This window comes from Callithrix jacchus, chromosome 3 (assembly GCF_049354715.1).
Source record: "Callithrix jacchus isolate 240 chromosome 3, calJac240_pri, whole genome shotgun sequence".
Classification (NCBI taxonomy): Eukaryota; Metazoa; Chordata; class Mammalia; order Primates; family Cebidae; genus Callithrix; species Callithrix jacchus.
In genome coordinates this window covers 69,563,490-69,693,725 of record NC_133504.1, presented here as the reverse complement: position 1 = coordinate 69,693,725, position 130,236 = coordinate 69,563,490, and the positions used below count along the sequence as shown (strand labels likewise).

Genomic DNA, 130,236 nt, shown 5'->3' with positions numbered 1-130,236 from the left:
GCTTGCTTGCTTTTCTTTTCTTTCCGTTCTTTTCTTTTCTCTCTCTCTCTTTCTTTTCTTTTCTTCTTTTCTTCCTTTCTTTTTTTGTAAAGAAGGGGCCTCATTATGTTGCCCAGGCTAAACTTGGCCCAAAGTGCTGGGATTACAGGCATGAGCCATTGGTACCTGGCCTTCAATAATTTTTCAGTGAAAAAAAGGGGTCCTGCAATCAAAAAGTTTGTGAACTACTCTTTCAGATAGACCATAGGGTCTAATTCTAGGCCCTCAACCCTAGAATTAGAATTGCTTCAAACATTAGAATTACCTGGAGAATTTAAATACTGATGCCAGGCCTCACTTCTAGAGGTTCTGATTTAATAGGGCCTAATGTCAAGCATCAATTTGAAATACAAAACAAAACACCACTCATCCCTTTGAATGTGCAGTCTGGATTGAGAACCCCGCTCTGGCTATTATCAATTTAAATACAAGATGAAAAAGGAACATGTATTATGCTATGAGGGCACAATCAGCAAAACGACACAGAAAGTGACTAGACAAAGAATCCCTGCTTAAGGAACGGATTAAAGCAATTCCCAAGGGAATCTGAAGCATTAACAGGCATATAGGGAGAGATATAAGGGGAACATCACTTGAATTACACTACAGGTAAGACTGGCTTTTAAGATGCCAAGAAAGGTCAAAGGAACCATCTCTGGTCAGAAAACATAAGGGATTAACGTGATTAAGAAAGTGAAGGGGGTAACACTGGGAACTGAAATCACAATCTGGTAACCTCACACCACTGGTTTACTGCTCTGGCCTAGTCTCAGCTGCTGAATTTCTTCATACAAAACTGGCTCTCCTGGGTCCCTCCCCTCATCTTTCCTGCACAGTGCTCACCGCCTCCAGAACGCTCCCTCATCAGAAAGCTCAGGCTCCACTCAGTGAAGGGCGCAGGCTGCACCGCACGTCCGGGAGCCACGTGTCAGGGGTCACGTGTCAGGCGCCAGGTAGCAGAAGGCCGTTGGAGCGCCTGCGCAGCTTTTCTCCACACCGCACACACACGCGCTGCTCTTCCAGCGCCCCCAGAGCCGCTTTCCCGCCAGGACGACACTTCACCGGTTTTCAGCTTCCCTTCATCGTCGCTCCAGCACTCGTTTTTAGTCCTGCTGTTGGCTTTTATATCCTTCTCCGCCATGCCGCGTGAGCCTGCGAAGAGGAAGGCAGAAAAGCAGCTGTTTGACGCCTCATCCTTCGGGAAGGACCTTCTGGCCGGCGGAGTCGCGGCAGCTGTGTCCAAGACAGCAGTGGCGCCCATTGAGCGGGTGAAGCTGCTGCTGCAGGTGCAGGCCTCGTCGAAGCAGATCAGCCCGGAGGCACAGTACAAAGGCATGGTGGACTGCCTGGTGCGGATTCCTCGCGAGCAGGGTGAGTAAAGGCAGGCCACCACCCCTGCCTCTCCCGACGCCTCCATCAGCTTCCCAGAGAAGCAGGGTGGCCAGGAGGTGGATGATTGTGGACACCACAACCACAGCTACAGTTGTCAGTAATGAGTGCTTTTTACGCTTCCAGAATTTAGTTTCTGAACCTATCTAACAGACTCTACTTTCCCAGGGCCGCCTTAGTCCTGACCAAGTTCTGGTATAGAGGAGACCACTGCCTTCTCTTTCTCTAAATCTGGTGCAGCGGGATTTACACTTTGGTGCACCTGTGCCAGATGCAGAAGGAAAGCGGTTGACCTCCCAGGATTGAGGGAGTTGCCATTAGGCACTCTGCTATAACTAATGCTGTAAGTTACTTAAATATTTGTTGGTATAATCACGCCACTATGCTCCAGCATGGGCGACAGAGCAAGACCTTGCCTCAAAAAATATATGTATATTTGTTGAAATAGTACGTCTAAGAGAAGTACAAATATGGGACCACTGGGGCTTCCCAGTACTCTGAAACCTATTAGTGAAAAGAGGTTTTGCTTATTCTTGAGGAACTACTGAAGACCAAGGAGGCACTTAGCTCTGCCCAAAATCAAGGGAGCGGGGAGAAAGAAAAGGAAAAAAAAACCCTCAGTCATCAAGATAAAAAGTATTTTAAGACCGGGTGCAGTGGCACACGCCTGTAATCCCAGCACTTTGGGAGAGCAAGGCGGGCAGATCACTTGAGCTCAGGTGTTCCAGACCAGCCTGGGTAACATGGTGAAACCCTGTCTCTACTAAATATACAAGAATTAGCAGGGCATGGTGGCACATGCCTGTAGCACCAGCAACTTGGGGGACTCTGATGCGAGGGTTCAGGGAGCCCAGATTGTGCCACCACACTCAAGCCTGGGTGAAGGAGTGAGACCCCCGTCTCAAAAAAAAAAAAATGACTTTAGGGTCTTTCCCTTTTCGAAGCCCCTCTCTTTCACTAGAGAACTGTTCTCATTTCTCTTTATTTTGCCTATTAAACCTCCACTCCTAAAAACAAACACAAAAAGCTTTAAAGTATTTTAACGCAATCTTTTAAAAAATCAAGTCATGCAAAGAATTCGTAATGAACACAATATATACAAGTTTAAAATAAAGATGGAATCAGTATTACCAGTTTTTCTTTTTGCATCAAGTGCTGTCCTTATTTAAAATTTTATTTTTGTTCATTATGGATTTTTTTGCTAATATTGGCATGATTTAAAGGCATAAATAACCAAAGTGCTTTGTGAACCATTGCTGCAAAATGGCTCCCAAGTTAGCTAAAGGGATAAGTTTATCAAATATTTTATATAATCCACCCATATAGTTGGATTCAATAGAAAAATCTGTATGATCTTTAAAAAAGAGATATGCCTATTTATTGTGTATTCTCAACAAGAAATGAAGTGCAGACCTTTTAGTCCTGTTCTAGGGCCAGATACTATCCCATTTAAAAAACTACCTTGTCCCTAGGAATTCTAGGAATGTGGTTACAACTCTTTCAGACCTATGGTGTGGAGTATATGGGGTCAGGGGTGGATACTTAATGCATCATATAAACTGTGTTTAGAATACCCATCTGGGAACTAAGCTCAGATCTTTCATAGTTCGCCTCTCTCCACTCATTCATTTAATCAAAACAAGCTTCTCATTTTCCCCAAGATTTTTTTTAGGAAAAGCAAGGAACCTGTCTCTTCTTTGCTTATATTCTAAGACTTCTGAAGAGAAGTAGGGGCCTCTCTCTTATTAGCTTTTTGCTTTAAATATTTTGTCAGGTGAAATGAAGTATTCTGGTCAGATTGGGCTGACTAGTGCTAATTTATTTTATATTTTAAATTTTTTCCCAATATTTAAACCTAAACATATTTAATATGGCTCTTGTAAGTTGACATCATTCTCAAATGTATCCTGGTTCCTGCTTTCTTTACCTTGCAAGATGAGAGGATCATAAGTAGAACTTTAAGATACACTGTATTATATATAAAGCTTTATGAAGGTACCATGGTGTATTCTATGCTGAGATCAGTAATTTATGACAAGGATACTATTGCCATCTAGAGGCAATTTTGGAAACTTGTGGGGCAATTTTTTTTATTTAGCACAAAGATAGAGGGGTGTAAACCTACCTTGCAATGAAATGAAAGGCAAGGGCCAGGGATGTTAAATGTCCTGCTGCTAATACCCAGGCCAGTCACACACAATGAAGAGTTACCCTGCAACCTAAATGACTTAGATTTCCCCTTGGACATTCATGTAGCAGTAAAACCTGTTTATGATTCTCTAAGCCTAGAAAGAATTTAACTCTGTTTTACTTATAAACACACACTGTCTGGGGCATGGTTTTAGCTTACAATGATTCCAGTAATGCAGCTACCATATAAGGAAGTAGAGGAAAGATTGTACTTTCTTCTGTTCGGAAGTTTGCTAACAGTTGTTCATCATTGCAAAAACTTATATCAGCAACTCTGCTTATAGTATTTGGTCATCATTTATACGGGTTGAGTATCCAAAAAGCTTGGGACCAAAACTTTCAGATTTTTAAATTTTTTCAGATTTTAGAATATTTGCATTATATTTACCAGATGAGCATCCCCAATCTAAAATCCAAAATGTTCTAATGAGCATTTCCTTTGCCCATCATGTCAGTGCTCAAAAAGTTTCAGATTTTGGAGCATTTTGGATTTCTGAATTAGGGATGCTCAACCTGTATTTGTAGCTATTGAATCTATAATGATTATATGTATACTTGTACACATATGTATTTATTTGACATATTTCAAAATGTCAATATGTAATTACAACTGATTCAATATAAATAGAAGCAAGCTTGATTATTATATTATAGTAGGGTCATGACCTACCAACTTATTTTAAAACATAAATTTCTCTTTTTGTATAGCAATGAGGGCATTATATTGATTTTTAAGGTAGGAAAGGAGGTCATTGTCTTTGAATTTTATTTCTGGATAGTAAAGGGAATATTGTAAAACATTTATTATATATAGAAGACTTGAGCCTGGTAGGGTTGAGAATCACCATGCTAGATAGCCTTCTTGAATTTTACTGGACAATGAAACTCTGAGAATGTATTTTCTGGAATTTGCCTTCTCTCTCTTTTTTGAAAATCAAGACACATGCCCATCTCAAGTGTTCTGAAGATTGTTTTTTATGTTTTCTCTAATTTATTCACAACTTTTCCTTTCTTTAGACAATGTGAAATGAGCTGGAGAAAGAGACATGAACTCAGAATGCACAACTAGATGCTCTCTAGTTTCTTACCTTATCTCTGCTTCTTTCCATTGCAAGGATAGATCTCAGCATTCTTGCTTTGAATATAGTTTTAAACATCACTTTGAGTGTTTTTGACACTTTTTATAAGCTTTTCTTGGCTTACAAAAACTTCTGGATTTATCCTAATGTTATTCTTAAAGATTTATTCTATTCTTTAATCACCTTCTAACTTTGTATGTGCACTTCTATTTAACACTGTTTAAACCTTCATTATGCAAATAATGCATAATTATTATAGAAAATTAGAAAATATAAAGAAGCAAAAAGCAACATCACTGCTAAAATCACTGTAGTTAACATTTTTGTCTCTCTCATGCTTTTTCACTGAGCAAAATATGCAGATGTAAATGTATGTTTAATCAAGGGAACTGTCTTATTAGTATATTGTAAATGTAGTCTTTTAAAGAACTGATCTCCTGGGTGTGGTGGCTCATGCTTGTAATCCCAGCACTTTGGTAGGCAGAGAGGGGTGAATCACTTGAGGCCAGTTCAAGACCAGCCAGGCCAACGTGGTGAAACCCCATTGCTACTAAAAATACAAAAATTAGCTGGGCATGGTGACACATGCCTGTAGTCCCAGCTACCTGGGAATTTGAGGCACAAGAATCACTTGAACCTGGGAGGCACAGGATTCAGTGAGCCAAGATCATACCACTGCACTCCAACCTGGGTGACAGAGCAAGACTTATCAGAACTCTTCTCTTTTAGGAGTTCCATGTCATGAGTTTATCAGCTTCCATCTAAGCTTTTCCCAAACTCATTTTTCTAAAGACTAGAACAGTGAGGTTTTTAAAAATATCCTAGGGTCCATCTTGAAGATGCTATTTTGGGGTATGGGAAGAAAATATTAGATATTTATATGTACTTTAGGTAAAATAGAAAAATAAATTTTACTGATATTTAATATATGAATTGGCATTGAACCTATGCTTGGGTTAAATGTCAGTTACATATCACAAGACATTAAGGAATACTGAAAAAGTAAGAATTACACAGGGTAGAGGAAATGACAAGCATCCTTCCTCAATAATATGTTATTGTTTGTGTTTGTCCAATTCAGTGGATTTATAGATTCCACTATCAGGTGTTAACTAAATCCTCAAAACATGGACAAAACTTTGAAAAAGATTCTGCCATAAAAACCAAATCAAGGATAACACCAATATCAAATGAACCACAAGGAAAGGACATAATTGTTGCCATTTATTCCAAGAAATGCCATATTATTTCATCACTCACGTTACCCTCAATGTAGAAACAATGACAGTCTAATCAGACCTGAGATGGGAAGACTCAGGTCTTGAGTTTTTTTTTTGAAATATAGATTCCTATATACTACTCTTAAAAATGAACCTCACCCTAACAGTGCCTTGAGATAATAGCAAATGATGGTGTGAAAACATCATAATTAGCAAGATATTTGAAACTATCGTTTTTCATCTCTTTAAATGTTTAACTTTGCTCTAATATCATCTAACATTCAAGTTTCCCTAACAACGCTATCTAAATAGACTTTTATTATTCCCAGTCTTCATATATTGTTTTTTTCTTTACAGTTCTTTATTGCCGCCAGACATAATTATTTGCTACCTATCTCCCTGGTCCTTCTCTTAAGATGTAAGCTCCAAAAGCTCAGAAACATTGTTCCTAGTGCTATCTCCAGTAGGCACAAAATGTCTGCAGTGAAGGAGATATCAAATAAAGGTTTTTAAATTAAAAATCTTTATCTCATCCTTTAATTTATATTTTGGTTATGTTTTACAAATGTACATAATATGGTAGTATAGTTACAAAGATATATAATTAATGTGTACTATTTGCAAGTCATGTAGACTTTTTTTTAATTGATAGGCATACCATCAAAACATGTTGAACCTTCTCTGAAAAAAAAAAAAAGTTGGTTTAGACTGTATATCCAAACATGCCTAACATTCTTGCTGTTGTCAAGGTCAGCTAATAAATGGTCCAGTAACTTTTTCCTGTCACTTCTATTTTAATTCTTATTTTTTCAAAATTAGGTTCAGAGCAGATTTTTCTCATCCTTCTTAAGTTTTGAAGAAATATTTTTTCCTAGGAATTAGGTAAGAAACTTTTAAACTATGTTTTACTTTTAGCAGAGAAAGAGGTTGCCATCACTATGTTTTTCACTACCAATTTTGTGATATATGTTAGGAAACTTTCCATTTACTCTGTATTACTAGAGAATCAAAACATTCCTACCATTATATCACTTCTGCTTTAAACTTGTTTTATTCTAACCAAAAAATACTGTTTTATCCAGAGTGGATTTTTATATAGAGGTAATAGATGTTTAATAACTCTAGATCTGGAGTCAGATGGACCTAGAACCAAGTCAGCCTTCCCCATACTTTGTAACTTTGGCCAGTTTTTATTTAACCTTTCTCAGCCCCAGTTTCTTCAGTGGTATACTGTTATAATAACTATATGTACCTGATATCATAGTTGTGAGGATTACAGAAGATAATGCATGTAAAATAGTCAATGTGTCTATAGCATAGTTAGTGCTCAAGAAATTATAACTAATCAGTATGTATGTGTTCTTGAATTTACAAACATGTATTCCAGATGTTCACTTGTAAATGAAGTAATTTGGGATAAACTTGGATTACACATAGAGTAGATTTTTGTAATCTATCCGTGGGAACTGGAACCTATGTAATACATAGCATATCTAAGTAGAGTTGAATTAAAACACTGAAACAAGACTCCCAAAAATAGATAAAAATTGCATTCAGAATTTTACTTAGGGACTCCTCCCATTTTGTACTCCAATGCAGGGGCATTGAAGTTTCTAACAACATGTTACAGCAGAGGCAAAGAAGGAAATAAGAATAAGGTGTTTTAGTGTCATCTACGGAAAAAAAGATTAAAACATGAGTTCTTAACCTGACACCTGGAGCTTCAGGAGATTCAAGAATTCTGTGACAGCTATGTAAAACTATTTTATGTATATGAGATTTTATATTTTTTCAGACCTAACCCATTAAGAATTGCCTGCTAGGCTGGGCCCGGTGGCTCATGCCTGTAATCCCAGCACTTTGGGAGGCTAGGGTGGGCTGATCACAAGGTCAGGAGTTCAAGACTAGCCTGGCCAGCATGGTGAAACCTTGTCTCTACTAAAAATATAAAAAATTAGCCAGGCATGGTGGTACATGCCTGTAGTCCCGGCTACTCGAGAGGCTGAGGCGGAGAATTGCTTGAACCCAAGAGGCAGAGGTTGCAGTGAGCTCAAATTGCACCACTGCATGCCAGCCTGGGTGACAGAGCAAGACTCTGTCTCAAAAAAAAAAAAAAAAAAAAAAGAATTGCCTGCTATACTACTTTAACAGTTTTCCTGTTATATTTCTAGGGATTTGTTTGTAAATTTTCATTGAGACATTGACATTTGTTTTGATTAAATGGTTTTATTCATGCAAATAGTTTTTTTTCAAGGGAATGCATTCTTCACCCAACTCTAGCAAACCTCTTTTGTCATAAATCTGACACTGTATCTTCATAGTCTCATATTAATTTCCAGATGTCTTTATTATTAAAACCTTCTGTTTATGTCCAGTATGTTAGTCAAAGTTACAAACCTTTGTACTACTCTTTTTTTTTTTTTCTCCTTTAGATAGGGTCTTGCTCTGTCACCCAGGCTGTACTGCAGGGCACAATCATGACTCAACTGCAGCCTGGAGCTTTGGTGTTCAAGAACTACCACCTCAGCCTCCTCAGTAGCAGGGAGCACAGCCACATGCCACCATGGAAGCTAAGTTTGTTTGGGGGTTTGTTTTTTTTAGAGACAGAGTCTTACTATGTTACCCAGGTTGCTCTCAAATTTCTGGCCTCAAGCAGTCCTCCCTCTTGAGCCTTCCCAGTCATTGGGATTACAGGCATGAGCCACCATGCCTGACTTGTACTACTGTTATATATGACTGTCATTTTTTATATAGCCAGCAATATAATTACAGAATTATAACTAATAACTCCTAGTCTGAAACCCATAATATCTCTTACCAGTCAGCTGAATTAGCCATTTCCAAAGTGGCCATTAATAGTTAAAAGCCATGAGTAAGGTAGGTTTCAAAACCCAGTTTATTCGTTTTTTCTTTTCAACAGGTGATTTCAATTTTTTTTAGCACAGGGTTTCACTCTGTCCCCCAGGCTGCAGTGTGGTGGCATGATCACAGCTCACTTCAGCCTTGACCTCCCAGGCTCAAGCAATCCTCCCACCTCAGCCTCCCAAGTAGCAGGGCCATGCCCAGCTAATTTTTTGTATATATATTTTTGTAGAGACAGGGATGTACTATGTTGCCCAGGCTGGCCTCAAATTCCTGGGCTCAAGCAATCTACCTGCCTTGGCTTCCCAGAGTGCTGGGATTACAGGTGTGCGCCACTGCACCTAGCCAATGATTTCAATTTAAATCCCACTTAGATTGGCAACACTGTCACCAAAATGTTCTTTCTGGTGCTTGTAAGGTTGAGTTTATCCTCTGCCAATAATCCATCAGTGCATTAGTATAAACCATGGTATAAAAAATCAATTCTTATTCTTCAGCATCATTCACACAATCATACTTCACTTTCAGTATTATTTCTCTTCCGGTGATCTGACCCTTGACAAATGCTTAAATGTGCTCTTAAAAGTTTTTTACAAAGAACTTAAATTCCACTAAAAATACCTCCCAAAATTAGATTCACTGACTTCCCTCAGTAATTGAGTGTGGTTCTGACTAGCAGGAAATATCCATTATAATTTGCTTACATTTCTTATATTTTAAGATTTTTAAGGTCTGGCACAATGGCACACACCTGTAATCCCATCACTTTGGGAGTCTGTGATGGTAGGAGTACTTGAGGCCAGGAGTTCAAGACCAGCAACAAAGTGAGACCTTGCATCTATAAAAAGTTAAAGAATTAGCTAGACATAGTGGTGCATGTCTGTTGTCCTGGCTACTTGGGAGGCTGAGGTGGGAGGACTGCTTGAGGCCAGAAGGTTGAGGCTACAGTGAGCTGTGATCTCACCACTAAACTCCAGCCTGGGCAACAGAGAAAGACCCTATCTATTTAAAAACTGATTTTTATTTCATTTCCATTAAAGAAAATTTTGCCTTTTTTGGTACAAAAAGAATTTCCATGATTAAAGTATTTACACAAAAAGAATTTCCATGATTAAAGTATTTACAGAAAAGTACTATAAGCTCAGGAATTGAACTGTTTAGCCAGACTACTTGGGTTTAAAATCCAACTCAATGACTTTATGACTAAGTGACCTTGGGCAAGATACTTAACTTCTCTGTGTTTTTAAAGTTATTTTTTTAACTCATTTTCTCATCTGTAAATTAGGGAGACTAATAATACCTACCTCATGGACGGTTATGAAGATTAAATGAGTTAAAAGCAGTTCCCAGCAAATTATCAGTATTTTTCTTTTTGTTAAATTTACCTCAAAAATAATTTTCCCCAGATTTATTGAGAAAAACTGACCAAAAATTGCATATATTTTTACACTATTCAAAGTGATGTTTTGATATATGATCATGTATCACTTCATGACAAAAGCTGCTTCTAGGCTGCAAACCTCTACAGCATGTTGCTCTATAGAATGTTGTAAGAAGTTGTAACACAGTAAGTGTTTATGTATCTAACATATCTAAACATAGAAAAGGTACAGTAAAAATATTGTATTATTTTTGTATGGGGCTATCATGCATTCTCTTTTTAACTGAAACATCACTATGTGATGTGGTTCATGATTGTGTGTATGCATTGTGAACTGATTAACACAATCAAGCAAATTAATATGTCCATCACCTTGCATAGTCATCATTTTGTATGTGTGGTGAGAACATTTAAGATTCATTCTTTTAGTAAAACTTCAAATATATAATACAGTATTAACTGTAGTCACCATGCCATACTTTAGATATCCAAAATTTATTCATTCTGCATAACCATAATTTTGTAGCCTTTGAACATCTCCTCATTCCCAATCTCCAATCACCCTCGCAAACCTGGCCAGTCTCTGGTAATGACCATTCTACTCTCTGCTGCTTTGGATTCAACTTTTTAAAAATTCCACATCTAAGTGGAATTTTATCTAAGAGATCATGCAGGATTTGTCTTTCTATGCCTGGCTTATTTCACTTAGCATAATGTCCTCCATGTTCAACCATGTTTTCACAAATAACAGAATTTCCTACTTTTTAAAGGCTGACTACTGTTCCATTGCATATATATACCAAATTTTCTTTAGCCATTCATCTACTGATAGATGCATATATTGCTTCTATATCTTAAGATTGTGAATAATTCTGCAATGAACATGAGACTGTAGATATCTCTTCAGCACACTGATTTCAATTCCTTTGGCTATACATTCAGTAGTGGGATGGCTGGATCTTATGATAGTTCTATTTTTAGTTTTTTAAGGAACCTATATACTGTTTTCCAAAATGGCTGTACTAATTTATAGTCCCATCAGCATTACACAAAGATTCCCTTTTCTCCATATCCTCACCAACATTTATATTTCATCTTTTGACAATAGCCATTCTAATGGGTATGCAATTATATTTCATTGTCGTATTAATTTGTATTTCTGATGATTAGTGATGTTACCTGCTTTTTCATATACCTGTTAGCCATTTATATGCCACATTCTGAGAAATGTCTATTCAAATCTTTGGCCCATTTTCACCCTGTTTAGTTACTTACTATTAAGTTGAGATCCTTATATATTGTAGTTTGGATATTAGCCCCTTATCAGATGTATGGTTTCAAAATATTTTCTCCCAAGCCATGGGTTTTCCCTTCACTCTGTGTTTACCTTGCTGTGGGAAAGCATTTTAATTTTATGCAATCCCATTCGTCTATTTTTGGTTTTGTTCCTTGTGCTTTTTGGGTCATATCAAAAAAAATTATTCAGATCAATATCATGGAGGTTTTCCCCTGTATTTTCTTCTGCTAGTTTTAAATTTCAGGTCTTTTGAATTTTGTATATAGTGTGAAATAAAGGCCCAATTTCATTCTTTATGTAGACCTCCACTTTTCCCAGCACCTTTTATTGAAGAGAGTGTTCTTTCCTCATTGTGTGTACTTGTCACCCTTGTCAAGAATCAATTGATCATCGCTATGTGAGTTTATTTTTGGGTTCTCTCTCCTGTTCCATTGGTCAATTATGTCTGTTTTTATGCTGATTTCATGCTGTTTTGACTGCACTGGTCTTTTACTATATTTTTAAATCAGGTAGTCTGATGCCTGCAGCTTTGTTCTTTTTGCTTAAGATTGCTTTGACTTTTTGTAATCTTGTGGTTCCATATTAGCTGAAGGATTGTTTTTTCTATTTCTGTGAAAATGTCTTTGGAATTTTATAAAGGACAGCATTGAACCTGTAGATTGTTTTGGATAGTGTGGACATTTTAGCAGTTTTCTTCTAACCCATGAACAATAGATGCCTTTTTATTTATTTGTGTTGTCTTCTGTTTCTTTTTTTTTTCTTTAATGCTTTTAGATTCAGGGCATACATGTGCAGGTTTGTTATATGAATATATTATGTAACACTGAGGTTTGGGACACAATTGATCATGTCACCCAGGTGTTAAGAATAGAACCCAATACTTAGCTTTTCAGCACTCACCCTTCTCCCTACCTCCCCTCTCTAGAAGTCTCCAGTGTCTGTTATCACCATATTTATGTCCATGAATATCCCATGTTTAGTTCACACTTACAAAAATGTGGTATTTCATTTTCCATTCCTGTGTAAATTCACTTAAGATAATGGCCTCCAGTTGCATTTATGTTGCTGAAAGGACATTATTGCATTCTTTTTTATAGCTACATAGTATTCCACCATGTATATGTACCACATTTTCTTTATTCAGTCCACTGTTGATGAGCACCTAGGTTGATTCCGTATCTTTGCTATTGTGAAAGTGCTATGATAAACACAAATGCATGTGTCTTTTTTTTTTTTTTTTTTTTTTTGCGACAGAGTCTTGCTTTGTTGCCCAGGCTGGAGGGCAGTGGTGTGATCTCAGTTCACTGCAACCTGTGCCTCCCGGGTTGAAGCAGTTCTCCTGTTTCAGTCTCCCAAGTAGCTGGAATTATAGATGCCCAACACCATGCCTGGCTAACATTTGTATTGTTAGTAGAGGCAGGATTTCACCATGTTGGCAAGGCTGGTCTCAAACTCCTGACCTCAGGTGATCTGCCCACCTTGGCCTCCCACAGTGCTGGGATTACAGGCTTGACACACTGGGCCCAGCTGCGTATGTCTTTTTGTTGAAATGATTTCTTTTCTTTTGGATACCCAGTAATGGGTTTGTTGACTCAAATGATACTTGTTTTAAGTTATTTGAGAAATCTCTAAACTGCTTTCCAGAGTGGGTGAACTAATTTACATTCCCATTAACAATATATAAACATTCCCTTTTCTCTGGGCCTCACTAGCATCTGCTGTGTTTTGACTTTTTTATTTTTTTTTTTTTGAGACAGAGTCTCATTCTGTTGCTCAGGCTGGAGTGCAGTGACACGATCTTGGCTCACTGCAACCTCCACCTCCTGGGTTCAAGTAATTCTCCTGCCTCAGCCTCCCGAGTAGCTGAGATTACAGGTGCATGCCACCATGCCTGGCTAATTTTGTCTTTTTACTAGAGACAAGGTTTAACCATGTTGGCCAGGCTGGTCTCAAACTTCTGACCTCAGGTGATCCGCTCACCTCAGCCTCCCAAAGTGTTGGGATTACAGGTGTGAGCCACCACGCGCAGCCTTAACTTTTTAATAATAGCTATTCTGACTGCTGTGAGATGATATTTCATTGTGGTTTTAATTTGCATTTCTCTGATTAAGTGATAGCATTTTTCATATGTTTCTTGGCTACTAGTTATGTCTTCTTTCCAGAGGTGTCTATTTATGTCCGTTACCCACTTTTTTTTCCTTGTTGGTTTAAGTTTCTTACAGATACTGGATATTAGACCTTTGTCATATGCATAGTTTGTAAATATTTTCTCCTGTTTTGTAGGTTGCCCATTAACTTTGTTCATAGTTTTTTTATTTTTATTTTTATATTGTTGTTGTCATTTGCTCTGCAGAGCTCTTTAGTTTGATTAAGGCCAACTTGACAATTTTTGTTTTTGTTGCTGTTGCTTTTGAGAACTAAGTCATATATTATTTCCCATGGCTGATGTTCAGAAAGTTTCCTATACTTTTTTTCTAGGATTCTTGTAGTTTAAGGTATTACATTTCAATCTTTAAAACATCTTGAGTTAATTTTTACATATGCTGAAAGGTAGGGTCCAGTTTCGTTCTTCTGCCTATGGCTAGCCACTTATCCCAGCACCATTTATTGAATAGGGAGCCCTTTCCTCATTTTTTTTTTTTTATTGCATTTTAGGTTTTGGGGTACATGTGCAGAACATGCAAGACAGTTGCGTAGGTACACACATGGCAGTGTGTTTTGCTTGCTTTCTCCCCTTCACCCACATTTGGCATTTCTCCCCAGGCTGTCCCTCCCCACCACACCCTCCCATTGGCCTTCCCCTTTCCCCCCCAATAGACCCCAGTGTTTAGTACTCCCCTTTCTGTGTCCATGTGTTCTCATTTTTCATCACCCGCCTTTGAGTGAGAATATGCGGTGGTTCATTTTCTGTTCTTCTGTCAGTTTGCTGAGAATAATGTTCTCCAGATTTATCCATGTCCCTACAAACGACACAAACTCATCATTTCTGATTGCTGCATAATATTCCATGGTGTATATGTGCCACATTTTCCCAATCCAGTCTATCATCAATGGGCATTTGGGTTGATTCCAGGTCTTTGCTATTGTAAACAGTGCTGCAATGAACATTCGTGTGCATGTGTCCTTATAGTAGAATGATTTATAGTCCTTTGGATATATACCCAGTAATGGGATTGCTGGGTCAAATGGAATTTCTATTTCTAAGGCCTTGAGGAATCGCCACACTGTCTATCACAATGGTTGCACTAATTTACACTCCCACCAACAGTGTGTTCCTTTTTCTCCACATCCTCTCCAGCATCTGTTGTCTCCAGATTTTTTAATGATCGCCATTCTAACTGGCGTGAGATGGTATCTCAATGTGGTTTTGATTTGCATCGCGCTGATGAACACTGACGATGAGCACTTTTTCATATGATTGTTGGCCTCATATATGTCTTCTTTTGTAAAGTGTCTGTTCATATCCTTTGCCCAATTTTGAATGGGCTTTTTTCCTGTAAATCTGTTTGAGTTCTTTGTAAATTCTGGATATCAGCCCTTTGTCAGATGGGTAAACTGCAAAAATTTTTTCCCATTCTGTTCGTTGCCGATTCACCCTAGTGACTTTTTCTTTTGCCATGCAGAAGCTGTCAAGTTTCATTAGGTCCCATTTGTCTATTTTGGCTTTTGTTGCCAATGCTTTTGGTGTTTTGTTCATGAAGTCCTTCCCTACTCCTATGTCCTGGATAGTTTTGCCTAGATTTCCTTCTAGGGTTTTTATGGTGCCAGGTCTTATGTTTAAGTCTTTAATCCATCTGGAGTTAATTTTAGTGTAAGGGGTCAGGAAGGGGTCCAGTTTCTGCTTTCTGCACATGGCTAGCCAGTTTTCCCAACACCATTTGTTAAACAGGGAATCCTTTCCCCATTGCTTGTTTTTGTCAGGTTTATCAAAGATTGTATGGTTGTAGATATGTTGTGTTGCCTCCGATGCCTCTGTTTGTTCCATTGGTCTATATCTCTGTTTTGGTACCAGTACCATGCTGTTTTGATTACTGTAGCCTTGTAGTGTAGTTTGAAATCCGGTAGTGTGATGCCCCCCGCTGTGTTCTTTTTGCTTAGAATTGACTGGCTATGCGGGCTCTCTTTTGGTTCCATATGAAGTTCATGGTGGTTTTTTCCAATTCTGTGAAGAAAGTCAATGGTAGCTTGATGGGGATAGCGTTGATTCTGTAAATTACTTTGGGTAGTATAGCCATTTTCATGATATTAATTCTTCCTAACCATGAACATGGAATGTTTCGCCATCTGTTTGTGTCCTCTCTGATTTCGTTGAGCAGTGGTTTGTAGTTCTCCTTGAAGAGGTCCCTTACGTTCCTTGTGAGTTGTATTCCAAGGTATTTTATTCTTTTTGTTGCAATTGTGAATGGCAGTTCATTCTTGATTTGGCTTTCTTTAAAGTCTGTTATTGGTGTAGACGAATGCTTGTGATTTTTGCACATTGATTTTATATCCTGAGACTTTGCTGAAGTTGCTTACCAGTTTCAGGAGTTTTTGGGCTGAGGCGATGGGGTCTTCTAGGTATACTATCATGTCATCTGCAAATAGAGACAATTTGGCTTCCACCTTTCCTATTGGAATGCCCTTTATTTCTTTTTCTTGCCTGATTGCTCTGGCTAGAACTTCCAGTACTATATTGAATAGGAGTGGTGAGAGAGGGCATCCTTGTCTAGTGCAGGATTTCAAAGGGAATGCTTCCAGTTTTTGCCCATTCAGTATGATATTGGCTGTTGGTTTGTCATAAATAGCTTTTATTACTTTGAGATACGTTCCATCGATACCGAATTTATTGAGGGTTTTTAGCATAAAGGGCTGTTGAATTTTCTCAAATGCCTTCTCTGCGTCAATTGAGATAATCGTGTGGGTTTTGTTTTTGGTTCTGTTTATGTGGTGAATTACGTTTATAGACTTGCGTATGTTGAACCAGCCTTGCATCCCCGGGATGAATCCTACTTGATCATGATGGATAAGTTTCTTGATTTGCTGTTCCAATCGGCTTGCCAATATTTTATTGAAGATTTTTGCATCTACGTTCATCATGGATATTGGCCTGAAGTTTTCTTTTCTTGTTGGGTCTCTGCCGGGTTTTGGTATCAGGATGATGTTGGTCTCATAAAATGATTTGGGAAGGATTCCCTCTTTTTGGATTATTTGGAATAGTTTCAGAAGGAATGGTAGCAGCTCCTCTTCATGTGTCTGGTAGAATTCGGCTGTGAACCTGTCTGGACCTGGGCTTTTTTTGTGTGGTAGGCTCTTAATTGCTGCCTCCACTTCTGCCCTTGTTATTGGTCTATTCATAGTTTCAGCTTCCTCCTGGTTTAGGATTGGGAGGACACAGGAGTCCAGGAATTTATCCATTTCTTCCAGGTTTACTAGTTTATGTGCATAGAGTTGTTTGTAATATTCTCTGATGATGGTTTGAATTTCTGTGGGATCTGTGATGATTCCCCTTTATCATTTTTTATTGCATCTATTTGGTTGTTCTTTTCTTTTTAATCAATCTGGCTAGTCTCTCTATTTTGTTGATCTTTTCAAAAAACCAGCTCTTGGGTTTATTGATTTTTTGAAGGGTTTTTCGTGTCTCAATCTCCTTCAGTTCAGCTCTGATCTTAGTTATTTCTTGTCTTCTGCTGGGTTTTGAGCTTTTTTGATCTTGCTCCTCTAGCTCTTTCAATTTTGACAATATGGTGTCAATATTGGATCTCTCCATTCTCCTCATATGGGCACTTATTGCTATATACTTTCCTCTAGAGACTGCTTTAAACGTGTCCCAGAGATTCTAGCATGTTGTGTCTTCGTTCTCATTGGTTTCGAAGGACTTCTTTATTTCTGCCTTCATTTCATTGTTTATCCAGTCAACATTCAAGAGCCAGTTGTTCAGTTTCCATGAAGCTGTGCGGTTCTGGGTTGGTTTCTGAATTCTGAGTTCTAACTTGATTGCACTATGGTCTGAGAGCCTGTTTGTTATGATTTCAGTTGTTTTGCATTTGCTGAGCAGTGCTTTACTTCCAATTATGTGGTCAATTTTAGAGTAGGTGTGATGTGGTGCTGAGAAGAATGTATATTCTGTGGATTTGGGGTGGAGAGTTCTGTAAATGTCTATCAGGTTTGCTTGCTCCAGGTCTGAGTTCAAGCCCTGGATATCCTTGTTGATTTTCTGTCTGGTTGATCTGTCTAGTATTGACAGTGGAGTGTTAAAGTCTCCCACTATTATTGTGTGGGAGTCTAAGTCTCTTTGTAAGTCATTAAGAACTTGCCTTATGTATCTGGGTGCTCCTGCGTTGGGCCCATATATGTTTAGAATCATTAGCTCTTCTTGTTGTATCGATCCTTTTAGCATTATGTAATGGCCTTCTTTGTCTCTTTTGATCTTTGTTGCTTTAAAGTCTATTTTATCAGAGATGAGAATTGCAACTCCTGCTTTTTTTTGCTCTCCATTTGCCTGGTAAATCTTCCTCCATCCCTTTATTTTGAGCCCTTGTGTATCCTTGCATGTGAGATGGGTTTCCTGGATACAGCACACTGATGGGTTTTGGCTTTTTATCCAGTTTGCCAGTCTGTGTATTTTGATTGGTGCATTTAGTCCATTTACATTTAGGGTTAATATTGTTATGTGTGAATTTGATACTGCCATTTTCATGCTAGCTAGCTGTTTTGCCCATTAGTTGTTGTAGATTCTTCATATGTTGATGCTCTTTAGCATTGAGTGTGATTTTGGAATGGCTGGTACTGGTTGTTCCTTTCTATGTGTAGTGCCTCTTTCAGGAGCTCTTGCAAAGCAGGACTGGTGGTGACAAAATCTCTGAGTACTTGCTTGTTTGCAAAGGATTTTATTTTTCCTTCACTTCTGAAGCTCAGTTTGGCTGGATATGAAATTCTGGGTTGAAAGTTCTTTTCTTTAAGGATGTTGAATATTGGCCCCCACTCTCTTCTGGCTTGTAGTGTTTCTGCTGAGAGATCTGCTGTGAGTCTGATGGGCTTCCCTTTGTGGGTGACCCGATCTTTCTCTCTGGCTGCCCTTAGTATTTTCTCCTTTATTCCAGCCTTGTTGAATCTGATGATTATGTGCTTTGGGGTTGCTCTTCTCGTGGAATATATTTGTGGTGTTCTCTGTATTTCCTGCATTTGAGTGTTGGCCTGTCTTGCTAGGTGGGGGAAATTTTCCTGGATGATGTCCCGAAGAATATTTTCCAGCCTGGATTCATTCTCTTTGTCCCCTTCTGGTACACCTATCAAACGTAGGTTAGATCTCTTCATGTAGTCCCACATTTCTTGGAGACTTTGTTCCTTCCTTTTTGTGCTTTTTTCTCTGATCTTGGTTTCTCATTTTATTTCATTTAGTTGATCTTCGACTTCTGATATTCTTTCTTCTGCTTGGTCAATTCGGCTATTGAAACTTGTGCATGCTTCACGAAGATCTCGTATTGTGTTCCTTTTTTCATATCTTTTTTCAAGGTTCTTAGTTTCTTTGTATTGATTTAAAATATGGTCTTTTAGCTCACAAAAGTTTCTCATTATCCATCTTCTGAAGTCTAATTCCGTCATTTTGTCACAGTCATTCTCCGTCCAGCTTTGTTCCCTTGCTGGTGAGGAGTTTTTGTCCTTTCTAGGAGGCGAGATGTTCTGGTTTCGGGTGTTTTCCTCCTTTTTGCGCTGGTTTCTTCCCATCTTTGTGGATTTATCCACCTGTCATCTGTGTAGTTACTGACTTTTTGATTGGGTCTCTGAATGTACACCCAGGTTGTTGATGATGAAGTATTCCTGTTACTTGGTTTTCCTTCTACCAGTCTAGCCCCTTCGCTGTACGACTGCTGAGGTCCACTCCAGGCCCTGTTTGTCTGGGGTGCACCTATAGCAGCTCCGGAACAGTGAGGGATGCTACCAGGTTCTTTTTCTGCTATCTTTGTCCCAGAATGATGCCTGCCAAATGTCAGTCTTTTGGATATAGAGGGGTCAGGGAGCTGCTTGAGAAGACAGTCTGTACTTTATAGGAGCTCAATTGCTGAGCTGTGAGCTCTGTTGTTCATTCAGGGCTGTTAGGCTGCTATGTTTAATTCTGCTGCAACAGAACTCATTTAAAAAACCCTTTTTTTCTCAGATGCTCTGTCTGGGGGGGTTGGGGCTTTATTTTTGAGTGTCCGTTGCACTGTCCTGCCCAGCTAGGAGGCAGTCTAGTCACTATTTGCCTGCCGTGGCTCCGCCCTGCTGGTGTGAGGTTCGCCCTGTTGCTGCAGGCTCTGCCCTTCTGCTGTGGTCTTCACCCTGCTGCCACGGGCTACGCCCTGCGGCGGGTCTCTCTGTTGTCCCGGGTTGCCTCGGCAACAGCAGGCTGCAATGGGTGTGTACCTTAGTAGGGGCTGATTGCCTCATAATGGCGGACGCCCCTCCCCAACGGAGCTGCACTTTCAGGGAACCTCCCCACTGGGAGCGTTTGGAATCTGCATTTTGTTTGTCTCACTGCGCTACCCCAAACGCTGTGTCCCTGGAATCTCCTGGGCTGGCTCACTGTCCAAGTCCCATTCAGTCTCAAGTTCAGCCCTCTCAAGTCTCAGGTTGCTGGTTCAACAGGGCACCCAGACCAGTGTGCTTTGTGCGGAGTGCTGTGGAGTGCCGCTGCGCTACAGTGTGGTCCGCCGCCACACCGGCTGCCGGCTACACCAGCCAAAACCTTTGCCTGGCATCCCTCGTCTCTTTTATACCTGGGAATTTTCCCGTTCTGTGGGCAACAAAGATCCGTCTGGAAATGCGTCCCTGACTCACCCTCTCCGCGCATCCACCAAGAGCTTCAATCCTGGGTTGTTCTCACAGTGCCATCTTGAGTCCTCTCCTCATTGTTTATTTTTATTGGCTGTTGAAGATCAGACAGCTGTAGATGTGTGGCTTTATTTCTGAGATCTATTCTGTTCCATTGGTCTGTGTCTGTTTTTCTACCAGTACTATACTGTTATGGTTACTGTAGCCTTATAGTATAGTTTGAAGTCAGGTAATGTGATGCCTCTGGATTTCTTTTTGCTTAGGATTGCTTTGGCATTTCAGGCTCTTTTTTGGTTCCATATGAAGTTTAGAATAGTGTTTTCTAGTTCTGTGAAAAATTATATTGGTCATTTGATAGCAACTATATTGAATTGGTAGATTGTTTTTGGGCAGTATGGTCATTTTAGTGATATTGATTCTTTCAGTCCATTAGCATGGAATGTATTTCCATTTGTTTTTGTCATACATGATTTCTTTCATCAATGTTTTGCAGTTCTCCTTGTAGAGTTCTTACACCTCTTTGGTTAGAAATATTCTTAGGAGCCAGGCATGGTGGCTCACACCTGTAATCCTAACACTTTGGGAGACCAAGGTGGATGGATAACCTGAGGTCAGGAGTTTGAAACCAGCCTGGCTAACATGATAAAACCCCGTCTCTACTAAAAATACAAAAATTAGCCAGGTGTGATGGTATATCCCTGTAGTCCCAGCTACTCGAAAGGCTGAGGCAGGAGAATTGCTTGAACCCAGGAGGTGGAGGTTGTAGTGAGCCTTGATCATGTCACTGCACTCCAGCCTGAGCAACAGAATGAGACTCTGTCTCAAAAAAAAAAATTCTTCAGTATTTTATATGTGTGTGTAGGTGTTATAAATGGGGCCAAATTCTTGATTTGGCACTCAGGTTAAAGGTTATTGGTAGGTAGAAATGCTACTGAATTTTGTCCATTGATTTTGTATCCTGAACCTATACCAAAGTCGTTTAGCAGTTCCAGGAGCCTTTTGACAGTCTTTAGGAATCTCTAGGTATAGAATCACTTCATCAGCAAAGAGAGATAGTTTAACTTATTCTTTTCCCATTTGGATGCCTTTTATTTCTTTCTCTGCCTGATTCCTGTGGCTAGGACTTTGAGTACTATGTTGAAAGGGAGTAGTGAGAGAGGGCATCCATGTCTTTTTCCAGTTCTCAAGAGGAATGGCTTCAACTTTTGCCCATTCAGTATGGTGTTGGCTGTGGATTTGTCACAGATGGCTTATTTTGAGGTATGTTTCTTCAATGTTTAGCTTGTTGGGGGTTTTCATCATGAAGGGTTGTTGGATTTTATCAAAAGCTTTTTTCATGTCTATTGAGATGATAATCTGGTTTTTGTTTTTAATTCTATTTGTATGATGAATGACATGTATTGATTTGCATCCTATCCTACTTGATTGTGGTGAATTAACTTTTCAATGTGCTGCTGGATTTGGTTTGCTATTATTATGTTAGGGATCTTTGCATCTATGTTCATCAGGGATATTGGACTACGGTTTTTTCACTGCATTGTTGCCAGGTTTGGCTATCAGAGTGGTACTGGCTTTGTGAATGTGTTAGTGAAGAGTTCCTCCTCTCATTTTTCTGGAATTGTTTCAGTAGAATTGGTACCAGCTCTTCATTGTACATCTGGTAGAATTTTGCTGTGAAATAATCTGGTCCAGAACCTTTTGTGGTTGGTGGTTTTTTTTTAAATCACTGGTTCAGTTTTGGAACTTGATATTGTATGTTCAGATATCAGCTTCTTCCTGACTTAATCTTTAGAGGTTTTGTGTTTCCAGGAATTTATCTATTTCCTCTAGATTTTCTAGTTTGTGTGCATAGATGTGTTACAATAGTCTCTGAGACTTTTTTTGTTTTTCTGCGGGGTTGGTTGTTGTATCATCACCTTTGTCATTTCTGATTGTGCTCATTTGAATCTTTTGTCTTTATTTCCTTTGTCATCTAGCTAGCTAGATGACAAAGAAAATATTTATTTGTTTTATTCTTGCTAAGAATCAACTTTTGGTTTTGTTGATTCTTTGCATTGAGTTTTAAGTCTTAACTCCACTCATTTCTTCTCTGATTTTAGTTATTTTCTTCTCCTAGCTTTGGCGTTAGTTCTTGTTTTCCCAATTCCTCTAAGTATGATGTTAGATCATTAATTCTAGATCTCTCTAACTTTTTGAGAGAGATTTTTTAGTGCAGTAAGCTTGTCTCTTAACACTGCTTTTGCTGCATTCTAAAGATTTTAGTATGTTGTGTTTCTTTTTTCATTTATTTCAAGGAATTTTTTTTTATTTCTGCCTTAATTTCATTGTTTACCCAAAAGTCATTTAGGAGCAAATTATTTGTTCTTGTTTGTTTTTTTGGAAACAGAGTCTCACTGTTTCCCAAGCTGGAGTACAGTGACACAATCTTGGCTCACTGCAACTCTGTCTCCCAGGTTCAAGCAATTCTCATGCCTCAGCCTCCTGAGTAGCTGAGACAACAGACGTATGCCACTACACCCAGCCAATATTTTGTATTTTAGTAGAGATGGGGTTTCACCATGTTGCCCAGTCTGGTCTCAAATTAAGCTCAGGAAGTCTACCTGCCTCGGCCTCCCAAAGTGCTAGGATTATAGGTGTGAGCCACCATGACTGGCCCAAATTGTTTAATTTTCATATAATTTGTGGTTTTGAGAGATCTTCTTGATATTGACTTCTCCTTTATTCTGTTGTGAACTGAGAGTATGGTTAACATAATTTCAATTTTTTTTATATTTACGGAGACTTGTCTTATGGCTTAGCATGTGGTCAATCTTGGAGTATGTTCCATGTGTAGAATAGAATAATGCAATTCTCTAATTGGTGGGTGGAGTAGTCTATAGATGTCTATTAGGTCCAGTTGGTTAAGTGTGGGATTTAAGTCCAGAATTTCTTTGTTCATTTTCTACCTTGATGGTCTAATGCTGTTGGTGGGGTATTGAAGTACCCCACTCTTATTAGCCAGGTGACTGGCTAAGTCTTTTTGTAGGTGTAGAAGTACTCGTTTTATAAATCTGAGTGGTCCAAATGTTGGATGTTATATACTTAGGATAGTTAGATCTTGTTGAATTATGTATCTTCTTTTTAATTATGTAACGCCTATCTTTGTCCTTTTTTATTTTTGCTGGTTTAAACTCTGTTATATCTCATATAAGAATAATGACCCCTACTCTTTTTTGTTTTTTATTTACACAATCCTTTTCCAACCCTTTACTCTGAGCCTGTGGGTATCATTACTTGTGAGATTGGTCTCTTGAATATAGCAGACAAATGCACCTTGTTTTTTATCCAACTTGGTTAGATGTTTACATTCAAGGTTAACATTGATTTGTGAGGTTTTGATCATATTGTGAATTTGTTAGCTGGTTTATTTGTAGTTTATATTATGTGGTTGCTTTATAGGGACTGGTGGCTATGTTCTTAATAGTGTTTTTGTGGTAGCAGGTATTCTTCTTTCATTTCCATGTGTAGAGCCCCCTTAAGGATCACTTGTCACCTGGTTTGGTGGTAACCAAATTCCTTTAGCATTTGCTTGTCTGGAAAAGATTTTATATCTCCATGTATAAAGTTTAGTTTGGTGTGATAAGAAATTCTTGGTTTGAATTTTTCTTTAATAATGCTGAAAATAGGCCCCCAATTTCTTCTGGATTGTAATGTTTCTGCTGAGAAGGCTACTGTTAGCTTGATGGGTTTCTCTTTGTACATGATCTGACCTTTCCTCTAGCTCTCTTTAAGATTTTTTCTTTAGTGTTGACCTTGGAAATTCTGGTGACTATATGCCTTGGTGATGTTCACTTTGTACAGTATCTCACAGGTGTTCTCTGGATTTACTGTATCTGGACAAAGATTAGGGAAATTTTTTTGAATTATTTCCTCAAATATATTTTTTGGGTTGCTTACTTTTTCTCTCTCAGGGATGCCAGTAACTTGTAGATTTGGCTGCTTTACATAATCTTCAGTTTCTCAAATACTTTGTTCATTTATTAAAATCACTTTTTCTGTATATTTGTCTAACTGGATTAGTTTAAAAGACTGTTTTTCAAGCTCTGCAATTCTTTCTTCTGCTTGGTCCAGTCAATTGGTAATTTGTTAAATTGTATTTTGAAATTTCTCAAGTGAGCTTTTCAATTCCATAAGATCACATTGATTTCTTTTGGAGGTGTTTATCTCTTCTTTCATTTCCTGGATTGCTTTAGAAGTTCATGTCTATTTTCAACCTTCTTTTGGATCTTGTTAAGCTTCCTTGCAATTCATACTTTGAATTCTTTATTAGTCATTTCCGAGTTTCCATTTTGGCTAGGAACCATTGTTTGACAGCTAATATGATCCTTTGGTGGTGTTATTACATTCACATTTTTTGTGGTGCCTGAGTTCTTGCCCTGTTCCTTCTCATCTGGGAAATTTGTGCTTCCAATTTTTGTAGTCATTTTAATGTGGATAGAATTTTTTCCTTTTTCTTTCTATGTAACATAATTGAGTTTTTTCCTTTCTCTTTCCCCCTCCTCCCTTGGGGGTATAACTGCAGACAGTATTGGGTAGGGGCTTTTGACTTTGCTTCTGTAACCCTATGCACATATATCAGCAGGTTTTATATTGGGCTATGGGGCCTAACCTATAGGCCAATAGATGGCACATACAGCTAAGTCAGCTGAGGCAAACACAGCTAGTTAGATACCTGACCCTTATTTACTGGGAGAAAGGATGGGCCAGGCTGATGATCCAGGTGAGCAGATGGTCTGAATACCTGGAAATTTGCCTGGGTGTGGAGCAGAGACAGCCCCACTTCACCACAATGTCTGTGCAGGAAGAATGGGGCCGCTCAGGCTGCTGATCATGGCAAGTAGGTGCTCTACCTGTCTGAATGTGAAGCCCTCCACATAGATCTCTGCAAAAAAGAGTGGGGTGACTCAGGCTGCCAATGCTGGTGAGCAGGTTCTTTGAATGCCTGGAGATCTACCTATGTGTGAAGCAGAGAGGGCCCCACTGCACCACAGTCTCTGCACAGAAAGGGTAGGGTGGCTCAGGCTGCTCATCTAGGTAAGTGGATGTTCCAAATGCCTGGAGATCTCTTCAGTTTCTTTCATCAGTTTTTTTTAAACTTTTTGTCATATAGATCTTTCACCTCTTTGGTTAATTTTATTTCTAATGTTTTGTTTTGTTTATGAAGGATGTTCTTTATTGTTTATATATTTATTTATATAATTATTAATTATAATTATATATTTATATGTTATTTATATATTTATTCATTGTTAGCATATAGAAATGTTATTGATTTTTCTGTGTTGATTCTATATCCTGAAACTTTACTGAATTATTAGTCTAATAGTTTGTTGGTGACATATTTAGTATTTTCTGTATCTAAGATCATGTCATCTGCAAACAGAGACAGTTTAACATTTCCTTTTTAATTTGGATACTTTTCTTTTTCTTGCCTAATCACTCTGGCTAGAACTTAAAGTACTATATTAAATACAAGTGCAAAAGTGGATACCTTTGTCTTATTCCTGATCTCAGAGGAAAGCTTTCAGCTTTTCTCCACTGAGTATGATGTTATCTGTGAGCTTGTCATATATGGCCTTTATTATATTATAATACATTGCTTCTATACCTAATTTGTTGAGAGTTTTTATTATGTAAAGATAAATCCATCAAATGCTTTTTCAGCATTTATTGAGATGCTCATATGGTTTTGTCTTCCATTCTGTTAATGTGGTATATCATATTTACTAGTTTGTGTATGGCGAGCCATCCTTGCATCCCAGACTATCTGCTCACCTGGAACATAAGCCTGGCCCATCCTTTCTACCCGTAAATAAGGGTCAGGTATATATCTAGCTGTGTTTGCCTCAGCTGACTTAGTTGTATGTGCCATCTATTGGCTTGTAGGTTAGGCCCCATAGACCAATATAAAACCTGCTGATATATGTGCATAGGGCTATAGAAGCAAAGTCAAAAACCCCTATCCAACATTGTCTATAGTTACACTCCCATGGGCTAAAAAAGCAAAGCCAAAAGCCCCTACCCATCACCACTTGATCGTGGTGAATGATCCTTTTATTGTGATGTTGAATTCAATTTGGTAGTATTTTATTGAGGATTTCTGCATATTTTTTCATTGGGATATTGGCCTGTAATTTTCTTTTCTTATAGTATTTTGGCTTTGGTACCAGGGTAATGTTGGCCTTATAAAATGAATTTAGTTGAATTCAGCTGTGAAATCATCAGGTACTGGGCTTTTCTTTATTGGAAAGTTTCTGATTACTGATTCAATCTCCTTACTCATTGTTGGTCTGTTCAGATATTTATTCATGATTCAGACTTGGTAGATTATATCTTTCTAGAAATTTATCAGTTTCATCTATGTTACTCAATTTGTTGGTATATAATTGTTCATAATAGTATTATTTATTACTGTAGTATTAGCAGTAATGTAACTTATAATTTTACTTATATGAGTCTCCTTTCTTTTTTCTTAGTATAGCTAGAGGTTTGTCAGTTTTGTTTATCTTCTTCTAATATAATATCAACCAGCACTGAATCTAAAATAAACTCTTAGTCTCATTGATATTTTTCTATTATTTTTATAGTCTCTATTTCATTTATTTCTGCTGTTGAAACCAGCTCAATTGACCCATAGAACTGATGTTTATCGTTTCTCATGAATAAACCAAGAAATTGACCTTCTCAGTATTAAAACTTGAGAAACTTATATTTGTCATATCTGAGTTCCTGTCTCAGGAAACCAATCCTTGGGCTTCTCAGATAGTATCAAGGAACTGAAACTTACCAGATCACCACATCTGGACATGGAGACACTGACCCCTCACCTGTCATAATTGCCTGATTGATTACCTGTTAACCAAGTCCTTCTTATTCTTCCTTTATTCTTGCTTTCTCACACAGTTACCTTTCTTTTCTGCTATATAAACTCCTAATTTTAGTGTGTGAAAAAGATTAAAGTTGAGACTGATCTGTTCTCCTCGACACAGCACCCAAAAAAGCCTTCTTCCCTGGCAATACTCACTGTCTTTGTGATTGGCTTTCTCTGCAATGAGCAGCAGGACCTAGGCTAAACCCTTGGCATTTTGGTAACACTAATTTTTATTATTTCCCTCCTTTTCCTAACTTTGGACTTAGTTTGTTCTTTTTCTAGTTCCTTGTGGTATAAAATTAGGTTATTTGAGAGCTTTCTTCTTTATACATATGCATTTATTGCTATAAACTCTCTTAACTGCTTTTGCTGCATGTATAAGTTTTGGTATGTTGTGTTTCCATTTTTATCCCAAGATTTCAATTTTCCTCTTCATTTCTTCTTTGACCGATTGGTTGTTAGGAGCATGTTGTTTAATTTCCACATATTTGTGAACTTTTTAATTATCTTCCTGTTCAAAATTGTTATAGCAATTTCTTTTTTTAATAAAGCTTCATCTCTAACAATTTTAGAACTTTTCTATGATGTGTTTCTCCAGAAATTGAAGCCTATAGTAGAGCTTTGGAGTCAGACAGAAAGTCCAATTTTAAGTCGTGGTTGGCTAATAATCCTCAGTTTTTCTTTAAGATAGGTTCTCATTCTGTCATCTATGCTGGAATGTGATTGTGTGATCAAAGCTCACTGCAGCCTCTACCTCTTCAGCTCAAGAAACCCTGCTTCAGCCTCCTGAGTAGCTAGAACTACAGGCACATGCCACTGTGCACAGCTAATTTATTTTTTTGTAGAGATGCGCTCTCACAATGTTGCCCAGGCTTGGTCTTGAATTCCTGAGCTCAAACAATCCTACTATTTTGGCCTCCCAAAGTGGTGGAATTACAAGCATGAGCCACTGCACCTAGCCTAGTTTTTAAACTTTTTCAAGTTTCACTTTGTACATACTTAAAAAGGGTACTACTTGAGAACCTACATAATAAGCATAATTGATTAAATGACATACATATAAATTATTTGCCAGTGACTGGTTCGTATAGTGAATGCTCAGTAAGTAGTAGTTGTTACCATTCCATGTTGAATGAATGTTGAAAGATGGAGTCAGCTGTGAGTACTGAGAAGATTGTTTCTTTGCCATTAAATATGCTTCTTAATTATCTTTGTGCAGTCACTTTATATTCAGCTTTGGGTTCACCAAGAATTTTTTCCCCCCACAGGGTTAATGTTACTTATTTTACACATAAATAGATTTCCCTCTATGAACCTATCTAATCTAACTTTATTGACTTTTGAGCCCTAGCCAGTTAACTGAGATTATTTTCTTCTGAATCTTTATTTTTAAAAGACTGATTCTGGTTATTCTCCAAACTGTTGCTAGAGGTATCCTGTTCAGAACAGCAAGGCCAAAGCATTTGACAATTTGTAATCTAGTGAAAACAAGGCTATTGAAAAGCTAGGCTGCCATGCTCTAGAGAAGCTCTATAGGACAATTCTCAATCTTAAGGGGTACACAATTATATGAGTTGGTCAATCCCTGGAGAATTCAGATAGGGAGATTACTGGCCTCAAATATTTCTTCCAATCTCTCCCTCAAATCTCTAGAAACTGCCTGGAATTGAAATGGAGTCCTTTTCTAACTAAATTTTAGCACCCATTAAAAATGGTTCCAGATCATAAAGATAAGGGCACCTTAGATTCTTTTATCCTGTTCATTCTAATAAGTATGTGTACAAATCAGTAAGTGGACATATTCGTTGTTCTGTCATACTTATTTGTAACAGCCTTAGCACCATAGGTGTTGTACATCAGGATTTGGGAATGAGCCTATGGGTTACTAGCCCCTGACAAATACTACTGAGCTCTCTTTTTCTGCTAGTAAAGAGCCCTATATTCAACTGGTAACACTTTGCTTAGTTTTTAGGTGTTTAAAGGTCTTTATTTGAAGTTTTTTTAAAAAATGGAATGGGGTACAATAGAGTTAACACTGTCTGTATTTTTCAGTGGAGACACACATTTTAGAAAATTTTTTTTTCTCACAAGAAAGGATATGTTTTAGATAGTTCATATAGCTACATTTGTTAAAACTATGGCAGTTGTTTAATAATACAATATAGGTTTATGTATTTATATGTCTCCTTCTACAGGTTTCTTCAGTTTTTGGCGTGGCAATTTGGCAAATGTTATTCGGTATTTTCCAACACAAGCTCTAAACTTTGCTTTTAAGGACAAATACAAGCAGCTATTCATGTCTGGAGTTAATAAAGAAAAACAGGTAATTATATTTTTTTTTTACTTTTTTCTTCCAATATAGAAATTTTCTATCCAGTGTAAATATATTTCAGTATCTCTAAAATTTTCTTTAAAATGGTTAGATTGTCTTAACTGTGATGTTTTATTTGGGGAGGAGCTGCTCAAGTGGTGAGAAAAAATAAGTATGTATTGTTACAAAAGTCATAAAGGATCCTTTGTCTCAAGGCAATATTTCTTTGAATAAATATTATATTTAAAGTAATTTTATCTTGTCACTGTTCTGCACTGAGGAAACACAGCATTTTGTCTGCTTAAACACAGAAATCAACAAATACGTAGTACCTTCTACTGAGGTAATTTATATAAAGAAGTAAATTATTTATTTTTTGATAATAAAGATTTATTTAGCTTAAAGTGTATAGGAAGTCAAAATTGAGTGAAACTGGAAAATAAATTTAAGCTAGAGAATTATTTTTATTGCAAAGATACTGTTTGGTTATTGAAGTAATTACTCCCTTGGTTACAAAATCTCAATTTCAAAATTTCTTACTCATATAAACTACATGTCATTTATTCTGATTTATATTTGTTTTGTGGTATCAAATACACTATACTACCTACATTACTCCCAAGATCTTCCCCTCACTCTTACAAAATCTCTGTTACCCCTCATCTTCTCTTTTTCTCCCTGTCATTCCTCATCTCCCACTCCTGCCCCAAGCAACCAAGCTGTCTTAGGAGGTTTTTAAAAACAAGTGTTTGTAGAACATTTCTTTGTTGCTGCCTCCTTAAATTTCCTTTTATGCTCTGTATTCCCTTTCTTCATTATTTTATTTATTTTTTTAATTATTATACTTTAAGTTCTGGAGTTCATGTGCAGAACGTACAGGTTTGTTACATAGGTATACACTTTCCATGGTGGTTTGCTGCATCCATCACCCTGTCACCTACATCAGGTATTTCTCCTAATGCTATCCTTACCCTGTTTCCCTATCCCCTGCTATCCCTCCCTTAGCCTCCCAGTCTCATTGTTCAACACCCACTTATGAGTGAGAACATGTGGTGTTTGGTTTTCTGTTCTTGTGTCAGTTTGCTGAGAATGATGGTTTTGAGCTTCATCCATGTCCCTACAAAGGGCATGAACTCATCCTTTTTATGGCTGCATAGTATTCCATGGTGTATATGTGCCACATTTTCTTTGTCGAGTCTATCATTGATAGACATTTGGGTTGGTTCCAAGTCTTTGCTATTGTGAACAGTGTTGCAATAAACATATGTGTGCATGTGTCAATCATTTTCTTCTTAACAGTTGCTTACTGAATACTTTCTCTGTCTTTTGGCCAGTGTGGAGGGGCAGGGTGAGGAGGCACAGGTAGAAAGGTAACCAAGAAAATTCCCTAGACTTAGAATTGGAAGGTTTAGATTTGGATATTGGTTCTCTGTTTATTTAGCTACATGAGATTTTTTTTTACTTTTTAGATTTGGGGGTACATGTGAAGGTTTGCTATATAGGTAAACTCATGTTACAGGGTTTTCTTGTACAGATTATTTCATCACTCAAGTATTAAGCATAGTACCCAATAGTTATTTTTCCTGCATCTCTTCCTCCTCCAATCCTCCACCCTCAAGTAGACCCATGTCTTTTTGTTCTTTGTGTTCATAAGTTCTCATCATTTAGCTCCCACTTTTAAGTGAGAACATGCAGTATTTGGTTTTCTGTTCCTGTGTTAGTTTGCTAAGGGTTATAGCCTCCAGCTCTGTTCATATTCCCACAAAAGACATTATTTCATTCCTTTTCATGGCTGTATATTATTGCATGTTGTATATGTACCACATTTTCTTCATCCAATCTGCCATTGATGGGCACATATATTGATTCCATGTCTTTGCTATTGTGAATAGTGCCATAGTGATCACTTGCATGCATGTGTCTTTATAATAGAATGATTTATGTTACTCTGGGTATATATCCAGTAATGATACTTTTGTTTTTAGCTCTTTGAGGAATTGTTATACTGCTTTCCACAATGGTCCAACTAATTTACACTCCCAAGAACAGTATATAAATGTTCCCTTTTCTCCACAACCTCACCAGCATCTGTTATTTTTTAACTTTTTAATAGTAGCCATCCTGACCATGAGATGGTATCACATTGTGGTTTTGATTTGCATTTTTCTAATGATCAGTAATATTGAGCTCTTTTCATATGACTTTTGGCTACATATATGTCTTTTTTTGAAAAGTATCTGTTCATATCCTTTGCCCATTTTCCATTTTTTTAATGGAGTTGTTTTTCTGTTGTAAATTTGTTTAAGTTCCTTATAGACACTAGATATTAGACCTTTGTCAGTTTGCAAATATTTTCTCCCATTCTGTAGGCTGTCTGTTTACTTGTTACTGTTTGTTTACTGTACGTCTGTAACCAAACTGTTGGCAGTTTGTTTTGCTGTGCAGAAGAAGCTCTTAAGTTTAACTAGATCCTATTTGTCAATTTTGGCTTTTGTTGCAATTGCTTTTGGTTATCTGTTTCATGAAATCTTTTCTCATTCCTGTATCAAGGATGATATTCCTAGGTTGTCTTCCAGGGTTTTTATAGTTTTAGGTTTTACATTTAAGTCCTTAATCCATCTTGAGTTGATTTTTATATGTGGTGTAAGGAAGAAGAGGTACAGCTTTAATCTTCTGTATATGGTTAACAAGTTATCCCAGCACCATTTATTGAATAAGAAGTCCTTTTCTCATTGCTTGTTTTTGTCAGCTTTGTCAAAGATTAGATGGCTGTAGGTGTGCAGTTTTATTTCTGGGCTCTCTATTCTGTTGCATTGGCCTATGTGCCCATTTTTGTCTTAGTACCATACTGTTTTGGTTACTTTAGCTCCACACTATAGTTTGAAGTTAGGTGACATCAATTACATGCCTCCAGCTTTGTTCTTTTTGCTTAGGATTGCCTTAGCTATTTGGGTTCTTTTTTGGTTCCATATGAATTTTTAAACAGTTTTCTCTATTTCTGTGAAGAATGTCATTGATAGGAATAGCACTGAACCTGTAAATTGCTTCAAGAAATATGGCCTTTTTTTTTTTTCTTTTTTTTGAGACAGAGTCTTGCTCTGTCACCCAGGCTGGAGTGCAGTGGCATGATCTTGGCTCACTGCAATCTCTGCCTCCTGGGTTCAAGCAGTTCTCCTGCCTCAGCCTTCCAAGTAGCTGGGACTACAGGTGCATGCCACCACCATACCCAGCTAATTTTTTTGTATTTTAGTACAGATGGGGTTTTATCATGTTGTCCAGGCTTGTCTCGAACTCCTGACCTCGCGATCCACCTGCCTCCACCTCCCAAAGTGCTAGGATTATAGGCATGAGGCATGGTGTCTGGCCTAATGTGGCCATTTTAATGATATTGATTCTTCCTATCCATGAGCATGGGATATTTTTCCATTTGTTTGTGTCGTCTCTGATTTCTATGAGCAGTGTGTTGTAATTCTCGTTATAGAGATCTTTCACTTCCCTGATTAGCTGTATTCCTAGGTATGTCACTCTTTTTGTGACTGTATGAGATTTTAAAAGTTGGTTTACTTCTCTGATCCCTAGTTTCCTCATATAAAAATTGGGTGTAATAATACCTATCTCATAGTTTAATTGTGAGGTTTAGGTGAGATTACGTGTGAAGTGTGTAGCATACTGCCTTGCTTTATGACAGGCATTCAGTAAAATGTTTCTGGTTCTTAAACTGACAGCTCTAATAATTGGAATTTCCCTTGACTCAGATTATTTGTTCCACAGTGTCGGGATCTACAAAACTATCCTCAGGTTCACTGATTCACTAGAAGGATGTATAAAATTTAGAAAATCTGTTATACTGTGGTTTATTAAAGCAAAGGTATTCAAATTAAAATCAAAGGGAAAAGGCACATAGGGAATAGACCAAGGGAAACCGGGTGCAAGTTTATAATTGTCCTGTTCTAGTAAATCATATGGACAGAATACTAACTTCCCAAGATCCAAAGCAAGCTTACCCAATCCTTTCTGTCCAGGGTTTTACTTTGGGATCAGTATCATAGACATGGAATGTGACTGACCTTAGCTACACAGTTTCTGGTCCCCTTCCAGAGATCAAACTCATGCAGCTTAGTACAAAACCCCAGGCTTAAACAAACAGGTGTTTACCATAAATCACAATGCTAGCACAAACTCTCCCAGCTGAATCACTCACCTCAGTCCCTTATAGATGTTGAAACAGCCCTGCAAATTGGCTCCTGCCCTTTTCATTTGCAGTCAGAGAGCATACCTGCTCATCCAACAACCCACCAGAAGGCTCATCTGTCTGTGACCCCAGAGACAAGTCTAAAGAGCTTGATCTCAAGAGGCCTAAAACAACCCTGTGACTTGGTTCCAGCCCCTGTCAGCCATGGATCAAATCATTACTGCCTTCACAGGACCCACCCAGTCATGGGAGGGTTCCAGAGATGGGAGGAAATCACATCCATCGGTACATCTAGTAACAGGCCTACCATCAATGAAACATGATGCAGACCCTCATCCTAGCACCAACTCACAGACCATAGTTCTTGAGACAATCCAATTCAGCCAGGATCTAGATAGGATATGTGCTTACTATAGTTTTTAGTAAGAGGCCCACCAATTGCATTCTTCACTGTGGACTCAGCAGCAGCCACATGACTTGGATCCAACCCCATTTAACTGCCATCTTAACAGCAGTCCTATCAATCCAAAGACCTAAAAGGAGAGGATTTTAACTTGCTGAAACCAGTTTTCTAAGACTGCAAGAAAAGTTTAGTCTTTCAGATAATGCAGACACCAACACAAGGCTACATGGATAATAAGGACTCAATGCAACCAGGGCACCACCAGAAGAAACTAATAATGCTCCAATAACAGACCCCAAACAAATGGAGATATACAAATCACCTGTGAAATAATCCAAAATAATTACCTTGAAGAGTCTCAGTAAGGTGAAAGATAGACAACTGAATTAAAATAGGAAAACAAAACCATATGTGAACAAAATGGGAACTTTATACTGAAGAGACTAAAAACATTTTAAGAAAAATTCTGACACTGAAGAAAATAATGACAGAACTGAAAAGCAGATGCAATCATGCAGAAGAAAGAATCAGCAAACTCAAAGATAGGTCATTTAAAATTAACCAATTAGAGAAAAAAATAGAGACTAAAGAAAGCATAAGGAACCTATGAGACACTGTCCATTGTACAAATATGTGAATTATTGAAGTACAAGATGAAGAAAAAGGATAAGAAATCTTATTTTTAAAATATTGTCTGAAAATTTCCCAAACCTTTGTAAATGTATGGACATCCAGATTCAAGAAGCTCAGAGGACTCCAAGCAAGATCAGTTTTGAAAAGAGCCAGATATAGTGGCTCATTCCTGTTATCCCAGATACTGAGGAGGCTGGGATAATGCCTCATCTCAGATACTTGACATGGGATGATCACTTGAAGTCAGGAGTTTGAGACAAGCCTGAATAATATAGCAAGACCCCATGTCTAAAGATAAAGAATATTATGAGATACATTTTAATCAACTTGCCAAAAGTCAAAAAACAAAGAATTTTAGCAGAAAGAATTCATCACATGTAAGGTTATAAGTAGACTTCTCAAAGGAAACCTTGAAAGCCACAAGTATTGGCATGACATTTTCAGAGTGCTAAAAGAAAAAAAAATGTCAGCCAAGAATATTATACCTGGCTAAATTGTCTGTCAGAAATGAAAGAGAGATAAAAACACATTTCAAGGCAAAAGCTAACGGAGTACATCACCACCAGACTGACTATAAGAAATGATACTGGGAGTTCTTAAAGTTGAAAGGGCAGTAAGTAACAACATGAAAACATATGAAAGTATAAACCTCAGTGGTAAATATACAGGTGTTCCTAAGGTAAATATACAGGTACTCCCAATTTACAGTGGGGTTACAACATGATAAACTCATCATAGTGGAAAATATTGTAAGTCAAAAATGCATTTGATATCATAATAAACGGATTATATTGTCGAAAATTGTAAGTCGAACCATTAGAAGTCCAAATGCTCCTTGAGTCACAGTGGGATTATTTCCTTACAAACTCATGGTAAAGTTGAAAAATTGTAATTTGAAACAGTTGTGTTGTCAAATGTGAAATAGTCTAATATTGTAAAGGTGATGTGTTAATCACTTTTAATTCTTAAAGTCAAAAGACAGATTATTAAAAACAACTATAGCTATAATATTTAACAGATATGCAGTATACATGGAAGTAAAATGTGATATCAGTAGCATAAAATAGAGGGAGAAGTAAAAATACAGAGTATTTTTTGTATGCAATTGAACTTAAGTTGATATCAGCTTAAATTATAATCTATAATTATGAGGTGTTTTATGTGAGCCTCATGATAACTATAAATTTAAAAACCTCTAGTAAATACAAATTAAAAGAGAAAGAAACTGAAGCCTACCTTTTCATAAATACAACAAATTATGAAGAAAGACACCAAGATTGGAGGAAAAGAAGAAATGAACTACAAAACAGTAAATGTAACAGTAAATGGTTAACAAAATGGCAATAATATGTCCTTATTTATCAATAATTTAAATTGTAAGTGAATTACGTTTAATTTAAAACATAGTGGTAAAAGGATTAAAAAGACTCAATAGTTTGCTGCCTACAAGAGGCTTACTTTAGCCTTAAGTATACACATATACCGAGAGTGAAGAGATTAAAAAAGATATTGGAGGCAAATGGAGATTTTAAAAGAGCAGAGGTAACTATTTTTACATAATACAAAATAGACTTTAAGTCAAAAACTGTGAAAACAAGGAATGTCATTACATAATCATAAAGGGGTCAGTTCATCAAGAGGATATAACAAATGTAAACATACATGCACTCTACATCAGAGCACCTAAATCTATAAAACAAATATGAATATATCTGAAGGGAGAGACAGACTGCAATGCAAATGGGGGGAACTTCAATACTGTGCTTTCAACAATGGGCAGATCATTCAGACAGAAAATGGGAAACCATTGAGCTTGAACTACACTTTAGATCAAATAGATCTAACAGGTATATTTATAACAGTCTATCCAAAACATGCAGAACACACATTTTCACAAGCATATTCAAGTCTTAACAAATTTAAGAAGGTTGAAATCATGTCAGGTTCTTTTTTTACCATACTATAGTGAAACTGGAAATCAAGAACAAGAGAAATTTAGGGAAAATCACAAGTGGAAATTAAACAACATGCTTCTGAACAGCCAGTGGATCAGAGAAGAAACCAAAAGGAAAAATTTTAAATATCTTGAGAGAAATTTAAATGGAAGCACAACATAGCAAAACTTATAGGGTATAGCAAAAGCAGTTCTAAGAGGAAGTTTATAGCAACAGAAGAAAGACCTCAAATAACCTGATGTTAAGCCTTACAGAACTAGAAAAAGAAGAATAAACTAAGCCTGCAATCAGTTGAAGGAAGAAAAAAATATATACATCACAACAGAAATAAAGGAAATAGAGGCTAGAGATAAAGGATTTTTAAAAACTAAGAGTGGGTTATTTGAACCTATAAATAAAATAGAAAACCCTTGGTCAGGAGTAAAATTAAAGAAGACTCTCATGAATCAGAAGTGAAAGAGGAGACATTACAGCTGAAACCCAAAAATGCAAAGGATCATAAGAATACTGAAAGATTTTTGTACCATACAAATTATGAAAATTGATATGCCAAGTAATTATGTGACCTTGAAGAAATGTATAAATTCATAGAAACATACAACTTACCAAGACTGAATCATGAAGAACTAGAAAATCTGAACAGACCAACAATGAGTACAGAGATTAAATCCATAATCAAAAACTTCCAAACAAGGAAAAACCCAGGATCAGACGGCTTTATGGCAAATATTTAAGAACTAGTACCAGTCCTCCTCAGAGTCTTCCAAAAAATAAAAGAGAAGGCAACACCTTCAAACTTACTTTATGAGGTCAGCCTTACTCTGATACCAAAGCCAAAGAAGGACACTAGAAGAAATGAAAATTACAGGTCGGCATCCCTAATGAACAAATACGGAGAAATCCTCAAGAAAATACTAGCAAACTTAATTCACCTGTACATTAAAGGTATTATTCATCATGATCAAGTGGGATTTATTCCTGGGCTACAAGGATAGTTCAGTATATACAAATCAATACATGTGATATACTGTATTAACAAAAACCATAGGAGCATCTGAGTAGATGTCAGAAAAAAGCATTTTATAAAGTTAATTCTTTCACATTAAAAACTCAACAAATAAGGCATAGAAGAAATGTATCCCAACACAAAAAAGATCACATGTGATAAGCCCACAGCTAACATTATATATAGCAGTGAAAAGTTGAACACTTTTTCTCTAAGATCACAAACCAGGCACTCTTACCATTTCCATTCAGCATAGTACTAGAAGTCCTAGCCAGAGCACTTAGACAAGAAAAAGAAATAAAAGGCATGCACATAAGGCAGAAAGAAGTATTGTCTATGTTGTCAGTAACGTGATCTTATATATAGAAAACCCAATGACCACCAGAAAACTGTTAGAACTGATAAATTAATTCAGTAAAGTTGCAGGATTTTAACATGCAAAAATCAGTCACATTTTATATACTAACAATGAGTTCTCCTAAAAATAAATAAGAAAATAATAATGTTTACAACCAAGGAGGTGAAAGGTCCATATACTGAAAAGTTTAAAACACTGATTAAAGAAACTGAAGAACACAAGTAACTGGAAATCCATCCTGTGTTCATAGTTTAGAAAAATTTACACTATTAAAATGCCCCTATTGTCCAAAGTAATCTACAGATGCAGTGCTATTTCTATCAAAATTCCAATGGCATTTTTTCAAGGTAATAAAAAAAGAATCCTTCAATTTATATGAGATCACAGAATACTCCCTATTAGCCAAAGCAATTTTGAGCAAAAAGAATAGAGCTGGAGGTATTACACTACCTGGCTTTAAAATCTACTACAAAGCTACAGTAATCAAAACAGCATGAAAATGGTATAAAAACAAATATAACCAATGGGACAGGACAGAGAGCCCAGAAGTAAACTCACATATCTATGGTCAGTTGATTCTTGTCAAAGAAGCCAAGAATATACAAAGGAAGTCTCTTCAATAAGTGGATTGGCAAAATAGATGTCCATATGCAGAAGAATGAAATTGGACTCTTATATCATTTTCAAAAAAAATTAAAATGTATTAAAGATTTAAATCTAAGACCTGAAACTGCAAAACTAGTAGAATAAAACATTGGGAGAAAGCTCCATGACATTGGTCTGAGCAATTATTTTTTGCATATGACCCTAAAAGCACAAGTACAAAAGCAAAAATTATAGACAGATGGGATTGTATTAAACTAAAATGCTTCTGAACAGCAAAGAAAATAACAGAGTGATGAGACAACCGTGACTTGGGAGAATATGTTTGCAACCAAAATATTTGCCCACTCCCAAAAAAATAAATCTCACAAAGGGGCTAATATACAAGCTGTATAGATAATTCAAACACTTTAATAGCATGAAAACAAATGACCGGATTAGAAAATGGGCCAAAAATCTAAGAAGACATTTCTCAAAAGAAGACATACAGATGGACAACAGATATATGAAAAAATGCTGAACCTTACTAATCAGGGAAATGCTAATTGAAACTGCTTTGAAATATCACTTCACACCTGTTAGAATGACCATTATCAAAAAGATGAAAGATATGCAAAAGTAAGACCATAGAGAAAAGAGAACCCTTGTATATTGTTGGTGGTAATGTAGGTTACTGTAGACATTTTAGAAAATAATGTACAAGTAACCTAAAAAAAACAAAATCAGGGCTAGGTGCAGTGGCTCATGCCTGTAATCCTAGTGCTTTGGGAGGGTGAGGTGACAGATCACGAGGTCAGGAGTTTGAGATCAGCCTGGCCAACATGTGAAACCCTATCTCAACTAAAAATACAAAAATTAGCGAGGTGTGGTAGCGTGCCTGTAATCCCAGCTACTAGAAAGGCTGAGGCCGGAAATTGCTCAAACCGAGGAGGCAGAGGTTGCAGTGAGCTGAGATTACACCACTGCACTCCAGACTAGGCAACAGAGCAAGACTCACATCTCAAAAAAAAAAAAAAAAAAATCAAAACAAAAATAGAACTTCCACAGTATTCAGCAATCCCACTACTGGGTTATATATCCTAAATTGAAATCAGCATGATGAAGAGATGTCTGCACTGTCTTGTTTATTGCAGCATTATTCACAATAGCTAAGATATGGAAGCAACCTAAGTGTCCATCAGCAGATGAATGAAGAAAATGTATATATTCAGTGGAATATTATTCAGCCTTATAAAAGACAGAAATTCTGTCATTTGTGATATAGAATAACCAGCTAAGTGAAGCCAGGTGCAAAAAGACAAATACTGCCACTGACTTTTGCACATCCCACTTATATGTGGAATTTTAAAATGTTGATATTATAGTAACAGAGTAGACTGGTGGTTTCTAGGGTTGGTAGAGGGTGGGAGAATAAGGAATGGGGAGATGTTGCTCAAGGGTACTAAGTTTCATTTCGACAGGAGGAATAAGTTTTAGAGCTCTGTTGTACACTATGGGACTGTAGCTAATGTGATGTACATTTGAAAATTGCTAAAAGAGTATGTTTTAAATGTTCTCACCTGAAACATTTAAATATGTGATATGTATATTAATTAGCTTGGCCACTCAACAATATAAATATATATCAAAATATTACATTGTACCCCATAAATATATACAATTATTTGTCAATTAAAACATTTTTTAAGTCATTGATATTTTTAGCCATTGTACCTAAAAAATTGTTTAAAGTCATTGGTAAAACACAATGAGGTATCACTAAACACCTACAATAATGACAACACCAAATTGGTCACAGTGCAGAGAAACCAAATCAATCTTATATTGCTGCTGGAATACTTTTTGCCACTCTGGAAAAAAGTATGGCGGTCTCTTACAAACTAATATGCACTTACCATATAACCCATGTTTACACTTTTAGGTGGGCATTTATCCTGGAGAAATGGAAATTTATGTTCATACAAAAACTAATGTACACAGTGTTCAATAGCAGCTTTTCTCACAATAGGCAAAATCTGGAAACAACTCAGATGTCCTTCAGTAAGCAAATGGTTAAACTATGGTAAATACATCATGGGATATTACTCAGCACGAGAAAGGAAGAAACTTTTAAAGTAATCAATTCAGGGGATACGTGCAGGTTTGTTACATGAGTATATTGTGTAATGCTGGGGTTTGGGCGTCTGTTGAACCCATCACCCAGTCAACATAGTTCCCAACAGGTAGCTTTTTAACCCTTCTTTCCTCTCTCCTTCCCACTTTTAGAGTTGCCAGTGTCTATTGTTTCCATCTTTATGTCCACGTGTACCCTTTGTTTAGCTCCCACTTATAAGTGACAACATGCAGTATTTGATTTTCTGTTTCTGCATTAATTCACTTAGGATAATGGCCTCCAGCTGCATCCATGTTGCTGCAAAGGACAGTATTTCATTTCATTCTTATTTAAAGCTACACAGTATTCCATGGTGTGTATGTACCAAATTTTCTTTATCCAGTCATCCATTGATGGGCACTTAGTTTGATTCTATGACTTTGTTACTGTGATTCATGCTAAGATAAACATACAGTTCAGAATTTGATATAACAATTCCTTTTTCTTTGGATAGATAGCCATTGGTAGGATTGCTGGACTGCATGATAGTTCTATTTAGCTCCATACTGTTTTCCATAGGGGTTGAACTAATTTACATTCCCACCAACAGTGTGTAAGCATTCCCTTTTTTGCACATCACCAACATCTATTATTTTGACTTTTTAATAATAGCCATTCTGACTAGTGTGAGATGGTATCTCATTGTACTTGTAATATGCATTTCTCTAATGATTAGTGTATTAGTCTTTTTCCACACTGTTGATAAAGACATACCCAAGACTGTGAAGAAAAAGAGGTTTAATTGGACTTATTGTTCCAAATGGCTGGGGAGGCCTCCAAATCATAGCAGGAGGCAAAAGGTACTTCTTACATGGTGGTGGAAAGAGAAAAATAAGGATGAAGCACAAGTGGAAACCCCTGATAAACCCATTGGATCTCATGAGACTTACTGTCATGAGAATAGCATGGAAAAGACCAACCCCCATGATTCAATTACCTTTCCCTGGGTCCCTCCCACAACATGTGGGAATTCTTGGAGATACAATTCAGATTGAGATTTCAGTGAGGACACAGCCATACCATATAGTTAGTGATGTTGAGCATTTATTCATGTTTGTTGGCCGATTGTATGTCATCTTTTGAGAAATGTCTATTCATGTCCTTTGCCCACTTTTTTTTTTTTTTTTTTAGATGAAGCCTTGCTCTGTTACCCAGGCTGGAGTGCAGTGGTGCAGTCTCGGCTTACTGCAACCTCTGCCTTACAGGCTCAAGCCATTCTCCTGGCTCAGCCTCCCAACTAGCTGGGATTACAGGTGCCCGCCACCACCCCCAGCTAATTTTTTGTATTTTTAGTAGAGGCAGGGTTTTACCATGTTGGCCAGGCTGGTCTTGAACTCCTGACTTCGTAATCTGCCTACATCAGCCTCCCAAAGCACTGGTATTATAGGCATGAGCCACCGCACTTGGCCTGCCCATTTTTTAATGGGGTTATTTGGTCTTTTTCTTGTTGATTTATTTAAGTTCCTTATGGATTCTGGATATTAGTCCTTTGTCACATGCATAGTTTGCACATATTTTCTCCCATTCTGTATATTGTCTGTTTCCTCCATTGAATGTTGTGAAGCTCTTTAGTTTAATTCCCATTTGTCAATTTTTGTTTCTGTTGCATTTGCTTTTGAGGAAGTCAATTCTTTGAGGCCAATGTTTAAAATTTTTCTTACGTTTTTGCCTAGGATTTTTTATTTTGAGGTCTTATATTTACTTTTAGTCTTTAATCCATCTTGCATTAATATGGTGAAGGATAGGGACCCAGTTTCATTCTTCTGCATATGGTAGCCATTTTTCCCCAGCACCATTTGTTAAATAGAGTGTGCTTTTCTCATTGTTTATCATTGTCAGCTTTGTCAAAGATCAATTGATTGTAGGTGTGTGGCCTTATTTCTGGGTTCTTTATTGTGCTCCATTGGTCTATGTATCTGTTTTTGTACAAGCACCATGCTGTTTTGGGTGCTCTAGCCTTATAGTATAGTTTCAAGTCAGGTAATGTGATGCCTATGGACTTTTTCTTTTGCTTGGGATTCCTTTGGCAATTCAGTTTGTGTTTTTTGGTTCCATATGAATTTTAGATTACTTTTTTCTAATTCTTTGAAAACTGTTGTTGGTAATTTGACAGATATTGTGTTGAATCTGTAGATTGCTTTGGGCAGTATGGTCATTTTAATGATACTGATTCTCTCAGTACATGAGCATGGAGTATTTCTCCATTAGTTTGTATCATGGATGATTTTTTCTGTCAATGTTTTGTAGATCCTTGAATGGATCTTTTGCCTCTTTGATGAAATATACTCCTACGTATTTGTGTGTGTGCGTGTGCGTGTGTCTACTATAAATGGGATTGAGTTCTTGATTTGAATCTCAACTTGAATGTGGTTGGTGTGTAGAAATGCTACTGCCTTTTGTACATTGATTTTTGTATCGGGAAACTTTACTGAAGTCATTCATCAGGTCTAGAGGTATATTTAGGGTTTTGGAGGCATATTTAAGGTTTTCTAGGTATATACTCATGTAAGTTGACTTCCTCTTTTCCTATTTGGATGCCTTTTATTTCTTTCTCTTATCTGATTGCTCTGGCTATGACTTTCACTACTATGTTGAAAGAAGTGGTGAGATTAGACATTCTTGTCTAGAAACAAACTTTTGATAGGGCAAATATTGTATGATTCTACCTAAGTACTTAGTATAGACAAATTCATAGTGACAGAAGGTAGATTATAGATTAACAGGTGGTTAACGTCTGTTATACTATTGAAAGGGGAGATGGGGAGTTATTGTTTAATGAGTTATAGAGTTCTGTTTAGGATGATGAAAACGTTCTGGAAATAGATAGTGATGAAGTTTACACAAAATTGTGAACATACTTAATGCCATTGAATTGTACACTTAAAATAGTTAAAATGGTAAATCTTATGTATATTTTATCAGTATACAAAAAAAGGAATAAACTTTTGATATGAGCACCGACTTTGGATTTTAAGGTAGAAAAAGCCAGTCAAAGGTTATATGCTTTCTGATTGCTTTTATATAACATTCTTGAACTGAGGAAATTATAGTGATGGAAAAAAGAATACTGTTTCCCAGGAGGGAAAGAAATGGCTGTGATTATAAGAGTGACATGAGGGATCCGTCTCATGGAACTGTTGACCATGATGGCCACAAGAATGTGAACATGTGACAAAACTGCATATAACTGAATAAACACACAAATGAGTACATGTTAAACTAACAAAATCTGAATAGGTAGACCTTATCATGTCCATTTCTTGTACTACAGATTTGCTAATACACTGGGGAAATTCACTGAAGGGTTTATAGTCTCTCTATATATATTACTCTTACAATACATGTGAATCCAAAATTATCTCAAAAAAAAGTTTTTTAAAAATGGTAAGGGGGGCCGGGCGCGGTGGCTCAAGCCTGTAATCCCAGCACTTTGGGAGGCCGAGGTGGGTGGATCACGAGGTCAGCAGATCGGGACCATCCTGGTCAACATGGTGAAACCCCGTCTCTACTAAAAATACAAAAAATTAGCTGGGCACGGTGGTGCGTGCCTGTAATCCCAGCTACTCGGGAAGCTGAGGCAGGAGAATTGCCTGAACCCAGGAGGCGGAGGTTGCGGTGAGCCGAGATCGCGCCATTGCACTCCAGCCTGGGTAACAAGAGCGAAACTCCGTCTCAAAAAAAAAAAAAAAAATGGTAAGGGAAGCATGTGCCTACTACATATTGTTTCACTGACTTTTCACTTCACTCTTTGAGGTAGTTATCTTTACCCAAAAGATACGAATAAGGAAAGTGGGACTTAGCTTAAAGGATTGGCTCTACTAGTTTGTTCCAGTCTGACTCCCAGACTCACCTGAGGTGACTAGACTGGATGAGCCTCAGCTGGGCCTGGGCATAAACTGCTCCTCAGCTACCCCTTAGCAGCTTTCCGCACAACCCTCAATGGAGAAGACTAGAGCTGCTTCCAGCTCTCTTCCGTGTCCAGACAAGTTGTTATAAACAACTTTGGTCTCAGGGCATTTGTTATTTGATGCATCATTGAGTCTTTTCATACAGTATCTGTTTGTCAACAATTAAAAATAATTATTTTTCCTCAGAAATCTCAGACTCTTTCATTTTCTCCCCTTCCTGATTCTTCTCTGTTCCTTTCTGTTAACAATATAGTAGTACTTTAAGTTACTAACTTACAACAACCAAAACTCATTTATACTTATATACATACTACCTCTTTGGGGTCTGTTTTATTTTCAAGCTTAATGGTGGAAGGACAGGTTTTGTTACACAATCGCAGGATAATCTCTTAATGTGGGCAGATTCTTACTGCCTTTCTCCCTCTATTTCCATCCTTCCTACCTCACTACATAGATTGGCCATACTGTTTATACATGTTGTGTCTGCCCCTGTTGTTTTTTCATAGCTCCCATTATCTCTGTCCGAATTGTCCTGGTTTGAATGATAAATTACATGATTATCCACCCAAAAGGTCATTGATCTGACTTCTTTCGCATCAAGAAAGAAAAAAGATTAAATAGAACTTAAAATCTACTTTATAAAATCTTTATGCCACATATCTTGTTTGGTTGACTTACTTGGTTTTCAGAAGCAGAGATTGACTCAGATTACCTCAGGAAAAAGATTTCTTTAATGATACAGTGGCACTTGAATTTCAGCCAAAGGCAGCCCTAGGGACCAAGCTAAACACTTCCTCTTTCTCTCCCAAGTCAGCTGATCTTTCTCTCTAATTACCTGCTTTTAGTGTGTTGCTTGCTCTGTTTTCTCATTATTGCCTACCTTTTGTTACCTATTGATATTTTCTTATTCTAAATTCAATATTTATATCATAGTGATCCTTTTTGGCCTTTCTAAAGGTGAGAGGTTAACTTGGGATCCACGAATGCTTCCAGAATACCCCCACACTAAAAAATATGTTTATACATGTGTAATTTTTCCTAGGCGAGGGTCTATAGTGTTAAACAATCTCCAAAAATTCTAAGACATTAATAACTTTTCCTTTTCTGTCCTTATTGATAACTAGCATTGAACCTTTAAAGTTCAGTTCCTAAGAAAGAGGCTCTGGCACAGCTCATCTTTTTCTACCAGGTTACCAATCATCTACTACAGTATGGATTAACTACCCTTATGTCAGATGCAATCTCCTGATCTAATTATTTCTGTATGATTAGACATGCTGCTTATACAGTAAAACTTATGAATATTATTTTAAAAGATCCATGGGAGTCTGGGAACAATAAGTGGCATCACCAGTATACTTTATTAAATAAATATTTAATACATATCTCTGGGCAGGACATCTTGACTTGCTCTGTGAAATAAACAAAGGAATTAAGAATCTTGGCCTCAAATGGAAACAACCCAAATGTTCAGCAGCTGATGAATAATGTTCATAAAATTGAATATTATTTAGCAATTAAAAGGAATGAAGTATTAATACATGCTGCAACATGGATGACCCTTGAAAACATTATGTGAAATGAAGGACACCAATCACAAAAGAGTGTGTCTTGTATGATTTCATTTATATGAAATGTCCAGAATAAGCAAATATAGAGACAGAAAGTAGTTTAGTAGTTGTCTAGGACTTAAGGAGGTGTAGGGAGCATGTGGACTGACTTATAACAGGCGTAGCGTTTCTTTTTGATGTGATGAAAATATTCTAAACTGTGGTAATGGTTGCACAACTCTGTGACTATAGTAATGATTGAATTGTAGCTTTACATAGATGAATTTTATGATGTGTGAATTACACTTAGTAAAGCTGTTAAGGAAAAATAATGCTGGCACCAAATTTATAGTCTGTAGGAGTATTAATGTACACAAATAATTATAAATTGAAAGTAGAAAGTGGTTGTAAGAGCTATTTAAAAAATAAGAGTCTATAACATGTTAATACATTTTACATATTGTTCGTGTGATTCAACTTTAATTCTCTGACACAGATGAAGTATTTATGGGAAGAGGGTATGAATAGATGGGTTAGAGATCAGATATTTCATCAGAGAAGCAGAATTTGAATTAGAGCATGAAGCAATAAGTATTTTTTGGTTTTAAAAAAGAAGATCATTCCAGGGCAAGAGAACATTGAGAGTTCCAAAGCTGTTTGACACTTTATTGTTACAAATACGAGCCAGAAAATGAAGCAAGAAATTGACCTTGACTAGAATATTATTCACTTTAATGTATTTAATGCTTGCAATGACCTTGTACCCTGGATTTTCCATAACAGATCAAATTCAAATACTCCTTTCTTCTCCCATAAGCACTAGATGTTGAAAAGCATCTTGCTGAACCTGGGGAGGGCACATTATAAATGTTTATCAAAAAGAATTACACTTCTTCAATAGTTCATGTAAACCAGTAGACCAGTGAGGCCTAACTTCAATGCTATACAACTACATTAGAATTGATGTCTGCCAATTTTCATGTTGACATTGGAATACAATTAAATATATATTTTTGAGCTATTCAAATTTAATTATATTTAAATTACAAAGTGAAGCTGGGGCATTATGAAGTATTTTAGGTTGGTGCAAAAAGTAATTGCAGTTTTTTGCCATACTACTACTTACTGCATCCTTCCCAGAAAAAGGGCACAACTAAAGCCTCTATATGTGCCTGACATTGTAATCATAGCAAGCACTATTAAGAACATATATAGCTATTAATTTTTAAAAAGTATGCAGTGTAAAGAGATGATTATGCAACCTCTTTTGCTAATTTGGGCTGCTCTACTGGAGAATATTAAAATATCCTGGAATTTCAGTATGTCAGCATCTAAACTGTGTCTTGCAGATTGCATGAAACAAAGGCTACATGGCTATGTAGAGAAAATATTTTGGATAACATGGTATACATTATTATGGATGTTTACTTTATAAAAGCAGCTTATAAATCTGGTGTTTTAACATTTATAAAAATAAGAATTTTCCAGGTATTTTAAACAGTTAGATTCTGTAGTTTTATAACCACTTCAATTAATGTTTCAGTTCTGGAGGTGGTTTTTGGCCAACCTGGCTTCTGGTGGAGCTGCTGGGGCAACATCCTTATGTGTGGTATATCCTCTAGATTTTGCCCGAACCAGATTAGGTGTCGATATTGGAAAAGGTATGAGATTTTTATAAATACTAACTTTTCCTTTTTTGTATTTTGAACGATGTGTTATTTATTTTCATTAATTGTGCTGTAATATTGTTACCAGATGAAGTCTACAAACTTTATTCTTGACCAGATGGTAGAATCATAGGGCCTACAGTATATTGCTTGCTTCTTTTCCCTTAAAAAAAAATGGAGGGAAAACCTGTTGTAACAAAAAAGTGAACATAAAAACTGCTTATAACTTAGTCCCATTTTTTTTCCTAGAAAGCCCTTCCTAGATTTTCCCATGTATTTACTCCTGTCTCAGCTGTGACTCCTTTCTAGGTTAGATGCACCAATCTCATCCTCGGGATTCCCTTTGCCTCTATCCTTACTTAAATATCACATCTTCCCTTTTTTGTTATTACATCCCCCTTTTTTTTTTGGTAACTTTTTGAGAAAGAGTGAAAAAAAATAGAGATCTTACGAATCTAAAAAAAAAAGTATTTGTCTTATTCTCTCGAAAAGGGTAAGACATATAAAGTCTGAGTTTAAAATTATTTTTCTTCACAATTATGAAAATATTACCCTTATGTCTGGTTTCTAATGTTGCTCTTAAGATACCAATTCTCTTACTCTGGATCCTTTAGTATATGTTTTTTCTTTTTAGTTAATACTATCCCTGATGTTCTTATATTTCACAGTAATAGACCTTTATGTGAGTCTTTTTTCAGTGTTAGCCACTCAACTGGCCCAGTTAAATCTGGAGCCTTGTATTCAGTTCCGTGGGTGGCAGTACAATAAGTCATTTGGCTGCTCACGGTGAAATTGCAGATATTAAGCATCTACTTGCTCCTTTGCTTTCATCCTGGAAATAGTAGTTAGTTCCTCTAATTTCTAAGTATTTCTGAGATTTATTGTGGTCAAATGGCTTGCTTCCCAACAATATCTTCCTCTGTAAGAAAATAGGTTCAGTTTTTTTATGCTCTACTTAGTGAGTTACCACTCCTCCCTATTCTCTCCATCTGGCTAAATTTTGTGGATTTCATTCTGTCAAGTACTCTTCTTGGCCTATCTAGCTTTAAACCTGTTTTATTTCATTATTAATATAATTGAGTTTCTTCAGGGAACAGAGATTCATTCAACAAATGAATGTGCCTTGTGGAATATAGGGTGCCTGTAGATACAGGGTGTGTGTGAGTGTGTATATGTGTATATATATATGCACACAGATATTCACATTCCACCCCCCCATACAGAGTTCATGCCTCATGTACTTTATAGTCTAGTGGAGGACACAAGTAATAATAAATGAAATAAATAACTAAGATATATTGTCACTTAATGATAAATGCTAGGGAAATGAAAAGAGAGTGATACCAATTTTAAATAAGTGATCAGAAAAAGTCTTGGAAGGGGTAGCAGTTTGAGCAAAGAAGAAAATGTGAGTTTCATCTATTATATTTAACTGGAAGTTGAAATTTTATTTTTATTGATAAGAGGGTAAAAATAACTCAATATTACCTGTAAGTTTTATAGTTTTGTTTTCTCTTTCAGATTAGGAGGATTTCATTTTTTTTTTGAAAGATTACATTGTACATATATAATAGTTTTAAAACACTGTCACAGAATTCTTGGTCAAGGGAAAAGAAAAATAAAACCAGAAAATACTAGGAAAATATGACCCCGTCATCTGAAATGTTAACTATCCTAAACTTAACTAGATTTTAGCTTTATATTTTACAACAGTCCTAGAGTTTTTCATACCTTTTCTTCCTTTTTTTTGAGACAGACTCTCACGCTGTCACCCAGGCTGGAGTACAGTGGCGTGATCTCAGCTCACTACACCCTGTCTCCCAAGTTCAAGCAATTCTCCTGCCTCAGCCTCCTGAGTAGCTGGGATTACAGGCGCCCACCTCCATGCCTGGCTAATTTTTGTATTTTTAGTTGAGATAGGGTTTCACCATGTTGGCCAAGCTGGTCTTCAATTCCTCATCTTGTGATCTACCCACCTTGGCCTCCCAAAGTGCTGGGATTACAGGCATGAGCCACCATGCCCAGCCAAGTTTTTCATTTCTAAGTGTTTTTTGTTTGTTTGTTTTTGTTTTTAATAGAGCTAGAGTCTTACTCTGTTGTCCAGGCTGGAGTACAGTGGCATTATCATAGCTCAATGAAACCTCCAACTCCTAGTCTCAAGTGATCCACCTGCCTCAGCCTCCTGGCTAATTCTTTTTTGATTTTTTTGTAGTGGCAGGGTCTCCCTATGCTGCACAAGCTGGTCTGGAACTCCTGGCCTCAAGCAGTCCTTCTGCCTTGGCTTCACAAATCGCTGGAATTATAGGCATGAACCATCTCACCTGACCCATTTCAAAGTATTTTCTGAACCTCAATTAGTAACTTCTGGTAACTTTAGTAAAATACTTTAAAAGGCAGGTTGTTTGAAATAAATTGTTTTCATAAGAGATGAATATTTTCCATTAATTTCTTTTGAGATATTACTTGAAATCTTGGTTATCCATAAAATAATGGAAGAATTTTGATTTGTGCCTTCTTTGTTAGATTCGTAAGTGGAAATTTCAGATTATTTAGATCTGTAAATATTGATTAAAGTGTTTATTGGATATATAATGTTGCTAATAGATTTTAAATGGCTTTATTTTAGGTCCTGAAGAGCGACAATTCAAGGGTTTAGGTGACTGTATTATGAAAATAGCAAAATCAGATGGAATTCCTGGTTTATACCGAGGGTTTGGTGTTTCAGTACAGGGCATCATTGTGTACCGAGCCTCTTATTTTGGAGCTTATGACACAGTTAAGGTAATCTGGGGGCTTTAACTTGGACATATTTGATAAATTTTTAAATTAATAATATTTTTAGCAGATTTGTTACTTTTAATTATAAAAATTAAAATCAGTGATGAAATAAGAGACATGAAATTCCCTTAATCATGATTTTGCTATAACCTAATTAAATTATAACTGTAGTATGGATCTGACTTTAGTTATAAAGCATGTATCTAAGCTTTTGAGGTGTTTTCACTGTATATCACGTTGCAAATGAAAAACATGCTAATTAAACTTACATCATAATCAAATCATTGGTATATGTAAAGGCATCTTCTAACAGTATTTCTGATTTTATATTAACCCTATTACCACTTTTTTGTATGCAAATAATTAAATACTGTCATTTTGAGAAGTAGGCAAAGCATAATTAATTGCTACTATAGCTTAGTTATCTACTGGATACTGTTCAATTCTGTGTTGTATTCTCCAGGTTGTTCTGCAACTTACATTTTAATTTCAGACTTTAAGAACACTTCCATGTGGTAGGAAAAAGAAAAATTGTAATAATGTCTACCAATTTTTAGCCATTACTTAGTTCTAGAAATCTTTTTAAGTACTTTACATCTTAAATCTCAGAAATCACCAGTAAAGGACTTACCCATGTAACCAAAACACCACCTGTTCCCCAAAAACCTATTGAAATAAAAAATAATAATAAAAGAAAATAAAGATACTTCTAATTGTTTAAAATAAATAAATAATAAAAAATCCCTCCACTTTGTTTAAAGATAAATAGCTAGGAATAGTTAAATGATTGACTTGTTAAAGGCAAGCCAAAAAATCCTTGTTCTTAATAACTACATTATAATGCTTCCAAAAAGAAGCAATGAAATTAACATCAGTATTATTTATTAAGATTAAAACATGGGAGACATTTTATAATTGATTAACATATTATCTCTGGTCTCCCTCATTAGTATATATGTAGTTGATTATCATTTTTATTGTGGTCTGGACAGATCAGTTTTTAGTGTATTTTTTAGACTGCTGTGTTAGTGGAAATTACAGGATCTCATACATTTATTTAATCACAGAAAAGTTAAGTGTGTACTGTCTCTGTTCTTCTTTGTCTTCGCCTGCAGGAGTCGCAAAATTTAGGAACATTTTTCCATTAGCTTAAAGTTTTAAAGCTGCTCATCAAATATGTGTTGATGATAAAAGCAAACATTCTTTCACTTTTTTTCAACCCCACAAGAAAGAGCCATGTAAGAACTTCTTTTTGTCGATGAATGCTATCTTCCCTAGTTTTATGTGCTATTAATAACAAATTCTTACAATGGTAAAATGCTTTATGTTTTTCAGATATACTTTTGAAATATAATCATGTGTGGCATTCCACTTTTTATTGATCTGCTACTATTAAATCCAACTATTTTATTGCATTTTAAGTCTAATTGGGCCCTCTTTCATATATTTATAAAAATTATCCTTTAACTTAAGAATTTAGGATATTTTAGAAGTTTGGATAGTTACTTGATACATTTCTCTTTTCTAGGGTTTATTACCAAAGCCAAAGAAAACTCCATTTCTTGTCTCCTTTTTCATTGCTCAAGTTGTAACTACATGCTCTGGAATACTTTCTTATCCCTTTGACACAGTTAGAAGACGTATGATGATGCAGGTATTTTATGTTATCATTTCTAAGCTTAGTTGAGTTTTTAATATCTCTGATATGTAGGTATAATCAAATTTAAATTTTGGCTGAAAGGCATAGGTCATGTGTTTTACTTAGCTAAAATAAATACATGATGTATTTTGTCTTATATTCTTTCCTATCCTAAAATAACCATCAGCCAGAAAAGCTTCTTCCTCACCTGCCATCAAAACAGAAATGCTTGCTATTCCTGTAGCTTATATGGGGCTTGGAAGGTAGAGGGTTATGGCAGAAATTGGATGAGTATGTCTATCTTAACTGAAATGTTAGATTAAAATCAATAAGCCCAGTCACAGGCCATTGAAATATTTCACTATTTACTGTAGCATATTTTTATGAAAGTAAATAATTTTGAACTCCAAGGACAAAAACTTGTTTGTAATGATTTATGTTCTAAATAGAAATCCCTAAACCAAATTTTTGATACATTTGATCTCTATTGTTATTACCAGTTGACCATCCCAAATCTGAAAATCCTAAATCCAGAACACCGCAAAATTCAAAATGTTTTGAGCACCAACATGATGCTCAAGGGAAATGCCCATTGGAGCTTTTTGAATTTAAGATGCTCAGCTGGTTAAGTATATAAAGCAGATATTTCAAAATCTGAAAAAATTTGAAACACTTCTAGTTCCAAGCATTTCAGATAAGGGATAGCACCTGTATTTATTACATTCACTCATTCAGCAAATATTTGCCTGCTTAATCTATGCTAAGCTCCGGTGACAGAAAAACACAAAATGTGCACCCAAATTCATAGTCTAATACTGAAGACAACAGCTAATGGTTTAAATAGAAATGTGTGTAGGTTCCAGGAATACATAAGGAGGGTTGCCCAAATGCTTAAAATGATCAGATGTGGCTTCTTAGAGAGCTAAATCTCAGTGAGTAGTCTTACTTCAGTCAGTGAGAGAACATTCTAAGCACAGGGGGAAAATCGTACACAGAGATATGGCTGGAGAAGTAGTTCTATATAGACAGGTCCTAGGTTTTATGCAGGCAAGTGACTTTTTCATTAAATTCTCAAAACAATAAGGTGTAGTTACTATCATGATCCTCATTTTTATTGACTACAGAATGGTCCTAGAAGGACCAAAAGGCAATCTAGCAGGATAAAACTAACCTGTTACTTCACTTAGAGATAATACTTAGAATTATTTCATTTATGTCATTGTTTCTTCTCTTGTGTTTTAGCACATTGAGTAACTTTTTTAAATGGAAAATTTGTATATAGACTATAGATTGGGTCAATGGTATTAAATTTCCTGAATATAATTAACTGTACTTTGGATATGTAAGAAAATATCCCAATATTTAGAAAATACACACTGATGTGTTTTAGGATAAAGAGCATGATGTCTCCAACATAATCCCACGATATTACAGGGAAAAAAAATGTGGGAATGTGTTTGGGGGTGGGCGGGTGTGTGTGTGTGTGTGTGTGTGTCTGTGTGTATTAGTTTGCTAGGGTTGCTATAACTCACAAAAGTGGTTGGCTTAAACAACAAATTTATTTTCTCACTCTGAAGGCTACAAGTTTAAGATCAAGATGTCAGCAGACTTGGTTTCCTCTGAAGACCTCTCTCCTTGTCTTGTAAATGGCTATCTTCTCCCTGTGTTTACACAGAGTTCTTTCTCTGTTCCTCTTTTTATAAGGACAGTCATATTGGCTTAGAGTTCACTCTTGTGATCTCATTTAATCCTAATTACCTTTAAAGCTCCTATCTCCAAATACATTCTGAGGTACTGGGGGTTAGGACTTCAACATATGATTCTCACAATTCAAGCCCATGAAGTACTACTTAATGTTTGTATTTTTATTTTATGTCCCACAACTTTGTTAGCCCTATTACAAACACGAATGTGCATGTACATACCTTCCAGGTTTCTATTTACACAAACAGGCATATAATCTGCAACTAATATCAGGCTTTTTTCCTTCCTTATCAATTACACCTTTTATTTCTCTTTCTTGCCTTTCTGTACTCACTGAGACCCCTAACTCAGTGTTATATTTACAAAATAGTAACTGGCAACCTTGTCTTATTCCTAATTGTACAGAAAATGCCTTCAATGTTATATAATTTAATGTTAACTGTGGGGTTTTTTTGTTGTTATCCTTTATCATGTAATGACAGTTCCTTTCTGTTCCTGGATTTTAACAATTTTTAATTTACAAGTGGTGGTCATGTTCTTTCTATATCTGCTGAGATGATTAAATCTTTTTTTCTTTTAATGTGTTTACATATTGTGTTAAATTAATCTATTTTCTAGAGCTAAATCTTGTATGTCTGGGATAAACCCAGTTTCTAAGTATTGTATTCTCTAGCCCTTGCTAGATTTGCTTTCAGGGTTTTGTTCAGGATTTTGGCATCCATGTTTCAAAGACATTGGCTTGTATTTTTCCTTCTTCTATGGCCCTAGTATGACTTCAGTAGCAAGGCTGTGCAAGCCTCATAAAATATGTTGAGGAGTCGTCCCACTTTTTCTCTTCTCTAGAATAATCTCTAAGATTGGAATTAAATGTTCATTAAATGTTTTGAACTCACATTTTAAGCCATTTGGACATGTGGTTTTCTTTGAGAAGATTTTCAACAACTGATTGAATTTTTAACTGTAGTACTATTCCAGTTCTTTTCTACTCTGTTGGTAAATGATGCTTTTCTAGGAATTTATCCATTTCTTATGACTTTTAAAAATACTTGTACTGAAGTTTTTGTAATATCATCTTGCTCTTAAATTTCTGGATCATCTGCATTTTTTGTTACCTTTGCCATTTCTGATAATCTTTGGGCTTTTTCTTTTTTTTCCTTAAACAGTATTTCCAAACTTTGTCAGCCAAGTTTTCAAAGACCTAACTTTGGACTCTTTTTGTGCTGCTGTTGTGCTGCTGTGTGTTTTCTAGTTCCTTTATTTCTGCCAGTTATTTTCTTGTTTTTACTTTCTTTAGGTTTATACTTTGTCTAAAAATATTTAGGTTGCTCATCAATTTTTAGGCTTTTCTAATATTTCAAAGTCATTAATTGCCTTATAAATTACCACTCAAGCTGCATCTTAGAAATTTAGCTAAGGAGTTTTGTAGTTATCATTTGGTTTTCAATATTTTCTAACAAGAAGTTTTTTGTTTTTAACATTGAAACATATGATTTTTTTGTTTTGTTTTTTTTGAGACAGAGTCTTACTCTGTTGCACAGGCTAGAGCACAAAGATCATGGCTCACTGCAACATTGACCTCCCAGGCTCAGGTGATCCTCCCACCTCAGCCTCCCAGGCAGCTGGGACCACAGGCATGTGCCAGCACTCCCAGCTAATTTTTTGTTTTTGTAGAGATGGCATTTTGCCATGTTGCCCAGGTCGGTCTCAAACTCTTAGGCTCAAGTGATCTTCCCACCTCGGCCTCCCAAAGTGCTGAGACTACAAGCATGAGCCACTGTGCCCAGCCCATATGATATTTTTCTATTTTGCTATTGATTTCTCAGTTAATTGCAGTATGGTGAGAGGATAAATCATGGTCTACGTGATGACATCCTTTGACATTTGTTACACCTAATGCATGATCAGTTTTCAAGTGTGCCTGAAAAGTATGAATGGCCTCTAACCAATAAGGACAGTAGTCATATATGCCTATTAACACAGTGCTACTCAACACAGTGTTTATCTTATCTATCCTTAGTGCTAATAGAAGAATATCTTAAGATAAAAGATATTAATATAATGAAGAATACTTTGTCTTTCTTTATATAGAGTGGTGAGGCTGAACGGCAATATAAAGGAACCTTAGACTGCTTTGTGAAGATATACCAACATGAGGGAATCAATTCCTTTTTTCGTGGTGCCTTCTCCAATATCCTTCGTGGTACAGGGGGTGCTTTGGTGTTGGTATTATATGATAAAATTAAAGAATTCTTTAATATTGATATTGGTGGTAGTTCATAGGGAGAGTAAATTAAGAAATACATGGATTGAACTTAAACATACAAATTACATAGCTGCCATTTGCATACATTTTGATAGTGTGTTACTGTCTGTATTTTGTTAAAGTGCTAGTTCTGCAATAAAGCATATATTTTTTTCAAGGGTTTAAATACTAAATATCAGATTTTTCTTCCGACTTAGACTCAAACACATTTTAATGTGATATTTCATTTATTAAAGGTAGTGTATTTTGTTAGTTTAAAATTCTTTTATGATTAAAAATTAAAATGTATAATGCTGAAATCTAAGAAATGAAAGTATCCTCTTTTAAATTGCTAGTCATTTAATATACCTGTTTTCTCATCTTTTAAAATTATATGGCATGACAAATATTTCTTAAAAGCTTATCAAGAGATGTCATCATATCTGTAGGCACAAATAAGCTTTGTTCTTTATCTCTTCTAAGACAGCACAGCTATTACTGTGTACGTATTTACAGTATCAGTTAGCCTTTGATCATAGATGTGATCATTTAAAGATTTGATAATGATTTCAGTGACATAAACTGAAACTGGAAAATAAAAATGGCTTATCTGCTGGTTTATCTTAGAAATAAATAAAATCTTGCTAGTGTGAATATATCTTAGAACAAAAAATATCCCCCTGAAAATTAGTTTGTATATTTTGTTGACAATAAAGGAAGTTTAAAAATGTTATAAAGGAGTCTTTTTTTCCCTGACTCTAACTAAATTAGTAAGCAGAGTATAGCAAAATTTTTGACAGAACTGGCTTAACAACAAAGAACAAAAGATATTTCTCAATGGACAGATATAAACAGCATTCCAAGGTTTTGTATAGGAGTTTGAATTGTTTTTCAGAGCTGTTGTAGAATACAGTATATTTGAAATATATTTGAAATCCCCAAGTTTTTAATGTTTTAGTGAGTAAATGGATGTTAAGCAGTGGGGATAAAATACAGACAGATTTTGTGAGGCTGTGAATAGGCAGAATGAGGTAGGTGAACTTCCTTATGCACAGAGACAAAGCATATTTCAAGGACAATAATACAGACTCTACTTTTAAATATATTGGTGTTATCACTCAAGAGGATAAAAAAAGTCAGACTCTAAACATCATTTCTTGTAGTGGTCAATACACAGGAGTTATAGGAACAAAATAGAAAATATTTTCCTTTCCTTCTACACTATCAAATGTGGTTAAAATAACCAAATATGAGGAGTAGTTTTCCATATAAACAGCAAGATAATATAAAAGTTTTCAATTTATGTAGAGACATGCATAGAGGAAAGAAGTCTCTAAATTCTAAACGGCATGGATAGAGGGCAAACAGGAATTTAATCTTTAAATTGCTAGACAAAAATTATATTCTTTGAAGCCTAAAAGATGTATAGTTGGAGCAAAATAAAGTAAAAATGTTACTTAGTATCTTGGACAGAGCTAAAACTACATTAAACTGTTATTATGAGAGATAATTTATAGTGAGCAAAATCATAACACAATTATATAAAGAAATGATTTTTTTAAATCTTAACATTGGGAAATGAATAGTTAAAATATATTTAAAATGTGTACAATTTTTATCTTAAATGACTAGTGCTGCATCTTTTTTTCTGTAAAAGAGAGCTGGAATACTGCATTTTTTTACAGTGTCATATTATATAGGATTTCTAACTTCCTACCCTAAAACTGTCTCCTCAAATAATACCTAAAATTCCATTCTCCAAGCTTCATTCTCTTAATTCATCTTTTTTAATTCATTAAAATACATCCTCCATGAAACAAGATAACATTTTAAGTTGGTAGTCATTTTTACTGAAACTACATTTATTTTGGTGAATTTTACATTGTTTTCTCACAGCAGGTTATGCTAGAGGAAGTGGAGCAGGGAATGGAAATAACAGACATTGTCTGGGTAGTAAGAGGCTAAAAGTCCCTGAAGAAATTTTTGCTATTTTATATTCCTACTCTGGATTGATGCTTTCTAGTAAAAATTAGAACTTTGGTACCCTCATATTAAATTTTCTGAAATAGTTCCTTTTTCATATATAAACATTATGCTACACAAGTAAGTAATTGATACCTTCATTCCTCATTAACTGATAGACCTAAATGTAGATTCAGAAGGGCTACTTTTCTTCCACCACCTCTTAAATGTTAATATTCTCCAGGGGCCAGTCCTTTGCTCTTTTCTCACTTTATATATGGTAGACTGCGTTGACACATGCCCCTCCCTCACAAGAACATGCTGGATAAAATATATCCAAAAAGATCTGGTTTGGATTTGTATTGTTTTAAATAGGGAACTAGCATATCAAGAGATGTCAAAAATAAGATACTCAAGGCCAGGAGAGAAACTGGGAGCTAACCTTGTAGCAGTCCACAGATTTCAGAAACAAATAGACATTAAAGGTGAATTTGACACTTACATATGTAGACAGGAGTTAAGGAATTTGGACCCTGGTAGAGTAGGCAGCTGTAACTGAAATATACCATGCCTACCAACCACACAAACTGTCCAATAAAGCTACAAATGTGAGTCCAGATACAAACCAGGCATCTGGTTTGAGGCCAGGAGTTCAAGACCAGCCTGGGCAACATACTGAAACCCCTGTGTCTATAAAAAAAAAAAATTATCCAGGTGTGGTGGCATATGCCTGTAGTCCCAGCTACTCAGGAGACTGAAGTGGGAGAATCACTTGAGCCCAGGAGGCTGATGCTGCAGTGAACCAAGATCATAGCACTGACCTATAGCTTTGGCCACAGAGCAGGACCCTATTTCTGTATAAAGAAAAAAAAAACCTACAGTCTTGAAAGAAGTGTCTAAGAAGAGATGCTAGAAAAATAGGCAACAAATCATAGTGGAAAAGAAGTGCCAATTACCCCATCAGTGAATAGGGAAAGAAAAAGCCACCTGTGATGTCTTGTCTCTGGTTTGAGGGTTAACAATTTTAATTAAGCCACCTGTGAAAAATCAAAACCCCAAAATCTTTTGCCACAACAAAGTATAGAATGTGTGTGTGTGTGTACGCACGCACGCATATGTGTGCATATATATAAACTATAACACAGGAACTCGAAGCTAAACCATTAAAACTGTTCTAGGACCAGTGAAGCCCTCATGTATTTGGCAAAAACCAGTACACAAGCTCTCTGAAATACTTCTACAACCTAGGCCACAAAAAATTCCACAGAAAAGATAGCCTTCAAAGAAGATGAATTAATGCGTCATCTGAGAAAACAAACACTGTGTGGTAAAGGTGGTAGATACGACAAACAATTAGCACCCCAAGAACTAAAAATGTGATAAAATACTGTAAAAGAAACTATAAAATTAGAATGTTTAAAATGATTAATAGATTTTTATAATTATTTTTTAATAAAAATAGTATACTATGAAAGGACAAGCAAGTTTGAAAAAACATTTAGAAATTGTAAGTATAGTGTTTGAAATTAAAAACACGACAAAAGAGGGGCTAAAGGTCATAGTGGTTTGAATAAATTTTACATATTCTAATAGATCCAGAAGAAACGGAAAAGAGGTGTGAGAAAAAACAAAAGAATGTCTAATGCTTTTCCAGAATCTCAAGAATCCATTTGTCTTCAGGTTAACAAAAAACTGAGTGAATAAATAAAAACAAATCTACAATTAAAGACATCATAATAAAATTGCAAAATGTCAAAGAAAAGACAAACTCATGACTTAGAAAGGAACATTATACCCAATAATGGGTGACAAAAGATACAGGAAAATACTGTCAAAATTTGTACACTAAGCTATTAAGAAGTTCCGTGATGGTAATATTTTCAAACAAAACAAAAATAGTTCACCATTCAGAGATCTTTGCTTAGCAGTCCCCAAACCTTTCAGTATGAGGGACCAGTTTCATGGAAGAGAATTTTTCCATAAATGGGGGAAGGGTGTTTGTTATGAATCTGTTCCACCTCAGATCATCAGACATTAGATTCTCATAAAGAGCATGAAACTTAGATCCCTTGCATGTGCAGTTCACAACAGGGTTCACATTCCTATGAGAATCTAATGCCACCTGACAGGAGGCAGAGCTCAGGTGGTAATGCTTGACTGCCCTCCCTCAACTGCTGTGTCCCCAGTTCTTAATAGGCCACTGACCAGTTGGCCACTTGGGGACCCCTGCCTTTGCTGAGAGGAAACTAACTCAGGAGGAAGTCCAGTTGAATGTAAGCAGCAACAAAGTAAAGAAATTGGTAAACATGTTAGTAGACCTAAATAAACACTGCCTGTAAAATGAAAAATACATACTTTTTGGTGAAAGGAGTGACTTACCATAATGAATTTCAGAATAATGTCAGAAGAGGCGTCTGAGGCGAACTGGTGGAAGCCACAGGCGCCCAGCAAGACTAGGGCCCAGGGTTCAGTTGGTGTGGTGGGGGGGTAGGGGGGCGGCAGCGCCCAATCACTGTTCCGCTCACGCGCTGCTGTGTCTCAGAGGGCGGCTTCTCCCAAGTGATCAACATCTCCTGAGTGCTCATGAAGGGAAGAGAGGCCTGATTTATTCTTCAATGTAGAGACCAGAACGCAAGCAATACTGGACAATCCAGTTGCCTCACTATCGCCTTTGAAAATGGATTTCACGTTCATCCTAACAACAGCAGGAGCTATAGTCACCCTTGCTGCTGCTGCTGTAGCAGCATTATTAATACTAAAAAATCTAAGTTCTTTAAAGAAGTGGACGACTAGGGATAATCAGAATACTAAAGCATCTGGTAAAAACAAAAGGTAACAAAAAACCCACGCCTATTTTCAAGATGGAACGGGAAACACACAAGGATTTGAATGAGAAGGAACAGAGACCAGAGGAAGAGGACGAGGAGGACCAGGGAACAGAGCAAGGACTGGGAGAGAAGGCAGGGTACACACATATAAGTGCACGAAAAGGAACAGCGCAGCCAAACTTCGTTAAGTGTATCATAAAACTTGGTTAATTACCAACAGGCAACAGATGTCGATCAAACGAAGAGGGAGGGTTCTGGACCACACTGGGCTTTTTGAGGACCACAGGCCAGCGGCTGAAGGCTGGAGCACAGACGTGGCTGGTGTGAGTGGCGCAGACTTAAGTAAGATCACTTTCCTGTAAAACTGGTTTCCAGAAGCAAGGGTCAGTGGCAGGGCCAGCATCTTTTAGAATGGCCTGAGGAAAGGTACGTGGAAGGAAAGTTGTCAGTGTGATCTTGTTTCTTGACATAAGTTTGACTTTTGGTATTTCAAAACGTGACAAGAAAAAAAGCCTAGAATGTGATCATTCTGCTTTCGCTCCAGAGGCTGGCCCGGGCTCGGCTGCGCCCCCGGGGCGGGGCGGAGCGGCGGGAGCCGCACAATGGGCGCCACCTCACAGAGCCGGGGCTGCGGGCCTCGAGCCACACGGTGGAGCGCGCCGGGCGGCACATGGGCCGCTCAGGGCAGCGAGGCCTGCGGGTGGGTGCCGGGCTGCGGGCGAGCCCTTCTGGGGGTAGGGGATGAGCGGGCGGCGTCCGCCAGCCCGGGCGGCATTTTGCCGCCGTGACAAGCACGCCTCCGGTTGCCAAAACAACCCAAAACGGTGCCTCTCAAAACACATTTGCAAAGCGCCGGCCTGCCTCTCAACTAGCACAACCGCCCGACGTCCTGATGCCACGCGAGGGCACGCGAAGCGACGCTGACTCCCCTCCTCCTTTCCCCGATCCTCCCCGCCCCGCCTTCCCCCTTCTCCCGCCCGGAGGTGGCTCAGCAGCCTCCATTTTCCAGATCTTTCTCGAACCCGCAGCTACTCGAGCAGACGTTGCCCGAGTGTTGACGGAAGCGGCCGAAGTCCGGGCCGCGAGCAGGTTCGGACGCGGAGCGGAGGCTCGCGCGCCTCCCCGGCGGCCGAGCGCGCAGGCGCAGGTCCTAGTAACTGCCGGTCGGAGGCGGCCGAACCGCAGTAGGGAGAGATCCGACCGGCGGGAAGCTGGGCAGCGGCCTCTGCTCATTCCGCGGGTTTTCGACTCCCTGCCCTAGATTTTCCGCTTCGCGACTTGGGGTCCCCTCTACTTTGCTTCTCGTAGGAGTCGCAAATCCAGCAGCAATAGTTCAGAAGAGGACGCGGTTCCCGTACCGAAGGGTTCGGCACCAGCAGCCCGAATATCACGCGGCGGGATGTCTGTGGTTGGCATTGACCTCGGCTTTCTCAACTGCTACATCGCTGTCGCAAGGAGTGGCGGCATCGAGACCATCGCCAATGAGTACAGTGACAGGTGTACCCCGTAAGTGCCTCTACTGAGCATCACGTCAACCCTAAGAAACGGTTTTCCATCCCGCCCTTACGTTTGTCCTGTCTGCTGGCTTCCTGGAATTTTCCGCTGATGTGCCCCGAACCCCTAGATGACAGGTGCAGCCAGTCAACCGCGGTGCCTAGAGACCGCCGCGCGGCGGTCGGACTTCCTCGCCCCGCAAAGCTGCTTTTCTTTCAAGGACGAGGGACAGGACGAGGGACAGCACAAGTTTGCGCAGCTTTCTTTTCTGTACCCACACACGCCCCCTGCCTCCTCGCGCCGCTGACCCCCGACCTCTTTTGCTTGCGAGAGGGGGGTTGCTGTGGGACAGCCCTGGCGTCCTGAACATCGAGAAAGATCTGCGGTTGCCTCTAATGAGGTTTGCGTGGGATTATCGGCCGCGGGCAAGCAGCCCCGCGAGAGTTCTTCATCCTGCCCTCCCACCTTTCCCCGTCCCTCTGGTGACAGACAGCTTGCTCTCAGAAAAGTCAAAAGCTAGCTTAGGCTGCGCAAGTCAGAGATGAATTGCAGGTTCATCTGGCCCCCAAAGCCATTTTGTTTTTCTTTCCGAGGGATGCTCAGTGAGGCATGTGGGGTTTTACAAAACCTGGTGCCCTTAAGAACTGGAGGTAATGGAGCGGGTTTCCAGAGCCAGGTCAATGGTGCATTGATAGGGAGAGCCTCGGATGGAAGTCACTGGCCTGTGCATTGGTAACTACGTCAGTTGCTGGAATGCGGCGAGGTTGGGTCGGTCCAAACGGGTGTTTCTGCAGAGTGAATTGTTGGAGTCGGGGGCAGCTGTCCCGTATAAACATGATTGTGAAGTGATTCTATTACGAACACTTGATGAAAGGGTTAGGCGGAGCGGCGTTATGTCATGGAAACATGTTTCCACATGTTACGTTGTTTCTCTGGTCTGGGAAGTTTGTTGCAAAGAATATAATTAAGTAATTCTGAAATATGAAAAACTAGCTGCTGCTTATAGGTTGCTGTTACTGGTAATTTTGTGAGGAAACCAACTATATAAAAGCTATATTACTTTTTACAGGAAGGTAAAACATATTAATATGACTGTTCTGAATGGTCCAAAATGTAGTATCTCAACTATACTAAAACAAGATCAGTGTCCAGTGGTCTTTAAATAAATGCCTCATTTATTATTCTATGGACAGATTTAAAATATAGCAAAGAGATGTTGAATAGTAGCTTACCTGAAGCAGTCTATGCTTTGATTTCTTACAAAGAAAATTCTAGGTTTAATACCATTTTTTTTTTTTTTTAGATATACACATTTCTCGTATTGAAATTTTAAACGTTTTGGACGTTTATATTTTCAATATATGGGCATAGGTAAGGTAATCCTCAATACTGTTTGAACTCTTCCACTTTTACAATTGCTTCTGGCTTTTATGCACAGTGGGAGGCCAAAACAGTAACTGAAGTCGATGAATTCGTATCTACAAGGTTTTGTATTAAGCCACAAGAAATACTGGCTTTTGTCGGAAAAGGACCAGAAATTCCACTCTCCATCTTCAGCAGAGTAGGGGTTAATAGTGGGAGCAATCTTTGGCTTCAGTGACTCAACCTATAGAGAAAAAACTGAGAGGTAGGGTGGACATTCTTTTAGTCCTTAAAGCCATATCCTAAAAGATCAGAAACCAGAACAGTAAGTAAGATAGAGCTACATTTTCAGGCTGAGAAATCTCTATAGTAGTGAGTGAGCCTGTGACTCTTTAAAGAGCCTGGCCGGCCAGACTTAGAAAGTTCTTTAAAAAGTGGGCTTCTAGAATCTTCTAGAAGTCTCTTTGTTAATGTACTTAGGCATACTGGTTGATTCTGTGTGGATGAGAGGTAATGTGATATTTCTGATTTGTGTGCTACAAAGCCAATAGTAGTACCTAGATTTAATCAGCCTAATCTAAACTAGAAAGTTCTTAAAGTGAAAGGATATTCTCATTTAGCTTGCATCAGCAACTCTTCTCTACATGGCTGGGCACTGTCATTTACCTCAGAAATGTATCCTTTGTTGTTTCTCAACAAAAGTACTTCATGGTAGTCCAGTGCCCTTACACTGTGTATTACTTTGTGTGTCCAATTGTTGAAAAACAGCCTTTCCAGGCCTGGGGATAAATGTCCCGAGGCCTGGAAAGGCTGTGTTGAATACCTGTCATTATTAGACAACCTTTAACTTTTCTAATACACCACAGTATTTAATAACACACATAAACTAGCTTTGCAAATAAAATGTCTTTCATATTACAATTGCTTACATCAAGGTAGTATGACATATTTCTAAGATGTGAATACATTATAAAAGGATCCTATGAAAAGAGGAAAGAAATGTTCAATTTAGTTGGTTTCAGCATCCATACATTTTTACATTTATTTCATTAACATATTTGATTACTTATGGGTGGGAAGATCCCATAAAAACCTAGGAGGACAGTTTAATGAACCAAGTTTTGGCCTACAATTAAGGGGACGAAAGGCAAGTGATTTAACCTATTCATTCAGATTCATCTTCTGTAAAGTTGTAATCTTTGTACTGGCCTCTCATCTCCTGTATAAGTTGAAAAGGGAGAGAGAAATTAACATGCATAAATAGAAGAGACAAAATAATTTTTCTGAACATTTTCTTATTTAAAAATTATTACATAATAGTGTATATGCACATTATATAAAATACTGACACATTAAAAGATGAAATTAAAAATTGTAATTCCTCCAGATGGTTTTCTGTGCGTGTTTTCAAAGGGAAGGGGAAACACATTATGTTTAGTAACTTGTTTCTTTCTTTTTTTTTTTAAGATGGAGTCTTGCTCTTTTCGCCCAGGCTGGAGTTCAGTGGTATGATTTCAGCTCACTGCAACCTCCGCCTCCTGGGTTCAAGCAGTTCTCATGCCTCACCTTCCCAAGTAGTTGGGATTACAAGCACCCGCCACTACACCCAGCCAATTGTTGTATTTTTAGTAGAGACAGGGTTTCACCATGTTGTCCAGGCTGGTCTCGAACACCTGACCTCAGGTGATCCACCTGCCTCAGCCTCCGAAAGTGCTGGGATTACAGGCGTGAGCCACCGCATGCCTGACCTGTTTAGTAACCTTTTTCTATGTAAAGCATGTATATTTCTATACTGTCAGTTTCAGTGTTTATATATTCATGATAATTTAAACCATAGCGTATTAGACATTCAGGTTGTTTATGATACTTTGTAAACAGTGTTGCAATAACTACCTTTGTAATTAAATTTTTGATCCTTCAAGTAAATTCCTAGAAGTGGAATTACTAAGTGCATATTTTTAAAGGACAGGTTCATGTCTGTATTCACTTAAGTATGGATGTAGGGATTAGAATTTCCATCCCAGGCTTAAGTATACCGAGATGATTAGTTTCACACATGGGGAAAAAATGATAGCCAAGAATCCTCATTAAATATCAAATTAAAGCATATGGTCAACTGTAACTGTTCATAATAGTGATTACTGTATGCCAAGCAAGCATTGTCATACATATCACAATTGTATGAGTTTGATCATACTACATACATATCACAATTGTATGAGTTTGGTCATACTAGATACATACCACAATTGTTTGCGTTTGGTCATACTAGCTATCTTTTTTTCCATAAGGAGCCTAAAGCAAAGTTAAATAACTTGGCCAAGAATTAGTAAAACCGTTAATTGGATTCTGTTTCAGGCCTCTCTGACCCTAGAACCCAAATGTCTTTCCAGTATCCATTGTTGTAAGGATGGCATATGCATAACTAGGTTTATGATGAAAGGGACAAATTAATTACCTGGTTGAGCAGTTATTGTACAGGAAAGCATCTTGCTCTACCATCAATAAATGTAAAATTTTAGCTAGTTTCTAAGAAATACTACCTTGTTTTAAAACTTTTTAAAATAATTCTTAAAAAGTGTTTTACACAGGATCTTGGTCTGTCACTCAGACTGGAATCTAGTGGTACAATCATAGCTCTCTGCAACCTTGAGTTCCTGGGCTCGAAAGATCCTCCCACCTCAGCTTCCCAAGTAGCTGGGACTACAGGTGCATGCCACCATGCCCCACTAATTTTATTTTTTTCCAATAGAGACAAGGTCTTGCCATACTGCCTAGGCTAGTCTCTAACTCCTGGCCTGAAGCCATCCTCTTGTCTTGGCTTCCCAAAGTGCTGGGACTATAGGTGTGAACCAACGTGCCTAGCCAGTAATTCTTTTTAAGTTATGTTAAGGACATTTAAAAATCTTACTTTGTTTTTAAAATTCATAAAAAATATATACACAACAAATATCAGTGTAAACATACAGAAAAAGTAGTGTGGAAGACAATAAACTTAATAATGGATAGATACTTCTTGGAGGTAGAATTATGGAGGAGGTGCTTTTAATTTATAGTCTGTAATGAACACTTCATAATAGGGAATATGGATTTTCTTTAAATGAAACTATTCCAAGATTTTTGTTAGGTATGTTGTTTTATCATCAAAATTTTGTATGATTCTTCAATACTCAGTTTTCTGGTTTTCTATATTTTTTTTCCTATTTCTTTACAAGTGTATGAATAATCTGGAAATAGGAGAAAATACTGTTTAAACACTGTTTCAGATGAGTGAGCTACCCTCTTAAATGCACAAAGTAAAAATCCCTTACTTTTGTGTGTTAAAAACAACAGCACATGGAAAATGCTAAACTCCAGGGGTTAACTGTGACTATAATAGATGGCCATTTTCTGGTGATGGCAGTTTGGGATGAAGAGGAACCTTTCACCTTTTTTTGTTAAATATTCTTTTTACTACATGAGTTGGTTTGATATGTTTTGCTGTTTGAGCTTATATTTTATTTAAAATATTTTAAACGCTGAAGAATTACACAAAGTAAGTCTCCCCCTTCCCCCCTTCCTAACCACGTCCTAAAGTTTATGTTTCTAGCTATACTAGGATATGATTGTATGTACATAATGGATTTTTAAAAAAATTATAAAACAACACTGATAAAATAACAAAAGCAGAATGTACAAAATTTGCGAATTGCTTTCTTTTCACCTTTAAATATTTTGGGCATCTTCTCAAACTATGGCTCTAATTTACCTCATTCTTTTTGCCAACTGTATAGTATCCCATTGATAGATTGTTATGGACATTTCAAGTTAATATTTTGCTAGTGACATAAAAATTCAGTGAACACCTTTGTTATTTAAATTTGCTGAGATGAGTGAAAAGTCAGGTGATTTATATTATTTCAGAATGTTTACCATTGAACTCACTGACTTAAGCACTGAAAAAAAAGTTTTAACTTACTACTGATAGTCTTTTAATAGGTGGTCATTACAAATTAGTGAGTATAGTTGTGTTCTGATAAAAGGTTATTTACAAAAATAGGTTGCAGGTGGTGGTAGTTTGCAAACTTCTAAGCAATTATAATCAAAAGAATTTTAACATTGTTTTGCATTGATATTTGTGTTTGAACCAAGTGAATTGTAGGTAATATGAGTTTTTCAAATAATATATCTAATAAATTTAATAGATATATCAAATTTAATGTAGTTAGTATACCTAATCAGCTTTTAAAATATTGTCTACCTATGTAAATATTTGTGTGGTTTCTACTAATGGCTTCAAGCTAATTTATGAATTACATTTACTAACCATTTGAAAACTCTTAAATTATTATTGTTTATATGTTGTTAAGTGTTTAATTCTTTGTCCATAATGAAAAGTTGAAAGCTTTGTTATTACTAAATCATATCTGCCTGGAAGTCTTATATTTTTAAGTAGCAAGCTAGAAAGAAAATTGCCAACAGTGAGTTTTTTTGAAAACGTTCTTCCCCCTTCACCTTCTAGGACAACACTTTTTCCAAATAATTTGAAAAACAATATCCACAATGTTTTCTTTACCACAGAACTTTTTAGATCCCTTAATTTGTTCATAAGCATTGAAATTCTCCAAGAAAGTGATGCTTTTCTCAAGCTTATTTGAACAACTGAGGAATTACATTTCATAGAACACTATTTGGGAAATGATGGTCTAGGAGAGAGGTTCTCAACTAGAGGTGATTTTGCCTCTGAATGGTTAACTGACAGAATCTGAAATATTTGGGGGTATGTTACAACTAAGGTTAAAAGAGAGGGTTGGATGCTAGGAATACTCCTAATATCATACAGTGCACACAGTACAGCCCCAGTGTCCCAACGAAGAATTATCTGGGCTAAGATGTCAGTATTGCCAAGGTAGAGAAATCCTGCTCTGTAGACATTTTGGCAAAGATAGTTGAAACTAGTTGCTCAGCCCTTGATCTAAACCTGTGGATTACGCTGATATCAGAGGCTAAAGATAGTAACTGTGATTTTATGGAACTAGCAAGGGAAAGAAGGGGGCTTTTTTAAAGCTTCATGGAGATTGATAAGGAGCAAACAAATATAGAGTGTGCTGAGCTCTTAGGCAACAAATCTCTTCTGGTAGTATGTATTTTCTCCAACATAATTATTCTTGGCCTTATAAAAAAAAGCTTTTTGAGAGAGGAAGAAAATTCTAAATTTTAAGGGGAAAATACAAATACAGCTTTCTTAAAGTAACATCTTGTCATCGATTTTTATGCCCTCTCCTACTAAAAGGAACATAGGATATTAGAAATCTTTTTTGTTTAGAATTTTGTGGTATTTTCTGATAATGTGAGATTATCGCACAATAGCAAGAGCAGGTGGGTATTATAGATATAAGCTGCTTTGAAAACTCTCCTTTTTTCTAGCCATAAAATGACATTTCTAAATATAGTAGTTGAAATAATACAAAGTATAATATAGATTATTCTGTATACCCTTGGATAAACTGTATCTTTTTCTGTGAAAACTCTTGCATCAGCCTAAGCTGTGTTGTTATGTGTCTAGTTCCCTTGTTGTAACTAATGTAAAAGTTTTGAGAGCAAATAGGTGTAATTTATTTGGATTTTTCTGAAAACACTTGGCAGGTATTTTTTTTATTTAATGGTTGTAACTTCCTGGAATCTTTTTGAAAGAAAATCGAAGGAGTTTGAAGAAGTGCCTTTTTGAAGTGGGATTTCTATGTCTTTGAAACTGGGTGTTTCCAAACCTGGTTAAATGACAGATTTTTTAACTTTACAAGTTGTCTTCTTTTAACTTCAGAGAATGTCTGATAATGGTAACTGTTTAGCCTTTGTGAAGTGATATATGTATGAAACATATTTCAAGGAACCTAATGCTTAATGATAATTGAATCTGAATCTTATTTGGCTCTACTGTTCCAATAAAAATTAAACTTTTGAGAATCAACCTATGAATAAGATTTTCAGTGTAGTCAAAGTGATGATAGCTTACTGTTGAAAAATTAGAAGTATTTGGAAGTGTGTCCACATAATGGAGTTGGGAGCAAGATGGGACATAAGGTAGGCTGAGAAATGGCAAACCTGTGATTTCTCTAATATATGAGTTTTAGGATGGAATGCCAACCATTCACACATTACAATATTGGATATGTAAATTTTTACTCTGGCAGAGAATATGTTGAATCAGGGAGTTATTTATAAGAGTTGTGAAGATGTCATTTAAGCCATGATTCCTGCGATACCCTTATTTTCCTGTTTTTCACCAAATCACAACTAAAGAACAGTAACTTCCATTTCCTCTTTAATCTGACTGTCACTTTTAACATTTCAGTTCTACATATGTGTTTGCCTGGACGCCTCAAAGATACCTCAAACTAACATGTTCAAAATAGAGTTCGACTGTCCTATCCTCAAACCTATCTTAGAACATTTTGTGTCTAATTGAGTGCCATCATCACTGACCCTCTAATGCAAACTAGAAACCTAGAGATTATTCTTGTCACTTGCCTCTTCCTACTGTCTAGTTCAACACTGTCCAACAAAAGCATGTGAGCTACATAGGTAATTTTAAATGCCTTAATAGAGCCAGGTACAGTGGCTCACACCTGTAATCCCAGCACTTTGGGAGGCCAACCAAGGCAGGTGGATCACTTGAGCCTAGGAGTTTGAGACTAGCCTGGGCAACATGGTGAAACCCCATCTCTACAAAAACTTTTAAAGATTAGCCAATAGTCCCAGCTGCTCAGGAAGCTAAGATAGGAGGATTGCTTGAGTCCTGCAGGCCAAGGCTGCAGTGAGCCAAGATCTGGCCACTACACTCCAGTCTGGGTGACAAAGCAAGACCCTGTCTTAAAAAAAAATTCTAATATTTATATTAAAAAGGCAAAATGAAGCAAGTGAGACTAATTTTACTGTTTAATTCAGCATATCCAAAGTTTTATCTTAATGTATAATCAATGTTTTTAAATTGAAGTATTTCACTTTTTTGGTATTAAATTTTCAGAATCTAGAGCACAGATGTCCAACCATTTGGCTTCCCTGAGCCCCATAGAATTGTCTTGGGCCACACATAAAATACACTTAACACTAAAGATAACTGATGTGCTGAAGAAAAGGTCCAGGCATAATTTTTGTGCTATCTGCCATCACAGACAAGCAAAAACATCCTTGCATTCAAAGGGTTGGAAACCCATGATCTAGAGTTAATTTTATACTTTATGTAAGCACATCTCAATTCAGACTAGCCACATTTCATGTGCATAATAACCACGTATGGCTGGTGGCTAGTGGCTACTGTATGGGATGGTAAAGATCTAGTGTGTCACCCAGTCCTTTGAGTTTCCTCCTAAATAACTCTTTTTTCTTCTTGTCTCAGCTGTCACCATCCTAATATAAATTACTGCTAACTTTTTGCTATCCTCTCATCAATTAACACTGTAGTCAATATGAACTCCAACAAACTCTTTACCACTTCTATACTGTCATCATTTATTCTTCCTTAGTCTTATTTCCTTGGGTAAGCCTTTCCTGATCCTCTCCCTCTAGTTAATTCCTTGTTACAAACTTTTATAGCACCATGTTCACCTGCTGTTATATGTTATAGCACATAGTTTACTTTCTTTTGTATGAGTCTATAGCATTGTGAGATTCAGAGGGCCAAAACCATGTCTTTTTCTTTATTATATTTCTAGCAACTAACAATGTGCCAGGCATATAGTAATTATTAACAAATATCTGTTAAATTGACTGAAGTTTTTAACTGTTTGTTTTCCCTGAAAATCCAGTAGTCCGTAGCAGAACAGTGTTTTGTTCAGCCTTTGGAAGGCACTGCTCTGGAATATTGCCTCTCCAGTTTGTATTATATATTAGTATGCAGGGTCTTCTCCATTATTCAGAAACCTTTAATGAATCCTCATTACCTACTGAATAAATGTTAAGATTCAAATCTGGCACCTGAGACCCTATATAATCTGGCCTTGATACTGTCTTTTCAAATTATCCTATGAAACTAGTCAAGTTGTATTCTTTTCGTTTTCACCCTGGCTGAGTCCAAATTATACTCTTCTAGTCCTCAAATAAGCATTACCCTTAGGAACCATCATTCCACTCATTAAGTACCTTTTTTGTGTCCTAGAAAAAGATCTAGGGTAGAATATCTAGGCTAGTGCTATCCAGTAGAAATTTGTCTTGTGTATTTGTTCTGTGTATATTGTTATTTGTATATCTGCTAGCTACATGTGGCTATTAAGCACCTGAAATGTGAGTAGTCCTGAGAAACTGAATATTCTAGTTAATTTAACTTGTACTAGCCCCACATGGCTAGTGGCTGCCATACTAGATACTGCAGATCAAGGAAGTGATACGTGTTACGTTGCCCTCATGGAATTCACATTCTGGCTTCTGGTGTGGAAATACAGTTACTAAATGAATTGTATCAGATGATGATACATACTATGGAGAAAAATAAAATTGAGTAAACAGTATGAGGTGTGTTTTGGGGAGGATCAGGAATGTTGTTTTTATTGGATGGTGAGGATAGATATTTCCAATAAGCTGACATTTGAGCAGAGAACTGAAAGAAGTGAGAGCACCAGCCATACGGATGTATTTTCTGAACACTTCAGAAAGAAAGAACAGCATTTTCAAAGGCCTTCAAGCAAAAGGGTGCTTGGGATATTCTAGAAATAGCAAGGAGACCAGTGTGCCTAGATTGAATTTGCAGAATAGAACAGCTAAGGACCAGACCATGAAGGGCTTTATTGGCTGTTACAGGACCCAAACTTTTATTTTGTGAGATAGGGCACCAGTGGAGGATTATTTCATGATCAGAGAACATCAGAGTTTCATGATCTTAGTTTTTAAGTGGATCACTTTGGCTACTATATGGAGAACAGAGTATATACCTATATATCAGGAATGTCTTTTTCCGTAAGACAAATAGATATTAAATGTTTTCTCTCCTTTCAAGTCTTGATTCAAGAAGTTGCCTCTGTTATCCAGAAGCGAGTATTCTCTTCTTTGCTACTATTATTCACAATCCTATATAGTCTATTGATTTTTTTTCAATTGACTATACATTCTCCAAGGACAGGTATTGTGGCTTGTATACACGGAGTGCCTATAAAATATTTGTTGAATTGAATATAGTTTTCTGTCTTTATAAATGAAATCGCAGAAACATTTTCTTGAACCGTAACATGAAATGGTATTTTGATGAAGATATTATTCTGTGCCTGCTCTATATTATTATTCTATTCTATTACATTTTAATGTGGTAGTTAAAATGCAATAATTTACACAATGTTTACTATATGCCAATTATTGTTAAAAGCATTTACCTCTATCCATTCTCTTAATTCTTACATAACTGTATGAGCAGTTATTATCACTGTTCCAGACAAGAAGCCAAAGCACATAATGGTTATGTAATTCCAGAAAATTAAGTGGCAAATCCAGGATTTGAATTTAAGCAGCCTGTTAATTGACTAAGTGATCTTTTTAACTGTTTAACTTCCCTGAATATCCATTTGTTGACACAGGTGGGTTTTCTTTTAATGGTTCATAGATCAATATAATTTAAAAATCAATTTTAGAGATTAATATTGTATTGCCAGCTATTAGGACATTTGTTTAAAGTGTAACATTTATTTTGACCACCATTTTATTATATAGAGAAGCTATAAAATAAATTTTTTATTTCCATAGCCTATTTTAAAAGAATATATGGTTATATTACTCCTTTTAAATTCATTTTTGTATAAGGAGAAGCAAAATAATAGCACAATAATATAAAAGCACCATGGAACAAACTCTTTATTTTTCTGGTTTAGGGCCTGTATATCATTGGGATCAAGAACCCGAGCCATTGGAAATGCAGCAAAGAGCCAGGTAAATTGTTAATGTGTATGTTTTGACTTACAGAAAGAATTAACTGAATATTCATAACTAAGTTCCAATGTTATGTTGGTAAGAGTGAATAAGAGAGTGAGGAAAATAGGAAAGGTCCTAACATCTTTGTATTTTTTTTTTTAGATATAATTTGTTTTGGGTAGTAAAATGTTGAATTTTATTTTATTTTTTAATATTTTTTTAGTTGTGAAGTTAGGGTGTGCTATCATGTGACATCAGTTTTTCCCTGAATGGTCCCTCAAGTGACCATCTAGGGAATAATGAGGGATATTCTATCTAGAACAATCTAGGGAATAATGAGGGATATTCTATCTAGAACATACATTTCAATGACACGTAAGTAACATCTTTGTAAAATAGGGTGGGAAAAAAGTAAAAGAACTAATTTCCAGAGTAACTCAACGTGGCTACAACTAATTTACATAGAATTTGTTGAAGTATTTATATTTTTAGGATTTTGAAATGCTTATGATTAGAACATTTACTTTTAACATTTCATGTTATGGATTCATTTTCTTTGGACTTTGATTACTTCCATGAACCAAAAACCCTTAACAATTACTTACTGCATTTTATATATATCTGGGTCTTATATCTCATATGCTGGCTGACTTTCTAAGTGTAATCATAGATAATCAGAGTCTCTAAAAGGAACCTATAAAGTCATTTCTCCTATGGAGCTAAAGAGAACAGCATAGTAATTCAGCATCCCTATAGTTTTCATTTCATAATTGAAGATCAAGGTCTATTTGGCTTTAAAGGTCACTAGGAGTTCAGCAACTGGATCTCAGTAATATCCTGTAATTTGAGTTACATATCCTAGTTAAAGAAAAAATTGTTTTGCAAAAACGTAAGCCATATACAAATTAGGACACTTTCACTTAGCACTATGCTACATAGAAGGCATTTTAATTTACTAGCCTAGGAGTGATCCTCAGCAGTGGAAGCAAAGTACTAACTAGTACACGAAGATTTTCACAAAGAATTAGATATGGATAGGAAAAGAAAAACTAGACAATAAAAAACCAGTTTAAGTTAAAACACAGAAATGCAAGTGGAAATAAATGAGCAATCAAAGATACAGGTTGCATAGCCCTTGTAAGAAGTGCTTGGGACCAGAAATACTCAGATTTCATATTTTTTCAAATTTTGGAATATTTGCATGATGCAGGTGGACCATCACAAATCCTGAAATCCAAAACCTGAAAGTTTTTAAGTGCTAACAAGATCCGCAAAGGAAATCCTCATTGAAGTATTTAGATTTCAGATTTTTGGATTTGGAAAGCTCAACCTGTACTAATTCACTAGAGCAAAAGCATTGAGGAAAACCAAAAAGATGAGTTGTAGCTATTTATTACTTAAAACGTTTTAAAAGTTTGTTCTTTCTCTTCTGAAGACATTAATTTTGAATCTGACATTCCCAGAAAAGGTGGAGAATTTGGAAGGCAAGTGTTAAGATGTGTACATTCACATTGTACGACTTTACCATCAGTTGCAAACCAGAAAAAAATGAATGATTATGTGTAATCCTAAACTTGGATATGTAGGATAAAGGAAGTTGGTTGTTGTCAACTATTGGGATGTATTTTATTTTGCATTTAGTGGGTAACTGATAAATACAAGTGTTTACTGCCAACAGATAGTCACAAATGTAAGAAATACAATTCATGGCTTCAAAAAGCTTCATGGGCGGTCATTTGATGATCCCATTGTGCAGACAGAAAGGATCAGGCTTCCCTATGAACTGCAGAAGATGCCTAATGGAAGTGCAGGAGTTAAGGTAAGCTTTATATTCCCAGGATAACAAACCTATCTTCAAATAAGGGAAACCCAATATGATAATATTGCTATTTGTAGTTTGACCTTTTTCCTCTAGATACTGTACCTACACACTCATGAGATAGTCATTTTTGTAATAATTTTAGTGAATGCCAGGAAATCTAATTTACACAATTTTTAAATTAAATTCATACTTTTACTGTCAAGAAAAAAATGGTTATTATTTGGAGACTCAAGAGAATAGTTGTTAAGGGATAAACATGAAGGTATATAGGATTGAGAAGAATGGACCCAAAAAGTATGTTAATTGCTATAATGAGTTTAATGAGTTTAATGAGTTCTAGTTTAAAATAATCTTATATTATAAATATTAAAGCATACTTTTCTTCCAAATAAGAAATGGATTCTGGATTTTTAATTTTACATTCTGACATAGTTATAGATTAGTTAACCAAAACATGTTTGTGTTTATTTTTTTCAAAAACTAGCCTCAAAACACATGGAGCTACTGTATGGCCCAGAAATTCCACCACTGGGCTTATATGCAAGAGAATTGAAACATGTGTATACACAAAACCTTGTACATGAATGTTCATAAAAGCATTATTTATAATAGCCAAAAAGTGGAAACCATACAAGTGTCTATCAAATGATGAGTAGGTATACAAAATGTGGTGTAGCTTACCACATTTGCCCATAAAAAGGAATATTATTTGCCCATAAAAAGGAATGGAGTACTGATATGTGCTACAACATGTATCAACCTTGAAAACATGCCAGGTGAAAGAAGCCAGATACCAAAGGCCACATACTGTATGATTCCTTTTATATAGAATATCCAGAGTAGGACAAATTCATAGAAACAAAGTCAGATTAGTGGTTACTAAGGGTTAAGGGAAGGAAAAATAGAGAATGACTACTAATGGGTAAAGGGTTTCTTTTTGGGTGATGATGACCAGTGCACAACTTTGTGAATATACTGAACTGTGTACTTTAGAAGGACAAACTTAATGCTATGCAAATTATCTTGTAAGCTGTTTGTAGTAACTAATTTTAGACTTGATATATGTGTTATGGATGTGTACACAGTTCCATTTTTAGAAGAGGGTTCTGAATAAAAGGTGGATGATCAATTGTAGTAAGGAGACAGGAGGCTGTTAAAATAGTTGAGGAAGACACCAAGAGAAGTTAAACACCAGGAACAAATTATGAAGTCATATTTTAGGTGAAATTTTCAGGTTACTGAAGTGAAAAACTGGATGATTATGATAGTAACAACTGAGATAGAAAATAATATTCAGATATCTTTTAGATATGATAAGCTCTGGCTAATAGTTACCTAGAGCAGTTTATTGTACTCCAGTTTAAGATTTGAACTACTTAATTTTGTAAGTAGTTTAACTTCTTAAAGTGAAAAATTAATAGATCAGGCTTTGGGAATAGCCTGAGAAAAATAGAATAACATTTTTAAGAAAGGCAAAACCAAAGTTTTGAGTAACAGAATTTCTTACTGCCCGTAAGCTAGTAGAAAGGGCTTTGAAACATCAATTGGTCCTATGTTGAACTATGTCATCTTTTTTTTTTTATTGCATTTTAGGTTTTGGGGTACATGTGCAGAACATGCAAGATAGTTGCATAGGTACACACGTGGCAGTGTATTTTGCTGCCTTCCTCCCCTTCACCCACATTTGGCATTTCTCCCCATGCTATCTCTCCCCAGCTCCCCCCAACTGTTCCTCTTCTATTCCCCCCAATAACCCCAGTGTGTAGTGCTCCCTTCCCTGTGTCCATGTGTTCTCATTGTTCATCACCCACCTATGAGTGAGAATATGCAGTATTTCATTTTCTGTTCTTGTGTCAGTTTGCTGAGAATGATGTTCTCCAGATTCATCCATGTCCCTACAAAGGACACAAACTCATCATTTTTTATTGCTGCATAATATTCCATGGTGTATATGTGCCACATTTTCCCAGACCAGTCTATCATTGATGGGCATTTGGGTTGGTTCCAGGTCTTTGCTATTGTAAACAGTGCTGCAATGAATATTCGTGTGCATGTGTCCTTACGGTAGACCAATTTATGGTCCTTTGGATATATACGCAGTAATGGGATTGCTGGGTCAAATGGAATTTCTATTTCTAGGTCCTTGAGGAATTGCCACACTGTCTTCCACAATGGTTGAACTAATTTACACTCCCAACAGCAGTGTAAAAGTGTTCCTATTTCTCCACATCCTCTCCAGCATCTGTTGTCTCCAGATTTTTTAATGATCGCCATTCTAACTGGCATGAGATGGTATCTCAATGTGGTCTTGATTTGCATCTCTCTAATGACCAGTGATGATGAGCATTTTTTCATATGTTTGTTGGCCTCATGTATGTCTTCTTTTGTAAAGTGTCTGTTCATATCCTTTGCCCATTTTTGAATGGGCTTGTTTGTTTTTTTCTTGTAAATCTGTTTGAGTTCTATGTAAATTCTGGATATCAGTCCTGCAAAAATGTTTTCCCATTCTGTTGGTTGCCAATTCACTCTAATGACTGTTTCTTTTGCCGTGCAGAAGCTGTGGAGTTTCATTAGGTCCCGTTTGTCTATTTTGGCTTTTGTTGCCAATGCTTTTGGTGTTTTGGTCATGAAGTCCTTGCCTACTCCTATGTCCTGAATGGTTTTGCCAAAATTTTCTCCTAGGGTTTTTATGGTGCCAGGTCTTATGTTTAAGTCTTTAATCCATCTGGAGTTAATGTTAGTGTAAGGTGTCAGGAAGGGGTCCAGTTTCTGCTTTCTGCACATGGCTAGCCAGTTTTCCCAACACCATTTATTAAACAGGGAATCCTTTCCCCATTGCTTGTTTTTGTCAGGTTTATCAAAGATTGTACGGTTGTAGGTAGGTTGTGTTGCCTCCGATGCCTCTGTTCTGTTCCATTGGTCTATATCTCTGTTTTGGTACCAGTACCATGCTGTTTTGATTACTGTAGCCTTGTAGTATAGTTTGAAGTCCGGTAGTATGATGCCTCCTGCTGTGTTCTTTTGCTTAGAATTGACTTGGCTATGTGGGCTCTCTTTTGGTTCCATATGAAGTTCATGGTTGTTTTTTCCAGTTCTGTGAAGAAAGTCAATGGTAGCTTGATGAGGATAGTGTTGAGTCTGTAAATTACTTTGGGCAGTATGGCCATTTTCATGATATTGATTCTTCCTAACCATGAACATGGAGTGTTTCTCCATCTGTTTGTGTCCTCTCTGATTTTGTTGAGCAGTGGTTTGTAGTTAAGAGGTCCCTTATGTTCCTTGTAAGTTGTATTCCTAGGTATTTTATTCTCTTTGTAGCAATTGTGAATGGCAGTTCATTTTTGATTTCGCTCTCTTTCAGTCTGTTATTGGTGTATAGGAATGCTTGTGATTTTTGCACATTGATTTTATATCCTGAGACTTTGCTGAAGTTGCTTATCAGTTTCAGGAGTTTTTGGGCTGAGACGATGGGGACTTCTAGATACACTATCATGTCGTCTGCAAATAGAGACAATTTGGCTTCCTCCTTTCCTATTTGAATACCCGTTATTTCTTTCTCCTGCCTGATTGCTCTGGCTAGAACTTGCAGTAGTATATTGAATAGGAGTGGTGAGAGAGGGCATCCTGGTCTAGTGCCAGATTTCAAAGGGAATGCTTCCAGTTTTTGCCCATTCAGTATGATATTGGCTGTTGGTTTGTCATAAATAGCTTTTATTATTTTGAGATACGTTCCATCAATTCCGAGTTTATTGAGGGCTTTTAGCATAAAGGGCTGTTGTATTTTGTCAAATGCCTTCTCTGCATCAATTTATGGTTCTGTTTATGTGGTGAATTACATTTATAGACTTGTGTATGCTGAATCAGCCTTGCATCCTGGGGATGAATCCTACTTGATGATGATGGATAAGCTTTTTGATGTGCTGTTGCAATCGGCTTGGCAGCATTTTATTGACGACTTTTGCATCTATGTTCATCATGGATATTGGCCTGAAGTTTTCTTTTCTTGTTGGGTCTCTGCCGGGTTTTGGTATCAGGATGATGTTGGTCTCATAAAATGATTTGGGAAGGATTCCCTCTTTTTGGATTATTTGGAATAGTTTCAGAAGGAATGGTACCAGCTCCTCTTTGTGTATCTGGTAGAATTCGGCTGTGAACCTATCTGGACCTGGGCTTTTTTGTGTGGTAGGCCCTTAATTGCTGCCTCAACTTCAGACCTTGTTATTGGTCTATTCATAGTTTTGGCTTCCTCCTGGTTTAGGCTTGGGAGGACACAAGTTTCCAGGAATTTATCCATTTCTTCCAGGTTTACTAGTTTATGTGCATAGAGTTGTTTGTAATATTCTCTGATGATGGTTTGAATTTCTGTGGAATCTGTGGTGATTTCCCCTTTATCATTTTTTATTGCATCTATTTGGTTATTCTCTCTTCTTTTTTATTAATCTGGCTAGTGGTCTATTTTTTGATCTTTTCAAAAAACCAGCTCTTGGATTTATTGATTTTTTGAAGGTTTTTTCGTGTCTCTATCTCTTTCATTTCTGCTCTGATCTTAGTTATTTCTTGCCTTCTGCTAGGTTTTGAGTTTTCTTGGTCTTGCTCTTTCAATTTTGACATTAGGGTGTCAATTTTGGATCTCTCCACTCTTCTCATGTGGGCACTTATTGCTATATATTTTCCTCTAGAGACTGCTTTAAATGTGTCCCAGAGATTCTGGTATATTGTGTCTTCGTTCTCATTGGTTTCGCAGAACTTCTTTATTTCTGCCTTCATTTCATTGTTTATCCAATCAATATTCAAGAGCCAGTTGTTCAGTTTCCATGAAGCTGTGAGGTTCTGAGTTAGTTTCTAAATTCTGAGTTCTAACTTGATTGCACTATGGTCTGAGAGACTGTTTGTTATGATTTTCGTTGTTTTGCATTTGCTGAGGAGTGCTTTACTTCCAATTATCTGGTCAATTTTAGAGTAGGTGTGATGTGGTGCTGAGAAGAGTGTATATTCTGTGGATTTGGGGTGGAGAGTTCTGTAAATGTCTATCAGGTTTGCTTGTTCCAGGTCAGAGTTCAAGTCCTGGATATCCTTGTTAATTTTCTGTCCGGTTGATCTGTCTAATATTGACAGTGGAGTGTTAAAGTCTCCCACTATTATTGTGTGGGAGTCTAAGTCTCTTTGTAAGTCATTAAGAACTTGCCTTATATATCTGGGTGCTCCTGCATTGGGTCCATATATGTTTAGGATCGTTAGCTCTTCTTGTTGTATCGATCCTTTTACCATTATGTAATGGCCTTCTTTGTCCCTTTTGATCTTTGTTGCTTTAAAGTCTATTTTGTCAGAGATGAGAATTGCAACTTCTGCATTTTTTTGCTCTCCATTTGCTTGGTAAATCTTCCTCTATCCCTTTATTTTGAGCCTTTGTGTATCCTTGCATGTGAGATGGGTTTCCTGGATACAGCACGCTGATGGGTTTTGGCTTTTTATCCAATTTGCCAGTCTGTGTCTTTTGATTGGTGCATTTAGCCCATTTACATTTAGGGTTAATATTGTTATGTGTGAACTTGATACTGCCATTTTGATGCTAGCTGGTTGTTTTGCCTGTTGGATGATGCAGATTCTTCATTTTGTTGATGCTCTTTAGCATTTGGTATGTTTTTAGAATGGCTGGTACTTGTTATTCCTTTCTATGTGTAGTGCCTCTTTCAGGAGCTCTTGTAAAGCAGGCCTGGTGGTGACAAAATCTCTGAGTACCTGCTTGTTAGCAAAGGATTTTATTTTTCCTTCACTTATGAAGCTCAGTTTGGCTGGATATGAAATTCTGGGTTGAAAGTTCTTTTCTTTAAGGATGTTGAATATTGGACCCCACTCTCTTCTGGCTTGTAGGGTTTCTGCTGAGAAATCTGCTGTGAGTCTGATGGGCTTCCCTTTGTGGGTGACCCGACCTTTCTCTCTGGCTGCCCTTAGCATTTTCTCCTTCATTTCAACCCTGGTTAATCTGACGATTGTGTGTGTTGCGGTTGCTCTTCTTGTGGAATATCTTTGTGGTGGTCTCTGTATTTCCTGGACTTGAATATTGGCCTGGCTTGCTAGGTTGGGGAAGTTTTCCTGCATAATATCCTGAAGAGTATTTTCCAGCCTGAATTCATTCTCTTCGTCACATTCAGGTACACCTATCAAACATAGATTTGGTCTCTTCATATAGTCCCACATTTCTTGGAGACTTTGTTCATTCTTTTTTGTGCTTTTTTCTCTAATCTTGGCTTCTCATTTTATTTCATTGAGTTCATCTTCGACTTCTGATATCCTTTCTTCAGCTTGGTCAATTCGGCTGTTGAAACTTGTGCATGCTTTGCAAAGTTCTCGTGTTGTGTTTTTCAGCCCCTTCAGTTCACTCATATTCCTCTCTAAGTTGTCCATTCTTATTATCATTTCCTCAAATATTTTTTCAAGGTTCTTGGTTTCTTTGCATTGATTTAGAACATGTTCTTTTAGCTCACAGAAGTTTCTCATTACCCACCTTTTGAAGTCTGATTCCATCATTTCATCACACTCATTCTCCGTCCAGCTTTGTTCCCTTGCTGGTGAGGCGTTTTTGTCCTTTGTAGGAGGCGAGGTGTTCTGGTGTCAGGTGTTTTCCTCCTTTTTGCACTGGTGTCTTCCCGTCTTTGTGGATTTATCCACCTGTCTTGTGAGTGGTTGCTGCTTTTCTGATCGGGTCTCTGAGTGGACATCTAGATTGTTGATGATGAAGTATTTCTATTTCTTAGTTTTCCTTCTAACAGTCTGGCCCCACTGCTGAGGTCCACTCCAGGCCCTGCTTGCCTGGGGAACTCCTGCAGCAGCTGCGGAACCGTGAGGTTGCTACCAGATTCTTCTTCTGCTATCTTTGTCCCTGAATGATGCCCACCAAATGTCAGTCTGATCAGTCCTTAGTGAGGTGACTCTTTGGATATACGTGGGTCAGGGAGCTGCTTGAGGAGACAGTCTGTACTTTATAGGAGCTCTAGTGCTGAGCTGTGAGCTCTGTTGTTCATTCAGGGCTGCTAGGCAGGTACGTTTAAATTTGCTGCAGCAGAACTCATAAAGCCCCTTTTTTTTCCTCAGGTGCTCTGTCCCGGGGAGTTAGGGCTTTATTTTTGAGTATCCGTTGCACTGTCCTGCCCATCAAGGAGGCAGTCTAGTCACTGCTTGCCTGTAGTGGCTATGATGAGCTGCCATGGGCTCCATCCTGCTGCCGTGTGTAATTCCCTGTAGTCCTGTTTATATGGGTGTGGTTAGAACTGCAGTGGTGATGCTGGCCCACCTCTGTAGTGGCGGACTCTCTCTGTTATGGCGGGTTGCCTCGGCAACGGCAGGCTGCATCAGCAATGGCTGCGTACCTTCGTAGGGGTCGCGTGCCTTGGTAGTGGCGGACGCCACTTCCCCACGGAGCTGCAGTGTCCTGGGTTCAGCTGTGCTTGCCGTGAAACTCTCAACCCTGAGTGTTTCCAATTGCTGTTTTGTTTGTTTTTGTGGGGGTGGGACCCGCCGAGCCTGATCACCTGGCTCCCTGCCTCAGAGCCTTTTTTTTTTTTTTTTTTTTAAGTTGAACGGTTAACTCTCTCCCAGGTGTTCCAGTCATGTGCTGCAAGGGCACCGGGATCTGTGTGATTTCCCGTGCAGTGACCCACTGCGCCAGCTCAAACCACATTGCTGCCCGGGAATCTCCTGGCCTGGCTTTCTGTTTAAGTCCCATTTAATCAGATGAATGTGCTAATCTGCCTTCCAAAATCTCCAATTGCCGGTTTAACAGGGCAACCAAACCAGTGTATTTTGTACGGAGTGTCGCTGCGCTGCGGCCTCGGCCCAAACTGCCGTGCTGGCGGCCCGTGGGGCTCTTACACCTGGGAATCTCCTAGTCTGTGGACAGTAAAGATCCATATGGAAATGCGGCATCCACTCACCCTCTGCGGATTCACTGGGAACTGCAATCCTGAGTTGGTCCTACAGCACCATCTTCACTCTTCTCAAACTGTGTCATCTTTTGAAGACAAGAAAATCAATGTTTAACTCCTCAAGCATGTTATCCATTTATTTTTTATACATTTATTTAAATATATTTTATTTCATTAAACTTTTAGAATGTTCTTATACAAAAGAATATTGTATGATCATGCCTCCGATAGTCAGAATAAGACTATGATTCATTTTCCCTTATTTCTGTGTGCTTGATTTCTCTCTGCTCCCTGGTTTAAAGGCAGTAATTTGATATAGTACTTGTTTTTTTATTTTTCTTGTAAATAGGTTTGGAAACAAATGCTTATCAATTTTAGGTCTGATTCAAAGTAAATCTTAAGTCATTAGATACATATATTTAACATACTCAATACATAAACACATTGTGCTGCTTAAAAGAGTGATGTTCTCATTTCCTTTTCCCAAAGCTGTATGACTGAAGCTCTCATTTTAAACCTAGGGAGAGTTCTGACTTTCAAAAGAAAGATTATTTGATATTTTCCTTTTCATTGTTTGTTGTGTCACACTTGGAAAATGAATGATAAAAATGGTTTTTGTGGGAAGTGAGGATCTGAGAGGGTAGAGACTATACTTTTGAAAATACTTTTCTTGGTTATAATACTGTGTGTAAGGTACAGTAGCCTCAGAAATGACAGGGTCACTGTTTTTAATGAGATTATGATTCTAAAATGATAGTTTTTCTGAGATAAAACCTCCTTGAGCAAGGGTGAGGAAGGGTGTCTTTTTCATATTGTATGTCTATCACATATAGAGAAGATGCTCACTGAATATTTGTTGGATAAACAAATGACTCTTAATAAATATCCCAACTTTTGGTGTTAGGTGCGGTACTTAGAAGAAGAGAGACCTTTTGCAATCGAGCAAGTTACTGGAATGCTGTTAGCCAAGCTTAAAGAGACTTCAGAAAGTGCTTTGAAGAAACCAGTGGCCGACTGTGTGATTTCAGTAAGTTTTACTTCAGTAATGAATACCTTTGAATTATATTTTTCAGTGTATTGATGTAATTTTCTTCTCTTATACTTTCCGCCCTTATCCAGTAAATAACCTAAATCCATTTGACTCTTTAAAAAAAAACTGCCTTATTTGCTAAAGGTTAGGATTGAATTTCCAATAAAATCAATTACGATGATCAATAACTCTTGAAAAATTGTTATGTAACTAATGACTACTGGCATCTGTTACTTATCCCTAAGTATGTTCTCAGCAATTAACTTCCCACCTGTGAGGACCTTAACATTTTATAGCAAAGGTTGAAAATTTCTAGTTGGGGATTTGAGGTTGCATATCAGGGAAAAAAGATTAAGGATTCTTAAAACATTTAAATTATTTGCCCTGTCTTATCTCTTGAGGTCCCATTAAACATAGTTAACTAGTTCTAACCTACACGTTAACTAAGTTGATATATTCTTACTATTAAGCCTGACCACAAAAGTTTAAGCATCTCATGTCATTAGAAAAACAGAATACAGAATCAGATTATGAACTGTTCAGTGAGTTTAGTAATCAGTTTTTTTCATAGGCATTTGGAATTTTTTAAATGAGAGAAAAATATTAGAGCTTAATATTTTATTTTCTAGCCATTTAGTAATAGTGAATAATAGAGTTTACCATTGACCAGGCACTATTTATAAGCATTTTAACCCATTTAATCTCAGAAGCAACCTATGAGGTAGGTATATTATTAACTCTAGTTTTATAGATTTAAAAAGTAAGACACTGAGGTGTCCGATAACTTGCCCAATATCAACACAGCAAATATAGTGATAGAGCCAGATAGTTAATTCCGAAGCCCATACTCATAATTGTTATATTACCACTTGAAAGTGTATGTTAGAATCATACAAATTTTAGAGATTCATCTTAAATTCAAATCCATTTCTATTTAATTATACTTGCTTTTACTTTTGTGTCAGAAATTCATATCAGAACAGAGTAATACAAACTTTTGGCCATTATTAACTTTGTGGTTGGTGCAGGAGACCCATTGTGAGTTCCACAGGGGCAAATATTTTTTCTGTTTTGTGCTGTTTTCCTGGTAGTTAGAAAAGTATCTGGCTTGTAAGTGCTCAGTGAGTATTAAATGAAGCATGCATGATAACTTAGAGTTTTGTCAGGAGGATAATACCAAATCAGATAAGAAGTTTACCAAGGAAAATTTAAATTCTTTTTCTGTTGCCAATCTGTTCAGTGAAATTTCTAAATTCATAAAACAATAAAATTAAAGGAAACTACTTACTGAAACTTAAAACTGGAAGAGCTCCAAGTTATTTTTATGTGAATATAGTTAGTAATTTGCTAAATTGTTCTATATGCCAAATTAAAGTACTTCTTAGTTTGATAAAACTAGGATATATATACACACACACAGACACACACACATACATCTTTATATATTTTAAGACTTGAGTTTAACTTTTAAATAGAGATGTATTTAATGGACTGGGTATGGTGGCTTATGTCTTTAACCCCAGTACTTTGGGAAACCAAAGCGGGAGGCCTGCTTGAAACCAGGTGTTAGAGACCAGCCTGGGCAACCATAGTGAGACCCCGTCTCTACAATTTTTTTTTTGAAATTTAGCCAGGCATGGTGGCACACACCTGTAGTCCCAGCTACTCAGGAGGCTGAAGCGAGAGAATTTTTTGAGCCCAGGAGTTTAAAGCTGCAGTGAGCTATGATCACACCACTGCACTTCAGCCTGTGAGGCAGAGCTAGACACAGTCTCTTTAAAAATGTGTGTGTGTGTGTGTGTGTGTGTGTGTGTATTTTTTTTTCAATGTTGTTTGGTGATTTTTAAAGGAAATTCATATTTATCACAAGTTCCCTACAATATAGTTTCCCTCCTTTGAAATGTAATCATTTAAAACAGGAATATACTCTTCTGGTTGGGTGTGTATACACACAATAATGAAGTAATGTTATACGTGCCCTTTTTATTTTTAACATAATTAAAATAGTATTCCATGACAATTCATATCTACTTGCTTCTTTGTAACAGCTGCATAGGATTCCATTATATGGACATACCATAACATATTTCTCTAATCTCATTTTCAGACTCTTGAGTTTTTAGTTTTTATTATGAAAGATGAGCAAATATATTTTTAATAGATCAGACTACCACCAGAAGTATTTAGATTAACAAAACTTAGGCAACCTTGCCATATAACCTTGCTTTAAATTAGTTATTCATACTTTAGGTCAGATCTTTATGGTATAGAAATTGTCAAATTTAAAAAATAAAAAAGTCGTGTTTCACTTATTAGAACATTTTTTGACTTAAACTGTGCATAAGTTTTAGGATAATTATTTTATATTTTTCAGCTGATGAAATGTTTAAGTAAAACACTATACTTAGGCCGGGCGCGGTGGCTCAAGCCTGTAATCCCAGCACTTTGGGAGGCCGAGGCGGGTGGTACACGAGGTCGAGAGATCGAGACCAACCTGGTCAACATGGTGAAACCCCGTCTCTACTAAAATACAAAAAATTAGCTGGGCATGGTGGTGCGTGCCTGTAATCCCAGCCACTCGGGAGGCTGAGGCAGGAGAATTGCCTGAACCCAGGAGGCGGAGGTTGCGGTGAGCCGAGATCACGCCATTGCACTCCAGCCTGGGTAACAAGAGCGAAACTCCGTCTCAAAAAAAAAAAAAAAAAAAAAAAAAAAAACACTATACTTAACTGTTGTTTTTAAATAATAGATTCCTAGCTTTTTCACTGATGCCGAGAGAAGATCTGTGATGGCTGCTGCCCAGGTTGCAGGTTTAAATTGTTTAAGGCTGATGAATGAAACTACTGCAGGTAAGCACTTTGCAATTTGAAAATCAGTATATGTGTGTGTGTGCGTCATGTGTGTGTATATGTATGTACTGATTCTTCTAAGCTTGTTACTTTGTAGTAGAACTTTTTGGCAGAGGTTAAATATGTCTTAATGGCTTTACAATTCATTACTATTATAGATATTAATAGAGTTAATAGTTGAGTAAGGAAAAAAATAAGGTTAAAAATAACATTATTGGCTGGGCACAGTGGCTCACGCCTCTAATCCCAGCATTTGGGAGACTGAGGTGGGCAGATCATGAGGTCAGGAGTTCCAGACCAGGCTGGCCAACATGATGAAACCCCATCCCTACCAAAAATATAAAAAAGTAGCTGGGTGTGGTGACACACACCTGTAATCCCAGCTACTCAGGAGGCTAAGTCAAGAGAATTGCTTGAACTCAGGAGGCAGAGGTTGCAGTGAGCTGAGATTGCACCACTGTACTCCAGCTTAGGCAACAGAGTGAGACTGTGTCTCAAATAATTATTAACCAAATTATGAAAAGTTAATTTACTTTGAAGATAATATGTATTACTGTACTGCATATTGCAGTGTCAAAGTGACATTTCTTGTTGTCCAAGTAATTGCTATGCTAGAATTAACATAATTCTTTGTTCTTACACAGTTGCATTGGCATATGGAATTTATAAACAGGATCTTCCCCCATTAGATGAGAAACCAAGAAATGTAGTATTTATTGATATGGGACATTCTGCCTATCAGGTCTCGGTTTGTGCTTTTAACAAAGGAAAACTTAAAGTAAGTAAATAGTTTGCTATGTTTACATATATTAAGAGCACAGACTAAAGGACCATAATAGCTGGGTTTGAATCCTGGCTCTGCCTCTTAAACTATGACCTTAAGCAAGTTATTTAATCTCTCTAAATCTTAAGTCTGTTTATTTGAGAACAACAACAGTAACTACCTGATAGCATTTTACAGGACAAAATGAGTTAATGTATATAAAATTCTCGGAATGCCTGGCATAGAGTACCTGCTATAATATGTATTAGTTATTTTTATTGTTGTTTCTATTTTTAGGTTGTTAATGAAGTCATCTATCAGGGAGCATAAGTTGTTTATCTGTAAATATACTTATGGGAAGCATTTTCCAAAATGATTCCCATTGATTTTAGAAACCTTTTTATCCAAGCGTTCTAATCATAATTTTACTTCTATGTGCTTCTTACAAATTACGATTTGTAATCACTTTTACATTGATTCTTTCTCCAAACTTACAATCTCTCTCCAGTATGCACAGAGTAGTGTTTACTTAGGAGATAAACTGCAACACTGTAAGAGCATTCTATTTCAATTTATTTTACTATAATAACTTCTTTGTAATCAGAAAATTAAAGGGAAATGACTCAGATGGAATGTAGGGTAATTTTTAGTATAAATTGATTTAATCCTTGGTGTTTAGCCTTACCCATTAACTTATTTTAAAAGAACTTTTTTCCTTCCTAGATAACTTTGTAGTGAAATATAACTTCTAGATCACAGACCCCTTTGAAAATCCGATCAAGGCTATAGCCCTTCGTCCCAGAATACACACTTGTACTAGTTATATAAGAAGATAATTTTGCATTTATTTTTGGTAATACTGGACTTCATGAGAGGTGTATACATGGATTCTCCATACTAGTCTGTGGGGCAACACCCCACACAGATTGCACTCATATCCTCCTGTGATATTTACCACCATGCTACCACCCCATCACCCACCTTGTAAAGAAAGAGCTGCAAAACCACATCAACAGCAGGATTCTTTATTAGTGACTATTGTAAGTAGCCATTTTACCCAAGGGAGCGAGCCTAGATGTCTGGTCCTATGCTTTCAAGAACTATAGTGTTGAATTTCTATGACTTGCTTACCCCTTCTGCTGCGAAACCTGTTGCTCAACCAGCTTGTTCAGTTCTTACCTGTCTCTTTTCACTTGTTTTATTTATACTCTCTATCCTTTTGTTTCTTACATATTTCTGTAAAAATAATCTGAGTTGTGGTCTTTTTGTTGGTTGGTTTTTGTTTCTGTTTGGTTTTGGTTTTGTAATAGTCAAAAGCCCTAATTTCTGACCTGTAAATTGACCAATTATGGCATTTTATATTTAATCTCTGAATCTGCTTTTCTTGTTTTGTTCTCATTTATATGCTTAGGACTGTTTCTTTGCTCTCTTAAACCTTATTTTGGTCTATCTGTTCAGTGCTCTTGTAGAACCAAATGAGTAAGATAATGAGGCTGTAGTTGTTGTAATTCAGTTATTTCTGAATTAGAATTATTCTTTTAATTATGATATATGGATCTGTAACTAGAAAGCAGAAAATTAAGAATAAGTAAATAAGTTGGCTAAATATAAGTGATCATTTAACTCTGATTCCAAATTCAGCACCCCTGTGATTGGATAAGTTTTTTAGCATCATTTTTATTTTTATTTTAGAGGTTTTTCTTTTTTTCTTTTTTTTTTGGAAGAATCTATATTCCTGAAAATTTAGTTCTGCTTTTTCAATTAAACAGGTCTTGGCTACTACCTTTGATCCATATTTGGGTGGCAGGAACTTTGATGAGGCTTTAGTAGACTACTTCTGTGATGAGTTCAAGACCAAATATAAGATAAATGTGAAAGAAAACTCTCGGGCCTTGTTGCGTTTATATCAGGAATGTGAAAAACTAAAGAAGCTAATGAGTGCAAATGCATCAGATCTTCCATTGAACATTGAGTGTTTCATGAATGACCTTGATGTTTCTAGTAAAATGAACAGGTACCACGTATGTTTTTAGTTTGAAAAGTGTTTACTTATTTTATAATGTTTATTTAGATCATGTCTGATTTTTGTTGTTGTTGTTTTAGAAGATATGTTCAACTTTGTATCCCAGAATAATGAATTGTATCTTATTTTCTCACAGGGCTCAATTTGAACAACTGTGTGCTTCCCTTTTAGCCAGGGTTGAGCCACCTTTAAAAGCAGTAATGGAACAAGCTAGTAAGTGGAAATTACTGGACTATCAAAACTGTACCATAATGTTGCTTACTTAGCAGGGGTAAATAATGATAAAAGAAATTAAACTTTGTTTTTAAAAAAGATTTGTATTTCTCCTTTAAGGGGAGATTATCACATTCATGAGTAAGGCACCATAAATCTGGGTTTCCGAGAATTCTTCCTGGCTCTTTTTATTGTTTACATCATAAAACTCATGCTAGTTCTGGCCAGGCATGGTGGCTAATGCCTGTAATCCCAGCACTTAGGGAGGCCAAGGTAGGTGGATCACCTGAGGTTAGGAGTTCAAGACCAGCCTGGCCAGCATGGTGAAACCACGTCTCTGCTAAAAATACAAAAATTAGCCAGGCATGGTGGTAACCCCATGGTAGCTCCTGTAACCCCAGCTACCTGAGAGGCTGAGGCGGGAGGGAGAACCACTTGAACTTAGGAGGCAGAGATTGCGGAGAGCTGAGACTGTGTGCCACTGCATTCCAGCCTAGGCAACAGAGTGAGATTCTGTCTCAAAAAACAAAAAACAAACAACAAAAAAAAAAAAAACATAGAAATGGGGACATGATTGCTTTTTCATAAGGATTTTGGTAATCAATTAAAAATGTCATCTATAGGGATTTGGGAGGTGAAAATAAAATTGAAGGACTCTGAAGAGGTCTTTTAAAACCCATGAAGTGCTTTTCTCTTCCTATTGCCTGCCACTTCATCATCTGGACCAAGTGCATTGCCTGTCACATAAATAATTAATATTTATTAAATTTTACCTTTTTCTAAAAATTATATTTTTCTTTCCATTTTATTCTCTGACAAGAAGTTCCACTTTTTAAAAAAGTACTTGACAAAGCCTTCTGTTCAGATTTTTAAAGACTATCATTTTTCTTGATTAAAAAAATTTTCCAGGCTTACAACGTGAAGATATTAGTAGTATAGAAATTGTAGGAGGAGCAACACGAATTCCTGCAGTGAAAGAACAAATCACCAGATTCTTTCTTAAAGACATAAGTACCACATTAAATGCTGATGAAGCTGTTGCAAGAGGATGTGCATTACAGGTATAATTGTTATTTCATTTTTCAGAATACGTATTTTGCCAGAAATGAGTGATGGATCCAAAGGGATCTCTTTTTTTTAATTGTACTTTAAGTTCTGGGGTACATTTACAGATCTTACAGGATTGTTGCATAGGTACCCACATGCCATGGTGGTTTGTTGTCTCCTCCCCCTGTCATCTACATTAGGCATTTCTCCCAATGTTTATTCTTCCCCAAACTCCCTGCCCCCCATTGTCCCTCCCCAGCCCCTCACTCCCCAACATACCCCAGTATGTGATGTTCCCCTCCCTGTGCCCATATGTTCTCATTGTTCAACAACCGCCTCTGAGTGAGAACATATGGTGTTTGGTTTTCTGTTCTTGTGTCAGTTTGCTGAGAATGATGGTTTCGAGCTTCATCCATGTCCCTACAAAGGATATGAACTCATCCTTTTTATGGCTGCATAGTATTCCATGGTGTACATGGGCCACATTTCCTTTGTCCAGTCTGTCATTGATGGGCATTTGGGTTGGTTCCAGGTTTTGCTATTGTAAACGGTGCTGCGATAAACATACGTGTGCATGTGTCTTTATAATAGAATGATTTATAATCCCAAAGGGGTCTTTTAATGTTATTTGTTTCATCCACTTGTCAATAAGCTAAAGTAAATTGAAGTTATTTCTGATAAATACGTTTTGTATCTTTCCCATTTATATTTTTAAGCTATAATAGGACAGTACGTCTGTAACAACACTGAAAGAATAGTTATTTTACAAATTCTCGCAGTCTGCTGGAATTTAAAATTCCTTTTGGAGATGTAAAAATATTCTGTTAATTTTTGTAAGGTCACATAAAGTGTACTCTGGACCTTTTAAATTTTCAATTCTCATTGCCAAAAACCAGTAACTTTTAAAATGTAACAATTGTAATAGGAGGACTTTATTAAGCAGTTCAGAGTAACCTAGGGTATGATTTGTATTTGTTGATTTAAATATGGTATACATCTTATTTTCAGTGTGCGATTCTCTCACCAGCATTTAAAGTGCGTGAATTTTCCATAACAGACCTTGTTCCTTACTCAGTCACTTTAAAGTGGAAGACCTCTTTTGAAGACGGAACTGGGTAAGTTATTTTTAAAACCTTTATTAGAGCTTGTTGTAAATCTTTAACCAATTAAATCTACTTTTCTAAATTAGAGAAATTTACACGTCTTAAAATTCTGCCAAACACTTTTAGGTAAAGTATTTAAAAAACAAAATATAAAAATGATACATCACCTATAAATCATAATTAGGCATATTTTTTGTGATTTTTATAAAAGTAAAACATGGCTCATTTTCAAATAAATGACAGTATGAATTATAAAAAAAAGATCTGTATTTGTCATAGTCTCTCTTTGCCTGTATTGCAGACATAAATATTTTTAACAGCTAGTTTATCTGTCCAGTCATTTTATTTGACTATCCATAAATAAATAAAAGCATATACTTTTTAAAGTACATATAGGATTATCTATAAATCTCTAATGTAACTTGGCTTTTTCAATTATATTGTATTTTGTTTTCCCATATTAATAGACAGTAACTGTTTTTTCAACAGTTGTGTGTGCCATAATAAATTTAACCAATACAGTATTAGGTCATACTTCTGCTATTTTAAACAGTGCTAGTAGGAACATCCTTGTGCTTGTTCAGTTGTGTTTGGTATGTCTGTAAGATAGCAGTGTAGGCATGGAATTGTTGCGTCAAATAATATGCACATTATTTTGAGTAATATTGGCAGATTATTCTCTAAAAAGATACTGGTTTACATTCCTGTTAACTTCTATGAGATTGCCTGTTTTAGCTCACTTTCTTCTATACTTTTCAATTCAACATGCCTGTAGTTAAAAAAAAATTACTTTGTTATTAAATTTATGTTTCTGTCTGTCATAAGCTATATTTTTATGCTTTCATTAACATTTACATTTTTTTTCATAAGCGGCCCAGGATTAAAGTAGCTTACTTCCCTACCAGAATCAAAATTTATATTTCATATATTTTACTTGCCTGCTTTTCAGAAGTATAGCTAGCACAATGAATAATGGTGTGTTTACATTTTGAAGTTATTTTTAAATTTTTGTTCTGTGTTCTATACATAAGTACACCCAAGAAAATGCGGTTGTTTACATTTCAAAAATACGGATTATCAGCTTTACCTGAATGTCTTGGAAAGCATTTGAATGGCATGTGTTAATGTCAGTATTTTTCTTTATAATTTTTTTTACCTATCTGCCCCAGATAATTCCAATTTTGAGCCAAGAAATATTATTCTATAAAATTTAATTTCGGTTTCAAGGTATAAGTGATTCAGAAAAAAAATTATAAGAAAATGTATGGGGAGATAAATTGAAAAGTAGATATAGCCTAATGACTACAGTAAGAAAGTAGAAGGTATTGGTATGTTCTTGAAAACTAGGATAGAGTAAGAGGTTTATGGATTCAAGATTTGATCTTTTTTGTTTTGTTTTTTTTTAGATTCAAGATTTTAAAACCTTGGATACTTATAGTAATAGGATGATAACATAGTATTAAAGCATGATTTCTGGGCCACCATAAAAAATAGTCATAAACTGTTTCTGTTAAACAATTTAAGGAATAGGAATTGCTATGTAGGTTTAAAAAACTCCCTGTATTGGAGGGGTAAAATACGACAAAGAAAATTGTTATATCAACTGAAAAATAAATGGAAATATGAATCGTAAAGCATCAGAGAATATCCCTATTAGGATGCACACTGACGTTTTTAGGCATAAAGGACCGTAATATATATCACCCTCAGTTGGTGCAGGAAGAATATACACAGAGTGTGTGCACTCAGATGGTAAAACAAATGGGTAAAGTAGTAAATCCACATAAAAGATACATTAGTGTTCCTTGTCTTGTTTTTAATTTTGCACCTTTCTGTAGGTTTAAAATTATTTGCAAACAAAAGTTTTTATTAAAGGTAGCCAGAGTTAAAAGAGTAATGTGTGGCAAATATTTTTGGAAAGTTAGTAAGTAGGACTTGGCCCTGAAATCTGAAGAACCCTACACATTGGCTTTAAAATATACATATTTTCATGTTATTTTTCTCTTTTTAATACAATTGTCTGTTGTTATAATAGATATCATGAAACTTTGAGCCATAAATCTTCACAAGGCATGTTTAGAGCAAAATCAATAATTTGTTTTATTTCTGCAGAGATTTTTACAATTGCTGTTTTAATGAATTAAGAATGAAATGGATTCAGTAAATAGATCCATAAGCAACTTTCTGTTTGTTTCTAAGTGAGTGTCTTTCCCACTCCATTTTAGGGAATGTGAAGTTTTCTGTAAGAACCATCCTGCCCCATTCTCAAAAGTCATTACTTTCCACAAGAAGGAACCATTTGAACTAGAAGCATTTTATACTAATTTACATGAAGTGCCTTATCCCGATGCAAGAATTGGTAAGAGAAAAAAAAGAGAAAGTTTTCCATAACATTTTGGCTCTTTATAAATAATGCGTTATTTTAGAATCAAGGCAACAGACGTTTCAGCTAAGCCAGAACTGGATTTTTAAAGAAAGATATTTATACTCTTTTTTAAATGTGCACTTGTAGTGCTTAGTTTATGACTATAATGACAGCAGCGTTTACTACAGTCAGCCCTCAGGATTCATGGGTTCAGCATCTGTAGATTCAGCCAATTTGGGTAAAAAGAAATGTCTGTGCTAAGCACATCTAGACTTTTTGTGTGTGTCATTATTTACCTACTACATATTACAACTACTGACATACCGTTTATTTTGTATTAGGTATCATAATCAATCTAGAGATGATACAGACTTAGAGAATTTGGGAGGATGTATGTAGGTTATAAACAAAATACTATGTCATTTTTTTTTAAATAAGGGACTTGATTACCAGGGGATTGCTTAAGCCCAGGAGTTGAAGACTAACCTGAGCAGTATAGTGAGACCTCGTCTCACTCACATGCAAAATGATGTATACAAGGTTCTTGCATCCTGAGGGAAACCTGAGACCAATCCTCAATGGATACTGAGGGGACAGCTATATTTCTAATTCATTTTTAATTCTGTATTTAAAATTAATTCTGCAAAAATTAGCCAGGTGTGGTGGTGCACATCTGCAATATCTGCTACTCAGGAGGCTGTGGCAGGAGAATCACTCGAACCCAGGAAGCAGAGGCTGCAGTAAGCTGAGATTGTGCCACTGTACTCCCAGCCTGGGCAACAGAGTGAGATAAAATAAAGTAAAATAAAATATAAATGGAAATAAAATACTCTGTAACTGGCCTGAAAGGTTTGTGTGAGAATTATTTTTTATTGAAAAACTTACTTTAATCAGTAGATTGAAATTGTGGTGCCAGACTGACTATATATTCTAATTTTAAACTTAATGTTCACTGGCATCAACTAGAATGACTTATTATTGGATTAATATGATAGCGAGGGTGATTGGAAGGCAAGGTGGTCCCAGTGTTCTCACATCCCAGGTGATTGGTGAGTTGCTGACCAGTTGCCACTGGACATAATTGAAACAAAGGAAAATGGCAGCAAACTACATGACAGGGTTTTCAAAACAAAAATAGATTTGCAGTCTTGGCAGAACTAGGCAAAAAGAAAACTACTTATGTAGAATCAGTCTTCAACAAATCATCCTGGAGCTAGCATCGTACTCTCGAGACCCTCTCTTAATATGCTGAGCAACAGCATATTGCAGCCTAACAGAAGGCAGCTTAGCAACATGCTCATGCACATTCATCCAGATGCTTCATAACTCAAGACTCTGCATTTGGGAACCGTATTCTTCCTGTTTTACTTTGCCTTGACCCAGAATGAAGAAAATATTTGTGATGGAAAAGTGACTTTGTAATATCAAATGCCAAAGCTACTATCAGTGTGAACTGTGACTTTCTGAATTTTGGTGAACTTTGATATTTTTTCTTTGTTTAAAAGAAAGGAATGTATAAGTGAAAATAGAATGAAGGGTAACCAGGATGATGAGAGCGTAGACACCATATCATCCAAAGAATTGAAATGTCCCATGACTGTAACTTTTTTGTAATGCTGTTGAACTCTCAGACTCCAAATTTGATGGTCACAAAATCATTTCCCAACCCCTAGCAAGTTTGACTGAATAGATCACGTCCACAGTAGATTTTCAAGAATCATTTATACTACCTAACTTTAAAGAAACAAGGATGCTTTTAAAAAATGAACCAATAGGCTTAAATCATTTACATCCGTATTTGCTGTTTATGGGATTGATGTCAGTGAACCTTTTCAGTTTATAGTCAACATGTATCATCCTGAAATATTCTTTTATGAATTCGTAACTACTTCCCCCTTTCTCACTTTAAAACAAACCCCAAGAACAAATTACTAACCAGTCTTAACCATCTTTTATAAACATATGCCCATATAAATGATGTGACTAAATAAAATAATAGGAAAAAAAAGAAAGTGAGAATAGGAGATTGTAATACCCATTTTAACTGAGTGATCTTTTCAAAAGATATATAACAAAATTATTTTATAACATTTAAAAGAATTTTGAAGTTTTTAATTTTTGTCTATGTACTGATTTATAGACTAAGAAGGGGATAGTACAAAATTATAAATATTTCAAGGATTATTATATAAAACAGTACAATTACAAACATTGTATTAGTTTGCTATGGCTGCTGTAACAGTACCACAAGCTAGGTGGCTTAAACAGTATAAATTTATTGTCTCAGTTATGGAGGTTAGAAGTCCGAAGTCAAGGTATCTCCAAATACGGTCACAGGCTCAGCATAGTGGCTTACGCCTATAATCCTAGCACTTTGAGGCAGGAGGATTACTTGAGCCCAAGAGTTCAAGACAAGCATGGGCAACATAGTGAGACCTAATCTGTACTAAAAATCAGAAAAATTAGCTAGACGTGGTAGCGTGCACCTGTAGTCCCAGCTACTTGAAGGCTGAGGTAAGAGGACTGCTTGGGCCTGGGAGGTTGGAGGCTGCAGTGACCTATGATCATGCCACTGCACTACAGGCTGGGTGACACAGTGAAACCATGTCTCAAAACAAAACACACATAGTCACATTCTGAGATACTAAGCACAGTGGGGGGTAAAATTTAACCCATAAAAAAGTCATCCAAGTTTTTTACTACCTGATTTTTCTGCCTAGCATTTGCTCTTCTACTATAAATATTATATATATGAGATTTCTTTAAAGAAATAAAACATTAATAGATTTCTTAAAGCATTAATAATCTCTGCAGGTATTAGTGACTGTAAACTTTGCAGTTTTACTATAGGAAAAATCCAAAAATGGAATTGCTTTATGAATTACCAAGGTGATTATGATTTGTAAAGCTTATATCAAAAGGGTAGTATCTAGTTTTCAAACTCAGAAACTGAATTTTGCTATTATGGTTTTCAAGTACCAGCATTATAAGATAACTTATCGCCTTTGAATCAAATTGTCCATGGTTAAATTCCCAATGCTTTTTTTTTCCTAGCATTGATGATTTTGGGCAGGTTACTTAAGCTTCCTGAGACTTAATAACAGGTTTGTTATGGTTTGTAAAAGATAATCTGGGGGAAGTAACTGCCCCATAGTGATCAGTTAGGATATGATCATAATTATTGCCAACATGATTATTTGCCAGTGTCTTAAAGGTGATAGCCAAATTACTCAATAAATGAATAAGTTAATCTGAAGCTCACATACTGATCAGAGTTCTTTTTTCCTTAAGGGAGCTTCACTGTTCAGAATGTTTTTCCACAGTCTGATGGTGATAGTTCCAAAGTGAAGGTTAAAGTTCGTGTTAACATCCATGGAATCTTCAGTGTGGCTAGTGCATCAGTAATTGAGAAGCAGAATTTGGAAGGCGATCACAGTGATGCTCCAATGGAGACAGAAACTTCATTTAAAAATGAAAACAAAGATAATGTGGTATGTCGAAATCCATTCTCAATGTTCTTGTAATAGTGTATACAGTATATTTTAATCATAATTGGGACTTTAATGGTTGAATGCATTACTCTTGAGTTTTGGCTTTGAATTTCTGCTGTGGGAATCAATGTAAAGTCTTTTGATAAAAGATTAAAGAATAATACTATTTTCAGTGCTTTACGTCTTTCACATCTTAATATACTTTAAGAGTTTGGTACATCTTTCATAGCATTATATGGAGCATGTTAACCTGGAGTTCTTTTCTAAGTTCTTAACTTCCATTAAAACATGTATTTTATTATGGCTAGATTTTTAGCTTACAGATAAAACCAATTCAGAATGATAAATTTTGAACTATACATTTTTTAGATTGAAAATACATGCTTAATAAAGAATTTTTCTCGGTTTATTTGGGAGACATGTGAGACAGTTAAGGAGAGGAATGTGCTGTACATTCAGTAATATTAAAGTACAGATTTTTAAACTTTTTCTTTATTAAAAAGTTCTGTGGCACTGAATTTACTTTGGAGATACTGTAGATGAACTCTTAGGAGAACTTTATTGTATTTCATTATACAACGTTTTCATCTTTTTATGTGCACTCCTCATGAATTATTTTTGTGCATTATTTTTAATGGCATTTATTAGTTTTTTGTTTTTCTAATTACAATTGAAAATCTGCCCTAGATTTTCTTTTGTCCTATTTCAAGATGGTTTCTGCCTTTTCTAAAGATTGCTTTTTGTTTGCTTTTATTAATAATTACTATGCATCTTTCTTCCAAATTGATCAGAATTCAACCACTAGCCTTTAAACTACTTCATTTAGAACTATGGCTTTTTTTTCTTTCTTTTTTTGTTTGAGACAGAGTCTCAGTTTGTCACCAGGCTGGAGTGCACGATCTCAGCTCACTGCAACCTCTGCCTCCCAGGTTCAAGTGATTCTCTTGCCTCAGCCTCCCAAGTAGCTAGGACTACAGTCATGTGCCATCACACCCAGATAATTTTTGTATTTTTAGTAGAGATGGGGTTTCACCACGTTGACCAGGATGGTCTCAATCTCTTGACCTCATGATCCACTTGCCTTGGCCTCCCGAAGTGCTGGGATTACAGGCGTGAGCCACTGCACCCAGCCATTTTTCTTTCAGTCTTTATAATTTTGTAATCACTTTCTTATTTGAATTGAGGAAGAGGAAATGTCTTTATCTGTTAGTGAAGATACAGTTTTTCATAAATTAATGTAAGAATGATTGGTGAAAAGTTAATATTTCAAATTACAATCCACAATAATTTAGATAAATAAATTTAATTCATTAAGATTTATTTTTACTAAAATTGAAAGTGTATTTCTTTGTATGCCTTCCAAGACCAGTTGTTCATAATCATTTACCTTCTCTTTAAGTATTTCTGCTGAGGCCTTTAATTTTCTTTATATTAGTGAATCCTGGGAACTGAAAATACAACAAGAATAATATGGCACCCATGTTGAACTTCACCTGGTATTTCTTATTTTCTGCTTTTGTTTGTGAGCTGGAAATTCAATTAACCAAACTTTAAAGGATGATTTCTGGATGTGAACTTAGTGGGTTCACCTGTGAATAAAGTGCACAGATTTATGACATCTGCTTTGGTTACTCAGAGACTTAGCTGCTTATGATAGTTTTTTCTTGCTCTAGAACATTTGCAGGCAGGTGAAGTTCCCGTATAAGGAAATTCTAGATAGGTGATATGTTTCTTAATATTTCTCTTACAATGTATGTAATCAAAAGAAAAAGGTAGCTAACATGCTAACATTATGGATCATATACTTGGCATTGTTGGTGAGCACATTCATATATATATTATCTTTTAAATCCCTATCACAGCTATATAATAAGTTTTGAAAAAAACAGTAGTTTATTTCCTTTTCCTTGCTAACAAAAGTGATGATGCTGAATACCTTGTGTTGAAAATATTCTGTGCAATTACTTTTTTTGAGATGGAGTGGCACCCAGGCTGGAGGGCAGTGGCACAATCTCAGCTCCCTGCAATATCCGCCTGCCAGGTTCAAGCGATTCTCCTACCTTAGCCTCCTGAGCAGCTGGGATTACAGGCACACACCACCACACCCACCTAGTTTTTGTATTTTTAGTAGAGATGGGGTCTCACAATCTTGGTCAGGTTGGTCTCAAACTCCTGACCTTGTGGTCTGCCTGCGTCAGCCTCCCAAAGTGCTGGGATTACAGGCGTGAGCCATGGTTCCTGGCCTGTGCACTTTCTTAATTGTTCTCTCTAGGATTTTTCTCCTTAGTTCTGTATTTGGAAGTTTAAAGACTTAAATACCATTATAAAGTAGTCTCCTCTTCCCCTCAAAAAAGTGGACTAATTCAAAGACTCTGGAAACTGATTGTTTAAATTTCAAGGGGTGGGGAATAATACGATAAAAAGTTCTTATTTTTACTCTATTCTAGCTGATGGTGTTGCTGATTCCGAGGTAGGTAAGAGGCTCAGACATAAACCAGTGAACATCAGCAGGAGCCTTTTTCTTTTTTCTATGAGGGTCAATTTATATGTGTTATTTTCTAATTCAAAATTAAAAGAGCATTTATTTTCCAGAAAAATCACAATAGAGTTTGCTGACGTCAATGTAATGATGTGTGAGAAAATTGACACCTCTCTTGGAGGTATAATTTAATACAGAGGCATACTAAGAAATTACTGTGGTTTGTGCCTATAGTTTCAGCTACTCAGGATGCTGAGGCCAGAGTTTGAGTCCAGCCTGGACAGCATATCTCCAAAAAAAAAGAAAAATTATCACATCTTAAACTATATCACAAAACAGGGATCAAAGAAACTATATGCTTTTCCTCTTACTAATGTACCATAGTTTATTTCCCAGTTCTTGACCATTGGGTTCTTTTTCTTTTTATCTACCTCTCTTTATTTTTTAATTCAAAATATTTGATTGCTTATGTATAGCCAAGAGTCTTCTGTGTACTAAGGATACAGTGATAAGATTGAAAAGGTTGCCATCCATCTGTAGCTCTCTACTGGGAAAGAACAGGCAAGAAGCAAAAAGATAGCGTATAAATTTAAAGGAAATTAATGGGGATGCATAGTAGAAACCATGTGATAGTGATGAGGAAACCACTTAGGAAGGAACAGGTAAGCTAGTCTGAAAGATGCAAAAGGCAGTTTGAGGGTAAGGAGTAGGTAGGTAGTTGTCCAGGCAGAGTAAATAACAAATACAAAGGCACTGAGACAGCAAGACTTGTGTGTGTGTTACAAATGGAAGAGTGGTTTGTGTATAGGATATAGATGTGGAGAATGGGAGAATAGCAGGAAAAAAATGAAATTGAGAGGATAAATCAAGATACAAATAGGATAAAACCTTACAGTTCATAATAATATCTAGATTTGTTTAAGTGCTTTATGTTTATTTAACAAATAACTATGAGTACCTAAAATGTGTGCTTGACCATAGCAGCAAACAGAAGGATGGTTTCAACTCTCATGGAGTTTAAAATCCCTCAGGGAAGCCAGAGTCTAGAGGCACTTCCATTAATTATCCCACTATTGATAATAATTCTGTAAATGTTTTCAAATCATTTTAAAGTATTAACAAATTATTACCATTTTATATCCATTTTAAGATGTATAATTTTCCACTTTTAAATACATCTTAATGAAATGAGTCTTGATAACATATTTGCTGTTGGCCTTGGCAATAGTCATGAGATACTTCTCATTACCTGTGCATCTGTGAACTCAGCTGTTATTCCTAGTGGCTTGACTATGTAGTTGGCAACCTCTTGACATTTTAGTGAACAGACCATTTAAGAAAGGTATGAAAACATTGTGATTAAGATACAGTCATAAGTCTTGTAGAATAGGTATTAGTGACTTATAAGAAACATTAGAGACCAAATTAGAGCAACTTTTAAACAAATGCTGAGTCATTTGCACTCCTGATGACACATAAAATGATATTGTGTAGAAAAATACATTAACAACTGGATTCAGTGATTCATTAGAGTTAGATTCTGAATGTGAAGAAATTTTAGAAATAACTACTTCATCTGGTTTATTTTTCTTTTCTCTCTAAAAGAGATATAAATATATAATGGAAGAGCTCTTTTAATAAATGTAAGAATTCTAAGTGATAAGGCATTGTAGCCATTTAATTGATGTCATTTTTTTGGAGTAATACAAAAATTAGTTAATAACTCAACATTTTATCACTTTTTTCACCTCTTATCTATCAACAGGGTTGGGGAGGTTGTAAGGTCGGGAAGAGAGTTGGAAGGAGGGGATTGAAATATCAGAAATAATTTACTTTTTTTGTTCATTTGTTTGAAACAAGAGTCTCGCTGTGTTGCCCAGGCTGGAGTGTAGTGGCACGGTCTCAGCTCACTGCAACCTCCATCTCCTAGGGTCAAGCAATTCTCTTGCCTCAGCCTCATGAGTAGCTGGGATTACAGGTGCACACCACCACACCTGGCTCATTTTTGTGTTTTCAGTAGAGATGGGGTTTCACCATGTTGGTCAGGCTGGTCTCGAACTCTTGACCTCATGATCCACCCACCTCACGCTCTCAAAGAAAATTGGCCTTTTAATTAAAAAACTTCTCTTCTCTTTGGGAGAAATAAGCTTTTAATCAAAATAGCTTTCTGGCTATTACAGATTTGCTTAATTCTAGATGTACTCGGAGACCTAAATTATGCTGATTCCTACATTTCAAGCTTTCTTCAGGAGGATGGTGACAGATAGCATTAAGAAGGTGACCAAAAAAATCTATTATACACATGGGATTATTTGCCAAGTGGAGAGTTCATTTTGGAGATTTTATTGGTAGAAAGTTTGGTTTATAGACATAAAATCTTAAAAGTATACCTTTTAATAATTTAGAAACACCCACTTTGAGTTTTGATGTATTTATATCAAAACTCAAAATGGATGTTTCTAATTATTTTACATTTTACAATTAAAGATACAGTATTATATTTGTGTAATTTATAGATTTTGTATCTTTTCCATTTTATTTTCTCGTGTTATTTATAAACTTTTTTTATGTCTGGTTGAATGTTCTTTATGTTTTTAAGTTCTGGGATACATGTGCACAATGTGTAGGTTTGTTACATAGGGATACACGTGCCATGGTGGTTTGCGGCACCCATCATCTAAATTAGGTATTTCTCCTAATGCTGTCCCTCACTTAGCCCCCAACCCTTGAATGTTTTCTTTTTTTTTTTTCTTGTAAGCTTTTGGAAATCTTGATTTGTAAATTTGACTTGAGAACAATTTTCCATGTATTTTGCAGTTATTTAGCCATAAATCAAACAAGGTTTATCCCATAGCATCAAATAGATCTTTTTACTTTACTTGTTAATCTGTTTATTTGTAGCAATTCTCATTTGAAAAATGAGCTTCTCCTTAACTGTTTCTACATTTTACATTTCAAAACAGGCTTGAACTCTAAGATGCGGTTTACATTTTTAAAACAAGAAAAAAGACACTGCATATATTATCAATTATGTATTCTTTCTAGGATAAAATGCAGGTTGACCAAGATGAAGGAGGGCATCAAAAATGTCATGCTGAACACACCCCAGAAGAGGAAATTGATCATACAGGAGCCAAAACAAAGGTTTGGTTTACTTTTGCTGTAGTTGTGTCTTTTTGAAATTGATATTTTGAATTATCATATTTTATAATGCTTTCTTTTAACGTACTTGATATTTTTGATCTCAGAATTATAAAAAAGTATAGAAAGCTGATAGCCAGAATAAATATACTTTAATGATTTGTTAAGAGTTGTGCTTTTTCAAAATGAACTCTAATAACATAAGCAAAATTACCTTTTTTGGTAGAAAAAAATATGTATTTTTCATTAACAGTTTTTCTCAACTCATGAGAGCACATAGACACAAACACTGAGGCCTGCTGGAGAGTGGAGGTTGGAAGGGGAAGAGAGGCTCCTTCCCCTTAATGGGTACTAGGCTTAATATCTGGGTGATGAAATAATCTGTACAACAAACTCCTGTGACACAGAGTTTACCTATCTAATCTGCACATATGCCCTTGAACTTAAAAGTTAAAAAAAAAATTTGGTCAAAGAACACAACAGTAAAATGGCCTAAATTCTTTACCGTAATTCATTACATCTCATGTTTCACCAGTAACTGCATTGTACTTCTGAAGTATGAATACATAAGTTAAAATTATAATTTTAAGTGAAAAAAGTCACGTCAGAAAAATATGAGATGGAAAAAGCTATATGAGGAAAACTTATATTAGCTGTACTCTGTATCTCAAAATCAACCACTTAATTCTGTATCTCAGAATTAACCACTTAATTAACCAATTAAGTATTTTATTGCATAAAATATTTTTCTATGTATAAAAATTGATACTTTCAAAGTTAAAATGTTAAAGGGTAAATGCTTTATTGAGAGTAATTATTTTTCTAAGACAGTCACTGAAATGAATGTCCCAGCCACTGAGATGAATGTGGTCATAACTCTAAGCCATCATCCTCAACAGCTTTTTCTAACCTGCACAGAATTTAATCTATGCAGGTTAGCTGAATAGATTTATTTCTCAGAGATTATTTAGTTTTAAATCTTAGATTCTAAAGTTATTTAAAACCTGGAAACTTTTTTTCCAGAACTTTGATTGCTGAACAGCTTTATTGAGATAGTTTACTGATCATTCAATTTATCCAGTTAGGTTTACAGTTTTTAGTATATTCAGTTGTGCAACCATCATCACAATGCTAGAACATTTTCATCATCTCAAATAGAAGGCTGTGACTTCCCATTTCCCTTCGACCCTCTCCCTGCCAGCCACAGGGATTAGGCAGTAGATTTGCCTTTTCTGAACATTTTATATAAATACTGGTTATTTGTGACTGGCTTCTTTCACTAAGCATGTTTTCAAGGTTCATCCAGATTGTAGGATATATCAGTATTCCTTTTTATGGCCAAATAATATTGCATCATATGAATACATACCACATTTTATTTATCCATCTATCAGTTGATAGACATTTGGGTTATTTTCACTTTTTCACTATTATGAATAATGCTGTTATGAACAATCATATACAAGTTTTTGTGGGAATGTGTATTTTCATTTTTCTTGGACATATACCTAGGAATGGAATTGCTGGGTCAAAATTGTTTAGCATTTTTATTAACATTTGTTAACATTGTCATCTTTGTTTAACATTTTGAGAAACTTCCTGTTTTCCGCTGTAACATTTTACAATCCTGCAAGCAATGTATGAGGGGTTGCAGTTTTCCTACATCTTCACCGACATTTATTATTTTCTATATTTTTGTTACAGCCACCGTAGTGGGTGAGAAGTAACTACTCATTTTAGTTTTGCTTTGCATTTCCAAAATAAGATTTTTAATATAGAAACTAGGATTTAACGTACAGACTACAAAATTCCCATCAGTCTTAAGGTAGTACTTTAAAATAAATACAACAGATTGTGATAGTTTTGATTTTACTTTGTTTTACCTCTTAAAACTGTTTTTAAGCTAATTTTAGAAATTTTTACTTCTCTTTTGGATTTGCAGTCAGCTATCTCAGACAAACAAGACCAATTAAATCAGACACTTAAAAAAGGAAAAGTCAAGAGTATTGATCTACCGATCCAGAGTAGCCTATGTAGACAACTGGGCCAAGATCTTCTCAACAGCTACATTGAAAATGAGGTATGTAAATCTGAGTTGATGTTGAACTAGGTGGTAGTTTATTCTGAAATTTTGTAGAAGTAAATGATTATCTCTAAAATTTAGGGAACTAGTGTATAACTCCTAATGAATTATATTAAGTAGATTACTGAATTACTTTATTTCTTACAAAATACTGAGCTGCTTTATATTTTACAAAATACTGAGCTGTATTAATGCCATATGTACTATGTAGCTTTCATCTTAGTTGTATGAAAAATATGTTTTGCCTCCCCTAAGAAAAGACTTTTCTGAAACTGAGTCTTCCTCTTATTCTGTCTTTAACAGTAACATCCAGCAGACAACATATGGGGAAATACTAGCTTTTCCCCTCTTCTCCTGTGTTGTCCTTAAAGATTATATCTCTATTCAAAATGTTTTCTGACATCCATTAAATATTTTTTTTTTTAATCTGTCATTCTTGACATTTTCTTACATGTTCTTTTCTGTTTACATGTCTAAGTTACAGTATCTGGATGAAACAAGTTTTTTGTTTTGTTTTTTACCAGTAGCTGCATAAGAAGTAATTTATATTTTTTAAGTTTACATTTAAGTGGTAGTTCCTAATTTTTACGAGTTTGGCTGGCATTTAAAGGTCAGTCTTCTTTGAAGTGTCTCATAGTCTACCATTTGCTGTATGTTTATAGTATCAAGAGATTTTGACTTTATAATGGTTGCTTTTATAGTTCCTGTCTATATCATCTATTCATTATAGTTGTTAAAGGCTGCATTTTATGTGAAGCAGGCATTCCTGGAGATTCCGAATAATTCAGAATTTTATGTCTTGAGAAAAATTTTCCCAAAGGAATGAATTGTAGGGAAGCACAGTTATGGCAAATTTTGTATATAAAATGAGACTTTTTCTTAACTTTTAAATGTCTCATTATTTTCAATTCACAAATGTGAATGCATTGTAGTTTATAAAGGGATTCTTAAGCTTACATGTGTTTTTATTAAAGTGAAAATTTTGCTCAAGTATTAAAATCTTTAGGTTATTTCTTTGCTTTTGTTCATCATAAACTAACATCTATAAATACTGTTATATTTTTACCCTCAAACCTATGAAGTCTAGGTTCTGTTAGAGAACTACATTTTACAGTGAGGAATCTGAGACACAAGTAAACTAAATCACCAAGGATCAGAGTATACCCCCTCCAAGGCTTTTATTCAGTACTGGTTATGTGTCAAGCATAGAACTAAATATTTTATATGAATTCTCTCAACCTTATTAGCAGCCCTATTCGTTAGATGGAATTGTGCTCTCTGTTTTAGGATAAGAAAACTTAATGTTTAGATTTTTTTTCTGCTATCTCAAACTAGTAAATAGGGAACCTAGGATTTTAAGCAAAGTGTGTAAAATGACAGGAGGCTATGTTTTGTTTTGTTTTTTAACAGTTTTATTGAGATACATTTACATATAATTAACCCATTTAAAGTATACAATTCAGTGCTTTTCAGTATATATCAATTTTTTTACATGAAACTTGCTATTGTAACTATTTTTAAGTGTTTAATTCAATAGCTTTAATTACATTCACAGTATTTTGCATCCATCACCACAATCTTATTTTCAAAACAATTTCATCACCCCAAACATAAACTCTATAATAACTTACCTTCCTCCCTTCTTCCAGTCTCCTAGTTTGTCTTTATAAATTGCCTCATTATCAGTAGATTAGAATCGTGTTAAGTGGGATTATACAATGATTGTCCTTTTGTATCTGGCTTATTTTACTTGGCATAGCGACTTCAGTGTTCACCCTTGTTTCAGGACGTATCATTACTTCATTTCTTCTTATAACTAAATTACTACATTGTGTTTATGTACTTTTTTATTCATCTATTAGCACACAGTTTGGTTGCTTTAACTTTCTGGCTATTGTAAATAATGCTGCAGTTAACATTGACATACAAATATCTGTTCAAGTCCCTGCTTTCAATTTCTTCATGTTTATATCTAGGAGTGAAATTGAAATTCTGTGCTTAGCACTTTGAGGGACAGCCAAAAGGTTTTCCAGAGTGACTGCAGCATTTTACATGCCTACCAGCAGTGTACAAGGGTTTCACTTTCTCCACATCCTCATGAATACTTTTTTTTATTATAATCATCCTAGTGAGTGTGAAATGGTATCTTACTGTGGTTTTGATTTATTTCCCTAATGCGTGTTCTTATGGCAACTAACCTGAGGCTTTTTGAATAGGGGAAGATGATTATGCAAGATAAGTTAGAGAAAGAAAGAAATGATGCTAAGAATGCTGTTGAAGAATATGTGTATGATTTTAGAGACAGGCTGGGCACTGTCTATGAAAAATTCATCACTCCAGAAGTAAGTCTGAATTCTGTCATTTTTTATGAGAACTGTTTACATGTTTACTTGAGAATGCTAGTACAAATTATGTAAATAAATATACCATATTTTGTTATTGTTGCCAATCTTGGGCCCACATGGGGAAGGTTCTTAGTTATTTTTACAGCTTGCAGAAGTATGGCGAAAAACACATTTTTGGATAAGAAGTTAGAAAATGTTGAAATTTGATGTTTTATACTTGAAAAACATCCCATCCTTCCCTGATTTTTAATTTTTATTATTTATTTGAGACAGCATCTGGCTGTGTCGCCCCAGGCTGGAATGCAGTGGCTCGATTTCAGCTCACTGCAACCTCTACTTCCCGGGCTCAAGCAATCCTGTCTCACCTCACCCTCACAAGTAGATGGGAATATAGGCATGTGCCATCATGCCTGACTAATTTTTTAATTTGTTGTAGAAATGTGATTTTGCTATGTTGCCCAGGCTGGTTTCTTAACTTCTGGGCTCAAGCAATTCTCCAACATTGGCCTTTTAAACTGTTGGGATTACAGACATGAGGCACTGCACTGGGCCCAATGATGACTTCTATTTCTAAGGAAAGCATTTTTAATTAGTGTTTCTCAAATATATTACTAGGACTTGAATAAACTGTCTGCAATGTTGGAAGACACAGAAAATTGGCTTTATGAAGAAGGAGAGGACCAACCTAAACAAGTTTATGTGGATAAGCTTCAAGAACTAAAGGTACATTTTTTTAAGTCCATGTTAGTATAAATCAGTATTTTTTCCTAAAAATTAGGGTATAAGAGTACCATGTATGTTCTATTAATTTTTTAATTGCAGGGAAAATTGTATATATTTACGGTGTATGACATGATGTTTTGATTATGCACACATTGTGGAATGGCTAAGTCAAGCTATTTAACAAATGCATTACCTCATATACTTTTCTTGCTTTAGAGAACATGTAAAATCTACTCTCTCAAGCAGTTTTCAGATATACAGCATACTGTTAGGTATATATGGTAACTCTGGTTACCATGATGTACAATAGATCTCTTGGACATTTTCCACTTGTCTAACTGAAATTTTGTGTCCTTTGACCAGTAGCTTTCCATCATACCATCCCTGGTAACCACCAATTCTACTATCTGCTTCTATGAGTTTACCTTTTTTAGATTCGATCTTTGAGATCATGCAGTATTTGTCTTTTTGTGCCTGGCGTATATCAGTTAGCATAATGTTTTTCAGATTCATCTAAGTTGTCTCAAATGACAGGATTTACTTCTTTTTAAAGCTGAATAGTATTCCATTGTCTATGCATACTACATTTTCATTATCCATCATTTCATTGATGGACACTTAAATTGATTCTGTATTTTTATTGATTCTGTATTTTGGCTATTGTGAACAATGCTGCAGTGAACATGGAGTGCGGATATCCTTTTGGCATACTGATTTTATTTTCTTTGGATATATACCCAGTAGTGAGATTACTGGATCTGTATGTTTTTAGTAAGTATATGAAAAATTTCTAAATCAGAAATGTATAAGAGGAAATGTTCTAATTTTAAAAGCATTTTGAGAGGTGAGCAGTGCTACATAATTGAAATCAGAAAATGTGTAGTCATTTAGTCTATCATGATACTCAAATATTAATGTTGATCAAATGATCAGAGTGTTACTTTTGCACAAGCTATATATTACTGGCATGTCTTTAAGAAGTAATAAGTATATCATCTTGACCCTTTCTTATCCATTAAAGGAGTCACCCTCTTTCCCTGTTCCTCTCACTCTTAACATGTTGGGGAGTAATAAATACCACACTGGCCAGTTTTATTTTCATAGTGTAACTCTGAAATACCACCTGACCAGCCAAGAACTTAAAAAATAGTGCCACTGCTCTTGAATTTGAATGTCCTTTCACAAATAAGGAAATTTAGCCACAAATCTTTGTTAGGTTAGGGGTGTTATTTTAGGGAAAGACCACTATTGACTCCTTTCTCCATAATTCCTACCAAATTTGGAAAAAATAACTTAAAAGATTAAGTTTATGGGAAGGATGAAGGAAATTTTCAGTCATTCCTTCTTAGTATAGATCATAGTAATTCTTTAATGTGCATATGAATTACCTGGGTGCTTATTGAAATGCAGTAGATACAAGGTGGGCCCACTTTTAACGAGCTTCCAAGTGATGCTGATGCTGCTGGTCCCTGAACCATTCTTTGAATAGCAAGGGATTACATAGATGCTAAATGATGACATTAACAAGAATTTTTAGAATATGAGGAAAGATGGCCCTTTACCACTTGGGACAGGCATGAGGTGGGGGAAGGTATGCAAAAGAAGTTACTCAACTTAAAAGAAGTTAGTATTGTGCAAAAAATTACCTTCATTCCAACAAATTACTTCCAAAGGAAATAATTAGAAAACAACTAGAAAACCTAAGTTTATGATAGCAAAAGTAGGCTTTACCATATCTTCTTGGTGGTTTTTAATCCCTATCTCCCTAAAAGAAATACAAGCCAAGCAGCTGAGGCCAATAAAAATAACTGAAAATCCCAGCAGTTCCTATCATGGATTCTTCTGCTTCAAGTATATAAGTAGCCATAGAAATAAATGTTACAGAAGTTTTCACAAGTTTTACTTTTTCTATTTTTGAGATGGCATTTAAAAATTTTAAATGGTGGCTGGGAGCAGTAAATCACACCTGTAATGTCAGCACTTTGAGAGGCCGAGGTAGGAGAATCACTTGAAGCCAGGAGTTCAAGACCAGCCTGAGCAACAAAGCAAGACCCTATCTCTAAAAAAAAATAAATTAGCCAGGCACAGTGGTATGGGCCTGTAGTTCCAGGTTGGGGGCTGAGGCAGGAGGATCACTTGAACCCAGGAGTTTGAGGCTGCAGTAAGCTATGATCACACCACTGCACTCCAGCCAAGGTGACAGAAAAGGACCCTGTCTTGATATAAAAAGAAAATGCAGTGCTTGCTTCCTAATCTATGAAAACTATGATAGTTTTGACAAATGTACCCTAAGATGCTAACGTTAGAGGAAAGCATGGAGAAGTGTCTGGTGCTTGCTGTCTGTATAATTTCCTTTTAACTCTTCTATAAATTTAAAATTTTTCTAAAATAATCTGATTTTTGTTTAAGTATATAAAGAATTTAAAAGAAAATAGTTATTTTATCCTTCTAATATACTCCCCTTCCCAAAACGACAGAGTCTGTTTTAACACTTAGAAACTACTTAATCCAAGACATATAGGAGGGAAAAAGCTGCATATACTACAGTACACATTTTACTGATTAAATATAAATAAAATTTAGTTGACAGTAATTATCACTCCCAGTAATTATGTTGTACATAGAGAGTTATATTATGATTTTGAGTATTTGAAACCAAGTTTCAAATCTATAAATTCTGCATGCAGTATAGTTTTTACAGTTTTCCTATTTTAATAATTCTATAAAGTTTTAACACCCAGCTTCTAAGGAATTAAAGTTTTGATTGAGACTTTGGATTTGAGAAACCAAGAAGTAATCTTGATGAGTGAGAAAAAGAGATAAGGTGTGAGGAAGGCATCCTTGTGTAGGATTGAGGAAGTAGCTACTGGAACTCGCTTCCATATAGGAAAATAAGAAGGGATATAGTTTTATCTGGCCATCTTTTCTTCCTATTTATCATTCTGTAAGGGCCCAATAAAAGTTTTCTGTTAAAACTCAAATAATAATTGTTCTTCTTTAAAAATGTCTTATGTTAACAGAAATATGGCCAGCCTATTCAAATGAAGTACATGGAGCATGAAGAGAGACCAAAAGCCTTAAATGACTTGGGAAAAAAGATTCAACTTGTCATGAAAGTGATAGAAGCTTATAGAAACAAGGTATTGAATTCATAAAACCAGTTGGTGATGATGGCATTTGGATGGTACACAGAAAGGGGTAAATCTAAAAGTTCTCAGCTACAAGGCTATAGCAGTTATAGCTATCAAATTCGAGAGACTTTGTGTACCAAATTTAAAACTTATTTTTTTAATTGGAGAATTTCACTCAAGGATTCTGATACATTTGAAATACAGTGAAGGTATGTAGCTTTTATCTTTTAGAATTTCCTGAAACTACATTATAAAATAATGTAGTGACCAAATCTATTGTGATCTTCATAGAGATTTCATTTTTATGTTTTTCATGTAGTGAAAAAGGGGTCCTCTTTGACCTTTTTTTTATTAGGTACCTCTTTGAGACCAGATTCTACTAGGCTTTATTTTGTTTCTTGGCTTATTTTTCTTTTAGGTGCTTTTGTCTTCTAGTTCATTAGTCATCCATAATCTCCTGTACACTTTATTCTTTTATATACATACTCAAATCTATATAACCTTAATCTTGCTACTGTCTTTAAGCCTCAAGTATATAGTTAATACAGATGTTATCTCCATTTAGATATAACAGTAAAATTTGAGAAAATGTTTACCGTTTTTTTTCCTCTAAATCAGGAGTTACCAGACTTTTTAAGACAAACAATATTTTGGGCTTCAGCTATTCATATCTGCCATTGTAGCACAAAAGTACCATAGACAATATGAAAACTAATGGGCATGGCTGTGTTTCCAAAAACTTTATGTAACAAATCATAAGCAGTGGTTGAATTTGGCCAATGGGACAAGTTTTTTTATCCCTACTCTAAGCAGATATTCACTGTAATCCCCAGTTTTTGTCTATGATGTTAAATGTGCATTAGTAGGCAGGAGAGACCAGCACCAGAAATATTCAAGCATGTCAAAATAGCTTACATTTATCAAGCATGTCATGAATTTTAAGTACTTTATGTAGATTGTCTCACCAGGATATATCCTATACAAATTTAATACTATTATCTTTATTTTACACCTGAGAAAACTGAAATGCTTAAGCAATTTATTGAAGTTTACCCAAGTAGTTAATGATGAAGTCAGCATTCAAACCTAATCATTAATATACAAATTCTCAGCAACCATATCGCTTTTCACTACACATAATGGAAAAGGGTTATTTTAGAAATAGATTTTTGAGTTTTGTGAAACAAAAACTGCAGTCCAGCAAACGTAAAGGAAAAATATAGATATTGCTTATAAATATATCTGCTAAAATCAGTGTTCAGATTGTTCTTATAGGCACAGATGGAATGTAAGGATAGTGAAAAAGTAAGAAGGAAGAGTAGCCCAGTGGAAACACCAGGAATATTTTAAATCTAATATGATTACTAGTGGCACAGCATTTCCCAGTCTTTAGCTATCTTCTTCAGTATGCAGGTTTAAGGTATCATTTCACTCAAGGCAAGACTTCACTTCTGCTCAATCATTTGAGTTTTTATTATGTGCTAGGCTATTTTCTAGATGACTGAACTATAGTGTCAACTTGTTTTTAATATGCTTCAATAGTGAAAGGTGGATAATAAATTACTGTAAAGTATGTCAGATAGAAGCTGCAGAAAAAGTAAAGGACTGCCAGAGATGGAAGAGGTTTGTCAGAAAGGCATACTAATAAGGTGATAGACATGTTAGGAGAGAAATGAAGAAGTGAAAACTCAAAGACGTGTAATAACTGGAAGGGAAATGCTCTAGACAAAGAGAATAGCAGTTGCAAAACACCAAGGGGAGAACATGTTAGAGGAACAACAGCAAGGTCAATGTGGTTGAAAACAATAGGGGTAGGGGTAGCAGTTGCTGGATCATAAATGGGCCTAGTTGGCCCTTTTAAAAGTTTGGGTTTTACTCTGAGATGGAAAGTTGTTGGAGGTTTTTGAGCACAGGAGTAGTAACATTTGTTTTTTTGTTTTGTTTTGTTTTGTTTTAAGGATCTGGAGGCAGAGAGATGGATTAAGACATTATTAGAATAATACAAGCAAGAAATGATGGAGGCTTGAACCCAGATGGTAGGGTTGGGAAGCCAAGAAGTGGTTAGATTTTTGCATTTATTTTGAAGGTAGAAGCTTTTCATATTTCCTGATAGATTTTATGTAAATATATCTGAAAAAAGTTGAAAGTGACTCCAAGGATTTTGAGCTAGAAGAATGAAGTTTCCATTTGCTGAGATGAGGAAAACTGGGAAGAGCAGGTGGGAACATAATTAGGTGTTTGAAATGTAAGCATTTCAAACTTTACAAATAAAAAAGTCAAAGTTGGATACAGAGCTGGAGTTAAGGGAAGAGGTTCAGGCTAGAGATTTTTTTAAAGCATGTGGTGGGTAGACATGAATGAGGATGAACTGGCAAAAGAATCTTAAGAAGTGATCAGTGACATAGGAAGAAATTCAAGAAAATGTGGCGACCTAGAAACTGAGTCAGATGATGGATGCATAATTTGTAATCATACAAGCAGAAAGAGGACTTGGGTATCTGAGGAAGCTTTATAGTTTTATTTTTTGTTTGGGTGTTTTTTTGTTCAAAGAGATATATACACACATGGTTTTAAAAAGGGCATCACCATCCTGCCATGTCTTTGACTTTGGAGTATTCTTAAATTATCTCTCTTCTGTGTCTAACCTATAATCCATCAGGAGATCCTCTTTCTGTATGTTACATTGCCATTTCTTTCTGATTCTATCACTACTAATCTAAACCACGACTACTTAGTTATCTATTACATGTGACAGCTGCAGTATCTTTTTTCAGAAAGAATTTTGTCATTTTTCTAATCAAGAATTTAGCATACGTTTCTGTTTTATATTCACAATTTTGTGTCTAGTTTGTTATATGTCTTGTTCACTTTATTTCTCCTTTATAAATTCCATTTCATTGCAACTTCTTTCTTGGCTAAGTGCTTTCTCCCTGAGTATTCCTTAGTAGTCATTCTTTCCCAAACCTGATTTCTTCAGAGAGCCTTTTTTTTTAAACTCACACTGATTTTATCTTTTATCCCATTTTCTTCAGTTCTGTGTTATTTTTTGTGGTTTCTTCAGATGAGTACATTTGAGGTATACAGTCTATAAGAGTATAAATTTTTTAAGTAGAAATTACTAATAAACCAGTGCTAGCTGAAAAATCATTACACAAAGTGAAGGCTTTTTTTTTATAGGATGAAAGATATGATCATTTGGATCCTGCTGAAATGGAAAAAGTTGAAAAATACATCAATGAGGCCATGAGTTGGCTGAACAGTAAGATGAATGCACAGAACAAACTAAGTCTCACTCAAGATCCTGTGGTAAAAGTTTCAGAAATAGTTGCAAAGTCAAAGGTAAGAAGTTTATGAAATTACCTAAAATTGGTTTCAAAGATTAAAAGTTTTTAATGAGAGTCATGCTTCGGCAAATAATCAACTTACAGAAGAACTTAAAAGAACAGAAATTTAAGGCTAATTTTTTATTTTGTTTAAAAAAATTTAGGGTATTAGGGATGAGGTATCATCTCTGTTCTTTGTCATACAAGGCTGGTTTTTAAACTTCAAGAGTAATATAGAATGTAATAAAGCAATGTGACAACTTCTCATTGTTAAATATTTCAGACTTAACAAGTTGGATGAGACCTCTAAGTCTTCATTACAAAATTTTTCAGTATAAGTTTGTCTTTGACTTAATTTGAAATGTATAAACTTCCATGGTAAAATCTTATTCTGAGATAAAGTTTTCAATTTAAAAAACACTGCTAATGAAAATGTTGGCCAGTCCTGTTGGCTTATGTCTGTAATCCCAGCTCTTTGTGGGGCCGAGGCAGGCGACTTGCTTGAACGCAGGAGTTTGAGCCTGAGCAACATGGCAAAACCCCGTCTCTACAAAAAGCACAAAAATTAGCTGGGCGTGGTAACACCTGTAGTTCTAGCTACTCAGGAGGCTGAGGCCGGATCATCCCTTGAGCCCAGGAATTTGAGGCAGCATTGAGCTACAGTCATGCCACTACACTCCAGTGACAAAGCAAGACCCTGTCTATTCGCAGGGGGAAAAAAAGCAATCTAAATACCTATCAGTAGGAAACTAGATCAGTAAATTGATGCATCATACAACACTATGTAGCCATTAAATATAGCATTTTACATATATCTGTTTAAATATGTGTACTCATAGATTTGTTTATCTATATGTGTATGCCTGAACATACATCTAGAAAGATATCCACCAAAAGGTGAATATTGTTAATTTGTAGGAGATGGAATTTCATGGAATTTTTAAAATATCATTCAGTATGTTGTCGGGTATGTGATTTTTTTTTCTTTTTTTTAGTGCAAGTTGATGTTTTTATAATGAAATAATAAAAATATTTTTGTTCTGAGAAAGTTTTGCCAAGAAGCTATAATATATATTTTACCCCTAATGAGATGAGATGCAGAGTGTGATGAGAGCAATTTGCCATGAAAACATTCCCCCTAGGATGTTAATCCCTGTATTTTCATCTCTACCTCTATCTTTGTGACACTGATCCTCAAAGGTTTTTAAATTTGAGTAGTGTTTTTATACTGTTCTTCTATTTGCATGTAAAAAGCAAGGAAATAGAGCATTGTTTCATTTAAATTATTAAGTTGCAATTTATTTTCATGGCACTTTTTCCTTCAACAGAAGAGGCTACTCAGCTATTTGCAAAAGAAATAAAGTTGCTTGTGTGTGTATTTGTATGATTCCGTTTATTAGAATTGTTTTTATATAAATGTTGAAAATTTTCAATTTATGAAATAGGTGTTATTTGATTTAATTCTCATAGCAAAGCTTTAGACATAATTTAAAGTAAGAATTAAAAATTATTTCTGCCAAAGTAAACTATTTTTAAATTATTGTAAAGAAACAAGTTTTAGAAAGGTTAAATACAAAAAATTGATTCCGTAATTTTTTACTGCCACAGACATTTACTAACACAGAAGGTAAATCTTTCAAGAGGCATTTGAAGAAAACAGTTGGCTATCTAGCTGGGCTAACACAAATTCAGAAGTGTGGAATTATGTGGAAATTTAGAAAGTTAATGTGGTGTTTAGAAAGTCAATGGTAACTTGTTCTATAATCTTTTTAATATGATCAATTTCTTCATGTCTTTAGGAACTGGATAATTTCTGTAACCCCATCATTTACAAGCCCAAACCAAAAGTAGAAGTCCCTGAAAACAAAGCAAATGCTAACAGTGAACACAATGGCCCAATGGATGGACAGAGTGGAACTGAAACTAAGTCAGATTCAACAAAAGACAGCTCACAGCATACTAAATCATCTGGAGAGATGGAAGTGGACTAAGTCTTAATTTTACCTTCACATAGTTCAAACATTGCAAGTAACCGCTGGGTCCATCTTTTTTACATCTGGTACACACAACAGATGTTCAGTTGCTCTTAACTGCTTTTTGTCATTTGTTTTTTTGGTGTAGTTTTGAAAAGTGTTTTACATTGAGTACACTTCTGTTTGTTTCCATTGCTGCTTATATGAAGCTTTAGCCGAATTAGATTTGTAAGACAATTTAAGCTTTCCAGATACATGTTACTTCAAATGTGGGATTAATACATAGTTGGCAACAGTCTACCTTATTTAAAGCTTCTACTGGGATAAACCTCAATTCCTTTATTCAGGAAAGGATACTTTATTGCACTATTGTTGCAGAAGCATAGATTTAATTGCATCTTTATTTTGAAAAACAAATGGAAATTGATGGGGTTTAAAGCCTGGGAGGCACTGACATTTTTCTAGTTATTGTATTGTTACAATTTAAGTATTAAATAGGTTTCTCAACAAATTAGTCCATCTCATTGATGTACCACAGAACTCCAAAGCTTTGCTGTCATCAAATAAATGAACTAAATCACATGTTGAAAGGGAACACACCCAATTTTTTGTTAAGGTGACACCAGCAGTTTTCTTCTTTTATTAGTATTGTGGATTGATGTTTTCTCAGAGTAACTCATTGTCTTTTTCGCTTGAAATGTTTGATCTTGTCCTGAAGACTAGCTGCTGCTAAAAACAATGCTAGCCTAAAGATATAGGAGTCTCTTTGACAAAATGACCTTCATGTTAAGGGGAAATGCTGTTTATCTACTCAGACATGCGTCTGTGATGTTCATAGTCTTGTTTCAGTTATAATAGTTGTCTTGTTTTTTTTTCCTTGATTTTGTTAATATATATATATATATACCTTAACACAGGGTAGGGAGAAGTGGCACAGTGTATTGCATTATATACATTTATCATTGATTTACCTAATGTTACATTGCAGATAAACACTATTAAGTGGTAATACTTGAAAAGGAGCACTTATACAATAAGTCTTAAGAAATAATGTTTGTAATAAACTTAACTATGTTACATATCAACAGGCAAAAATATAGAATGTTACATAGTGTTATGTGATTAAATTATAGTTCTTGCTGTTACATTACCTTTTGAAACCTTGACTCCAGATTTGGTGCTTCTTAAAACAAATTAAATGGGAAAAGGGATAGTAAACTTAAGATGTATTTCAAGGACTTAATCTGTGCTTCATCACCAACTTGTCCACATTGTTAATTTCTGTCCAGAGACCTGAAACTATTTAAGTATGGGAACAGACTGAAACCGATGTTTCAGTCTACAGGAGAGAGAAGCATAGACAAGTATATGAGCCCTAATATACTTAATGCCAATAAACTAGATTGACCTAGGTTAAAATTTCAAAAGGCTCATTTTCTCCCAAAGTGAAATCTTTGTTAGAAACAATTAAGTAGTAAAAATTGAGAGTATATCTTTAGGGATAGTCATTTCTCACAACTAGTTCTCTACGAGAGACTTTGTTTCTACAATGTAGCCTGCACTTAATGGAGAGTATGGATTAGTGCATTTTGCAGGGAGTTTTATTCAGTCTTTTGAAGAGAGGAATCGTTTTTGCATTAAAAAATCATATAAACAATATATTTTTAGACTCTTCTAATCTTTAAATTTTGTTAATTCTCTTGAAATAAACATAGATCCTTTTTATTTTTATGTTGAATGTATAGATTCATTTCAGGAAAAGCATGAAGATAATGAAAGCAAATATATAACAATACAAGTAGGGACTTTAGAGCTTTTGAGTTAAAACATCCACTTGGTTTGGAACTATGCCTCCAACTTCCTAGGAATAAATATGGGAACAAGTTTTCTGTTAATACATCTAAATGTTCTAGTATATCCTGACATTTTCTGTTGTCACTTTCAGCTTCGTGTTTTAGTGAGATTGTACCACTAATTTTTGTAATTATATAACATTTCATTTAATAACTTAAATACATCCAAATATATATACTTTTTCTACCCACTTATTCAACTTAAAAGATAATTTAAAAAGTGATTTAGCCTTATAATGTAGTTATTTCCTGAATTCATTAATGAAAGAGAATGTTCTCTTTAATACAGATTTCGGTAGACAGACTGATTCAGTCCAATTTTAATCTACATTAAAATGTGCAATGCTAGACAAAGATTGTTTTCAAAATAAAAAGCTATGATTTCAGAAGTTATTTTAAAATATGCATAGGAAAACTTTTCCTATGGTAAGCAAACAAGAATTAAGTTTGTAGGGAATATTTAGAATGACTAATATAAATTAGTATACTTTGACTCTATGGAAAAGTATAAATTACTTGTAGTTTTAGAAACCAACTCTTGATAGCCAGTTGTACTGTGATTTAAAAAACAATTGTTAAATAGTATAACAGAAGTTTCTGATATTTTAATTCCTTAGGAGTAATGTAAAATTCTTAGGTTTTGGCCGGGTGTCGTGGCTCATGCCTGTAATCCCAGCACTTCGGGAGGCCAAGGCAGGCAGATCACCTTAGGTGAGGAGTTTGAGACCAGTCTGGCCAAAATGGTGAAACCCCATCTCTACTAAAAATACAAAACATAGCCAGGTGTGGTGGCATGTGCCTATAATCTCAGCTACCCTGGAGGCTGAAGCAGGACAATCATTGAAACCTGGGAGGCAGAGGCTGCTGTTAAACAAGATTACACCACTGCACTCCAGCTTGGGTAACAGAGCAAGACTCTGTCTAAAAAAAAAAAAAACTAGAAAGAGCACAGCAAAGAATTTGGCTATTGAAATAATCGATAAACCCGATTTTGAAAAGGATTAACAAGGCTGGGCACAGTGACTCACATCTGTAATCCTAGCACTTTGGGAGGCTGAGGTGGGAGGATCACTTGAACCCTGGAGTTCAAGACCAGCCTGGGAGACATTGTGAGACCCTGTCTCTACAAAAAAATCAAAAATTAGCCAGGCATGGTGCTGCACACCTGTAGTCCTAGCTACTCAGGAGACTGAGGTGGGAGGATCAGTTCAGCCTGGGAGATCAAGGCTGCAAAGAGCCATGATCATACCACTGCACTCTAATAAAAGGGTAACAAGACATTTACTAAGAGGAGCTAAAGGAGAAAAAGATTTCTTAGACCTTTTTTTTAGAAGGGGGTATCAATTTTTAGTATATTTGTGATTAATTCTGTGAGAAATCTTTAAAGAGAATTTTGGGACCTAATAATTAACATAATGTCAGTGTGAAAGCACTTAATCCAAATTAGCCTGTTTTGAAAAATCCATATTTATTAAAGGCAGTAGACATTTGAATACAGTAATCAAATTAGCTGACTTCTGTTTAAATCTAAATACATACAACCATTCCTCCATTTTCATAAACTTGAAAAATAAGCCTCTCCCATTAGGATTTTCTATTTTGTTGTAAATAGTTGGTATTTGGTAGTCCACAATAAAAGTCTTTGCATTAATTTTACAAATTTAGAAATGATAACGTGACTGGTAAAATATAGCTTTCTCCGTTTTTAGATGTATACAGCAAAAAAAAAAATTTTTTTTCTTATTTTGAGATGGAGTCTGGCTTTGTTGTCCAGTCTGGAGTGCAGTGCAATGGTACGATCTCAGCTCACTGCAACCTCCACCTCCTGAGTTCAAGAGATTTTCCTACCTCAGCCTCCTGAGTAGCTGGGACTACAGGTGCATGACACCACACCCAGCTAATTTTTGTATTTTTGGTAGAGATGGCATTTTGCTGTGTTAGCCAGGCTGGTCTTGAACTCCTGATTGTATAGTGTTAATGACAGGCATAGCTAATTGTACTGATATATCAACATACATTTAAAATCTGGTGACACTGGTTAAATTGCCTTTGATGACTTCATGTGACATGGGAGGGATATGCTTATAAAGTTTAATTGTGATATTATCCTCTTACTACCTATAGTATGTTTTGCAAAAATCAGTCCATTTAGCAAGCTAATCTTTGTAAAGCAGTCAGTTTCAGAAGATACTTTTTAATCAAAGAAATAGCAGGTTTAACATTATACCTTTTGGCTTTTGTCTAACATTTGATTTAATCTAAAGATTATAAAATAATTTTAGAAGCATATAATTTCTTTTGATAAAGGGTAACAAAAATTTAATGCAGATTGAAGACAAAGGCTTTTAACGAAAACAAGCAAAAAGAAACTTAAGCTGTTTAACTATCACATCTCTAAAATGCATGAAAACAATAATCTTTGTTTTGTTTGGGGGTTTTTTGATTCAGAGTCTCTGTCACTCAGGCTGGAGGGCACGACCTCTGCTTACTGCAACCTCTCCCTCCCGAGCTCAAGCCTCAAGCTATTCTGCCTCAGCCTCCCAAGTAGCTAGGATTACAGATGCCCACCACCACACACAGCTAATTTTTGTATATCTGGTAGATGGGGTTTCACCATGTTGGCCAGGCTGGTTTTGAACTCCTGAACCCACCTCCACCTCCCAAAGTGCTGGGATAACAGGCATGAGCCACTGCACCCAGCCAATGTCCTTTTTCATGTTTTCTAACAAAACAGCTCTGGGTTTATGATGCTGCCAGATGTCATTGCAAATTTTTCTTTTCTAAATTAAAAGGTAGTTACTCTAAACAATAAAAGGGCACCTGGAATTTTCAGAACATTAAAAAACAAACTGTTTAGAAGAAAAGAAGAAAACCTAAACGTCTCGGGAAGTGATCAGTATAAGTGGGTAATGAGTCATCTTCCTTATCCCTAAGGATACTACCAAAAGAAAAAGGTTTGCTGTAAAACATTACTAAATGAGCTCTCAAGTTAATGAAACAAAGCTAATTGAAATAACATACATTTGCTTCAGTCTCAGGCAAGCCAAAATCCACAACTGCAACAAAAAATTATTAGTATGCTCTTTGCTTTGGAATCTCTAATTTACTGTCATGCCCTAAGTCACAAGAAGATTATTAGAGAAATGTCACTGACACTTAAAAATTACCTAGCCTGTAAAGAGATTGGTGAAATTCATCATGTTTTAAATAATCTAATTGCATTATACCATGTAAACTGTAAATGAAAATGGTCTTAAGTCTTCCTTTATCTTGTTTTAGTTATCCTCTTATCCATTTCTAGACTTTTAAATCACTATATTTTTCTCAAGTATTTTTTATTTTGGATTATTTTTTAGATATTTTTGTTCATGGCTTTTTAAAAATAGTTTCACTGACAGTCCTGTCATTTGGATAATTTTATTACTTTTGTCTCCTTTTTAATACTTATTCTGCCTGTTAAGGTTTTTTGGCTTTAAATTCATACTTGATAAGCCATATTATTTGTGTAATTTAATAACATTCTGGAATAGATTTTTTTGTATTCTGGTCTTGGAATACTTTTAAGTAATTCTGGACCAAAAGAGGTCAATTTTGTGAGTATTGCCTATTAAGTAAATGACATCCCTCATTTAAAATAAATATCAATTTTTGACAGAATAACAAGGGTCAGAAATTCAAAATAGTTGTTAGACACCTTTGATTCTTTGCTACTCTCTGGTTATGTACATGCGTTGTGCATCTTCCTTTTTTAGAGTTTGCTAAATTTTTCGCTTCTGGGGACTTATTTTTAAATGCTAATCTACCCAGAATGTAGATATTAAAATGTAATTAGAGGCCTAGCATGGTGGCTCACACCTGTATGCCTAGCACTTTGGGAGGCCGAGGTGGGTGGATTGTCTGAGCTCAGGAGTCTGGACCAGCCTGGGCAACATAGTGAAACTCCATCTCTACTAAAAATACAAATAATTAGCTGGGTGTGGTGGTGCATGCCTGTAGTCCCAGCTACCCAGGAGGCTGAGGCAGGAGAATCACTTGAACACAGGAGGCGGAGGTTGCAGTAAACCAAGATCACCACACTGCACTCCAACCTTAGGAGACAGAGTGAGACTCTGTCTCAAAAAAAAAAAAAAGTAATTAGAAATGGCAATTTAGGTAAACGAAGCTTTAAAGTGTTGTATTTTTTCCCTTAAATAAACTTTTATGATTTAGTATCTCGGAAAGAGACTCACAGTAAAAGTGGTTTTTATATTTGGTAGGATGAAGCCATTGTTATTTAATACCACACTACATAAAAGCAGTTTTTTTAATGAGGTTACTCATTGTTTAGTATTTATAATATGGCATCCAAGTCATCTTTTCTTAACCATTATGAAAATAATTTGTGTATGTAATGTCTGACTCTAGTCATTATGAAATATAACCTTTGGCAGTTTTTAGTTCCTACTCGTTAACAACGCCTCTTTTTAAGAGGGGTACTACATTTGAATTCTCAGTTTCCCAATCTATTTTCAATATATAGCAACCATTGCAACGCAGAAAATTGTAATCAAGTATGATGTTTCCATAAAAATAAGTGAGATTCAAAGGTAATAGACCCTTTAGTTTCAACGAGCAGACATGAGAATGGTTTATGATCCTAAGTTGGTAATATTCTAGGAATATATAATTGTCATACAATTTTGGTTTACAAACATATTTATTAAAATGTTTACAGAGCATTATCAAAGCATATAAAATATTTTCTATGTATGTCATTTGCATCTTTAGTGAACAAAGTAGCAATAAATGCAGTTCATTTTTGGATGGCAGTACACATTGTTAACAATCTTGTAGTTATGTCTACCTACTCACTGAACCATTAATTTTGCACACCTGAGGTTTTTCACCTGTTGAATTGTATTGATTTGATGTAAACATACTTGCTTTGTTCACAGACTATCCACAGTGGATTTGTGGACAAATTAAGTACATTTACAAAAATTTACTTTGCAGTGAGGGTTTTTAAGTAAATTGGCAAATTTTTGAAACCTTCAGATACTATTGATTCTGAAAACTAAAATAGTACTTTATGTTGGAAATGTTGTCAGAGAAGAACTTAGGAATAAATGAATTTGAAGACTTTAGAAATTCTCGACAGGCAAAGGGAAGCTTCCTGACCTAGTGATTCTGATAATAGCTCCTCAGTTTGAGAATTGCTGTTCCTGATTTAAAAAAAAAAGATGGTTGAGGTCCCCAGCATTTGGTACATAATTTTTTAGTGATTGGACAACTTGAGAAATTTGAAAGATTTGGATCCCCAAACCAGAAAGGTATTTAGCCTATGCACTTTAAACTTCCCAATGAAATGCAAATAAAGTCTAGAAGGGTAACTAATCAGCAGTTCATTGCTATTTCACTAACTCCTGAGTTTGGGAGAATGAGAGAGGGTTTTTCTTTAAATCAAAACCCTGTTTCTAGTGATTAATGAGGTAAGAGATGGTAACCTTTCAGAAGTGAAGAAGGAATGTCTGATTTTAAGTACCACAAAATTTTAACATTTTAAAAAGAAATAGGTTCAAAGCAGTTCAAACATCCTGCAGTTGCCAGAAGGCAGTATGAAGCCAGTTGTGTCCAGCTGTGGTGATAAAGCAATACAAAAAACTTTGTGTATTAAGCAAAAATCAGGTTAAATTTAGATATATAGGAAAGAAGCAATGTGTAATAAAATGAACACTGTTAAAGGCAACAGGGAAGCAAAGAAAATCACAAAATAAGTAGTTACTACAAGTACAATAAACTTGGCCAGTTTAGATGGCTGATTAGGAGCAGCTCAGGATTGCAGCTCTGAGCAACAGTGTAGAGGGTGAGTGGACACTGCATTTACAGACAGATTTTTATTGCCCATAGACCAGGAGATTCCCAGGCAGAGGAGCCCCACAGGTCATCGGTGCCACTGTTTTGGCCAGCACAGCAGCTCTCTGCACAAAATATATGGGTCCAGGCGCCCTTTTAGCTGGCGATTGGAGCTCCGGGAGACAGAGTCGCCCATTCAACTGATAAAAAGGGACTGAAAGAGTGAGCCACGCCAGGAGATTCCTGGGTGAAAAAGCACAACGAATCTCCAGTGCACCTATTTCAGCTGGTTCAGGGGGTCACTGCTCAGGAAATCACACAGATCCTGGTGCCTTTTCAATAGGTGACTGTTGACCTGTTAAGCTGAAAATAAAAGGGACTGAAACAGGGAGCCAAGCCAGGAGATTCCCAAGCAAAAAAGCACCACAAGTCTCCAGTGGCTGTTTCAGCCAGCACAGCAGGTCTACACACAAGAAACACATATCCAGGCACCGTTTCAACTGCTGACTGGGACGCCTGGGAGACAGAGTGGCCTGTTGAACTGAAAAAAAAAAAAGGGGGGTCTGAGGGAGGGAGCCAGGTGATCAGGCTCAGCCAGCCCCACCCCCACAGAAAGCAATCTGAAATGCTCTGGATTGAGAGTTTCACAGCAAGCACAGCTAAATCCAGGACAGTCCAGCTCTGTGGGGGAGGGGATCTGCCATTACCGAGGGAGTCCACCATTGCTGAGGCAGCCCGCCATTTCCGAGGCAGTCGGCAATTACAGAGAGATTGCACCATTACAGAGACGGGCCGCCATTGCCAACAACACAATTCTAACTATACCCCTATAAATAGGACTGCAGGGAAGTTCATACAGCAGCTGGGTGGAGCCCACAGCAGCTCAGCAAAGCCTCTGCAGGCAGACTGTGACTAGGCTGCCTCCTCACTGGACAGAGCAGCCCTGAAAAAAGGCAGCAGCATGACAGAAACTTATAAATAAAGCCCTAACTCCCCGGGACAGAGCACATGGGGGAAAAAAAAAGGTACTTACAAGGTCTGCTGCAGCAGACATAAATGTACCTGTCCAGCAGCTCTGAATGGAACGGAGCTCATGGCTCAGCCCTTGAGCTCCTTAAAAGGACAGACTCTTTCCTCAAGCAGCTCCCTGACCCACAAATATCCAAAGAGTCACCTCATAAAGGGGAGCTCAGAATGACATCTGTGGGTATTCTTCTGGGACAAAGATAGCAGAAGAAGAAACTGGCAGCGACCCTTACTGTTCTGCAAGTGCTGCAGGTGATCCCCAGTAATCAGGGCCTGGAGTGGACCTCCAACAGTCCTACAGCAGAGGGGCCTGACTGTTAGAAGGAAAACTGAGAAACAAAAAGAACTTCATCAACAAACTGGATGTCCACACAGAGACCCCAACTGAAAGTCAACAACTACAAAGATGACAGGTAGGTAAGTCCACAACAATGGGAAGAAACCAGTGCAAAAAGGATGAAAACACCCAAAACCAGAATGCTTCTCTTCCTTTAGGGAACACAACTCCTCACCAGGAAGGGAACCAGGCTGGATGGAGAATGAGTCTGATGAGTTGACAGAAACAGGCTTCAGAATGTGGGTAATAAGAAACTTCTCTGAGCTAAAAGAACATGTTCTAACCCAATGCAAAGAAACTAGGAACTTTGAAAAAACGTTTGATGAAATGCTAACAAGAGTAAACAGGTTAGAGAGGAATATAAGTGAATTGACGGAGCTGAAAAACACAAGAACTTCATGAAGCATACACAAGTTTCAACACCCGAATTGACCAAGCAGAAGGGATATCAGAGGTCAAAGAGGAACTCAATGAAATAAAAAGAGAAGGCAGGATTAGAGAAAAACGGATAAAAAGAAATGAACAAAGTCTCCAAGAAATATGGGACTAAGTGAAAAGATCAAATCTACCTTTAATAGGTGTACCTGAATGTGACGGAGAGAATGAATCCAAGCTGGAAAATACTCTTCAGCATATTATCAAGAAAACTTCCCCAACCTAGCAAGGCAGGCCAATATTCAAATCAAGGAAATACAGACAACACCACAAACATATTCCTCAAGAGGAGCAACCCCAAGGCACATAATCGTCAGATTTACCAGGGTGGAAATAAAGGAGAAAATGCTAAGGGCAACCAGAGAGAAAGGTTGGGTTACTCACAAACAGAAGCCCATCAGACTCATAGCAGATCTCTTACAAGCCAGAAGAGAGTGGGGGCCAATATTCAACATCCTTAAAGAAAAGAACTTTCAACCCAGAATTTCATATCCAGCCAAACAAAGCTTCATAAGCGAAGGATAAATAAAATTTATTATGAGCAAACAATTACTCAGAGAATTCATCACCACCAGGCCTGCTCTATAAGAGCTCCTGAAAGAGGCACTATACATAGAAAAAAACAACCAGTACCAGCCACTCCAAAAACATACCAAATGGTAAAGAGCATCTAAATAATAAAGAAACTGCATCAACTAATGGGCAAAACAGCTAGCATCAAAATGGCAAGATCAAATTCATACATAACAATATTAATCCTAAATGTAAATGGGCTAAAAGCCCCAACCAAAAGACACAGACTGGCAAATTGGATAAAGAGTCAAGACCCATCGGTGTGCTGTATCCAGGAAACCCATCTCACATGCAAGAATACACAAAGGTTCAAAATAAAAGGATGGAGGAAGATTTACCAAGCAAATGGAGAGCAAAAAAAAGCAAGAGTTGCAATACTAGTCTCTGATAAAATAGGCTTTGAACTAATAAAGATGAAAAGAGACAAAGAAGGACATTACATGATGGTAAAAGCATCAATGCAACAAGAAGAGCTAATGATCCTAAATATGCATGCACCCAATACAGGAGCACCCAGATACATAAAACAAGTTCTTAATGACTTACAAAGAGACTTTGTCTCCCACAAAATAATAGTGGGAGACTTTAACACCCCACTGTCAATATTAGATCAAAGAGAGAAAATTAACAAGGATATCCAGGAATTGAAGTCAGATCTGGAGCTAATCAAACTCCACAGCTTTTGTGCAGCAAAAGAAACAGTCATAAGAGTGAATCAGCAACCAACAGAATGGGAAAAAATTTTTGCAATCTGCCCATCTGACAAAGGGCTAATATCCAGAATTTACAAAGAACTAAAACAGATTTACAAGAAAAAACAAGCCCTTTCAAAAGTGGGCAAAGGATATGAAGAGACACTTCACAAAAGAAGATATATATGAGGCCAGCAAACATATGAAAAAATGCTCATCATCACTGGTCATTAGAGAAATGCAAATCAAAACTACATTGAGATACCATATCATGCCAGTTAGAATGGCAATCATTAAAAAATCTGGAGACTACAGATGCTGGAGAGGATGCAGAAAAATACAAACACTTTTACAGTGTTGGTGGGAGTGTAAATTAGTTCAACCATTGTGGAAGACATGGCGATTCCTCAAGGACCTCGAAATAGAAATTCCATTTGACCCAGCAATCCCACTACTGGGTATATATCCAAAGGATTATAAATCATTTTACTATAAAAACATATGCACACGAATGTTCATTGCAGCATAGTTTACAATAGCAAAGACCTGGAACCAACCCAAATGCCCATCGATGATAGACTGGACAGGGAAAATGTGGCACATATATATATATATATATATGGAATACTATGCAGCCATAAAAAACAATGAGTTCGTGTCCTTTGTAGGGACATGGATGAACCTGGAAACCATCATTCTCAGCAAACTGACACAAGAACAGAAAATCAAACACCACATGTTCTCACTCATAGGTGGGTGTTGAACAATGAGAACACATGGACACAGGGAGGGAAGCATCACACCCTGGGATCTGTTGGGGGGAAATAGGGGAGGGACAGTGGGGGGTGTGGAGCTGGGGGGAGAGAGCATGAGGAGAAATTCCAGATATAGGTGATGGGGAGGAAGGCAGCAAATCACACTGCCATGTGTGTACCTGTGCAACAATCTTGCATGTTATTCACATGTACCCTAAAACCTAAAATGCAGTAAATAAAAAAAAGAAAAACTTGGCCCGTTTAAAGATCATATGTGGTTTACAAAGAAAATTCTTAAACATATGATGTAATAGTTAAAAATGAATTGATAGGGCATCTGCCAAGATGGCAAAGTAGGAAAACCCGTGCACAGTTCCTAGTAAGAGTGATGTAGAAAGGGAGTGATTTCCACATTTCCAACCAAGGTACCAGGTTCATCTCATTGGGACTGGTTAGAGAGTGGGTGCAGCCCAAGGAAGGCAAGCCAAAGCAGGGTGAGGTGTTGCCTCACCTGGGAAGTACAAGGGGCTGGAGAACTCCCTCTCCTAGCCAAGGGAAGTCATAAGGGACTCTCCTGACACTCTGGCACTCTGGCTCGGATACTGTGCTTTTCTCATGGCATTCACAACCCCCAGATCAGGATATTCCCTCTGGTGCCTACACAACCAGTGTCCCAGGATTCCAGCACAAAACTGAGTGACCATTTTAGCCACAGCAGTTTTTTTCTCATACCCCAGTGGCACGTGGAATACCAGCGAGACAGAACCGCTTATTCCCCTGAAAAGACCTGAAGCTGAGCCACAGTGGGACCCACTGTGGCTTGATGGGTCCCACCCCCACAAACACCAGCAAGCTAAAATCCACTGGCTTAAATTCTCGCAGCCAGCACAGCTGTCTGAGCTTGACCTCGGACATTCCAGCTCAGGAGTTGCGGGATGGCGTCCGCCATTGCTGAGGGTCACATAGGTGGTTTTAACCTTACCTGTGTAAAAGAGTTGTTGGGAAGTTTACACAGCAACTCAGCAGAGTCCATGGCAGCTCAGCAGGGTCTCTTCAGGCAGACTGTCACTAGACTCCCTTATTGCTTGGCAGTGCATCTCTGAAAAAAGACAGCAGCCTGTCAGGGACTTATA

The 130,236-nt window shown here is 36.3% G+C and overlaps 3 protein-coding genes across 4 annotated transcripts; all 3 read left to right on the top strand.

Moving 5' to 3' along the window:
* Nucleotides 1–1,032: 1,032 nt before the first annotated feature.
* Nucleotides 1,033–56,989, top strand: SLC25A31 (solute carrier family 25 member 31). Its single transcript, XM_002745371.7, has 6 exons — nucleotides 1,033–1,410; nucleotides 29,353–29,480; nucleotides 47,772–47,889; nucleotides 50,522–50,676; nucleotides 52,202–52,327; nucleotides 56,105–56,989. The coding sequence occupies exons 1-6, from the start codon at nucleotides 1,179–1,181 to the stop codon at nucleotides 56,294–56,296; spliced, it is 951 nt and encodes a 316-aa protein (XP_002745417.3). The 5' UTR covers nucleotides 1,033–1,178; the 3' UTR covers nucleotides 56,297–56,989.
* Nucleotides 56,990–62,231: 5,242 nt separating this feature from the next.
* Nucleotides 62,232–118,760, top strand: HSPA4L (heat shock protein family A (Hsp70) member 4 like). Of its 2 annotated transcripts, none has more exons than XM_002745370.6 (19): nucleotides 62,232–62,554; nucleotides 73,735–73,792; nucleotides 75,453–75,593; nucleotides 84,423–84,545; nucleotides 87,298–87,397; nucleotides 88,042–88,175; nucleotides 89,930–90,174; nucleotides 90,320–90,396; nucleotides 91,306–91,457; nucleotides 92,452–92,558; nucleotides 94,772–94,905; nucleotides 98,203–98,402; nucleotides 103,927–104,025; nucleotides 105,965–106,102; nucleotides 108,322–108,447; nucleotides 109,066–109,173; nucleotides 112,194–112,313; nucleotides 115,482–115,643; nucleotides 117,427–118,760. In XM_002745370.6, exons 1-19 carry the CDS (start codon nucleotides 62,448–62,450, stop codon nucleotides 117,616–117,618), a joined length of 2,523 nt encoding a protein of 840 aa, XP_002745416.1. In that variant the 5' UTR covers nucleotides 62,232–62,447; the 3' UTR covers nucleotides 117,619–118,760. The 2 variants fall into 2 exon arrangements, with proteins under 2 accessions (XP_002745416.1, XP_035148871.1); XM_035292980.3 differs by having other exon boundaries at nucleotides 62,232–63,274.
* On the top strand, nucleotides 96,091–96,436 carry LOC144581753 (SOSS complex subunit C). The gene is given in 2 exon segments (XM_078366534.1): nucleotides 96,091–96,154; nucleotides 96,157–96,436. Coding segments are annotated over 2 exon segments (207 nt in total). The 3' UTR covers nucleotides 96,300–96,436.
* Nucleotides 118,761–130,236: the final 11,476 nt, after the last annotated feature.

Bases quoted from the DNA above. Each gene is read 5' to 3' on its own strand.
- SLC25A31 (XM_002745371.7), top strand. From the start codon at position 1,179: ATGCCGCGTGAGCCTGCGAAGAGGAAGGCAGAAAAGCAGCTGTTTGAC. The intron at 29,481-47,771 runs GTAATTATATTT...TTAATGTTTCAG, and splicing joins GAGTTAATAAAGAAAAACAG to TTCTGGAGGTGGTTTTTGGC. The intron at 52,328-56,104 runs GTATTTTATGTT...TTCTTTATATAG, and splicing joins GAAGACGTATGATGATGCAG to AGTGGTGAGGCTGAACGGCA.
- HSPA4L (XM_035292980.3), top strand. From the start codon at position 63,084: ATGAATTGCAGGTTCATCTGGCCCCCAAAGCCATTTTGTTTTTCTTTC. The intron at 91,458-92,451 runs GTATAATTGTTA...TCTTATTTTCAG, and splicing joins CAAGAGGATGTGCATTACAG to TGTGCGATTCTCTCACCAGC. The intron at 115,644-117,426 runs GTAAGAAGTTTA...TCATGTCTTTAG, and splicing joins AAATAGTTGCAAAGTCAAAG to GAACTGGATAATTTCTGTAA.